The following is a 144179-nucleotide window of genomic DNA, read 5'->3' as shown; positions in this document are numbered from 1 at the left end:
TTTACGTTCCAACAACAACCGTCTCAGCTCCGGGGCCTCTGACGAGTCGCTCCGAATGGTTACCTTACATAGTGGAACATTATAGTGCCGCAGTTTATATCCGAAAGGCTCTGAGCACTAGCTTGTGGTGCCCTCCCACATGCGTTCTACTGTCCTCCAGCAGCTTCATGACGAACCCACAGCAGGCCATCTTGGTGTAATCCGCCCTTATGATCGCGTGCGGCGTCGTTTCTTTTGAGCTGGGTTGTATCGCTCCGTACAGAAGTATGTTGGAAGCTGCGAACTGTGTCGACGACACAAGAGACCACTGATTCTTCTCGTCGGCCTTCTTCAGCCTATCGATGTCCCAGTAGAGCGCCGTTCTTCCGCGTCGGCCTCGATGTGCTCGGACCTTTCCCTAGATCAGCGTCAGGGAAAAAATGGGTCGCTTTCGCGACAGATTATGCCATGCATTACGCTATTACATGCACACTTCCGACTAGCCGCGTTACCGATATTGCCGACTTCTTTCTCCACTATGCGAATATGCATCACGGAGCTCCTGGTCAGCTGCTCACCGATCGCGGTCCTTGATTCTAGTCCCGTGTCCTCCATGACATTCTAGGCTAACGTTTCACAAAACACAAGGTCACCACCGCCTATAACCTTCAGACAAACGGCCTCACTGAACGATTGCTCACCATAACCGACATTCTGTTCATGCACGTTTCCGCCATCCACCGCGACTGAGATGCTACATTACCCTTTGTTACATTCGCCTATAATTTGTCATGCCACGATACTGCAAATTGTTCACCGTTTTATCTTCTTTTCGGCCGTGAATCGATGCTACCCATGCATATTTTACTACCAGCCGCTCCACAGCAACGATCGGAGTACCAGTAAGATGGCATTGCAAGGGTCAACGCTTTGCGTCATATCGCGCGTGACCGCCTTACCATGTCGAGGGAGTCTCAAAAGTCCCGTTACGATTGTCGTTATAAGGATGCCTATTACTCTCCAAGATTCTTAGTGCTTCTCTGGTCGCCAACTCCAAGAGTGTCTTTCAGCAAAACTTCTACGACACTACAACGGTCCTTATCGTGTTCTGCGGCATGGTATCGACTTGACGGATTGCACCGGCAAAGCCAATGCTGCCATCTGCGCTCGCCCATGATGTAGTTCGCATTGCTCAGCTAAAGCCGCATAAACCGTCCGCTGATGTTCCACTCTCACCTGCCCAGATGATTCGAGAGTTTTAGCCCTGGGGTAATGCCACTAGTCACAAGAAGATGGCAGCATTAGGCCATCACCGGTGAAGAGGTGGAGGTTGCTCCTCGCCATCTTGGCTGCTGTTACCGCTGTGCTACTCGCCTTACTTGTAAATATTTGTAAATACGCATTTTTTGCCATTATATACAAGCGTAAGCCACACTATCCCCTTGAACAACAATTTACAATCTGCCTGAAACTCGGCCACAGGGCCGACGTTCGCCCGACGACACGTCAGCTTCACTGCCCTGTCTGTGCTCTCGCGGTGCCAACACGCAATGCCCCTCAACCATGTGCCTCTACCTGCGCCAACTGCAACGGCGCTCACCCTGCTACATATCCAGCCAGTGCAAATGTACAGGCCGCAAACGAAGCTGTTTATTAAGCTACACGACCACGCCCACCAACACCGTCGTCTTCACCAGCCGTGCCCCCTTTCAGATCGAACACTCCTCAGCAAAGTTCGCCCTGTCACTGTAGAAGCAAGGCTCCAGACTCATCTCGGCAACAGTGCAAATCCAGACCCAACAGAAACTACAAACCACGCAGTAAGTGGTGACTACGACCCTCCAATGCCAACCCCTGGAAAACCAGGGGTTCAAGGCAGCCGCCGGAAAACACAGTGCCGCCGCCTCGCGTAAGCTGATCGGCCGCTCCAACCGCCTTCATTTCATCCACTATTTACTCACAAAACTTAGCTACTCATTCTAACCCACTAACACAATAATCTTCGCATAACCATACGATTGTAAACACCACTTACAGCTCGTACATAGCCAGAGAGACGGGAAGAACGACGAAGACAAGCGCTGTCTTCGTGATTCTTTCAGTCCCTCTGTCTAAGTACGAGCTGTAAGTGACGTTTACAATGGAATACCAACTAGCCCGTGCCAAAACCATTGTAACACCGATTTCACAGCCAGCCGCCATGGAGATACCAGAACCCACAGACACTGATCCTATGCCAACGTAAGTGACGCGGGTCACCCAGTTTGAGCAGTGTCTTGATACTTATACCACTTTATTCAAAGAACATATTGAGTATCCGGCCTCTATGAACGATCGCCTTAGGCTCCTTGAAGTCGCAGTTCCCAAATTGACGGACACTGTAGCCGAATTCATAGCACGCCGATTGAAATGGGCACGCCGCCTCTCTTCAGCGGGATGCAGTTCAACTTCATCCCGTCAGGTTAGCTCAAGTCGCAGTGATGGCGAAATGCAACGCGCAGGTACCTGCCACACCAAGCACCTGTTCCGAACTCGCGGCATGGCAGTGAAATTGTCGCAGCTTCAGAAAAAAGTGTGGCAGCCTCATACAGTATCTTCAAACACACATTTCTCCATCGGTCGTCACAATTCTGCAGGAATCCCGCACCCTTCATAATTTTCCTAGATATGTAGTATATGCGGCACATAAAGGTACCAGCCAGCGCCACCTCGTGGCTGCACTAGTCAAGCATGCACTTAGGGTGGTCGACTATATATTGCACAACAGAGGCATTCCATATGTCCTGATTTAACTTCTTCCCACGAGCGCCTGCATGAGCAACACACAACTTCTCCACCTGCTTAATATCTATAAACACACCAAAAACACCAAGCACATTTCGACATATTGTTTGAAGCAGCACGGGGTATGTGTGGGGCCACAATTATTGCGGGTGATTTCAACACCATCCGCACCACTTATAGAATTCCTCATGGCACACGCAAGGGCCGCAAGCTCCACTCTGATCGAGCAGCACAATATCACTCTACTTACTGATACATCGGCGCCAACTCGTTTTGGCACAAGCGTTTCTCGGGACACGTGCCAAGGCCTTACCCCCTACCGTGGCAGTCACTCCTGCACATAAAACAACCTTGAGGCGCAGTTAAGTTGTGACCACCCAATAATACCAAAGACTTTGCGGGGTAAGCATCCGACTAGCGGACTGTTCTGTCTTCCGCGCATCCTCTTGCGCCACTTCCGCACCCGACACGCTCGCCGATGCGGTGCAAACATTGCAAACCCAGCTAGATCGACACACTCCGGGTACACCGGGCGTAGATGCCTGGCTTGTCCACCTCAGGAAGCTGAGGCTGCGCATCACACAGCTCTAAGCTGAGGCTAAGCCGTTGTGCTGATAGTTTAACAGTCCAAACGGGCACTCACTTTGTGGCAAATTAAACTGCAATCTCAGTACTGCGCGTGCCTCTTCTCTGCTACATCCCAGCCAAGCAAAATGACAGAAACCCAGAAGTCTTCGAAAACTTCTCCACACAATAACATCGCAAAGTCCTAACGCCTTCACAGTTACGAGAACTTTATCTCCCACCAACAGACGCCCCCCGTCACGCCGACTACACGGGTCATCCCAACACACTGGCTTATTTAAACGTGTCTATAACTGAGGTTGACGCGGTGCGCACCGACATTCGCCATAACCCGACCGGATCCGGTATCTGCTACTCTATAACCTCTCTGATTCTGACACCAATCAGCTTGCGACGTACTTGAATGAGGTATGGTGATCAGGTACCATCCCAAAAGTGTGGAAAGAGGATACAGTCATTCTTACTCCCAAGCCTGACAAACCCTTCTCCTTAGGGAACAAGTGCCCGATTTCTCTGGCCTCATGCCTCGGCAAACAGCTTCATAAATTTGTGCAGCTCCGCCTACACAAATTTTTGCTGACACGGCCGCCCTTCCCCACACCCTTTTTGGTTATCGTGGTGGGATGTCTACTCAAGACATAATGCTTAGCCTGACGCACAATGGTATAGACTGACCATGTTTTGCACAACAACGCGCTGTCTTAGCCACAGCCCTCCAAGCAAGTCAAATCGTGGCCGATGTTGTCCTAGCCACAGCCCTCAACGGGGCTAAGAAAACCTAGCCCACTATTTGACGCTTGAATAGTAAGCAGCTACTGGCTGCGGTGCATAGGTGTACAACTATATCCAAAACTTTCTTCGTGACCGATCTGTCAGCCTTGCCATTGGTGATCTCCACCCTCCTTCTGAGCCACTAGCAAACCACGACACTCGGCAAGGCTCCATGCTATCGCTGCTCACATTCGACCTTGCCATGCGAGGTCTCCCTCCCCATCCCCGACCATATTTCGCATGTTCGTGCTCTTCATGCGGACGATATCAGCATCTGGGCAACGACAGGCTCCCTCAAACACATTGGAACTTAGTTGCAGGAAGCACTACCACCATCGAGCAGTATGTCTAGTGTGGAGGTCTCACTTGTTCCCCTGTAAAGTCAGAGCTACTCATCGGCACAGAAAGACGCTCGTGGGCACAGACCTGCCTGCGAAGTGTGAAGTGCGCGAGAATAGTTCGTCGAATGGCCAGCAGCAATAGAGGATAACAACGACGACATGCTGTGCGAGTTTAGCAGGAGCGCGCCAAGCGTGCCAACGGAAGAAAGCAAAAACAAATGCAAGCGTCAATCTGCGAAGTACCAAGGGTGCAAACGTAGAATGAAAATAAGACAGGAGAGAGAAGGTTGCAGAGCAGCAAGAGCAGAGAATGCACGAGGGCGGCTTGGGTACAGATGTGTGCGCGTGGCGTGCGCTTGGACCCGGACTCACGGGGTCTCTACCTAGCCGACGATGCACTTCCCGAGGACATGGCGTCTTCCCGTGGCAAGTTGCGGTTGCATTGCATGGATGGCTCTGCAGAAGCAGGCCGACGAGGCGCGGAAGGTGCCAGATACCTAAAGATGGACCCCAACTAATTCAACACCGTCACAGTGCGCATTCTGGGGGAGCCGAGAATGTCGGGCCCAGATCACTTCCCAATGGCTAGGTGGCAGTAGACATCATTACGATATCATCGAGAGATGCTCAAGAGACGAGCCACCGCGAGAACGACGATGAAGTTGATCTGTGCCCTTGGCGTGAGCGAGTGTCGGCCTGGCTGTCTGGCTCCAGTGCAAATAGCCTGTAAATAGCCTCTTTCGGCTGTGTCTTTCCACACGTAACATTCGTTAGCGATTCCCGTCCTCGCCACGCCACTCCGAAGTGGTCGGTACATCGAGCTTGTCACCATGCCTCCCGGTGACGATACCGTCTCTACAACGGCTTCGGCTTGTCAGACTGCTCCAATCCTCACGGTTGCCCAACATCGCGACCCTGGTGTCTTCTCTGGCCTGGAGGGACAGGACGTTGACGAACGGATCAAGCTATATGAACACGCCAGTGTTAATAACAGGTGGGACCCAACGATTATGCTCGTCAATGTAATCTTTTATCTCGGCGGCACCCCACGCGTGTGGCACCAAACGCATGACGACGAGATAACCAGTTGGGAGAGTTTCAAAGAAAAGCTACGGGAACTGTTCGGCGACCCCATAGGCGCAAGGTTGCCGCGAGAAAAGCTCTTGCGTCTCGTGTTCAGACATCTTCGGAGCCGCACGTTTCATACATCCTCGACGTCTTGGCTCTATGCCGCAAAGCTGACGATGCTATGTCTGAAGCAGATAAGTGGCACATGGGCTAAAAGGCATCGCCAACGACGCTTTCAATTTGCTTGTTTTCGGCAACGTCTCGGCTATAGACGCCATCATAAAAGAATGCCGTCGCTTTGAACAAGCTAAGAGCCGCCGTATAACACACCACATCACGCGGCTACCCAACACTGCTGCTACGTCGACATGTGAGGGTCGACCGCGTCAGACCACCACCTGTGACGACGTAACCCGTATTGTTCGCCGCGAGCTCGAGGCCGCCTGTTCGCCAGCTTTCTCCGCGACGCCTCCCGATCCGCCAGCAACCACGATTGCCATGATTCAGGCCGCCGTCATACAGGAATTTGAAAACATTGGTCTGAACTCCGTGTGTTCAACGTCTCAACACAGCGTTCCCCAGTTCTCTAGCGGCCCTCCCCGTCCCCGCCAGTCCTTTTCTGCCACATCTCGCCTCAACCCGTCCGAATGGCGTACCCCTGATGACAGACCGATCTGCTTCCACTGCTGTCGCATCAGCCACGTCGCTCGTCACTGCCGCAACCAATGGCCACCACCTCCTCGAACATGCGCCGCCGCTTATTCCCGCACTTTTCGACCTTCTGTTCCCTATGCCACCCGCCATGAGCCCACTGCCGCTGATGCCCCTGCTCCGAACCTTCGCTACAGCCGCTCGCCCTCACCTCGACGCCATCAGTCTCGTTCGCCCCAAGCCCGTTGCTTTTCTTCGCCGCCTATCGCCTCCCGGATCCAGCCGGAAAACTAGACACTGAAAACTAGACACTGCAGCTTCTAGGGGTGAAGCTGCGTTGTCGACCCTGCCCTCAAATCCTAAGTTCACGTTACCTACGAACCAAACCCTTCTTGACGTTGACGTTGACGGCTATCCTGTCACTGCACTCATCGATATAGGCGCACGTCTTTCTATTTTAAATACTACCTTCCATGACGACTGAAAAAGCTCCTCACCCCAGCGTCGGCACGCGCCGTCCGCGTTGCGGATGGCGGTACTGTGCCTATCGTCGGCATGTGTACGGCACGTGTCAGCATCGCCGGCCGCCACACTCCTGTCCTCTTCACCGTGATTGCTCATTGCCCCCACGACCTAATTCTCGGCCTCGATATTCTCTCCGCGCAATCTGATCTTATTGACTGCGCTGCCTTCACCTTGAATTGCCGATTCCATCAGAACCTTCTGACGCACCCCAGTGCCGCTTACGCCCCACCGGCTTCCTTCGCCTGCCGCCAAAGTCAATAGCCTATATGGACCTTTGTCTTCCCCTCCAGTTCCTGATGTCGAGTGCCTCGTCCCTCCTCTGCCCGACATTCCACTACAGTATGACGTTACCGTGCCTCACAGTATACTTACTAACCCGCCGTGGTTGCTCAGTGGCTATGGTGTTGGGCTGCTGAGCACGAGGTCGCGGGATCGAATCCCGGCCATGGCGGCCGCATTTCGATGGGGGCGAAATGCGAAAACACCCGTGTGCTTCGATTTAGGTGCACGTTAAAGAACCCCAGGTGGTCAAAATTTCCGGAGTCCTCCACTACGGCGTGCGTCATAATCAGAAAGTGGTTTTGGCACGTAAAACCCCAAATATAAAAAAATAGTATACTTACTATTACTGCGAACAGCACTCGCATGCCTGTCGTTAACTTTGGATTGACAAAGCAAATTCGACCGCAATGCGTTTGCCTTGCCAGCGCCTATTGTCTCGGCGACCATCACGTGGCAACTTTATCAACCGATGGTTCTTGCGAGCTTAGCAGGCCCCTCGCGCCAGCCTCGGGCGCCGATCCCAACATAAAGAAAATGGTTGCGACGGACCTGCCCTCTGCTCAGGCTAAAGACCTTTGCCAAGTATTATCGTCCTACCGAGATATTTCCGACGATCGCGCTTTAAGCTAGATGCTCGCGGTCAAGCGTCGCATTCTTACTGGCGATGCTACGCCTATTCACCGACGACCGTATCTAGTTTCTGCGTCGGAACGCCGAGTAATTCAAAGTGAAGTGTACAAAATGCTAGATAAAAACATCATTGAGCCTTCTTCGAGCTCATGGGCTTCCCCTGTGGTGTTGGTTAAGAAGAAGGACGGCACGTGGCTACCATCATCTCAACAACATTACTAAGAAGGACGTCTACCCGCTCCCACGTACAGACGACGTCCTCGAATGCCTCCACGGTTCCAGCTATTAACGCGAAAGCGTTAAGGAGCTCGTGTCGCAGGAAATTCGGTGTTGTCGGCGTCGGCGGTGTTGGCCGTGAGCGAAAAATCCCTGAAGGCGATTCATAAATAAAAACAACTTGCAAGATGGGCTGGGTGGGAATCGAACCAAGGTCTCCCGAGTGTAATACGGAGACGCTACCACTCAGCCATGAGTTCAATGGTTGAAAGCGGGACAAAAGCGCCTCTAGTGAATGCGGTGTTGCCTTAGAAACGTGCCGTAGAAAGTTGTACTGCTGTGCATATCGATAATTATAAGGATGTAAATTACAGAAGTCGCAGTTAAACGCGTAACGAAGTACGTTTCCGCTACATTTCTTCTGCGCTTGGCGCACACGCAGAGCCATCTTGCGGCAAACACAGAAGACCCCCTCCTCGCAATATATGGTGATGCCCCGACAGTTGGCGCGCCACTCGCCCGCTTCTCTCCTTCGTCTCGTCAAGAGCATGCCGAGCGAATGAGTGGGCGGTGCGAACGGGGTGCGGTAACTCTCTCGCGTTCCACTCTTTAAGGCGAAGCTTAAGCGTCCTCCAATTTTTTCTTCTCTATTGATCTTTGTTCTGGATACTGGCAAATTGCTGTTGACGTTATGGATAGAGAAAAAACCGCGTTCATCACACCTGATGGCCTATACCAATTTAAAGTAATGTCGTTTAGATTATGCAACGCCCCTGCCACCTTTCAATGTATGATGGACTCCTTGCTTTAAGGTTTCTAATGGTCCACACGTCTCTGCTACCTCGACGACGTCATCGTCTTCTCGCCGTCATTCGACACCCACCTTCAGCGCCTAACCACTATACTTGATGTATTTCGAAAGGCGAAGCTGCAGCTTAACTCGTCCAAATGTCGTTTTGGTCTGCGCCAAATTACGGTCCTGGGCCACCTCGTCGACGCTTCCGGAGTACAGCCTGATCCCGACAAAACTCGCGCTGTCCGAGACTTTCCGGCTCCGAAGACAGCCGCAGACGTTCGAAGTTTTGTAGGGCTATGCTCGTACTGTCGTCGTTTTGTTCAAGATTTTGCGGCAATTGCTAGACGCCTCACTAATCTTTTGAAGAACGGCGTACAATTATCGTGGGGTACTTCAAAAGCCGCCGCCTTCTCTCGTCTCGTCACTCTTCTCACCTCACCACCCATTCTCGCCCACTTCGACCCTGATGACCCTACATAATTGCGTACAGATGCCAGCAGTCACGGCGTAGGTACCGTCTTAGCCCAGCGTCAGCGTGGCCAGGATCGCGTTATTGCTTATGCGATACGCCTCCTAGCACCATCGGAGCGCAACTATTCCATTACGGAACGAGAGTGCCTTGCTGTTGTCTGGGCGGTTGCGAAGTTCCGTCCTTACCTTTACGGTCGCCCTTTTTCCGTAATCACTGACCATCATACTCTCTGCTGGCTCTCATAGCTAAAAGATCCTACTGGCCGGCTTGGTCGATGGGCTTTGAGGCTACAAGAATTTTCATATTCCTTGGTGTACAACCCTGGCCGCCTGCACCAAGACGCTGACAGCTTGTCGCGTTACCATGTTGACGACTCTGACTCTTCCAATACTGCCAGTGCTGCTTGCGTATTCTCTGTATCACAGCTGCTTCATTTCGCCGACGAGCAACGTCGTGACGCCTACATCGGAGCACTCATCGATTGTTTTGGACACTCTCCGGCCGATGCTACTCTACGCCTCTTCGTCCTCCGTGACGGTACTCATAACCTTCATCCGGATGGCTCTAAGTGCCTACTTGTAATACCTAAACACCTCCGCTTCACCGTTCTAGAAGAGCTTCACGAGCACCAACGGCAAGACAACTCGGCTTATCTCGAACCTATGACCGTGTACGTCGCCGTTTTTTCTAACCGGGCCTTGCCCGTTCCGTACGACGTTACGTCGCCGCATGTGAACTTTGCCAACGACGCAAGAAGCCTTCCCAGCTCCCCGCTGGTTACCTGCAGCCGCTCGACATCCCTGCCGAGCCCTTCCATCGTGTCGGCTTGGATCTTCTCCGCCCATTTTCGGAATCGACGTCAGGAAACAAGTGGATTGCAGTCGCGGGGGACTACGCGACCTGCTACGCCGTAACCCGCGCTCTTACGACCAGTTGCGCAACTGATGTTGCGGCCTTCCTCCTACGTGTTATCATTTTGATGCATGGTGCTCCGAGCCAATTGCTAACAGACTGTGGCGGTACGTTTTTGGCCAAAGTCAGTGACATCATGTGTGCCTGCTCAATACAGCATAAATTTACCACCTCCTACCACCCTTAAACGAACGGCCTCACTGAGCGCTTGAACCGCACCATGCATTACAGACATGTTATCCAAGTTTCAGACGACCACCGTGACTGGGACCTGTTTCTACCTTACATTACCTTTGCTTACAACTCTTCCCGTCTGGAATATGCTGGCATTTCCCCGTTTTACTTCTTGTATGGTCGAGAACCGACGCTACCACTAGACACTGTGCTTCCGTCCACCACAGCATCAACTAGCGATTATGCCCGTGATGCAATCGCCCGGGCTGACCATGATCGCCAACTTGCGCACGCTCGTCTACAAGTGTCTCAAGACAAACAAAAGCAACGCTACGACCTCCGTCACCGTGATGTCCATTTTGTACCCGGCACCCTGTGTTGCTTTGGTCACCATCACGTAAAGTTGGCCTCTGTGAAAAAGTGATTTCCTGTTACACAGGCCCATATCGCGTGCTCCGCCAAATGACTGATGTCACCTATGAAGTCGTTCTAGCCACGCCGACTAAGTCCTCCGATCGTAATAATATTATCGCCACATCGGCCTCACGAAGCCTGCTCGTTTCCTTTGACTCCATGTAACCTTCTGCTGATGCTATCCCGAACTGCACTCCTGAAGAACAGTCATCGCATCTAACTGCTAAACGCCTTATTCGCACGTGATCCCTGTTTCGTGACCACTAGATAACTTAGTGAATTCCATCTTGGCCCTAACTTTGCAATGTGCCTCGAAGTGTTAGAATTAATTTATTTCATGAAGTTCAGTGTTTGACGGAAGCTCGTCTGGTTGGGATGAAACATGGTGAAAAGGTAGACAAAACCCGGGGCACTAAGCTGACCAAAGTAAAATTTTAAGAGAAAAGAAGACGTTTCAGCTCCCATACGGGAGCCTTGTTCACAGGTAAAATCACAGGTAACATTTTTACAGTGCACACTCTAAGAAAATTTACACCCTTTGGGGGTGCATTTGCCACACAACAATAATTGTCATCTGTCTTGCCTGCGTTTCCTTTCTTGAAAACGCTGCGCTCGTTACCTTCCTGTTGAGAATTCTCTTTCATGTTGATAACGCGCATGCCGTTCGTGACTTGGACGTACCGGGCTCGCAGCGTTAAAGAAAGGGAATGTGGGCAAGACAGATGACGATTATTGCTGTGTGGCAAATATGCACCCCAAGGGGTGCAACTGTTTTTAGAGTGCACTGTAAAGATGTTTGACCCTTAGGGTTGTATAGCGTCCGACAACGGAGCTCTAACTAGACGTGCGATGGCATAAGACGTAGTTGAAAACTATGTAATCATTCTGACAGCCTTTGGCACACAGAAATATCCGACGAAAGATTTTCACAGGAAAAGATATGAAACTCTCCAGTCGGATATATATAATCATTCTGACAGCTTTGGGCGCACAGAAATATCCGACAAGAGAAGTTCACAAGGAGATATATGAAACTCTCCAGTAGGATATTTCTGTGCGCTCAAAGCTGTCCGAACGATTACATAGTTTTCAACTACGTCTTTTCTCATGGCGTATCTAGTTCGAGTTTCATTGGCATCCTCTATAAAATTTTGTGAGTCCCTAACTGTAAGGGTGTTACCAATGCGACAACACGCTTAAGTGTGTAAACATTTTTACTTTTTAGTTTCTAATTTCTTACATTTGCGATCTACATTTAGGCGCGCAGTAAAAAAAAATTATGTGCTTCGGCTGCGTTGCTTTCGCTGCGCTGCCACAGAACGTTGTCGCCGGGTGTAAGCACGCACAAGCCGTTTCAAGTGCCCCACTGTGGTTACGGTCCTGATATACAGCCTATCAGAATTTTCCCCGTTAAAAGAAATTCATTGGCATTGAAGATCGAAACCCTTAGAAAAATACTGGCCAGGCTAATCAGAGCGTTCCTGCAAGATTCCGAACTTATTTCTATAATGGCTTTTCTGCTGGCAACTTTCAGTTACCAGAAGGTGTATGTGTTGTGAAGTCATGACGCGGAAGGAGGTCACGGGAAAGCGCGGTGCTTTTCACAATCGCTTTAGCCTGCTTTGCGGTCAGTTCTGCATTGTGCCGCGCAACGAGTAAGAGCAATGCAAACTACTGAGCAAGGCGAAGCTGCTCGAGAGTTTTGAGGTTAAAGAACTTCATTTCAGAAAGTTAGTCGCAATGTCAGCACTCCTTTAAGCAGCCTCTGTACGCATTTCACTGATTTCGTCGATTCCCTTCCTTCCATGCCTCAGGCCGTTAGCTTCGACACGACTGAGGAACTGGACGACACGTTTCTCTCCCGCCTGTCCGCCATCCTGCGCGCGTCCCGCCCGCGACCCCAACAGCTGGAGGCCGGAGCTCTGTTCTCTGGCGAAGTGGCGCCAGAGTCTCGCTGGCGAAGCGCCCTGGCTGCCTACGGTGTCTCGCTGGAGAAAGGGCACCGCCTCCTCGTGCGCAGCGAGAACGTCGACTTCGTGAATGCATTTATCGACACCTGGCAGACCGTCGGAGAGGCGGACACGCACGTTTTCCTCTCCTGGTGCACGGTCCAGGTCCGTATCGAGTATTACACGCCTCGCTCTTAACGACACTGTAATGCCATTAGAGCGTCGCCGGTTTCGGAGTGCTGGCGAAGCTGCCTGGAATCGCTCTTGACGCGTAGACAACCCAGTGGCATAAGACAATTTTAACTGAACTGAGCTGAGCTCAGATTGCACGCGCTGAGGCACGGCAGAGGATTAACTGCGTCGATTTAGCATTTTTGTCGAGTGCGTCAGCTTGGCACAGTCAGCTTGGCGGCATAAGGAGAAAAAAAAAACACAAGTGAGCTCGCCGTCATGCTCCGCTCCCTCGGCTCTGCAGCGTACCAAGATCAACGTTCTACGTTCTATTGCCGACATGAGCATCGTGCTCACATGCACTAGCGTTTCCGCTGAGCGGCTGAGTTAGGCCGCATTCAGACAGCCGTCAAAAGCCCCGTCCCGTGACCATCACGGCACCGGCATCTGCCATGGAACGGCGTTTTCTTGCCAATTTCTCTTCAACAATAGCACACCGGTTACTTTGGTTGATGCTCCTAAGATCGCCGGTGTCCTCTTTTTGTCCCGACCCAGCTGCCAAAGTTGTTTACCTGCTTGAGCCACTAGGTATAAGAACATGGTCGTGATGTCGTGGTTGTTCCGTTGTCATCGTTCTAGCTTCGTGATCCTACTCTTATACCATCGTCGTCACGCCTTCTAGCCCGACCCAATGGGCCAAGTTGTTTAATAGGTCTGATTCTTGGGCTAGTTTGTACGGTTTACTCACGATGGCAAAGCCTTTAGCGCAATTCAACAAGACAGGGACGTGACAGAGACACTGGACAGCGCTCTCCGGTGTGTCTGTGACGTCCCTGTCTTCTTTAATTGCGCTAAAGGCATTGTCATTACGGTTTACTCATGATGGCAAAGCCTTTAGCGCAATTCAAAAAGACAGGGACGTGACAGAGACACAGGACAGTGCTGTCCGGTGTCTCTGTGACGTCCCTGTCTTGTTTAATTGCGCTAAAGGCTTTGTCATTACGGTTTACTCATGATGGCAAAGCCTTTAGCGCAATTCAAAAAGACAGGGACGTGACAGAGACACAGGACAGTGCTGTCCGGTGTCTCTGTGACGTCCCTGTCTTGTTTAATTGCGCTAAAGGCTTTGCCATTACGGTTTACTCATGATGGCAAAGCCTTTAGCGCAATTCAAAAAGACAGGGACGTGACAGAGACACAGGACAGTGCTGTCCGGTGTCTCTGTGACGTCCCTGTCTTCTTTAATTGCGCTAAAGGCTTTGTCATTACGGTTTACTCATGATGGCAAAGCCTTTAGCGCAATTCAAAAAGACAGGGACGTGACAGAGACACAGGACAGTGCTGTCCGGTGTCTCTGTGACGTCCCTGTCTTGTTTAATTGCGCTAAAGGCTTTGTCATTACGGTTTACTCATGATGGCAAAGCCTTTAGCGCAATTCAAAAAGACAGGGACGTGACAGAGACACAGGACAGTGCTGTCCGGTGTCTCTGTGACGTCCCTGTCTTGTTTAATTGCGCTAAAGGCTTTGTCATTACGGTTTACTCATGATGGCAAAGCCTTTAGCGCAATTCAAAAAGACAGGGACGTGACAGAGACACAGGACAGTGCTGTCCGGTGTCTCTGTCACGTCCCTGTCTTGTTTAATTGCGCTAAAGGCTTTGCCATTACGGTTTACTCATGATGGCAAAGCCTTTAGCGCAATTCAAAAAGACAGGGACGTGACAGAGACACAGGACAGTGCTGTCCGGTGTCTCTGTGACGTCCCTGTCTTGTTTAATTGCGCTAAAGGCTTTGTCATTACGGTTTACTCATGATGGCAAAGCCTTTAGCGCAATTCAAAAAGACAGGGACGTGACAGAGACACAGGACAGTGCTGTCCGGTGTCTCTGTGACGTCCCTGTCTTGTTTAATTGCGCTAAAGGCTTTGTCATTACGGTTTACTCATGATGGCAAAGCCTTTAGCGCAATTCAAAAAGACAGGGACGTGACAGAGACACAGGACAGTGCTGTCCGGTGTCTCTGTGACGTCCCTGTCTTGTTTAATTGCGCTAAAGGCTTTGTCATTACGGTTTACTCATGATGGCAAAGCCTTTAGCACAATTCAAAAAGACAGGGACGTGACAGAGACACAGGGCAGTGCTGTCCGGTGTCTCTGTGACGTCCCTGTCTTCTTTAATTGCGCTAAAGGCTTTGTCATTACGGTTTACTCATGATGGCAAAGCCTTTAGCGCAATTCAAAAAGACAGGGACGTGACAGAGACACAGGACAGTGCTGTCCGGTGTCTCTGTGACGTCCCTGTCTTGTTTAATTGCGCTAAAGGCTTTGTCATTACGGTTTACTCATGATGGCAAAGCCTTTAGCGCAATTCAAAAAGACAGGGACGTGACAGAGACACAGGACAGTGCTGTCCGGTATCTCTGTGACGTCCCTGTCTTGTTTAATTGCGCTAAAGGCTTTGTCATTACGGTTTACTCATGATGGCAAAGCCTTTAGCGCAATTCAAAAAGACAGGGACGTGACAGAGACACAGGACAGTGCTGTCCGGTGTCTCTGTCACGTCCCTGTCTTGTTTAATTGCGCTAAAGGCTTTGCCATTACGGTTTACTCATGATGGCAAAGCCTTTAGCGCAATTCAAAAAGACAGGGACGTGACAGAGACACAGGACAGTGCTGTCCGGTGTCTCTGTGACGTCCCTGTCTTGTTTAATTGCGCTAAAGGGTTTGTCATTACGATTTACTCATGATGGCAAAGCCTTTAGCGCAATTCAAAAAGACAGGGACGTGACAGAGACACAGGACAGTGCTGTCCGGTGTCTCTGTGACGTCCCTGTCTTGTTTAATTGCGCTAAAGGCTTTGTCATTACGGTTTACTCATGATGGCAAAGCCTTTAGCGCAATTCAAAAAGACAGGGACGTGACAGAGACACAGGACAGTGCTGTCCGGTGTCTCTGTGACGTCCCTGTCTTGTTTAATTGCGCTAAAGGCTTTGCCATTGTTTAATAGCTATTGGGCCACTAGATGTGGGTTCGAAGTCCTGATGCCCTTCGTGGTCGTTGCATCGTCTTCCATCCAGCTTTAGTCAGCCAACCCTGGTCACGCCGTCATCGTCACGTGATGGTTCTCATACAGTCGGCGTGTATTCGTTGTCACACAACCGTCGTAATGCCATCATTGTCGTTCCATTGTCCTCATTCTAACTTCGTCATCCGACAGACTCTTGTCATGCCGTCGCCATTAGTTAATCTTCGTCGCACCAGGGTCTTAATGTCGTTGTCATCACGCTGTCGTTTTACCATCTTCATCACCTTAGTAACGTAATGCCATTGTCATGCCGTCGTCGTCATACCGCCGTCGTCATACCGCCTTCGTCGTTAATTCGACGTCATAATTTCTTTTGTCATTGAGTGTTGTAATCTCAGTGTGATTCGATTGCGATTACATCACCGTTGCCATCCCCTTTTCGCCAGACAGTCGCTATCATGCATCCCTTGTTAGACAAGTGTCCCCACGCCGTCCTGGTGATTCCATCGTTATGACTACAGCTTCCGTCATCCGACTCTCGTCGTGCCGTTGCCGTCACACCATCGTCGTCATAAAGGTTTCATGATATCTCATATTGCTCGTATCACCAATGATGCCAACCACGTTCTAGCATACTTGCGACGTAACATGCCTCTAGCCACAACCTCTGTCAAGTCATTAGCTTATTCTGCTCTAGTGCGTACACATGCTCAATATGGGATCCCCGCCAATATGGCCTGTCTAAAACTATTGAAAGCGTCCAGAACCACGCAGCTAGATTCATTTCCCTTTTCTTTTTCAAATTTTTCTTTCCATTCCGGCGTGACCCAACTTAGTCCCGTGCTATATTTCGCAGATTGGAATCCAGACGTAAAATATCCCGCCTGTGCATTTTTTTACAAATTCTAGCAATCGTGGTCATCCTATCAGCCTGATTTATGTCCCCTGCAGGACGAAGGCCTCTCCCTGCTATCTCCAATTACCCCTGTCTGGCGCTAACGGATTCCAACTTGCGCCTGCAAATTTCCTCATTTCATCACCCCACCTAATTTTCTGCCGTCCTCGACTGTGCTTCCCTTCTCTTGGCGCCCATTTTGTAACTCTAATGGTCCACCCTACGCTGTACATGGCCTGCAAAGCTCCATTTTGTTTATCTTAATGTCAACTAGAAGATCGGCTATCCCCGTTTGCTCTCTGATCCGCACCGCTCTTTTTCTCTATCTTAAGGTTACGCCTAACATGTTTTCTGCCGTCACTCTTTGTGCGGTCCTTAACTTGTTTTCAAGCTTCTTCGTTAAACTCCTAGTTTCTGCCCCATATGTTAGCACCGGTAGAATGCATTAATTGCACACTTTTCTTTTCAATGACAATGGTAATCTACCGGTCAAGATCTGGCAATGCCTGCCGTATGCACTCCCCAAGTCACTTTTATTCTTCTGTAATTTCATGCTCATGGTCAGGGTCCCCTGTAAGTAATTGACCTAGATAAGCGTACTTCTGTACAGAGTCTAAAGGCTGACTGGCGATCACGAATTCTTGTTTCCTTGCTAGGCTACTGAACATCTGCATATTCTGCATATTAATTTATAGCCCCACTTTTGCACTCTCTCGGTTAAGGTCCTCAGTCATTTGTTGCACTGCATCTCCAGTGTTGATGAGCAGGACAATGTCATCTGCAAACCTATGATTGCTGAGATATTCGCCTTTGATCCTCAGTCCTTAGCCTTCCAAGTCTAATAACTTGAATACTTCTCTAAGCACGCAGTGAATAGCATTGAAGAGATTGTATCTCCTTGCCTGAGCCCTTTCTTGATAGGTAATTCGCTACTTATCTTGTGGACAACCAAGGCAGCTGTAGAATCTTTGTAGATATTTGCCAAAATATTCACGTACGCCTACTGTACTCCTTGAATATGTAATGTATCTGTGAGTGCTGGTATCTCTAGTGAATCAAATGCATTTTCATAATCTATGAAAGCCGTATAGAGAGGTTGATTGTACTCCAAAAATTTCTCAATTACCCTTGTTTATGACATGGACGTGACACCTTCCTGAAGCCAGCCTCTTTCGTCACCATTCCAGACCACCGATCATCTTCTAGGGAAAGCCACAGCGAAGCTGTTCACACTTGCCTCGCTCGCAGCTCCTCCTACTTGCGGTCTTTCTTCATACAGACTGCGAAGGATTGGAGGTGCCCCCGCTCCTGACTGTGTTGCGCTGCCAAGCTACCAACTTCAAGAAGTGCATTGGAGAATGTATCCCATCATAAATGTCCTACCCCTCATGTAACATCCCTTAAGTAGAGCATGTGAGGAATTAATAAGTAAATAAACATTTCAAGGGGCACTTATTTATCCCTACGTGGATGAATGCGAGAGCATTGCGACCAGCCCGCGATGGCTGCGCTCTTTCATCGTCGTAATTCACTTTCGCCTTAATTAACATTAAATGTCGGGGACTTGAGTCCTACCAAAGGTAGTGGGTTCGAGTGCCTTAATTAACTATGTCTTAATTAAATGTGCCTTAATCTTACTTTATATAACGCCAAAGGTCGTGGGTTCGACTCCCACCAAAGGTGGAAGAGTCGACGCGCACCAAAGGTGGTGGGTTCGAATGGTCTAAATAACTATATCTTAATTAACGGTACCTTAATTAACTTCGCCTTAATTCACACCAAAGGTCGTGGGTTCGAATGCCGTAATAAGCTCTGTCTTTATCAAACCTGCTTTAGCTAACTTAGTCTTAATTAGCTTCGCGAATTAAGACTAAGTTAAATAAGTAAGGCTAAACTAGTAAGACTAAGACTAAATAAGTAATGTCATCAACTCCTCGATAGGCTCACTTGACATTTTGGACCATCGCGGTCACGCCAATGCGGACAACACCGGATTTCCCACCTCGTGAGTCACATAATGATGTCGCATTAATAAATAACACAGTTGTAACGCCATCGGCATCGTGCATTCGTCGTCGTCACATTTTCCGCATACCGCTGTCGTGTCATCGTCGTCATTGTGTCGTCTTCGTGCACTCGTTGTCATACCGTCGTCGTGAGGCCCGCCGCGGTCCATCGTCGCCATTCTAACGTCGAGATCCGAATATTGTCATGATGTCGTCGTCACCTCATTCTCCTCGAGTCATCGCCGCCACGCTTTCGTCGTTATACCATCGTCAGCACTTATAAGAATCTACATCAAGTTGTCCCAGTGCCGCCGTCGTTATGACGCATTTGTCGTTCTGTAGACGTCGCTACTTCGTCATTCCATCGTAGTCACTGCGTCGGCATAGTACAGTCGTCGTGTAACACCGCCATACGCGTGGGCGACTTTGGCAAGTCAGCGACATAACGTTGCAAAGTCGGGCGATATCGGAATATGTCGCGTATATCCCGAAGCACCGAAAGTCTCGGAATGACCACTACACGTGTTAAATAAACGTTACTTCGGGAATACGGTATGTCGCTACATTGATCGAATGCTAATCGCATTACCGTCGACAGAGGCGATCACTGCTGCCGTCATTTCTTTTTCGCGGTAAGATCAGCGACATATGTGCCACAGTCGGCTTGCGACACAGTCAAATTTCGCCCCACAGGACATGCAATACTTAAATGGCTGTGCGAAGCTCCAACTGAAGGAAGCGCTTCAGAGAGCACGCAAACATTTTGAAAGTTTCAGCAGGTTGTAATTAATATCTGCCAAGTTAGCTGACGTCGACTGTATCGGTCCTATGTGCATTCTTTATTTAATTTCTTTAAAATTTTTTTTTTATTTCACCCTTCATTAATGAATGTTTCACAGGCAACATAAATCTTTTTTCTTGCCGAGTTTTGGTATTGAGTACGAGTTTCCTAGCTGAAAGACTTCTGTCAACATTGAGTGACAGGCAGCAAGTGTCATTCGTTGATTTAGAGCAGGAACAAAGGACGAGGAGAAAGAAGTTGGGCACGCGACTCACTTTGTTTTGAAAGCTCGTGCAGAAGAGAGACTGATGCAAGATCTCCGGCTGCAGTGGTGTCACGGTGTGATGTAAAGCAAATGAAATGTGCACCCATGGTGCACATATGACGAGAGCTGTCTGTGCGCCTCCCAAATGAAGCCGGAGGTGGCTTGGAGGTGGCCAAGCCACCTCCGGAGAAGCCGGAAGCAATGAAGCAATGAAGCAAGAAGCAATGAAGCCGGAGGTGGCCCACTTCCAGTTTTCTGCCTGGTGTTTGCTTGCTATTGCTCAAAAAATTTCAGAACATTTCTTTTGTTTTCGTTCATTATGTTTATTCTCAATGTGTTTTCTCTATTTAGATAAAAAAGAGTACTTTTCCTCTACTCATATGCGCTGTCATTAAAAGGTTAAATAAGTATGGGAATACAACGGGAACCGAGCTCACCAGCCTCAACCCTGGTGACCCGCGTCAGTTGATCAACACGGCCATGCAGGCGGCCAGGTTTCATGACTTCCTGGACTCGTGAGGAAACCCGCAAGGAAGGCGACGAAACTTCGTCTGCTCTAAAAAAATAGTCATCATCATCATCATCATCATTAAGCACGTCACTGTAAATCGCTTCTGCTGGAATCAGCAGTGTGAGGGAAGGCCAACGAAAAGGAAAACTGTCATTCACCCGAGCACAACGTGAAGCTGTTGCTTTTGTTGTTGTTATTGCGAAACATATTTCTTTGCCTGATCACAGGCAACGTCAAACTCGAGGCCGTCCAGTAACTCACAGCGCATAAGCATAACCTTTTCGTATTATTAGCATTTCTAACGCAATAATTTGTTGAAACTAACAGGCAAAGTCACAGAGATGTTAGAAGTCAGATCGTCAAAACTTAAAAAGAAATACATATTGGCTCCCATGCTGGCAGTACGCCACACTTACAGCTCCTGTAGACAGTAGCGCGACATGTCGTACTGGAATTAAACTCGACTGGAGTCGCGACCAAGTCGAGTGACGTTGATCATTGCGTATTGCAGCTGGCTGCACTCTTCGCGCGGCGGTCGCTCATCGTGAGCTTCTACGGGAGCCACAGGGGAGCCCAGCTGATGCACGGCGCCTTCTGCCTGGCGCGCACCTACCTGCTCGCCGGCGACGCCGCGTTCGCCGGCTACAGCGCCGACACCCTGTACGCCAGCTCGCGGAGACGAGCCGAAGCGCTGGCCGCGATGGTCCGGCAGCAGTTTCGCAGCAGCCTCGTCCAGTGGCTGCTCCGAAACGGGAACGTGACCATCGTCGCCGACTGGAACTCGACGGAAGTCATGTTCAGGGTACTACGGCGATCGCACCACAAGGGGGCATGTTTTGATGAAGATGGCTGTCCCCCAGTGTTTCTTTCACAGCGATAACCTTTGACATTTCGTGATCATTCGCTTGTCTTCAAGCAGCGCACGCAAGCCTCTCATTGGGTGAAAAATGCGGAAAAGGCCACGGAATGTGAAGGTGTTGGGTAGTGAAGCGAATGAAAGGAGAAAAGTAGAGGAAAAGTATAGCTCCGTGGCACACGGCTGAGAGAGTTGTCACGTGGTGCGGCGCTGCAGAGATTGACGTTGTCGCTTTTAGTTAGAGTTGCGTCAGCTCGTGCGCCACTCGTTACCATGTCTCCTGGTTCCCGGCCGTGTCGCACGCTTGTCCTGCATTTGGCCTTACCTGGTTGAAACAAAACTGTTATAACTGTATAATTCATTATACATCGAATAATTCACTGTAGTCTTAATAAACCATAGTCTAATTTATGATAGTTGGGGATACAAAAATGCCTTCTAAACACATCCTTTTTCCCGCCGCCATAGAAACTAAGAAACTTCGTGCGAAAGCAACTCGTCGTTGTTATGCAAGAAGGCTGGAACAACAGACAGTTTTTGTAACTCCGGGACCTCCTCCCGTACTAATGATGAGTGATGAAATAAATAAATAAATAAAAATAAAGAGGGCCGTGTTGGAGAACCTGAAATGAAACGCGCCGTGACCACGAGTGAAGAAGAGAAGCAACATCTGTGCTGCAAACGTAAACGTTATCGCCATCGTCAAGCAGGGATGACTCAAAAAATACCAGTATAAATCATTGCCGAAGATTATCGAAGTTCAGTGACAAAGGTAAAGGGATGCCGCGGCATCCTCATGATGGTATATAGATGAGAATGAAATTGTCATGATAATGCAGCGGAATTCGAGAACGGTATTGCTACATTTCATAATCATCGGCAATCATTTGTACCTTGATTCTTTTATACTGCGTACAGCAGTCATCAGCGTCAAAACACAACCAATTATTTTTATTCGTTTACCATACCTAAGTTCAAATGCAGCAACGTAGCGTAAAAGACGGCTCACCTCTTTGGTATCGTTAAGTCATCTAATGGGAAAAGCAGTCGGCAACACGCTTTCCACAGCGGTAGGATGACGAAGGCATGCGCGGTGTCATGACGATGTAGGCCCGACTGCGCCATGACGATAGGGACACGAGATCGACAACGATGGCGCGATGACAATGTCAGGACAACAAAAAGATGGCGGGATTATAATGGTTCGATGAGGACGATGGATGCCAAGACAATGCCACGACAAAGCAGCCGTGCGGACGATCGAAACAGCATGGCTACGAGGCCATGCCGACGACGACTGGTTGCATCGTCATTGTGGTGGCAGTGTCACAGAATTGTCACCCTCACCTGCCGATCACCTTTTCCTGGGAAGGTGACTGAGCATCTGTTGACGCATCCTTGAGTGTCTTCAGTATTTCTTTCTCTATGCCCAAATCTTATATAATGACCTCTCGTTGGTTGTAAACGTAAATAAATGAAAATGCGGACGGTAGCAGTACGCACACGATGCCACGAATGACAATGACAGCAAGATGATAATGACGCGGGAACCGGTACGATGACTATGCCATTGACTATGACTATGACAGTTGGGTGGTGAAAACAATTACAACCATGAAGGCATGATGACGATGAAACGACAACTATTAGGTCATGATGACGGGGGTGAAACTAAATCCTTTGCAGGAGTACTGGGCTTTTTCAAGATCATGTGGGAATCTGTAAACTTATGCAGCAATTGAGCACGCACAAAAGCCTTTCGCAGTAATTTAGTTAAGGAAGTGGAAATATCACTGGACTTTGTGTACATTTTTGCCTTCTCTATATCTAGCAGGGAGTCCGAAAAGAAAATTTAGCTTTCCTAGTCTAAGAACCGTAGCACTAAAAGAGGCTCAAAAATTTTGATGTAGTCGTACTTCAACATTAATTAATTTCATTTAAAAGCTTAAATACTGATTTTCAGGACTACAAAAATTTTGGTTGGCCGGTGCTCGAGACGTGGGATTGCAGATACTGGTTTCGAAACATGCTTTCGGGGATGTGGGAATGGTAATGCTACAGGGCAATTTCAGATATATAGGTACATATTTTTGTAGCACAATTAAAGTTATCTTGCATGCGCGCACTAAAGCACTGCTTGAAACACTAATGTCCTGTTCTTTCTTTCATTCTTTCCGTTCTTTTTTTTTCCCTAAAAGCACTCGTCAAGCTTACTTCACCACGATAAGAGTTCGTATAGGGAGAAGCCTGCGTGCTTTTACGATTCCCATCCATGTAGAGGCAGTAGCTGGAGTATTTGTGTGCTTGTATGGGGCGTCAATAAAACCTACAGTTGCGTGTAGCGCTCTTTTTATTAATTGCCTCCTGTACATATTTCTTTTTTTCATTTTCTTTCAAAGTACGCATGCGTTCAATGCGGCAGCTCTGAACACATCCTCATTCACACAGCCGCCAGCAGCCGCCATCCCTCCTGTCCCGTCACCGTGACAGGAAGCGTTTGAAAGCGAATAGCTTTTTCTAGCCCTTTTGGCATTTTTCGTGGTAGGTCGGTGGTACGAATGTGGTCGAACTTGGGGGAGGGAAGGCAAGGAAATATGCCGAGGTAAACGGGGCGTGCTCTCGGGCAAGCGAGTTGCGAAGAGAGGTGAGGAAAAGCGGGGGGGGGGGGGGGAGGAAGAATGTTGTGCGTAAGCCCTCGCGTAGTGGTGGGGAGGGGTGGTAGGGGGAGGGGAAGCACTGTCGTTCATCATCTGGCTCGCCAGAGAAAGGGCGCGTGCTCTCGGGCAAGCGACTGGTAGGGAGGAACAAGGAGGAGGACGAGGGAAGGCTATCGCTCGGTTGTCGCACATGTCGCTCGTCGCCCTGCGGTGGCCACCCATAGCGTGCATGATGCTACGGACGAGAATTCATAGCGGATTCACTCCCACGAAACATACACCGCAGACTCAAGTAAGCGCTCCGTCTAATGCTGACGGCGTTGGCGACAGCACACCAAGGAGAGCAAGAAGTGGACACGTTCGCTCTCCACGGCTGCCACGAAGGAAAGGGAAGGCGCTGGGGGACAGGGAGTGTGCTCTCTGGCAATCGAGGTGCGGAAGATGTGCAGAAAGGAGGGGGTGGAGGGCAACGGACGCACGCTCGCTCGCTCGCTCGCTCGTTCTTTCGTTCGTTCGTTCGTTCGCTCGCTCGCTCGCTCGCTCGTTCGTTCGTTCGTTCGTTCGTTCGCTCGCTCGCTCGTTCGTTCGTTCGTTCGTTCGTTCGTTCGTTCGTTCGTTCGTTCGTTCGGACTATTCTCTTCCATTGAAATCGTTGGCGATGGTTTCTGCATAATTTTCTTCCCTTGTTTCTTATAAAATCGCGACACCGGCGACATTGGTCGTATCAGCAAAGTTCGTCAGCGTCCTGTCTTTGAGAAGAAATCGCTGAACATACGCTGCCTTCTGACGGAAACCAGTGCCATGATAGTGACGAGGACCCGCCGCGGTTGCTTAGCAGCAATGGAATTGCGCTACTAAGCACGAGAACGCGGTTTTGAGGCCTGGCCATGGTGACCGCATTTCGGTGGAATCGAAATGCAATAACGCTTTTGGTTTAGGTGCTTGTGAAATAACCCCGGGTAGTAAACATTAAACTATGGGGTTTTACGTGCCAAAACCACGATGTGATTGTGAAGCACGCCTTAGTGGGGGACTCCGGCGATTTGGACCACCTGAAGTTCTTTAACGTGCACCTAAATCTAAGTACATAAGTGTTTTCCCATTTCGCCCCCATCGAAATGCGGCCGCTTTGGCCGGGATTCGATCCCGCGACCTCGTGCTTAGCAGCCCCACAGCACAGCCACTAAGCAACCACGGTGGGTTATGGTAAAAATTGAACCTGAGCTCCCACTACGGCGTGTCTCATAATCAGATTGTCGTTTTGGCATGTAAAACCGAAGAATTTGTTTTATTTTTTTAATGTTTACGGGACGGGACAGATGATGGCTGTATGAGTCTCTGCCTATGACAACATATCTAACCAGTTTAGAAACATTTACAGTTGGCAAGGAAATTGTAGACTGAGAAGACTGCGTGGCGGCATGTGACTGCAGCTCAAGCGTTTCCTTCGCAGGTCGTGGCAGCTGCGATAAGGGATGACGACGGTGGTCTCATGAATGACACCCAGCTCCATTATCCGGACACTGGCGACTCGCTGGTCGCGAACTGGCGCAATGCTGTCGCTGCCGGCCGCACAGTGGTGTCACCGTCGCGATCGTCCCTCCTAACGGCGCTAGAGACGCTGGCCTTCCATGCAGAGGTCGATAACGACTTCGTGCTACTTCCGTACGCCTTCTCGTTTCCGTTATACGACGCCGATGCCCTTCTGGCGATCAACTACGCTGGACTGGGAGGCCAGGTACTTTGTACAACACTTCTGCGAGGACAATCAGACGCCAAAACGTTTATGCAAAAACTCACTCCTACAAAACTCTCCTCCAAAACTCCTACAAAACTTTCCTACAAAAACTCCCTCGACGGCGCCATGATGCCGTCCAAACTAGTGTTCCTCTTTATAAGAGCCATATCAATCAGTCAGTCATTCACTCAATCATTTAGTTATACAATGTGTGCGAATATATCGATAGTGAATATAGACAAGGAGGTCTCATAGCACAAGGCCCTAAGAGGACCTCCTGCAACAGAATAAAAAAAAAATGAAGAATATGGTGCAACAGTACAGCACCGTGTACATAATAAGATTACAATGAATTCGATGCATAAATATACCAATAAAATAATTATTATTGAAGTGGTCAAGTGACGAATGGTACAAGGATAATATTGAGCACAACTGTACAAACTAAATATATCATATTCATTACAAACATTTTAAGGGTTAGTACATAGGAAAAAAGAGCTTGCTTAAACATTAATAATGATGATTGCTTAATACCTAATGGGAGCTTGTTCCGGAAGTCGATCGCTGCAAAGAATAGGATATGTTTGTCATACTTACTACGTAGCATTAGTAAAAGAATGTTATTGTTGGATGCGAACCTGGTTGGACTGGAATTAGATAAGCTGTTTTGAACTCAATATGTTTTCAACTACCATCTCATTGTAATTGTGTCCACCTTCAGCGAGTGCTCTGTAAAGTAGTATGCCAACTTCGTATTGAACAAACAGTGCACAGGTACAAGTTCAAGTTCCTGGACTCATGGATGCGCACTTGCTAGAAGTGGGCTTCATGTCAGTATGCGAATAGCTTTGTTCTGCTGGGGCTGGTAGCGGTACAATGTGAGTATATTAAGTATTAACCAATGAAATTATGTAGTAAAGCATGTAGCTATGAATTAAAGCGCAGTACATGGTAAGTGAAGCATGTGGCCTAAAATAGGGACGTACCTTAATTATTAACCTCATCCCCTGAGCAAACTTTTACGTGCTAGACGGGATCAGAAAATTTTCGGTTTGTCTCAAGCATAACTTCGAGAAATGTGCAGTGTGATACTTTGTAGAGACGCTGCTCATTGAAAATGATGCAAGGATTAAGCGTGACAGGGTTATGTTCCAAGTGGAACATGACAAACCTCGTTTGGGTCATGTTCATTTTTAGGCCACTGGATGGGCACCAGTTTGATAAGTGTTTCAGCTCAGTGTTTCGTTATTAGGTATACGGTCTACTGAGGTGTCAGTAAGAACAACTGCACTATCATCAGCATATGGGACGGGCAGAAAAAATGTAAGGCAGTTAGCTAGGTCATTGATGTGCATAACAAACAGAAGGGGCCCAACTGTTGAGCCTTGTGGCACTCATTTGTTAGTAGTTTTAAAGTTAAGAACGGTTTGCAAAACCCAAATCACTTGTTCCTTGTGAGATAGGTAATCTTATTAGAGTAATGACATTTCTTACCACGCCTATCGGAATGAATTTATTCATTATTGTGCCATGTACGATGAAATAGAAGGCCTCGGTTAGATCAACAAACAGAGCACCGGGGGTATAGCCAGAATCAATAGCATATTTACAGAAATTTGCCATAAAAATTATGCGATATCTGCCGATAAGCCAGAATGCATGGAAGTCGAACTAATGAGGTTACAAGGCAAACTCCATTAGGTGTTTGCGTAATCATTTCTCAATGCATTTTCCTATAACCTCGCTGAAGGTGGACACAATTGCAATGAGATGGTAGTTGAAAACATATTGAGAACACAAAAAACATTTGTTTTTTTAATGCTAAAGGAAATTTACCCGCCTTAAAAAACTAGATTGATTACGTGACATAAGGAAACCGCGATGATGTGAGTGATACACGTGAAGTGTAAAGCCCTAACGTCATTGAGTCTAGCGTTCGTCTACTTTAGTTGCTGGGTGATTTCAATAACTTGATCTGGACCAGGGGGATAAAGATAAAATGAATGGATACATCTGCTATAGATAGTTCCCATGTAGTAGGCTGGAGTGTGGAGCTATGACAAATTTGTTCGATAAAGGCGTTTGCGATACAAACGGGATTGTTATAAATGTCAGCAGAACGTACTTCTAAAATAGATGATCCAGGCGCAGACCTGTTCAAGAACAAAATAGTTACCTTCCACTATTGCTTACGGTCATTACCTGCTTGACTGATTATCAGCCTGATAAGCAAGGATTCTGTTTCGAAAAGATGTGAGTCCACTTGAACAGCTACTTAAAGGCAGAACTTACGCTTCACGTTCACGCTCAATTGTCCAGAGAGAGCGTGTTATCGCGCCCGAATTTTAAGATGCATAGAGTCAGTTGCGCCCTATTTACAGGCAGGTGTGTCCCATTGTGTCGAAAAAAAATGTCCTGCCTTTGTCTTACCCAATTCTGTGGAACTTGATGTCTTCGCTTTATCCCTATTTCCTCCTCCTGAAAAGTAAGGAAATACTGAAACAGTGAAAACTGCTGACAGGGCGGCGTGTTTTGAATTCAGGCTCTCGCAAACTGCGTTCGCACTAGCATGCGAACTAATGTCTCTCAATAGTACAGCACCACATTGAATGCCACTTGATTAGTAGTCGGATGTGTGCAGATGCCCTGGGCCCTTTACGAAAGTCCTAGCTGCTACTGCGTTTTTGCCTTTCGTACCTCTCGCTGTGCTGTCGATGTATGTGCACTGCGAATGAAATACTTATCTGTTATCGACGAAACAAACGTAAGCCGGTGCACCAAACGAAGCAGCATGGCCAAATCTGGGCGTAAGCGGACGTGTAAACCTATAGCGCCAGGCACGATAGTGTGGTAGGGGCATTAAACAGCTGGTCATGCATGCGTATACTATAAGTTCGCCGGGAACACGCGCGGAGCAAACTTGGACAGACTCCCAGTAATCATGTGTTTGTACGGGTGTTGCGCCGGAGGAAAGATAAAAATTAGTGGAGCAACTGCATGCTTCGCTGCAAGTGACCCGTAAGCCCGTTAGTGTGGTGGTGCTACTTCAGTGCACGGCACGGGAAAAAAGTTCGAATATTTTACATTGGTGTCATGAAGTGCCGCACTGTTTTGACACTGTTACATTCTTTAAGGAGGTCCGGCGCCCATCTTCCTCGAAATTCGAATAATTCTCCGTGTAAACCTGGCAGGTTGCTTAGGTATAAAACCACTTTGAACAACAAAGCATAACGTACGGCGTTTTCTGTGACTTCGACAACAAGAAGGGGGTTATGTTTTTAGTAAAACAGCTTGATGTACTACATTATTTCAGCTTGAATCCAGTGATTACATTATTTGAACAATTTAAAACGAGCTTTGAAATAAATTTAAAGTATGGAAATTGCCGTCTGTTTGCATACCACAAGAAAAAATATATCATTACAGAAATCATATTACCATACTGAAGAACCGCGTTTTTAAAAAAAATCTAGGCATATCTGGGAAAATTTTTATCTGAGTTAAACGAAAACTGGCTTTGGGTGTTCTCTGTGCTGCCACCATCTTTCCTTGTATTCTTCTTTCCGCTCTTCATCCAATTGAGTGTTCATGTGTACGAGCATGAAATCCCGGCCCTGCTCCTCTTTCTGCGAACGTTCCACGAAGGCATGGAGGAAGGAAAAAATTTGGAGGACGCTTAAGCTTCGAGGAACGCGACAGCATTATAAGATCCTGACTGCTTGTCACACTTCCCGGCAACTGTAGCTTATGTAACCGCAACGTTTACCGGGAAACGCTGGCGGTGAATGCTATTCACGAAGGCAAGCGGACGAGCTTCCTGGTAGAAACGCGGCTCTTGCCTGGACCGCTTCAGCGGGCTTTTTGGTATATTCAAACTAAAGTCCGACGCTATCATGTCTGCAGGTTGCGTTTAGGTCGTGCTTTACGATTTCTCGGACGCATATTATTTTCGGGAATTGAATTAGTTCACTAACGCTTCCGCGCCACGCGGAGGGCCTTCGTAGTTGTGGTTCGGAATGATTTTTTTGCCAAACGGCGTCCGACGCACGAAGGCGACACCGGATTTTATGCCACACGGTTGAAAATGGAGGCGAGCGTCCTCCGTACAGTCCGCATGCAAGGGAAAAGTGTGGTAATTTTTCGCTATAGCGACCACGTTCTCGGGGCACACAAGCGGTTGTGTTATGATGGTGTGTGCTCATGCGCGTGCTGCCCCGTAGCTTTTGTACCGTGGCAAAACCATCGTGTGTGCTGGATTGCGTTAGTCTCCGTGTTTCTTTCTTTTCATTTTTGTCGCTGTGAAATCTAGACCATGCTCTGCCGGCTGATGTTGTGGCCATGGGACTGGAAGAAGTAAAAAACGTGAAACGAGCGCGCATTCAATGCCGTACACAACCTACCTAACTACGGACTTATGACGATCTGAGAATATATTTCCCGTCTTCGGTGTATTCATGCTAACATGTCATCACAGACTGAAGCCGCTGTTCTTCAGTATATGCACGATAAACACCTTGCAGGCCAGTGACAACTGTGCAGTGTCCCCTGCTTTTGACAGCGGGCTACGCTTTTGTGGCACGTAAAACAGCCATGTGGAACGACGAGAAGGAAGCGGCTGCTGTGTGTAATTAACGAACGAGCCCTCCTTACCGCAGATAGCTTATATGTCTGCTCGAGGGGCGCATGGAGGTGAAGGTTGGTGGCTGCTTTGCAAGAGTGAACAAGCCTTGACAGAAGACGTACGCATATCAAATGGCTGATTGTCGCACGTGTATACGCCTGGTCAACGCGCTAGCCGCATGCATACGCGCTCACTGTTCGGCACCGCAGAACTTTGATTCAGTGAACCTTCACTTAGCGTGAGAACGATATAACGAGGGCCCCAGTCGGTGTGTTTAAACGCGCAACGACGTTCTCCTCCGCTGGTCTCTCCGTCGGCGCGCTATGGTTCGTTCAAACTTTGCGGTGCGCGGCCGCCCGAAACTCCTTCAATATAAAGTGAGACGACTCCCGTAAAGCTGCGACCAGCGTGCGTGCTTGTTGTCTCATAAAGTGCAGACGGGCTTGCCATATTGGTCGATGTGCGTGAGGTATGTGCTGCCGGTCATCGCCTGTGCATTCTTGCAACGCGGTGAGAATGCGCAGATCTGTTTTCAGAAAAGCCGGTATGGAAGTAGCGGGGCACCGGCCTCACAGTCTAACTTGTGGAGTACATTGTGAACGCCTTTCAACGTTGGAGCACAATACTCGGACGAAATGGACTCGGGCAACGGCATATCGCGATGGTGTACACACCGCGAATCTGATCCGTGGGTCGGATCACTACTGCGCACGCACGTCCGCGCAGCCCAACGTGGTTGCGCGCCGAAAGCGAGAACGGTAAACGAGATAGGGGAATCTGACGCGACAAGATGGCGGAGTGAGGCCAACGCTTTGCGTCACTGACCTTCGCAAAGAGTGCCGTCAGGACTTCCCCTTAGCTCTTCTTCCCTACGTGCACGAAGGTTTTGCTTGAACAGGCACGTGGTTTGCCGCGTCAAGGTGTAATGATAAGCAGGACAGCGCGCACAGTACGTGCTTATACACCGCCTTGAGCCGTCTGAAGAGCTATAGTTAGTTAGGTGGTCCAATTAAATCGGATAATTCTAGAAACCATCTCTATGTGTTCTAATTAAAATGCCTAAATTTTAAGTTTAGTACTTAAAGAGTCGGTTCAATTCGCGCATAATAGTAATATAACAGTTATTTGGTTGTTTTCTTACATACAATATTACATTTAACGCGTCTCACTAAAAGGTCAATTTAGAATTACGAGCCGCCACTAACATTCTGCGAGCAAGAGGTTTTGCACAAATTGGAAAGCCGTGCGACACTGTCCCACTGTTGTTCGCTCATGCTATTGTGAATTGCGAGTCCGTGGGACCAATGCTGACCGTGGCGCACCGCAGGTGGCGCAGGCTCTCGGTGAACTGTTCTTGAAGGCATACCGCAACAGTGCAGCCCAGGCAACGGAGTCCACCAGCCAGCTCACGAAGTGCCTGGCCCTCAACAATGTCACTACACTCCACGCGGAGGCACAAGCGCTACAGGTGGGACCCGCGTCGGGCGTGCTGTCTGTGGAGTGCTTGACATGTCCTGAGCTTTTTTCTATTTCCTTTCTGTTACGTTCACACGAAACAGAAAAGTGGCCGCTCATGCTTTCCAGTTGTTGGGCGATGAGTATCTCGCTTCAGATTCGTAGCATGGGAAGCATTGAAAAGACTAAAAGACACAGACGCTCGTTTAATTTAGGCTGAGGAAGCGACACATAGTGCGTCCGACAGAAATTAAACTGCTATTTATTGGAAGGTCAGATGTTTAACGGAGCACATTGGGAGAAAGAGTGCCTTGCCGGGCCGAATTTGGACCTCACACAGTGGCGACGCTCTACCTCTAAGTCGCCTTCGCGATGGTCCAGATGAACAAAATCAAATTCAAAACAACACAAAAATGAAGACACAAATAATACATCAATACGCTTAAACCAAAATCATCTTCGATGCTATCTGCATTGTTCTCTTCTCCTTAACAACTACAACAAACTACCGTATTGATGTATTATTTGTGTCTTCATTTTTGTGTTGTTTTGATTTTGTTCATCTGGACCATCGCGAAGGCGACTTAGAGGTAGAGCGTCGCCACTGTGTGAGGTCCAAATTCGGCCCGGCAAGGCACTCTTTCTCCGACTGTGCTCAGTTAAACATCTGACCTTCCAATAAATAGCATTTTAATTTCTGTTGGACACACTATGTGTCGCTTCCTCAAACCCAAACGAACAAACGATCGAGCGATAGAGGGACAGTCGACCCCCACTCCCTCCTCATCTTGCCGCTCATCCCCGCTATCAGATTGCACGAGAGCACCGCACCCTTTTGCTTGTCTCCTTCCCTCTTTTTCTCGGAGCTGCTTCGTAGCAGCTGTGGAGAGCGAATGTGCCCGCTTCTTGCCGTCCTTGGTGTGTCGGCGCCAACGCCCTCACCTTCCGAAGGAAAGCTAGCATGCATCTGCAGTGTATTTTTCGTGTGCGAGAATGTGCTACGGATTCTCGACCACCGCATTAGAGATGTTGGGGCGCCAAGCCACGTTGCGTTAGTTGCTCTTGAGTTCGGAGGAGCATCAGAGTTTTAGAAATGGGACAAGAGCAGCGTTGGATTGCGCGCTGGGGACGCCGCATTGGTGAAAATGGAAGGCGCAAGCGAAAAAAACAAGAAGTCCTTTTACAAGCGAAACCTAAGGGAATGAACTTTTATTAAGAATAAAGGCTTGGAAATGTTTGTAATAACAATAATGACGATGTTATTATTAGCACGACTTATTTCTGGCCTTTTGAAGCCAAAGGGGGTGGACACAGACCCGAGCGAACCTAGTCGCCCCTAGTCTCCTGCCTCTGAAAAATGCCGAAAATCACGCGGAACGCGACAAGTTTGCTCTGCGTGCAAAAAACATGACTGAGCGATACGTGATTTGAATGGTTGCGGCTCGTATGTCTATCTTGGCTGCCAGGCGACTGTCACCCGAGGATGCTTGTGAATCCACGCTGCTTCTTTGAGTTTAGGGTCTTTGGATTGATGCGAACGCAATGACCCAAGGCTGTCTCGCGTTCTGCGCATGCTCAGTTGTGGCCCGCTATGTTCTTGGAGCCCCGAGGCGATTGGGGCCGCCCTTCTAAATCTATTATTTACGATGGGCTGGCCGCTGCAAGGTGACCAGACGTGCGACGAACGAGCCAGCGAGCGACAGTACCAGACTTCGCGTAGGCAGTGCTTTCGGCCATTTAGTGTTGCGTGCGCAGCATCTCGGGCAGTCCTGGACAGTTCTGGACGACATATCGAAGAGGCCCAGTAGCTCACGCGCGAACGAATGATGAACTGAGTGGGCATTCCAGTGGAAAGGCGTGCGCTCGACGGGGATCCCCGTGGATCCCCGTGGAGAGCACGCCTCTACTCCTCGCGTGATCACGCCTCCGCCAATAGCAAGCGCAGCGACGGGACCGTGAATGCCTCCTCGCACTCCTCGCGGCCGCTCTTAGCTGGTGAAGCGCGCGCACGTAGTGTACCTTCAAACTCCTAAGGAACTACATCCCATACACAGCTATACTTTTCGCACTGCGACCGACCTTGCGTTGAAAGATCCAATCTCGCAGCCTGTTGGCGGGCTGCGGGATTGGGTCGTCGCATAGAAGCTAACGTTTATTAGGAAGTTTGCTTCATTGGATGTTCCTTCCTTCCTTTGTGCCACCAGCTTTTCAGCGTCCCATGTTACTAGTGTTCACCACCAGCTCATCTGCGTTTTCCCTATTGTCCTTATTACAAAGGCATCGGGCAGGCTACGACGACCACATGTAATGCGGTATGAACAATGTCCCATTGAAAAAAATAAACATTCAGGAAAAAAATTACCGACGATTACGTTACTTCCTAATGCGAAATTTGAGCGCAGCAAATAAGCTGTTTCACCTTTTCGATAGATTGAGGCAAAGAAATCGAGCAACACATGTATGCGCTATCACAGAATTTTTTTTTATATTTCCCGTACTCCTGGATCATCTCGACGGCGGCGACGGTAAGCTTCTGCTTCGGCGGCACGCACCTCTGGATTCTGACGGCGACGGCGCTGGGCCTCTGCTCTGGCAGCTCGTTTAGCAGCAGCAGCAGCAGCAGCAGCAGCAGCAGACGGAGGACTTCCATCGGTCGTCTCGCTCATGGCTCAGAAAGAACTGGCAGATAATTTCGCAGTGGCGAACGGCAGCGGCAATTTCGGCTCGGGCGGTGCACATATACAGATCCGCCGCCACCGATCTGGCTCTCTGATTGCCACCGCACAGGGCGAACGGCAGCGGCAATTTCGGCTCGGGCGGTGCACATATACAGATCCGCCGCCACCGATCTGGCTCTCTGATTGCCACCGCACAGGGGTTGCATTGGAGGAGGAGCGAAGAAAGGAATTAAGTTCGAGCCGGCGCTTTGACAACCGGAGACTCGCAGGAAGAGGGGGGAGGGGGGCGGCGTGTACACCCAGCGGCAAACGATGGGGGCAGAAGCGCGCGCAGCAAGCGGACAACACGATAAAGGGAGGAGGGAAGAGATAGCAGCGACTGACTGATGCCGCTGACGCCGATAGTGAGTCAACCCCAGCTGCGGAGTTGGTTTCAGGGACAACGCCGCCGATGCCGACACAAACAATATGATACCCTCGCTTCCGCAGCGCTAAGAACCAGGTCTAGCCGTGGGAAGGTGGTCACGTATTCGTCGACGTGCCGGGGCCTACGTGAAATAACCGGCGCGTCGGCAACTGAAGAGCACCCTATCCGCCACACAAGAACAGGGGGGGGGGACCCTTTCCTCCTCTTTCTGCATGGCGGCGACGGTGTTCTATGCAGTCACGTTATCTTGACTCTCTAGCGGCGTCAGCGGCATCCAGCGGTATCAGTCGGTCGCTGCTAGCGCTGGGGGGATGAAAGGGGGGCGGAGCTGGTTACGAGGCCGACGACAACGCCGACGACGACGCGAAACCCAGGAACGGACGCCAAAGAGCTGCGCTCTAAAACTTAACATGGCGTAAGCAAAAGGGATCAAAGGCAGCAAGACGACACTGCGACATACTAAAAGAACATGGTCGATGGCTTCTGCATCCGATGCTCAGATCCGATGCTCACATCCGATGCTCGAATCATCTTCATCTGATGATTTCCTTCTGTGTATCTACGTTTTCGGACATTATGAACTAATTCCGAACAGCAGGGCAGTGTCCTTTAAAATATAATTAGACATTTCCATTTGTATTTAACTATGTGCGTGAACTACATAACACCTCCCATGATAGCGCGCTTACAACGAGAGGAACACATGTGGAAAGCGCGCTTGTGAGTCTTAGATGGATGTGCGGTATCAGGCGTCTCAAAGCAACAAAGGAGCATGCGACGCCAGGTCCTTATTAAATTCTGTCATTAAATTACTTATTATAATATATTTAGCGCATGGATTTTCTTTACGTGCACCCAATGCTCCGTGCAAAAGCGGATCTCAATGTCGTTATGGGGCTCATCAAAAATATATGCATTTCTTTCTGCCCCATCAAAGGGGCCATGCCACGGTCGTCTAAGAGCTCTCAGCTTATTATTGTAACAACAAAGAAAGAACTCGGCACTCAGCGCACATTTTAGCCCGAAATTCCAATTTAAGATCGCTGCCTCTTAACTCCTCCCACCAACAGCAACCGCCATTTTGGGAAGGCTGCGTGATGTGAGGAATTGAGAGGTCATCTCTGTGTAGTCTACGTCTATACAGTTCAGGACCACATCGGACATCTTTCTCCGCACGCTCCAGCGCTCAAAGGCGTAGCAACGGCGTCCCCGCTGAATTGTGCACTCAGTTCCTTCACTTGCTTGATCAAAAGTAGTAGCAAACCACAGAGATTTCCAGCTGCTGCAGTCACTTTCGGTGGTTGCAGTACACAAAAAGCATGGCCTTATAGTGACCGGCTTCTGTTACCCGGGAGGGCCGTTTCCGGGGGTGCCCATTCGTTTCGTCACCACTCAGTGTTGCCAGACTGCCTTACGGTTCAACTGCGACATTAAAAAATTCAAATACAAATTTTCTTTTCCACCGTATGCACTTGAATTTTGCCGGGTTGCTGTGGCACGCGTGCGTTTTAACATGCAATGCTTAATTTAAGCTCTAAAATTTCGTGCATCACCCCATTAAAAAGCAGAATGCCACTGTAGTCCGTTACAAATCAGGTCATCATCATCGTCATCAGCCTGGTTACGCCCACTGCAGGGTAAAGGCCTCTCCCATACTTCTCCAACTACCCCGGCCATGTACTAATTGTGGCCATGTCGTCCCTGCAAACTTCTTAATCTCATCCGCCCACCTAACTTTCTGCCGCCCCCTGCTAGGTGGTGGTAACAACTTTATTGAGACTCTGCTCAGTGATGACCTGGCAGGCCCGAGTCCTAGAATGGCCCCTCACGAGGAGCGACCCTTTCGGCCCAGGCAACGAGGGCTTTTTGTACTTTTTCTTCCGGCGTTCTGAGCAGCTCTTCCCACGTCTGTTGTGAGGGAGCTGGCAGGAGCGACCTGGGAGGGGGTAAGCCCTCGCACCCCCAAAGAATGTGATTTTGGGTAGCCAATGTTTGATTTGTGCAATTTTGACATATTGGGTTCCATTGCCCGTTGGTAATTATGGCTAGCCAATGTGGGTTGGGGAACGATTTAGTTTGGATTCGACGCAGGATCGAGGCTTGCGCTCGCGTGAGGCTTACGTTTGGAGGCGGGTAAATTCGCCTTTTTTGCTTGTAATAGTTTGTTGTTTCCTGGTATGTCGTCGGTGCCTCATCCATGGGATCCGAGTCTGAGGGGCACATCTCCCGGTTGATTAGACCTCGGGCTACCCAGTGCGCCTCCTCATTCCCTTGATTCCCCGAATGGGCAGGGACCCATACGAGTTCAACAGTGTTTTCATTATTAAAGTCCCGTAGGACTCGCGCTGCACAGACGCCTATGCTGCCTCTCGAAAAGTTGACTATTGCCCTTTTGGAGTCGCTTATGATAGTTTGCACGGAGGGATTCATGATGGCCAAAGCAATGGCAGTCTCTTCCGCTTCCACGGTGGACGCTGTTTTTTTGGTCGCGGCGTTGAGGATACTTCCCTCTCCGGTCACGACGCTCACTACGTAAGTTTGGTGATTTTGCTTTGCTGCATCGACATAAGCGGTGTGCTGGTTGCTTTGGTACCTTTCCTGAAGGGCCTTGGCTCTGGCAGACCGCCTCTTGTCGTGTCTCCCAGAGAGCATGTTCTTGGGTAATGGTTTTATAACCAAACGGCTTTTGACCGCACCGAGTAATGGTGTTCTTCCTGCTGAATTCATAACGGGATTCAGCCCGAGTTTACTTAGAATAACTCTGCCAGTTGCGGTGCGGGAGAGTCGTTCACCCCTGCTACGCTTCCCTTCCCTTGGAATCCAGTCCATAACCGTTAACGACCATCGGTTATCTTCCCTCCTCATTACATGCCCTGCCCATTTCTTTTTCTTGATTTCAACTAAGATGTCCTTAACAGCGTTTGTTCCCTCACCCAATCTGCTCCTCTCTTATCCCTTAACGTTACACCAATCATTCTTCTTTCCGTAGCTCGTTGCGTCATCCTCAATTTAAGTAGAACCATTTTCGTAAGCCTCCAGGTTTCTGGAGGCTTACGAAAAGGCTTGTGTAAGCCTTTTCGGCTTACAAAAGGTGTGTGTGTGTGTGTGTGTGTGTGTGTGTGTGTGTGTGTGTGTGTGTGTGTGTGTGTGTGTGTGTGTGTGTGTGTGTGTGTGCGTGCGCGCGCGCGTGTGCGCGCGTGCGCGTGTGCGTGCGTGCGTGCGTGTGTGCGTGTGTGCGTGTGTGTGTGTGTGATTTGCTGCAAAACTGTAACCCTCGGAAGTCCTGGGTGTGCTGATGGGCTGAGGCGGCAAGAATGAAATACCTTGAAGAAACATTTAATTGCATGACGACGCACAGGCAGCGCGGTCAGCATATATATATAGCAACTTCTGTGGTGATCTATCTTCCACCCATTATTAGGCTAATTCTCGCAATACAAAGCAACGTGGCCATCAGTGTTTCATGTATCAATGTCGCTAAAATGTGCGACATCAAGATATTCGGTTTTCTAGCCCTATAATATTCTGTTTTCTTTTATCTTTCCTAAATATGTTAGAGCTTTTATATTTCTCATATTGTGCTACGGGATATTTCTTTCGCTTCACTGGTACGTCTGTCCTTCTGCTTATGTCTCTGTCGTTATTATTTTCCGTGTGTTGGGAAGCTGCGTTACAATCGTTCATCATATTGATAGTGCTTCATTCAAATTATTGTTGCTTCTCCTTGATAAGCAATTAGTGTATGGAAGAGGGGGACGGATAACCTAAAGAAACAATGAACACTACAACAGGTTCACTCATAGAATATGAATTAACAAAGGGGTATGTGTGACTGATACCGAGCAAAGATGAAGAGGAAAACGCAGAGCGGGGCAAGTCGTGTAGTGCATAGAGCAGGTAACCAGTGTTTTATTCGCGTTACAGATTTACGGTGCCAAGAAGAGTCAAACGTCGTCGATAATGCCAAAGGATCAGGTTGCATGGTCAAATCACCAAATTTGGAGCTATCGGATTGAGTCGGCTGACAGCGGTAACTGAATTTGACTGGGAATGACCTTCATTACTCCAGGCGCATAAAGAATACTGATGTTTATGATCTTGACAACGCTTTGACATATTTACCGCAGCGAAAGTGCTAAGGACAGTGGCGTGCCCCCCCCCCCCCCCCCCCCCCCCCCCTAAAAGAAACATCCCTTCCGTCTTCGTCTAGTCCAAAGCGGCTGCTGGCGCTGCTGCGCTCCTACACCGCCATGGCGCGTGCCGCAGGTGCTGTCTTTCAGCGTGCTCTTCGATGCGTACAGGGCCGCGGCAGGGGCGGACGACCGGCGTCTGGTGGGCTTCGAGCAGCTCACGCCAGCGCAGCTTTTCTTCGTGGCATCCTGCTACGCTCGGTGTCCCGGAGCTGCCTCCTCCACCCACCCGTCGTCGGCCTTCCCGTTACTCGACGCGGCAGCCGAACCCGACTGCGACGCCCTCTTCCAGCGCTCGGGTCACTTTGCGCGTGCCTTCGGGTGCGACCGCCACGCTTTCGTCAACGCCAGCAACGAGTGCAAGCTGTCGCGTTGAAGCACCACGCCTGCGTACTTCTACAGCCAGTGTCGTCATACGTTCGCCGTGGTGCTTCTATATAACTGTTCCGCATATATGGCCGACGACAGCTGTGACCAGACACTTGCGTTTCTAACAAAGCCTAATGTAGTGGGCATTGGGAAGCGAAAGGGCGATATGTGATGCTTCCCATGCCGTATATACCTTCAGGTTACACCACCAAAAATTTGTCCATAGAATGCGTCGCTCAGGATTGTACCTATCTGCGCTTCCTCAAACAAAAGCCTGTATATAGCTTTTTTTCTCTTGTGCTCTTGTTGAGGAAGTGTTGCATAACTGTTCGAGTTCACATTGGACTTTATATTCGGTTTGACCTGGCATCACAAATGCCTCGATTATTCGTTTTTCTCAACTTTGTAATTTACGCGCCCTACTGTAGACAGCCTGGGCGCGTGCGGTACGTAGTTGTAGTTGCGCACGCGTTCATGTGGTTTAATATTGCGCAGCCAAATGAATGCTCAACTCTGCTCGAACGCACCCGTTCTTTTTGGGGTAATAATGCAGATGTGTTGTCTGTCTTTAAAACAAGGCCGTATGACTTATCAAAGCACCGAACATTCGTGAAAGTGATCGACGACAATGCATAGAACCCTGTACGTGCATGTATGTGTTGTGTGCCCATGTAGCTATCACTCATACTCGGTGGCTACCGCCGGTCCTCCGAGTCCTACGGCTTCAGCGGATGAAGTGTTTCGAACGACACTTTGCAAATATAGCTGCAACGGCTGCTTGAAATCTAACGCTAGACACGTGGTAGCATCTCAGTGGCTTCCAGAACACTGTGGTATTGCAGATAATGAAAAGGCGGATGAGGCTTGCTTGAAAGAGTCATGAACACATAGAGTTTTAATCACACACAGTTTATTTAATACGATTAGCATTCCTTGCCCGCGTCAGCCGCTTTGAGCCTGTCTATCCGTCCAGGCACGTACCCAGGATTTTTTTTCGGGGGGGGGGGGGCACAACCCAAGGTAACTTTTCTATGCAAATGAGGGGGGGGGGGGTACCTTTACTAGTACAAATGTGAATAACGCCCACCATTCGCCATAAAAACGCGTAAACCCACAAAAAAGAAATGAAATAAGGTGTATTTTACAGGTACGCCTGTTCGATACGTCTCTCCTTTACTTGGCAAACAAAGAACCACGCCAAATGGACTTGCGCAGGAAAGAAGCGCAGGAACAACATTGCCAAGAACAAGTAAAGAAGAGAAACTGTAAAATAAAGATTACTTTAGAAGAATAGAACTTTAAAAACAGTAGTTGGAAACAAAGGCACACGGACCGCGCGGACTTGTGTTACTCCGCCAGCCAATGACAGAAGCAAAAAAATCGTCGTCATGCGGCCTTTTCAACATGACGTCGTACTTGATACCTCCGGAGCGTCTGCTTTTCTTCAAAAATCTTTTCATCGGCGGGAACAATGAGGTGTGCAACAGACATGGACAAAATGTATCGACTCTGAGCATTTCACTATTCAAAAGTCTGCTGTGCAGTTCATGTCACTGCTGAACCCGTTTTACTCATGAAACTTCACTGCCAACTGAAGTGAAACTTCACAACAAATAGTTGTAGCGAAGCAAGCATGTTATTTCAGTTCAATAATGAATTAGGCATTCGCCATTCAACTATAATAGGCGAGGAGAAAGGTATAAAATTACACGCTAATAATATTATTTTCGTAGCTATATACCGCCTTATTTGGGTAACAGAAGAGGTTTGAAGCACGAATTATTTGCAGCCTCGCGGAGGAACAGTGGCTGGCGGCTATGAGGGCGCGGGCAGGGCCGATATTTTGTAGCGATGCCTTCTCAGATTCTATGCTTTTTCAGGCTTTTCGCGCTTGGCCAGTGGTCAGAGCGACGGTCTACCCACATTATCAACGGGATCAGGCGGCCGTGTGTGGTAAATGATAAGAATAGCATAGAATAAGGCATAAGGCATCCCTACAAGATAGCGGGCCAGAGCTTCATTGCAGACTTAAGAGGAAGCTTTAGCTCGGGTGCTCCTATCTAAATACATGTAAAAGGAGAATTCGTTTTTCTCAGCAACAACTGCACCAAATGTGACGAGGTTTGTTGCATTTAAAAGAAAAACTTTAACTCTAGTGACTGTTGGTTTCTAATTTCCGCTTTTTATTGTCAATTTTCATTAAAAATTATCAAAATCGAAAATTTTTAGAAAACGAGGCTATCAAGTTTACAACTCTGTCTTTCGGCAACGAAAAAGGATATCGCAATTCTGTGAATTGCATCTAGTAGTACATTTAAAGCGGACAAAAGTGATATGTTACATATGAATCTCAAAAAATTTAGCAATATGGAAATACACCTTTTGCAGAACCCTTGTAAACAACGTAACAAATTCACATAAGATGTAAAACGATATATCGAATTTGTCCGCTTTGAATGGTCTAATCAATGCTGTTTACAGAACCGCGACATCTGTTCTTGACGCAGAGCTATGGATTTGTAAACTTCGTGCTTATATTTTTTTCAAACTGTCGAATATTTTGAAATCTCTTTAACAAAATTCTGGCACTAATTCGAAATTCCTTTTCAAGCAGTCACTTGAATTTAACTGTGTCTCTCAAATGCAACAAATTTCATTAAAATCGGTCCAGGGGTTATCTCAGAAAAACGTTTTTGCGTTTTACGTGTATTTGAATAGGCCGCCTCAGAGTTGGGCCTGAGCTAAAGCTTTCTCTTCAATTGTACCCCACCATAGCAGCGTTTTCTGAATTATCTCTGGAAGAAATATACAGAAATATATATTTGCAGAACAGTCACAGTTCATTTCGATCCCTCGTTTACTGCTCTGATAAGTTAAGAGCCACAACCTACTCTTATGGTTATTTGGGAAGTTACGTAACGATGCGTGGCCGCCAGTCGCGTACAACCGCGTATGGCACAGGAAGCTGCGACTCTGCACGTACTGCACCCACCGCTGAAGGTTGGAAAAACACCTGCACAAGCAGAGCAGGGAAGTGGCAACGTTAAGCGGCTCGAATGATAACTGTAGAAGCGTCATTCAAAACACACAGAATTGTCATCCACTTCCGGCGGCGTTTTCTCTGCTCCCTTTTTAAATAAAAAGATGCTGATCTATGAATATTTTCATAAACAACGGTTGCATTTGTTAATTTTCGCTTCTCCTTCCTGTTTGGCTGTTGCCTTGGCTATCTCGCTTAGTACATCACTTAATTTCTCAAGTCCTTGCGACTCTTGTTTCCAGTTGGCAATTTTGCACGAAAAGAGCTGTAGAACTTGGGAAAAACCAGACGAGTTAACAGGTGACAGTCATATTAATTTGCCCATAAGTTTCAAGATTATTACAGGGCTTGATGATGAATGCTATTTATTATATTATTTTCGAGTTAACAGGTGACAGTCATATTAATTTGCCCATAAGTTTCAAGATTATTACAGGGCTTGATGATGAATGCTATTTATTATATTATTTTCCACCTTATCTAACCCATATCACGGGTATATGGTTCCGAGAATCTGTCAGCGTCGCGGCGAGCCGTCACTCGAGGAAATATTGAAACAAAAAGAAAAGTTAAACGCAATTGGCATTTTCTGTGGCCGCAAATCGTTCCACGTGCATACAGGCCAGCTGACCGCGAACTGAATCCCTTTCCTGGTCCCTGGATCAGTCTACACGAAGAGGGTTGAACTTACGAAGCAACAACGATGGGCGTGACCGTTGAATAGACGGTAACAACTGAATGCATCTCGAGTTAATCGCGCAGGCACCGAATTGATGAGGAAACTGGCCATCACATCCCAGGAGACGCCGATAACTACCGCCATCCAAAAGGAGTGAAAAAGGCAGCAAAATGTTGACCGCCGAATAACTGTCAAGTCGCAACATTGATTTGGCGGCGCCTTAGGAATGTGTGTGAGAAATGGTGGCGTGAGCGGGGAGTGGGGGGGGGGGGGGTATGCGTCTGAATTTCGGGGGGGGGGGGGCCCGGGCCTCCCCGGGCACCCCCTTGGGTACGTGCCTGTATCCGTCTGTCTGTCTATCGATCTAGCCACTTACGCCGACTCAGTAGACCAAAGTGCACATGTCTACCACATTGGACCACTAGATATGTTCTCCCGGTCTTACCCGCCGTGGTTGCTCAGTGGCTATGGTGTTGGGCTGCTGAGCACGAGGTCGCGGGATCGAATCCCGGCCACGGCGGCCGCATTTCGATGGGGGCGAAATGCGAAAACACCCGTGTGCTTAGATTTAGGTGCACGTTAAAGAACCCCAGGTGGTCAAAATTTCCGGAGTCCTCTACTACGGCGTGCCTCATAATCAGAAAGTGGTTTTGGCACGTAAAACCCCAAATATTATTATTATTCTCCCGGTATTGATGCCGTCATGGTCGTTACATCGTCGTCATTACAGCTTCGTTATTGTACTGTCATCATGCCGTCGTCGTCACGCTCTCTACACCGACCTAGTGGCCACCATTGTCTAACACCTTGAACCACAGGATATGTACTCATGGCCGTGATGTCGTAGTGGTCATTCCATCGTCGTCCCTCCAGCCTCCTCATTCGACTCCCATCGTGCCATCGTCGACACGCCATTGTCGTCATGCACTTGTCGTCATCCCATTGTCCTCATATCGTCGCCATGCCCGTCATCATTGTGTCTTCGTCATGCAGTCTTCGTCGTGCATTCGTTGGCATACCGTCATCGTGATACGGTAGAGGTGGTTTCATCGTCTTCATTCTAACTTCGTGACCCGACTATCGTCATGTAGCCGTCGTCACGCCATCGTCGTAGCACAGTTGTCATACCATTGTCGTGTCGTCGTTGTCGCGAAGTCTTTTTACTATCGTCATCCCATTGGACTCACACCACATTCGTCGATCCATGTACGTTATCTTCGGCATTCTATCGCACTTGTGCTGTCGTTTTTTAATCTTGATTAGGCCACCGTTATTGTGCCATCGTCTTCATTGCTTCGTCGTCACACAGCTGCTATCACGCATTTGTTGTCATACCATCGTCGTCATGCAGTCGTCGTAGTGCCATCGACGCTTCCAGCTTTATCATCCAGCTCATCATACCATCGTTGTCACGCCATTGTCGTCATACACTCGTCATCATTCTATTGTCCTCTACCGTTGCCATGCCATCGTCATCATTTTGTCGTCGTCGTTATGCCGTCGCGGTTGTTTCTTCGTCACTTCTAGATCCGACTATCGTCATTAGGTATCATCACATATTCGTCGTCACACCTTGTTGTCATGCCGTCGTTGTCTTGCCACCTTCGTCGATCCATCGACTTCATTCCTTCTTCGTCAGTATGTCACAGTTATGCCGCCGTTACTATGCAATCGTCGTCAGATAGTCGCTATAATGCATATATTTATTGTCATACCGCTATCGTCCGCTTGTCGTCAAACTGTCATCGTCGTGCCATCGTCCTCATACACTCGTATTCTTTCCATTGTTCTCATGTCTTCGTCACGCTGTCGTCGTTGTGCGATCGTCATCACTTAAAAAATAGTCATGCCATTTTCGTCATATATTCCATCGTCGTCATAGCGCCTTTGTCATTCCACCGACGTCGCTCATTCTTCGTCATTCCATCGTTGTTTCTACGTCGGCATCATACAGTCGTCGTAACACCGTCATGCTTATGGCGGACCTTGGCAAGTGAGTGTCGTATCGAAATCGGACAATATCGCAATATTTCGCTTACAGCCGAAGCAACGGAAATCTCAGAGTGACCACTACAGATCTTAAATAAACGTGACTTCAGAAATACGGTATGCCGCTACATTGCTAGAATTCTAATCGCATTACCGTTGACAGCCATCGTGAGATGAGTTCTGGCGTAATCTTTCCTCTAAAATTGAGCCTCCAGCTTTAGGGAAGCGTTATGTGCTCGCAGAACGAAACACAAGCTTGTCTTTACCTTCGCAATAACTTTATGGACAACATTGACCTGGAACACCAATGAAGGCTACCACTACGTATGCCGTGGCATCTGGAGACACTGTATCGCCGGCTTCGACTAAAAATGTAGAGCTTAGATGTTATTGTACGTATGGCCGCCCACTGTGGCGCATTGAACAAACGTTGCTTGCACTAACGGTGTTCTTATTCTCAATGGCCGGCAAGGCTACAAGTCCACGTTGCGACAACTGCGCTGCAGTGGAGTATGTAAAGAACATGTTGCTCGAGTGCTCTGTTGGAAACCGTGCTCGCGCGGTGCATCGGAGAAAACGAAGTGAGGTGGGCTCGCGACCGGCAAAATGCGAATGTTAGGCTTGGAACGTTGCTTCCGCCATGTTTGGACAGCTTAGGGCTCTGCGCCAATTAACCCTGCAGAAGCGTATTTTCCCACTTTCTCAACTTAGAGACGAGCGGCAATGATTTCAAATGAACGTGGAAAACCTCAAGCAAAGCCCCTTGGCTTTGAAGCTGATGCTCGGTCCCTGGTCTTGCCCACGAACACAGCTCAAAGCTCTGAATTTGTTTTACAGTGAAGCTCTCTATGACTAGGATGCCGGGATTTCTTCGTGACATAACGTCGACAGAAAACTATCATCACCTATTGCTTATACCCACAAATACAATGACTCATACCCCCGTGAGGCAGAGGCTACAAGCACTCGGCAAAGTGAAGCGAACAGTGCATACATACATGCAGTGCATGCATACAGAACAACATGTGTTTCAATAAAGAAGCAGCTCAAAATAAGCATCCGAACGACACAACTGATAAAGTGCTCCTGAGCCTACGTGCAATGCGAAGCACGTAGCGCTTGCCGCATTTTCCCGGTAAATATTACTGTTGGGCAAGCTGCCGCGGCGACGGCAGCTTGACTGTAGCATGCGAAGCAGGGAGGGACGTAACTATGCTTTCGTACGTAACAGGAGAACCCGCCTAGCAAGCAATTTCTGTTCTGACAGTGCTATGCGAAGGCCACTTATAGTGAGGACTCCTGAAGAGCAGCGTGCATACAAGGCCCAGCGAGTTTCTCTTCTCTCTGGTCCACTCTTTGCAGGCGCGCGAAGATAGATGTAATCTAGCATCTACCGCTGCTTCGAATGCTCGCGCAGTTCGTAAACGGTCGCATTGCTGGACAAGTGTAATTCACAGGGTAAGGTATGCTGTTATCACTAACCAAAACTATTTTATTCATGGGTGGAAACCATGTCCACCGGACCAAGTAGTAAGGCAATGTAATCTACAGCTAACAGTTTGAACGCTCCTCAAGGTATAACAGCACAACTTCTGCCGTAGCAGCTGGTACCCACGCTGTTACGAACGTCGCGTCGGTTTCATTGCTCCTAAACTGCAGCTTAGAACTACGAGATAATACTGACATAAGGTCACATTAGACTTTTAGCAACCTATTAAGTCCGTCTGACGTAGGCGCGATGAGCAAATCTGCAGATAGCTCTTCTAACTTTCCCGTGAGTAAACACAATTTTCAGAAATACACAATTGATCTTCGAGTATCACATATCACAGTATGCTCAAACACGCGCGCATCCATCGCGCTGCGTGCTCTGTCTGCCTCAACGCCAGCAGGAAGTATGGCCATGACGACTTAAATGTACACTGGAGGCAAATAGTAAGTCAAGTCAAAGTGATAGATTAGTGCTTGAGAATATTAAGGCGTCAATACTATCGCCAACACAGCCTTAGTAATAAAGAAATTGAGGACACGATTAGAGACTCCCCCGGGACATTCAAGTACTTGCCCATTGATGGAGGCACTCCAGATTTCAATTCTGTCACTAGTACTCAACCGTCCGTTATAAAAACATCGTTTCATTGCATTATGAAACGAAAGAAAATACTACTTGTCCAGTTCTATTTTATTTTTAGAAGGAAGGAACTCATTCGCGTTACTCTTGACAACGAGGCAAGAGGGGGTAGGGCCTCTCCTCAGTTTCCTTCCTCCATGGTCTATAGCCTCACGGGTGGTGGGAGGGAAGAAGAAGGGGGGGGGGGGGGTTAGCGGCGGTCGGAAGAGCTTTGTGTGAAGACATATGCCCCACTTGTTTAGAATGGCATTAAAATTTGAGGCATTAGCGAGTTAATTCGGCCCGTATGGCACGGGTATCGTTTAATTCCAGCGCTGCATGGTAACACAACATTCTTGCGCCACACCATGGTGCCTCAGTGTTTCTTGTCTCTAAAATGTGGAAGATTAATACGGGTGTCACACGGCGCACTTTTGATCGCGATCAAGCCCGATCCGGATCGAATTTCTCGGTCGTGATTGGCTCCTTTGCACAAGTTGCGCGAAAGAGCCAATCGCAGTCGAGAATTTCGATCCGAATCGGTCCCGATCGCGATCAGAAGTGTACGTGTGACATTGCTATCAGGTTTTGTCCCACGCTTTGGACTGTGTCCCACACAGGCTGTGAATATAACTCCCACGGATATGCCATTTTCGCCTTTGAAGTTGATAAAATACATGGCCAAACGACTGCCGCAAAGCTTTGTGTAGCGAACAGAATTTAAGTTGTAGCAACGTGTCCAGGCACGGTTCAAGCTTTCCACATTGCCTAGCCAGCTTTTGTAAAATGCTGCGCCCTAGGTTAGGGTAATTGCGATACCCTATTCGATCGACCTACCTTGTAGCCCCCGTAACCGATTCAAATCACGCACGCATTTCAAACAAAGCCACGTGATTTCACAATACACCTGTACTTAAGTCAGGATACGGCCAAGTGCGTGATAGGTAAGACGGCAAGTTCAGCGCATAATCCAGCGCAAAAAATAATTAAAAAATTTCCGCTTCTACAACTGTGAATTATACAATAAACATAAGTGGGAAATGACGTCATAATAATTAATTATTTGCCTGCGCTTCCACTACAATGTACAATCAGCATATTTCAAGCGATCATTCACTGCTTCATCAAACCGCTCTCTGCTCGTATGCTGTGTTTCAACGCGCCGCCTCTTGTTGGTGCAGCTGGAGCGGCGGAGAAAGCGACGGCTGCGGCGGCGCTTGCGGCTGGTACGGCTTGCGTGCGTGCTTTCGCGGTTGTGACGGTTTGAATGTGGAGACGTACGACGGTGTCCCCCATGAGTTGAGTCGGTACCCATCCAACTCCGAGCAGCGATGGGGTACCTCAAGTACATTGAGGTAGAGAACTTCAAGTCGTACCGGGGACTGCAGATCATTGGACCCCTGAAACCGTTCACAGCCGTCATCGGACCCAATGGATCAGGTAAGGCCTAGCGACGACGCAAGCGCGCGCCGGCGATCGCACGCAGCGAGCTCGCGCTTTCGCTGGTTTCGCCTCTTCCCATTCGGTAGTCCACGCATTTTCGATCGGCGGGGTTGGCCAGGTATTGCGCGGCAGTTGCCCGCCGTGTAAAGCTTCCAGTGATTGTCGTTGCTGCCAGCAAGCTTGCTGGAGTTTGTTGGATTTTGTTACAGTCCATGCTGAGCCACAAGGTTTTGAATCGTGACCGAAAGTGAGCGCGTGATTCGATCCGTGTCACGACATGATTACGACAGGATGCTTAGATTCGTAAGTTCAACGAAACACGCAGGTGTCAGCTGCATTTAGGGGGACAAATTCAGTGGTATTTCGCAATTCATTTGTCGTTCCTAGCGCTTTTCTTGCAACTGCGCTAATTAACGTATGACTGGGTATAATACCCCGTCACACGGGGCACTTCCGATCGCGATTGATCCCGATCGTGCTGGGTCGCGATCAAAAGTGCCCTGTGTGCAGCATATGTTCGAAACAAAAAAAGAAAACGCGCGTTCATTACTTTCATGTCGACCAACAGCGATCAGAGCTGGCTTTATAGTAAAGTAATAAAGCGTGACTTTGGCTACCACTTGTGACAGCTTAATATCGATATAGAATAGTCGTATGCCAACGGCCTGATTTATTTCAAAATTGTGCTGTCCGTTGTTATTTGCTAATGACATTTCGAGAAATGTTAAGTGCCATGTTCACGGCACCCAAACAATAGCTGTTTAAGCCGTACTTGTGTCGTCACTTTGGCAATATCTTTGAAGGAAAAACGAACCACTAGTTCATGTGTGAGACCTTTGTATAGTCCTGCTTTGCAAGTGATGCATGCCACGTAGCAAGCGAAATGCCTCTGCCTAGTTTTAGCCAACCATTGCCATGGTTGTGGAAAAATCAGTTCTGTGGAAGCACCATATAAAATAGCCTGTTTATAATAGGCTGTTTTGTGTTTCTTGTGTTCAGAATTATGTTTCTTATAAATTTTGTTTTGTCCACATTAATTAGTAATAGTAATCTATGCACACCTGCTGTGTCTTTGAAACTTGTGACAGCTGTTTGGATAAATATTTATAAATAGCAGACCCTGCTGCTTTGCTACTTCAAAACTATCATTCAATCATTTAGATTCAGCATTTGTTACCTAAAGGAAACTTCATATGAAACAAACTTTTATGCCAGAGCAAGCGGCGGCTTGACAACATCCGCTTGTCTGATGAGTGAATGGGCAGTGAAGGAACATGACAACCTGTGAAGTCATTTGTATCTTTATACAGTAGACTTCCGTTAAAATGAACGCGGTAAAGCAAAATTTTTGGATATGAGGAACAGTGTGTTCACATTTGGTTGGTTTCCCATAAGCCGGGTTTGAAAGAAATTCACTTAACACTGAACGATTAATTTGCTTAAACAAAACTTCCGAAGGCTGCCACTGATGCCTGCTACTCCTCAGCTAGATGCCCAGAGCAGCAGACTTGGAGAAGATGACTATGCTAGCTACATGAGAGGCAAATAGTGTTTCTGTGGGCATGAGCAGCTATGCCAGTGTCGACAATGACAAGGAAATGACAATGACTGCAAAGCAAGATTGGTGGTGTCCTCCCGGTTTCCCTGCAGGCCGGTAGTTTTGGCGAGGGAGCCGCCCAGCAGTGTTCACACATGATGGAGCTGATAATGTCCTAAATCATCTGACGCATAAAATTTTTTTTTTTCAACATAAGGATACTGAAGAATTTCTTAGCAAGCAAAGTGAAATGCCAGCTAACTGCCGCTGTGTCTTAGTCACATAGCATTGCACTGATAATCATGAGGTCCCGGGTTGATTCCAGGCCACAGTGGCTGCATCTCAATGGGCGCGAATGCTAATATGCTCGGATAGATTTAGGTTCACGTTAGAAGGACACTTAAGAGAAATGTCGACCTAGATTGAAAGGTTAGGCTTCTGTAGCAATGAATTCGTCGTTTGTAACAAGAACATTGCCTTTGTAAACGAGAAAATCGCAAAAATGTTATGTCTGAGTGGTGCCACCTATTATGGACTATAGTACATCGGATATTACGTCAGTGCTGGATGATTCATAGAGAGCAGCTGGGAGGGAGGTCACATGGCGATTTAGTCAGCTTGTCCGTTTTAGCATGGGTTCAGATTCAGGAGCAGCAGCTGAACTTTCGGCTGCAATTTTCCGCGCAACAGAATAGTATACTGGCACACAGAAAACAACTATAGACTTCAAGATAAATAATATACTGACCTAGCTCAACCTAATATTTTCCTTTAGTGACGTAATTAATCACAGCATGTCTCATAATCAGGTTGAGGTTTTGGTATGTAAAACCCCGGAATCGTATTGAACTGAAATGCCCATTTTCGTGACAGCACACTGGTTTACAGGGCAAGCAAGAATGACTCTGAAGCTGAAGAGTGCTTAAAGCAATGCTTTGCATCACACCAATCCAATAAATGTAGTGTTTTTACACCTGCCTTCTGGTTTTTATCCGTTCCATTTACAGTTTTGCGTTGTAGATATTTGGGTGCACCAGGAATAAACATTTTGAGTTTCTTAGTTCATTTCTGTTAAGGTGAGCATTCTGATAAGATAACAGGTTTTCACAGTCCCTTAATAGTTCTAACAGGAATCTGTAGTACTGAAGGGAGAGTAGGCACTGTAAGGTGGATAGTTACTGCAAATCATATCGCACAGCCCCCGAGAATCTGGTGTATTTTTTTATTATGAAGCATTTCCCACTGAATGGTTGAAAATATCTCAGGCCAGACCCGAGGCGAGTCATCAGAAGGTGTCAATAGCATGCGTGTGAAACTTCTAACTGCATTGAATAATGGTTCATGACATGACTTGTGGCTTGTAAGGCATTCAGAGGCATGTCTTTTCACGTGTTGAATACGATGTGTAAATAAAGTATATGTTAGTAACACCGGGTCCCATATGACATTTACCTCCTATTATTCAATTCTCATGATCAAGTCTCATGAAGGCATAGAAGTATACCCGATAGTGAAAGTAAGTTGCCAAAGGCAGTTTTCAGTCACACCGCAACTGAGTTCATTGCTAGTCAGGCTGTCTTTCTTCAAAATTTATCAAGTTTTTTTACTCACAGGACATGAAGTGTTACAGAGAGGAGTGGAAACACATGAAAATAGCATATATATATGTGTGAACAGCACAATGGTGGTTTGTAAAATGATCCAAAATGGCAGTCCTCAAGGCAGTGACGTTGGCTTCCGAAGCAATTGAGGGTGATCACGAATACAAATCGATGGTGGTTCAAAGCTGGTGGTAGGTTGCGCAAGGAAATGTATGATGGCTAGCAAAAGATGTAAGCACTGAAGACAGTGTTGAAGTGACACATAATATAAAGCAGGCAAAGGCAAACAGGCAAGTTGTTTGAAGCTCAGTGTGTTCCTTTGACAGCCTTCCTTTAATTTATTTAACTTTAGGGGTTGGCTAACTGGGATGCACTAAGTAGCCAGGTAACCACGACATGGTGCAGTACTGTGCCATTGCCCTCCTCCGCTCTTCCTCCCTTTCAGTGGCTTGTCTGCAGGATATTTACGCATTTTAATGTTCACAGCTGTGACTAACATGTAATGAAGGGTTACCTGGTAGCAATTATTTTTTTATCGAAGGAGAAAATGCCAAATCTACACAGTGAAAGAAAAAAAAAAAAAGAGCAGCTAGCAAGCAGCCTTGATACAGCCAGAGAACTCCTACCACAGTGCACGAAATGTGCACAAGTGCCATAGCAATGACTCTAAAATGAAATATTAACCCTCTGCAGATGAGTGTCACTTATGGGCAACACATCAGAAAAATATTTGCTTTTCGCTGAGTACTGGCATTGAGTACAGAGATTCTAGCTAAATGACTTCAGCCAACACTGAATGACAAGCAGCAAGCGTCATTTATCAGATTAGACCAGGAACAAAGGCTGAAAAAGTTTGGTGCGCTGCTTGCTGTCTTTCGAAAGCATGGCCAAAGGTGAAAGACCAATGCAAGATCACCGGCTCAAGTGGTATTGCACTGGTAATGTAGAGAAAATGCATGTGCACGTCCGTTTCACGTTTGACAAAACTGTCTCTACAAGTTCCATATGAAGCCATAGGTGGCTTGGGTTGAAGCTTGCTTCCGGTGTTCTGCCTGATGTTGCCTGCAGGCAACAAACCTGTTGCTGAAAAAGCTTTTAAAAAACTTTTTTCTTTCCTTTTGTAGAATATCATCATTCTCAGTCTGTAGTGATAAAACAGTGATACTATTGAGTATGCCTGGAGAGTGCTACACATTTTGAGCGAAATGGTGCAAATTGTGTGTCATGACAGCACACAGTAAAAAATGACACAGAAAAATGGGACAAGGGCTCTCCAGCAAGTGAAACTTCATTGGAAGAAAAACATGACGTATGCATTATAAACAAAAATAAAATGCCAGTGACACACCAGTGTGCGGCATTTGAACTGATGATTACAAAGACAAGAGCAGTCAAGGAATGCTATCTCTTCCTTTGTCAGAGGGATAGAAGGCTGTGTAACACATACACTTCGCTGTTTGAAAATTCAAAACGCTATAATTTCTTACATGCGTTGGTCTTTGCACCTTGTGATTACGGTGGCGCTACAGAATGCTAATGCTCATCCGCAGTCATGACAATCACTGGCCAGATGGGAGGTTGGTACGTATTTCTGAATGTTTTCATTATCGTTTAAACAAACATAGCATCCTGTCTGTCCAGTATAAACTCTGCTACATGACAGGCAACGCATATACGACACCAGTATGACATTCAAAATACTTTCTGTAGGCATAGGACAAACCAAGAATTATGCACTGAAAGATAAGCAGGGTAATATCATCAGCAATCTCGAAGATATAGTAAAAGCAGCGGCAGATACTTCTGCACTATTGATATAGTCAGGATACCTTAATTAGAAACAGTAATGAACAGGATACAGGAACTCCTCCTATAACTAGCGATGAAGTCAGAAGGGCCTTGCAAGACATGAAACGAGGAACAGTGGCAGGAGGAGATGGAATAACAACTGATTTAATCAAAGATGGAGGAGACATAATGCTTGCAAAACTGGCGGCTCTTTATATGAAGTGTCTATGGACTGCAAGGATCCCAGAAAACTGGAAGAATGCAAACATTATACTAATCAACAAAAAGGGAGATGATAAAGAATTGAAAAATTATAGGCCCATTAGTTCATTCCCAGTATAATGTAAAATAGTTAACAAAGTAATCTCCAGTAGAATAAGGGCAACACTGGACAACAACAGGCAACAGGACGGCTTCAGGAAGGGATACTCTGCAATGGATCACATCCATGTCATTAATCAAGTTATCGAGAAATCCGCAAAGTACAATAAGCCTCTCTATATGGCTTTCATAAATTACGAAAAGGCATTTGATTCAGTAGAGATACCAGCACTCGTAGAGGCATTGCATAATCACGGAGTACAGACCGCATACATAAATACCTTGGAAATTATCTAAAGAGGTTCCACAGCAACATTAATTCTACACAAGAAAAGCAGTAAGATACCTATAAGGAAAGGGATCAGACGAGGAGACACAATCTCTCTAATGCTACTCACTGCGTGCTTGTAAGAAGTATTCAAGCTTTTAAACTGGGAAGGCTTAGAAGTAAGGATCGATGGCAAAAATCTCGGCAACCTTCTGTTTGCCGATGACATTGTTCTATGCAGCAGCAGTGCAGACGAATTACAACAAATGATTGAGGACCTTAACAAAGAGAGTGGGGTTGAAGATTAGTATGCAGAAGACAAAGATAATGATGAATAGCCAGGCAAGGGAACAAGAATTCAAGATCGCCAGTCAGCCTCTAGAGTCTGTGAAGGAGTATGTTTACCTAGGTCAATTAATCACAGGGAACCCTGATAATGAAACTGAAATTCATAAAAGAATAAAAATGGGTTGGATCGCATACGGCAGACATTGTCAGCTCCTGACTGGAAGCTTACTATTATCATTGAAAAGAAGGTGTACAATCAGGGCATTTTACCAGTGCTAACATATGGGGAAGAGACTTGGAGACTGAGAAAGAAGCTTGAGAACAAGTTAAGGACCGAGCAAGGAGCGGTGGAACAAAGATTGCTAGGCATAACGTTAAGAGACAGAAAGAGAGCGGTTTGGATCAGAGAAGAAACGGGTATAGCCGACATTGTAATTGACATTAAAGAAAAAAAAATGGAGCTGGGCAGGTCATGTAATGCGCCGGTTAGATAACCGTTGGACCATTAGGGTTGCAGAATGGGTCCCAAGAGAAGGGAAATGCAGTCGAGGACGGCGGAAAACAAGGTGGAGCGATGAAATTAGAAAATTCGCAGGCGCAAGTTGGAATCGGTTGGCGCAGGACAGGGTTAATTGGAGCGCAGGGAGAGGCCTTCGCCCTGCAGTAAACGTAAAACAGGCTGATGATGATGATGATGATGATGATGATGATGATTGGAGCACCCACTGTGTCATCTCTCGCCTTCTGTGTCGTCATTTACTGTGCTCCAATTCTCCCGGTTTGCCATGCTTGTTTGATGATATTGATGATGATTAGTAGAGCAACCACTGCGTCTTCTCCCTCTTTCTGTATCGTCATTTACTATGCTCCAACTTTCCCGGTTTGCCATCCTTGTGTGATGATAACTTCAGCACAGCATAGACGAAAACATTGGGATGTTGCCCTGTGCTGGTCATTGCCCTTGTGTTCTTGTTAAATTTGCTCTAGAGCTATGGTGTAAAAGGTGCTCTACTTAATTTGTCCATTCTTCATGTTCCTGTTTATGTTGTTGTGTAGGGAAATAATGTTTGTTGCAATCTGACATTTGACTGTGTGCCTGCAGGCAAGTCCAATTTCATGGACGCCATCAGCTTCGTGCTGGGCGAGAAGAAGAACTGCCTCCGTGTCAAAAAGCTCAGCGTGAGTTCCAACATTTCTCCTGTCATGCAATGTGCTGCTATACTTTTACATAGTTAGGTCTCATGTTCCTTTCCTTGTTTTTAAAAAAACAACTAGCAAAAGTGAACAGGATACAGTATTGTGATGAAGTATAGTTGACTCGCCATAGTAGCTCAATGGCTATGCCGTTGTGCTGCTGAGCTTGAGGTCAAGGGTGCGATCCTGAACGTAGCTGCCGTATTCTGATGTGGGTGGAATGCAAGAACACTAGCATACTCAGGTTTAGGTGCACATTAAAGAACCCCAGGTGGTTAGAATTAATCTGGAGGCCCTCCATCACGCCATGTCTCATATCATGGTTTTGGCACGTAAGACCCCAGAATTTAATTTTAACTTGAAGTATGGTTGCTGTGAGCAATTCATCACTGTGGACTCCTTGCCTGTACAAAGTTTATTTCTTTCTTCTCCACTCGTAGGTGACACTGAAGCAAAAGGTCGTTTGATGATGCCTCCGTGCCTGCTATGCTGTTGGCATTGTAGATGTAGCACGCAAATTAGTGGCAAAAAAAAGATAGCATAGATTCTCAAAATAATGCAAAGCAATATACCAAATGAAATAAAAAGACAAAAAAAATTCACCAACGATTACGATACTCCCTAATGTGAAATTTGACTGCAGTTCTAAATGTATTTTCATTTCACGATATATTGAGGCATCACACTGATCAGCGTGCCAACTGGCAGAGCCACGATACGCGGCACTATGTATAGACAGGCCACACAGTTGTCGGGAAGCGGCAACTGCAGCTTATGCAACGGTAATCTTTACCGGGAAATGCTTGCGGCGAATGCTGTGTGGGAAGGCGAGCTCTCTGGTTCTTTGTTTCCCCCGACTCGCCGGCACCACGGATGCGCCGACGTGAGCACCACCTGGTGGTTCTTCAAGGTGGCTTCCTTTGTTTTCCTCCTAGGGCACCTAAGAGGAACGGGTGCCTAAGAACTGCGCTCTGATAGTATGGCACCATCTCGTAGTCTTGTGCGGCACTCTGCTTTTCTCTTCATCCTTTCCATACTCGCTTCCTCCACTTTCTGCCTCATGCTTTCATTGTAGCCTCCTCTGCCTCCATTCTCCTCCTCACGCTCTCTTCGCTATTGCCGTTTTTCATTTCCCACGGTGCTCCGCATTTTCTCTTTCGTCCTTCACTGTGCTCATTTGCTTGGCTACGCCGAGGAAGGATGAGGCACGCCGACACTCAACACAGGAATGGGCTCCTAAGAGTTCCACTAAAAAAATTGCGAGGGGGACACGTTATTACATAATTTGTATGTATGTTAAGGAGGGACAGAGGTCAGATATCTAACTTTTGACCCACTCGTTAAGTTTCAATGAAAAATGGACACTGTTTATGACAATGATACAAGGCTGCTGACTAAAGATTATTGCTCCAACCTAATTTTAAAAATAGTATAACTCTTACAGTGTTTATGAGTACTAACAGAACATATTGTTACGGGAAGGAATAATACTGTTGCAAAATGTGTTTTGTCCTCTTAGGAGGGATTAATGTCTACAATTGTGGAGCTGTTCTTTATATCTCGGAGTGGTTTTACATATAAAAAAAAAAGATCGATACATTTGTGCATATGACATAATTACATAACAGTTATGCTACTGCTGTGCCAATTGTGCTGAACTGCACTGAGAGGCGAACTCTGCTACATCATGCGACATTTCAGCACAGTGTGAGAAATCTGTGCCCATTCTGCACCCAAAGGGTGGCTCGCGCTTTCAAAAAACGAAACTATGCCCTCAAGCGCCGTTTTACCGCTCCATCTAAAGAGGCACCGCGTGGACCAGCCGCTGCATTAGCTCCACGATGGGCCGATTCAAGGGGTCGTGTCTATGTTTCTTCCATGGGTTTCTGTCTATAGTCAGTACCTTCCACCCCGACACGTGTAAGTTGCTTACGCAACAAGACAACCTCCATTTTCTGGCAGCAGTAAGTGATCGCGCTGGTGCCAAGCCGGACCCCGTGCTCCTGTATGACCATTGTGAAATGGTGACCGAAGTTTCAGATGCTGTATGGTGTCTCGCTCGATTTTTTTTATGTAATGCTCACATTGGTGCACACATGGTGGCCTTGAACTTTTCCGCTATTCAATTTGTTCCGTATCCCCCGCTTTTCTTGGTGTGACAATTTCACGGCGTAAGTATCGCGTACGGCTGCTACCAAGGTTTGGTCGACTTGGCACCATAAAGCAACTTTCGCCGTTGGATACTGACGAAGCGCTGCTGGTTAAACCTTGCTGTATTGTATATGGCCATGATGAAATTACACTGCCAGCTGATGTGGTGGCGCGTAGGTTGTCATGGCAAGGTGTTCTCCAATATATTTCGACCAGTAAACCACTTTTTTGATTGGGCGTGAGATCAAGGCTTGACTCGTGGCCGATAGCCGAGCTTCGGTTCACGGGTGACATGCTGGCAGCCATAGCAAATGCATTTGGAAAGATTGTTTTTGCGCTTACTCAACGGAATGGCAAAAGCTCGCATGTAGGCAGAAAGTGCCAAACAGAATTCGCTGATCACAGCCTAATCTGACAGCATTACATCTGCACAGTCAAAGATCATGCACGTATATCTGCACTTCACAACGGCGTGCGGCGCACATCGAGCTGCGTGACGAGCGAAAGCGAACTGCGCCGGTAGTGCCGACCCTCGCAGTATTTGATGTAAATGGTTGTCAGTGAATCCCAGCAGAGGGAAAAATAAGTAAATGCTTCATACCACCAGGGCCGGCAGGCGCATCCTAGAAGAAGCAGGGATAAATGCCGAGGCAGAGTGCAACGCACACAAGATTGCGCTCAGCGCGGCGGTAAGGGGCACTTTCAAGGTAAAACCGCTTCCGAGAAACGTCCACCCGCAATTCAACGAGGGGCGCCGAAAGGCGAGGGCCCGAGCACTGCTGAAATCGACCGCCAACTGCCCGGGCCTGGCGGCATTTGTAGACGCGGCCCAGTATGGGCGCAGCGACCGGTACGCGGCCGTCTCGGTACGCTGGGATGGCACGATAATTAACGCAGCATCGGTCAAGGGGGTAACGTCCGAAGTGGCCGAACAGGTAGCAATAGCCATGGCAATGAGAGACCCCGAACGTCCTTACGTCTACACAGATTCGCGATCGGCGGCAAGAGCATTCGCCTCGGGCTCGATATCCCGGGAAGCGGCGGCCGTCCTCGGCAGCGAGGGAGCCGCGGGTCAGCACATCGTCAAATGGTTTCCGGCCCACATGGGGGCCGACGTGCACCCCGAATTTCCCAACGCCAACGAGCTGGCGCACGGACGCGCGCGAGGACTCGCGCACCGCGGCGATCGTGGCGAGCGAGGTGGCGGGGAGGGAGGGGAGCACCGAGACCCGCTGCTCACCTTTAACGAAATAACAACACACTATCAGCTGTCGAGGAGGACCTTCCCACTCCCCCACGATAAACTCACTAGACCACAGTCATCGATATTCAGAATGCTTCAGACAGGGTCGTTCCCCTCGAGAGGCAGACTGAGCCGTTATTCACCAGAAATAGAGCCGCAATGTCCGGATTGTGGCGAATCTTACTGCTCGCTAGCGCACATGCTCTAGCAATGCTCCGCGTTAAGCGGCACCATGTTCACTAAAGAAGAAGACTGGGTGGAATCCCTGCAAAGCGACAACCACCAGACCCAGCTCCGGGCCGTCCAGAGGGCTCACGAAAGGGCGGAGGCTCACGGGCTTCCCGTCCCAACGTGGGTGCGGCCCGCGACCCCTGCTGCCCACTAAAGCAAGAGTGGGTGGGGAGGGGTTCCTCAGGACACATTAAAGTTATTTCCTCCTTCATACCACTTGCGGTGCCTTTTCTCAAAAGAGTGCTACATCTTAAAGAATTCATTTATAGGAGCAAGGTCATGCTGAAGGTTTTCAATATGCTTCTGAATTCTGCATGTAGCAAGTCCAAGTGATTCCATGCTTCCTTAAGCACTTCTTAGGACACCACCGCTCCATTGCAGTCTGCGATAAAGAAAAAAAGGGGAGAGGGATGGGGTCATTTTTAGTATTTTAATTTATGAACCAGTGACCACCTACTACTTTCCCAGGCATTGCCCAATGTAATAGGACGAAGTGATCTGAGCAAGCATCGCTTCCTGTCTTGCTGCGCTAGTTTTGTCATAGCGGAGGCTTAATTGTGCTTCTTGGACGAGACGTCGTCCAAAGCGATGACAGACGACACGCCACCACTTGCGTCTCGCAGGGACATATTGTAAGGCTTGCAACGTAGCCATGGAGACGTCCGGTTCCTGTTTCTCCATCAGCGAGCCAATGGACGCCGAGAACGACTACACCGTCGTGGAGGGCAAGCGACTGAAGAGAAAGTACCGCAAGACAACCAAAGACATGATTGAGCAGGGCCTCAACGGACCGCCTACTCCGACTTACAGGATTGCTTTTGTGCCACTCAACGTGTCTAAGAATTTAAATTCTGTGCACAGACAGATTATTAACACTTTACCTTAGTAATGTGGCTCCGAAAGGAATTAACGAAGTGCGTTTCAACACCAAGAAAAATGTAGTCACAGTGGAAGTAGCGACGCAGGCCGCCCTAGAAAAATTGAAAACCGTGTGCATACTAGGACACATAGAAGTCCGGTTGTTCGTCGTGCACAGTGGTCACACTAGGGCAGGTGTTATCTCCGATGTTGTGATTGACATCAGCGACGAAGAGCTACAAAGGCTTTTGTCTTCAACAGTGAAGGTCATCGATTTTCACCGCTTCGGTCACTCGACGAGCGTGCAGCTTCTTTTTGAAGGAGACGCGCTACCTGATCATGTCAAGGTGGGCTACGTGAGGCACCCAGTGTGTCCTTATGTGCCCCGACCATTGCAATGTCACAAGTGCCTAACACTAGGCCATGTCAGCGCTGTCTCCACAGGCAGACGGCATGCCTCTGCTTTGCCGGCAGCCATGACGCATCTTCATGCACAGTAAGACAAACGAAGTGCTCGAGTTGCGAGGAACCCCACAAGGCCAATTCCAAGGATTGTCCTAAACAGAAAAAGGAGAAAAAAAAAATACTGAAACAAATGAGCAAGACAAGTATGTCCCACAAGGAGGCGCCAGCGTCCATGCAACACCGAAGGAGACGAACGCGTCGTCAGCGTGGACAAGCTGTAGATCCAGACGAGAGCTTCCTGGCTCCAATTCCACAGGTCCAGCAGAAGGTAATTGAATCGGCATCCATAGATAAACCATTGCTTCAAACGAGCTGCGCAAGCCCGGAACCGAATGTATGGCCACGCTTACCGCCGCGCTCACGGGCCTCAGTTATCGCCATCGGACTCTGTCATCAAAGCCATGCTGCGACAAATAATCGCCGCCCTGCAGCTGCTACTGTCTGGTTTAAATATGCCAGTGGCGCTAACAGCGACAAAAATTATGAACGCTATAGACAGTCTCTTCGCTACGCTGCAGTAACTTATACCTCTGCCCGCGAAGATGACTGTGGTGTGCTGTGAAGTGTACACGTATGCATTACACAGAAACATTGTGCTGTGCAGCCCTCATCATATCCACCCTCTTCACATCCTATCTCTGTCATTCCCCAAACCCCTTCCCCAGCGTGGAGTAGCAGACTAGAGGCATTTCACTCAGGCCGACCTCTCCACCTTTCTGCCATTAAATATTCTCTCTCTCCAATGTAATAGCCCCATACAGTACAGTTTGCAATCGCATTTATAAACCTTCTCCGAAAAACCACTGCTCTGAAATGCATTTTTGGCTGCTCCAAAAGCTGCTCTGAAATGGGTTGTGCCTGTAGCATCACTGTAATAGTAAATTTTTCATTTTGAATAAAAGTCAAATTTAAAAGACATGGCATCACAGTCTTATTCTGCATAAAGGTCTTTACAACTGTCCATATAATTTAATGTAGAAGCAATAGATTTTCTGAACTTGGATGCGTTGCTAAAATGCGAAATGAGGAAATTGAATTCAAAAATTAAAAGCTGCACCATTTTATTTGTACTTCACATGCGACTCTTAAAAGCCCTCTCTGCCTTCTGTTATTAGGCACACTTATGTGATAATTCATGCTTTTTCTTTTTGTTTACTTTTACACTCTGCCACTTTTGCAGTCGCTCTGGTCACATACTCTTCAATGCTTTTTTCCGAATGGTTTGATAAGTGCATGCCACAAACAATGCCCGACTTCTCAAGCACTCTCTCAGTCTCTTTTGGACCAGCATTAAATTCTCTGACTGCAAGGGCAGTGACCATTTGAAGCGCTAGAACTTGCTGAGCAGGTGCTTCCAGCGTCAAGGGGAGAAGACACCGTGGCTACCTCTCATAGCAACCTGGAAAGCCCTGAGCGCAAGCAACTTTTGCTTATGGTTGGCTGCCCTCAGCATACTGTGCTTCTTGGCTTCATGAAGTGGTGCTGCTTTCTGAAGCTGTTGCGCATGCTGAGCTTTGAGGCCATTTTACAGTTGTAAATGTGCACACTAGAATTGGCGAAAGAACCGAGAGCACACCATGCACCAAAAACAATGTTTGAAAATGGTTTGAAGGTGGGAAGTTGCATGTCCAAGGAAATTGTGTGGCAGCACAAAGCCTCATATGGTAGTTAACCATAGTCACGTGACACCGTCTGTGGCAATAGTGCTTTGAGTATCACTTCCTTTGATGTCAGTGACCAAAATTTGTTACTTTTGACTTAATTTCATCTGCCTGCTTTGCACTTCCCTATGCCCCAGCATGCGACTTAATTTGTGAATGACAATTCAACAATTTATTTTCTGCAGCGATAATGAAATATTTCAAAGAAAAAGAAAACTGGCAGTCAAAGCAGTTAGGCAGTTGAGGAGGCAGCAACGGCAGTGCTAGGCAAAGACCATTATGAATGTGACCACTGGAGTGAGCAGCCCACTGCCACTCCCATTTACCTAATTTCCTTTGCCTTTGCTTGACCCCATTGCACCCTTGATGGCACAGCTTAAGCTTGTGGAAAAGAGAGCAAAATTACCATTACAACGATCGTAGTCATGCCACACCAAACCCTTTTCCTTGAGTCACGGATACACTTTCAAAATGGTGGCCAGGGCACTTTGCTTTTAAAGCGAAAGCTTTACTGGCTGCAAACTTGCGATTTCGCTGTGACGGTGCTCCGAGGAGGCACATGATGTCACAATGCGCGCCTCGCTGCGGATATTTCTCTCTCTCTCGCTCCCTAGTCACTACTGTGCATGCGCCACTAGTAGCACCAAGCCACAGGTGTTCCGCTGCTGCGCAGCACCGCGCCTTTCCACCGCCGCCGTTTGGTATGACGTAACACCGTGTTCCTCATTGTTGCGCTCGCCTCCGCTCGCTTTGCCTGCTGTGTCGCATGCCTAATAACATGTCCGAGGATTGAAAAGGAGAGCTCGCGTGCGCCACAACCACAGTTGACGCGGCAGTATGGACGGCGACAATTCTGATAAGCAGGAGGAGGCCTGGAATCGACATCGGAACGAGATGAAGAGGAAACGAATCACCCAGGAAACAGACGAACAGGGCACTGAACGACTGGCTAAACGCCGCAACATTGCTAGACAACCAGACTAACCTGGACTTGCAGTCAAGATTAACCAAGGCTAACCATGCTTTGCCTTAGCTTTCGCTACGTATATCCTGGCATAGCTAAGCTAAGTCGTCATTTTGCTGAAAATGTTAATTTATTGCAGCATGTCCCTTTTTATATTGTAATTCTTTGTTCCCTCTCATCTTGCACATGACTGTATGTTGACTGCTGCCTCTGATCTATGCAAACTCATCTATCAAACCTGAGTGCACTTCATGTCCACTCACTATCTGCATCCTTAGAGTGACATTTCACTTTCCTGTTTCAACAGTGAACCGACATTAAGTGCTTTTGAAGTTCCAGCTATCATATACCATGTAGGATATGGATTTTGTCTCATAGTGAGTGGATTGTGCTTTCTGTGTTGATGCTCATTTGGGGATATACTCCTGGATAGATATAGTACCCTTCATTATCATCAGCCTTTATGTCCACTGCAGGATGAAGGCCTCACCCTGCAATCTCCAATTACCCTTATCTTGCGCTAGCTGATTGCAACTTGCACCTGCAAATTTCTCAAGTTCATCACCCCACCTAGTTTTCAGCCGTCCTCGGCTGCGCTTCTCTTCCCTTGGCACCCATTCTGTAATTCTAATGGGTCCACCAGTTATCTAGCCGACGCATTACATTGCTTGCCCAGCTCCACTTTTTTCTCCTAATGTCAACTAGAACATCGGCTGTCGCCGTTTGCTCTCTCATCCACACCGCTCTCTTCCTGTATCTTAACGTTACAGGAAGAGAGCAGTGTGGATAGTGCCCTTGTGTATCTACAAAAATGGCTACAGAGGCTACAAGGGCAGATAGTAATGTAGTACACTATGCAAGAAATATGTTCTGGTCTCACATAATTCGAAACAAGACTGGAAAAAGTTCACCTAAGTCCTTGAATTTACAATACGTGTGGGAAAGCTGCTCTTGTGGTGCAGTGTCGATGAAAGTTGCAAATACTGACAGCAGTAACATTTTAGGTCCCTACACTTCGGACCTCGGTTATGTTTGTTGTGAATGAAAGTGTCACTGAGCATTGCATTATTTGGTGCAGGACCTTATACATGGAGCACCCATTGGACAGCCGGTGTCGAACAGGGCTCACGTGACGGCCGTGTACTGCAACGAAGACGGCACAGAGACCCACTTCACCCGACTGGTGGCCCATTCGTCGTCTGAGTTCCGCATTAACAATGAGGTGTGTGTCTACTGCAACCATCCATTTCACCCTCAGAGTGGTGCACTGCAGTTTGGCAGCGGCGTTAATGAAACATTACCTTAGAATCTACTATCTGTTTTGACGCTGAATCAATTTCACATCTAGAAGCTATTCAATAATTTTAAGCGTTTAAAAACAACTTTGCTTTAAATACAAGTTTGCATTTGGTATCCTTAGACCCACCAGGCCAGCACATCATGAAAGCATTCTTTGGTGCACAATTAATTAAAGTTTGTAAGCGTTTTTGATATATTGTGCAAGAAATGGCTCTTGATGACATGAGCAGCCTTCAGTTTCATGATGTTTCAAGCCTTAAGCGGGTCTGTACTCTCATTAAAAAAATTTTGTAGCACATTTAGCCACTTATTTTTGCTGAGTAATGATAGGGTGTCTACCAACTGGTAAAATTGAGAAAACCGGGGAATTCTCAGGGATTTTAAATAGTCTGAAAGTAATCATGGCAACCGTTGTCCCATGCAATTCCTGCAAGCGCATGGTGCGTGCAGCATGAAACACATGCACACACACAAACAAAATTGCACTGCGTTTCCCATTCTATATGCCCGACTTACAATTACAGGAGGCTGAGCGTTGCCTCAGTGGTGTAACTGCTCTACTTCAGTGCTCTCACATGTCTCGAACACTTCAAGGTATGTAGCTTTGGCTAGACCCTAACAGTGTCCTTGCGTTGTGCATTTGTAGCACTCCACAGTCCATTTAAGGTACCATATTAGCAATCATTCATATACGGGGATACTTCCACTCCTGTGTGACACAGCATCTGGTGCAACGCCTCACTGGAATGGCAGGGACATGTTGCCAGTGACTTTGCCAATTGGCATCCACTTAAGCAACATCCTCAAAAGTGATTGACCGGGAATACTGCTCCAGGACTCCTCTGATCTGAAACAGTACTTGGCCAAATATTGTCAAAGCTCAATATAACGAACCTCGATTTAACAAAATTTGCGATGTAGCAAACTATTTCCATTTCCCAATCTTATTTCCATTGAAAACCGTGTATACAGTCAACGACTGAATTTTCGGACGCCCAAGTTTTCGGACATGCCTGATATTTCGGACGTCTTCGTGGCACTGCCACGAGCCCCATAGAATCAATGTATAAGGACCTCTGAAGTTTCGGACGCTCGAACCCCCTGCCGTCCAATTTTCCGTACTTTTTGACGTGACGGAAAGTCCTTTGGCTCCTCGCGCACCGCCCTTGCGAAGGAAATCGACTTGCAGCCAAAGCATATCACCGGTTTGAACCACAACTAGACGAATCTAGCCGTCATCCACCGATTTGATCTGGCCACACTGGCTATGTTCATCGCCGCACTTCCGCCTCTGGCGGACTTTCCGGTGCGGCGCCATTTCGTTTGTTTGCGCAGGCCATGTGTTGGCTAGCGTGGTGTGTGGTTGTGCTATTGTGTCAAGTGTGCTCTGCGATGCTAGGCCTAGGTGCTTCGACGCTCGTCAGCGAACTCCACTGTTCGCAACTTGAGGATTTCGCTTGCCTTCGATGGCCCCCACTCCGCCTTCGTCGTCCTCGCTGATGGCATCGAAGCGCCGAAAGCAGTACCGCCTGTTAACGATGGAGAAGAAAGCCGCCATTATTAAGCAAGTCGTGAACGGCCAATTGCAGGCTGATGTGAGCAAGGAGTTCGGCATTTCTAAGCAAACAGTTTTGCATTTCCTCAAGAACAAGGGCAAGATCTTGGAAGCGGCCGAAAGACCATCTGGTGCCCAAAAAAAGAATGCAAGCCAAGGTGTTCATCCAAAGCTTGAGGAAGCTCTCGTCATGTGGCTTAATTCAATGATATGTACATGTACGTGTACATGTACATGTACATAATAAACTGGCAGTCGGCTGAATACAGAGTTTTTGAACGCCTCTTTTTATAGCTACTTCACTGATGCTTTGGCAGGGTTTCGGAAGCCTGGTACTTCGCCCTTTACCTCTAGATCTGAGAAAAAAAGAAAAAAGGTGCGTTTTTTTTTTTTTTTTGCATGCATTCATTTTTTCAGACTGCCTGAATTTTCGGATGTTTTTACGTTCCCTAGAGGGTTCGAAAAATCGGTCGTTGACTGTATATAATTTTTTTTTTTTTCAATTTAACGAAGCACTTTTGTAACACAGTTTCGATTTAACGAAGTTTTTGGTCATTTCAAGCATATACTTAATGCATGTATGACTGGTAAATCTAGCAAAAACTACAAAAATGTCAGTCAAGGAAGAAGTTATTTGCAAGCGTCGCTTCACATGAAAAAGTGCACATGCTGGGACGCAGTATGCATGGAACAGCGCTGCGCCATTTGTCGCATAACGACCATCGGACGCCGCGATGCACGGGGCGTGCAGTAGCTTCAGGCACTCGGAGAAGCACGAGAGCTGATGATTCCATCAGCGCATGTGGGGTGGGGAACGGGCGAGCGCACAGTAGAGGGGTGCAGGGAACGCGCACCTATCTGCCCACTCCCCCTGGCACGTGCATCTCCTCTCCTCTGTCTGGCTGTCCATATGCGGGCCATGCGCCGTATTTTGGCGCTAATCTTCGCCGAGTGCAAAGAGCCAGCCAAGATACTTGGTGCCTTCATGCGCATTTTGTTGCCGCGCATCTAAGGTTGGTGGTCGTGCAATCTCAAGTTTCCGAAACACGGCGTGAAGCTTCCACTCGCATTGTGACAGTGAGTGTTCTTGGTGATCAAGTCATCTTTGCCTGAGCGTATGTGACACTGATAAATAAATCTGTGGACATTACTTTGTGTCGTTGTCTCTTTGCTATCGCCATAAATGATCTGCCGTTTTGGCAAAACTGTGACATTTGTATTTGTTTTTCTTTTTTCCCTTTTTTCCACAAAACAAATATCCGTATCTTTTTGTACTGTTGCTTTTAATTTGAGGGCACCATCTGATAATGGCTGCTGGCACTAGGCACGGTCAGCCATGCTATCCAAGATTAGCTGCGCCGTGCGATGCATTGCTCTCGGCATGATCTGCACCGCGTGCACTGACACTCGTAATCACACTGTTATGGCTCGACCTTCTTGCGATTTGTTTATAAGTGATTACCGTATTTACTCGCATAGCGATCGCACTCACGTAATGATCGCACCCCTGAGTTTTGTCGTCAAAATTTGATTTTTTTTTGCTTTCCTCTGTAATGATCGCACCCCGAACTTGTCGCAGCAGTATGTCATGTGCCAAGTCTAGCTAATGATGATTGCGCTTACCATCTGTCGAGTGCCACGCGAACTACTCTTGAAGACATACCAAGTGGTCTGCATGCATCAAACATTCTTAAGCAGACGCTCCATTTCATTCCTTTCATCACTTTCCGCACTTCCATGAAAAAAATACCTACAATCAAACTGACTTTGGCTTTATTATTTGTAGGCTTCATATGGTTTTGGTCAAGAACAACAACAGAAAAGGCGCCTTTCGATTCTTCTCGTCTGCACTCGTGGGCGAGTGCAGACGAGATATTGCGGAGCGACAACGATAGTGGCCACGTTTACACTGACATGTTAGCAGTGTACCCTATTCATATGCCGACGCTTGTAGCACAGCTAAGATATTCACCCACCCTTAGTGTAAACGTGCAGTATTAGGATAGTAGTGAAGACAAATGTCGCAGTTTCTGCAGCATGCCCGCCATGTGTTTCCCTGTCACTGGCAGTAATGCACACCCACCTCTGTTTCTGTCCCCTCAAAGTGGACATGGCTACGTTATTGCCGCAACCTTGCCAATATTTACGATATTATTCATTACTGACACGAAAGAAACTTTCAATGCGCGTAATGTGCTCAGGAGAAGAAAAAAAAATCACGTTCGGCGCGTTCGGCTTGCTCCGTCGGCCGCAATTTTTATTTTGGTGTCCTGCACTGTTCAGCAGCAGCCACCTTCTTGTTGACCTGTTGTCATCCCGCAACAAATGCGGGATAAAAAACTAATATTTTTCTTTCGTGGCAAGTTTAACCCACGTAATGATCGCACCCCGGAATTGTGCCAATTTTTTTTACAGAAAAGTGTGATCATTATGCGAGTAAATACGGTACTGACAAGATACTGTCAACTAGGAATGCTCTGGAAATTTGTGAAATTATTTTTACTGCTGAATGTCGAATTAACGAAATTCACGATTTAACAAAGTCTTTCGCTGCAAGCACAACTTCATTATATCAAGGTTCAACTGTACTACTACCCAATTGATTAGCAGTTGTCTTCACAGACAGTGCCATAAATTGCTAGGTACCCGAGAGCAAGCCCAAATTACTTGATATTGCGAATTAACGAGTGCTAGAAACCTTTTACTGTACCTGCAAAAATTGCTTGCATCAATGCTGGCTCATGCATGTAACGACTTATGAACATTTCAGGACATACATCTTGCTTATCGGAGCCTCTGAAATTTCCAACAGGCATAAATAAATGCATTGTCAAATTGGAAAGCAATTTAGCCACTTGAGAAGTTTACCTGGCAATAATTATTACTTTCAGAAAGAATGAAGACTACATACATATCCACGTATTGGCGACATGTAACAGAATTTTATCTTCCAGCTCTTTTATCTTCTGGTACTTTCCGCATGATTAAGACTTCCATTGCCACATCAAAGATAACTTGCAGACCTACCCTCGCCCAAACCCTGCTTCTCTTGGCTATTCTGCTTTTGTGTTTTCAGTGCACTTGCCGCCTTTCCCATAGCAACTCGTGCACAAAAGAACGTTGCTTAACCACTGTGCCATCTACACAGAGGTCATCCAAATACACATAACTTGCAAGTTCCAACAAGAGGTAGAGCACATGTGTCGGCACTCTATCTCGGCAGGGCAGTAATGGTGAGCCAGTGTGACAGGTCTGTCGCACATTGGCAGGTGAAGAAATTTATGAATTGTTGATGAATTCCGAACTCGGAGAAACCAACAAAGAAGAACCAGTTTCTACATATAATGAAATATCCACCGATTCAACTTGTGAAAGAAAGCTAAGAAATGTTTAGCAGTCAGAACAAAAGACAAAACAGTCACAAGGTTTAATAAACGTTTTGCAGCATAGGTCCAATCAGAAATGTCTGAAGACATATGCAACACATTTTGAATGTCATTTTGTGGTTTTGAGGTGTTACCTCGACACGCTGTGCACACGTTTGCAGGTGGTGAGCCAAGACGAGTACCTGAATCGGCTGGAGGGGTTGCGCATCAACGTCAAGGCAAAGAACTTCCTGGTGTTCCAGGGCGACGTTGAGACAATCGCCATGAAGAACCCAAAGGAGCGCACAGTGCTGTTTGAGGAGATCTCGCACTCGCTCGAGCACAAGGCCGAGTATGAGCAGCTGCGCAGCGAGATGATCAAGGCCGAGGAGGACACACAGTTCTCGTATCAGAAGAAAAAGGGCATCGCGGCCGAGAAAAAAGAAGCACGCCTCGAGAAAGAGGAGGCCGACAAATATCAGCGTCTCAAGGAGAACCTGGCTGAGCGACAGGTGGTTTCACAGGTAAGCAGTGGTGTGTAAATGCTTCAGGTTTCAACATGGGCTGATTTTTCTTTTCTTCTTTATTTGTCAGCAATGTTCCACTATTTAGAACGTTTCTGTTTCTCCTGTGCTTTTCTTCACAATTAAGTTTATGTCGAATTCCAATGGTAGAATCGACTCCACGAACGAGCATGTCACTACAGCGTAGTACGATGCCTACAAATCCGTAATTGGAACACAAGCTCTGGCACAAGGGCAAGGAGGTGCTCGAGCACATCATGCAAACGGATGTACAGCTACCCAGTGTCTCGTGCGTGTCGGTTGGTCCGCATCTCTGCTTGCTGTGGGGGCTTCTCCATGACGCATCGTGTAGTGCACATGACACTACAGGGAATTGGATACAGGGGGAAACACAAGCAACGACCTGCAATGTAAGATTTATTTCTTAAAAGTGTGGGTACAAGCAAACATATGAACGAAAAGTGACCAAAAAGAAGGACAAAATTGCTGACTTCTGCGTTGCGACATGGCACATACTGCTGTGAGCATCTGTGAAGGAAACGCTCTCAATATGCAGAGAGTGAATTGAAGCTACGACCTATTAAAAGCCTAATAAAATGCCTATGGGGATGGAGCAAGTGGGTATGCCCAGAGGTGAATGGGAGGCGAAGCTAACGAGACACATACGGTGACGGCACCGTAGTGCACAGTGTTGAGTGCTTAGATTCTAGAAAGTTACAGAGTACTGCCAAACTCGAATGTCGGTACGAAGCTAAACTGCTCTCTCTCTCTAGCAGGAAGCACCACTGGCACAGCGTAGACGTGGCTTTGCTATAAAAATGTGGAGAGAGATGGCATGATCCATGGCAAGAGCTGTATTTACCAACCAGTCACTTACGCATCAACCACTGTAGTTATGCTATGGTTGCAGTAGTTGTAGCCTACTAGACTGTCGCAGCTTAGTTTCCATGACCCTCCTGGAGATGGATGTAACACCAGCAGTTATCCCAATTTACCTAATTCTAACATGCCCCTGATTCTAACGTGCCCCTGAAACTAATGCGCACCCAATTTACGCGGACCTAAAGTAAGCAAATAAAAATGCACCTGAATTTAACATGTGCTCAATTTATAAAATAAAGATATTTCCCCACATTCGCGATAAAAAAATGAGACATGCAGAATTTACCTTTACAGAGGGCGAAACATTTTTTTTTAATGAGCTTTCATGGTGAAAACGGTGCCTGATTGGCAGTTGCGCTTCATTGGCCACAGATACCAAGCATACAGGGACGGTGATCTCAAGTGATCACTCTTAAGGCCCGTTTATAGTCCGACGTTATCGGCGTGTGGGCGAGCGTCGTTCGCGGTCAGTCACGCTACGTCAGTTGCGCTGCGCCAACCGAGATGCCATCCCCTCTATACTTCAACGCGCGCGCCGTCGCCTGCTATTCTGGAGCATGCGCAGAACGTTCGCCAAGTCGTATGCCGTCCGCAAAAGCCGTCTGCGGAGTTGTGTTGGCGCCTTTTTCTTCGCGCGCAATGCATTGTGGGTCGACGCGGTCGGCGGCGCCGGCGCGCGAATGGAGCAGGAGCCAAATTTGCGCCGAGCCCGTCGGGGTGCGCTGGCAGCTGCCGGTTACGTCGGTGCTGCAGTGCGTCGGACTATAGAAGGAGTTGTTTTCATCAACGTAACGTAGCGTGCACGAGCGTGCGTTACGTCGGACTATATTTACACCTTTAGAGATGCAGTGAAACCTCGTTAAAGCGTAGTTGGCCGGAGCTCGGAAAAAGTATGTACTAAATGGTCGTACTGTTTAACCGAATTAGCATGAGATCACCCACTTACCTGTCGAAAACGGAACTCAGAGAGAGTGCGATGAAAGGGGAAGAAAACATGCAGTATTTATTCACTTCGTGCGACAAAAGTGTTATTTTTGTTTGATGCTGCGGCAGCCTAGCACGACGACAGCGGCCTCAAACTTATCGAAGCTGCGTGCCAGCTTTTCAGCCAGCCTCCTCTTCTCGGCAAACACTCGCATGGCAGAGTACTCGTTGGCATTACGTATTCTCCGTGCACGCGCGCAGTAATTCTGCAGAAGTCCCGGGACGCCTTTTTCATTGCCGGGTGCTATTGTCTCGTCGCGACGATTGTATTCATGAGGCTGTCGTAACGTGCAGCTTCTGCCACTGACGGGCCTAAATCACCCGTGCTGTCGCTTTCCATGCCGTTCGTGCCCCGTCCTCATCACTGTCGCTAGTCGACACTTCGGCAACAACAGAGGCAACGATGGCGAAAAGTCGAACCTCGTAGCCAACATCTCTTCGCAGTCGCAGCAGCGCTGCCGAGCAACTTCTTCGCATTCCGAATGCCACACACTGTAGTCAACAGCAGATCACTGTCGCGTGCCAGCGCTGACTTCTCCGTGTCACGTTTGATAGCACAGACGATGTCTAATTTTTCTTCTGTGCTGAGCACTCGGCGTCTCTCTTTTTTTTTTTTTTTAATCCGAGCTTCGGCATGACGCAAGTCCTCGCTTGCACGATGCCACAACGCTCTCTGGCACGGCGCCGAAATGATGTTGATGTTGATGTGGCTTCACGCGCAATGCACAGGGCGCTTGGAGGCCGTTGGGCTGATCTCTGAGGGTTGTTGTTCTGCCGGGCCGCCAGATGGAGAAGACGCACCGCCGTGTTTGCGCGACGAAAGGTGGAAACGCTACGTTTTAGCCAATGCATACGCAATAAGCTGGTACGGTTTATTCGGATACAAAACACATTATGTTCAATAGCCGCTGAGTCGGGGATTTGACTTTACTACTTTTAAAACGAAACTACTGTTTATAAGCGGGTATGGTTTAACGAGGTTTTACTGTACTACTTTCACTTTTGCGAGACTCTGCAACCGACTTGTCGAAGTAAGCGGACAGCGTTCCTGGCACCGTGGTTCTTTCTGTGGCCGTACTAGCTACGTGCACAGAGAAATGTGATCTCCTTATTCCACATGGTCGCACTTTGCGTTTTCCGGACGGCGTCGTTTATGCGCACTTGCGCTTTAGCACAGTCCAAGTGTCCGCCTCGAATGAGACACTTGGAATGTGAAAAACAAACAAGCAACAAGTGGTATGACAAGCAACAAGAAACATTGCACTTTGGAGTTGACATGGAGCTTCCTTTTTTGTCAGTAGTTTTCTCAGTGTCTGCTTTGCACGCATCATTCTTACTATAGGGAGCTTGGGGAGGGGGGGGGGCAGAATTTACGGAATATTGCAACAGCACAGGCTGAGAGCCAACAGCGACGTTTTCGTGGATAGTTCAAATGGTTACAACTTATGGGTTCATGAATGAAATGGTTAATTTTGGGGCCTTCACTATAACGGCCTTTCAGAATAACAAACAATGAGAGTGCATTGTCGATGCTAAAAACTACACTAGTAAGCCGTTATACTAAAACACTGTGTATTTGGCTCATATTAACTTAGTACCCGTAATTAAAGTACCCATAAACTCGGAGGCAATTGATTCTGTGCCAATCGTCACTCATCGCACTTCGTCAAGCAATAAGCCCAGAATTGGAGGTGGGGCTGAAAAAAAAATAAATAAAAGAAGTGCACCCTCACTGTTCGCAAACCCGTGCCCATTGATACTGAAAAGCTGGCTTTGCCAGCAAAGTTTAGCCGTTTAGTGGCCAAGTGTGCTTTACAAGCAAAATTTTGCTAGCAGCACGAAATGGTCACAAAATTTAGCACAGAATTGTCCCAATATATTTCAGCTAGAAATAACATCAGATGGGGAAAAATTCTAAGAAATGGGTTTGCCCCGCACAGCCAGCAATATATTCGATTTCATTCGAATATTTGTATCCAACAGAATATTCGAACATTTTCTAATACCTATTTTTTTTATCAAATATGAATATTGAAAATATAATGTTCAATAATATTCGGAACTTTTCGAATATTCACACACCCCTACGAGAAAGGAAAGATAAACAGTGACATAAAGAGCACAAAGAAAGACAGCGTCGTTTTTCTTTCTGCTCTCTCTGTCACTGCCAATCTCTCCTTTCCAGTATTTTGCTCTACAAGGTCATGTCACTCGCAAAACACCAACTCACCCAAGAAAATGTTATTGTGCAATACAAGTTTTAATTTCAAAGGAAAAAGGCTCATGTGTTAAAACCATGGAACTACAACATCAGCAACAATGACAGCATTTTATTTCGAAGGTTATAAAGGAGCCATTTGTCACCACATTGTGCCTTTTGTTGTTGCTTTCTCTGCTTTTTAAGGACAGACATTTGGCATTTAGCTACATTGCTTTAATATTGTGATGGCATCGTTTATGTGTTATTATTTACTTTTTGTATATGTTAATTAGATCTTTTGTGATCACACTGTACTATTGACGCTGACTGTTCTGCCACACCTGTAAGGAAAGAAAGACAGGGCATGTGAAGCTGCATTGAGACGCAGCTTTCCTTCCTGCTTTCCTCTTTGCATCATGTACATGGGTGTACTTGTTTGTGAGAAATAAATCAGTCCAAATCAAATCAAGCTGGGCATTCAAAATATAATTTCCTGTCCCAGTTTATTTCTATTCAGTCAGAATGCTTGACCATTTGCACGACCCCATGCACAGGCCTTCCAGCTGTACCACATCCAGCGTGACCTCGACTCGCTCGCAGCGGACATGGCGTCCAAGACCAACGAGCTGCAGCGCCATGTCCGCAAGAAGGAGAAAATTGAGGAAGAGGTGCGCGACAAGCGCAAGGAGCATGGCCGCCTGCAGCGCGACATGGCCAAGATCGAGCAGCAGATCCGCGAGGCCGTGAGTACTGGTTGCTACTTCCCGTGCCGTCTTCGCCATGATGAACATGTTCGGTAGTTGGCACTTGCAACTTTCAGTCCCTATCAGTGTCACACTTAGCGCTGCTTTTGATTTCTTGTGTACGATATGCAAAATTCTGTTAACAGTGTTTCTGAGACATGTATTTCAAAAGCTTAGATGGTGCGAGGAGTAGAGTGCGGCAGCAATGATGTCACCTGGACTGGGATAATGTAACGATTCTCTTGAAATGCCGTTGCTTGTCATGCTTAAGGAGTGGTCAGAATAGCGCTCCACCTGCGTTACCAGTGGGATCAGCAAGCCGTGAATGGCAGAGGGCAAGTCATAGATAGAATGGAGTGGAAGGAATTAGAACATCATACCAGCCCAGTCCGCATGCTGATACATTAATTACGATTCTAGCCCGAGGTCAGCCGCCTTGATTGTAAGACTGTGTGGGTAGAGAAGGGCACTTGTAGTTTTTACATATAGTCTATTATGCAAGTGCTTTGATAAGAACAGCGCTTGTACTCGGAGAGAAAGTTTGCTGTTGAGTGTTGAAGACAATTGTGCATCATGGAGTTGTGTGCACTGCAGGACGTGGAGCTGAACAAGCGCAAGCCGGCCTTCATCAAGGCCAAGGAGCGGACGGCACACATGCAGAAGAAGCTGGAAGCTGCACGCAAGTCGCTCAAGGCGGCCAAGAAGGTGGACGAGACGCATCAGAGCGAGATTGCCGAGCTGGAGCGCGAGCTCGAGGAAATAGCCGAGCACATGCAAGAGTTTGAACAGCAGCTCAGCCAGGAGACCCAGGGCCGCGATGTCTCGCTGGAGGACTCGCAGGTGAGGGTGACGCACTGCATTGCCATTTCCTTTTGCAGACATTTCTCTAAAGTTTAAGGTTTTTCTAGTTTGCTCCACTTTGTGGCGCAAGGTGCAGTAGTAGTTCCATGGCCCAATGCGCACGCGTGCTGGCAACCACAGGTACCATTGCATAGACCTTTATGTGCTATCAAGATCAAAAGTCTACGAAGCGCAGTATTTGAGAAAAAAGAATAGTAGTTGTGTAGCTTCAGCAAGCAGCCTGCTACCGTATTTACCTGGATAATGATCGCGCTTCTTCGTAAAAAAAAAAAAAAAAAAAGATTGACACGAATTCAAGGGTGCGATCATTACGCAAGTTAAATTTCCCGCAAAAAAAAAATTTTTACATCTGCATTTCTGCGGGATGACAAAGGTCAAGCAGGTGGCTGTCGCTGTACAATTGCGCTGTAATAGCGAGAGTGGTGCGGGACACCAAAACAAAAATGGCTGCCGCTGGAGCAAGCTGAATGCGCCAAGCGCGATTTTTTTTTTCTTCTCGTGAGTACATTACGCGCATTGAAACAGTTTTTTCCATATCAGTAATGAGTAATATCGTTAATATCGGCAAGTTTGCGATAGTAACATAGCTATGTCCACTTTGAGGGGACAGAAACAGAGATGGGCGCGCTTAGCTACCAGTGACATAGAAACGCATGGCGAGCATGCTGCAGAAACTGCGGCATTTGTCTTCACTACTAGCCTAACATGGCACGTTTCCGCGAAAGGTGGGCGAATATCTTAGCTGTGGTACAAGCGTTGGCATATGAATAGGGTACGCTTCTAACGTATCAGTGTAAACGTGGCCACTATCGTTGCCGCTCACCATTTGTTGCGTGCCCACGAGTGCAGACGAGAAGAATCGAAAGGGGCCTTTTTTTGTCGTTGTTGTTGGCGAAAACCATTATGAAGCCTACAAGTTATAAACCCAAGGCAAGTTTGGTTGTAGCTTTTTTTTTTTTCATGGAAGTGCAGAAAATGATGAAAGGAATGAAATGGGGCATCTGCTTAAGAATGTTAGGTGCATGCAGACCTCTTGGTATGTCTTCAAGAGTCGTTCGCGTAGCATTCGACAAATGGTAAGTGTGATCATCATTACCTAGACTTAGCACACGACATATCGCTGCGACAAGTTCAGGGTACGATCATTATGTGAGTGCGATCATTATGCGAGTAAATATGGTACATGGATTTGCAGTTTGGGCCAGCATGAGCAAACAACACGGTGTGGCATGGTTTTACTGGCTGTAGGCACAATCAGAAATTCGACTTTTCTATGACGCCTGCACCCATTAAGCCTTTTAGGCCAACTGAGCGTGCAAGCCACCTGTGCCTCAATGCTACAGTGCGGTGCGTGCCTTCAGCAAAAGTGTGCAGTGTAGTGCCACTGTTGCTACGGCTAGTCACTGCTTTGCACAACCACCACCAAGCATGAAGGCAACTATATTGCGTACAAGCTGTCTGGGCCAGTAATAGAGTCGAGCCCACTTACAGTCAACGACCGATTTTTCGGACCCTCTAGGGAACGTAAAAACGTCCGAAAATTCAGGCAGTCCGAAAAAATGAATGCATGCAATAAAACGCACTTTTTTCTTTTTTTTATCGGATCTTGAGGTAAAGGGCGAAGTACCAGGCTTCCGAAACCCTGCCAAAGCATCAGTGAAGTGGCTATAAAACGAGGCGTTCAAAAACTCTGTATGCAGCCAACTGCCGGTTTATTATGTACATTGCATCGTCGGGCAGCCGGTGTTATTGCTGCAGTGGCTTAAAGAACTTGTTGCTTGTTGTTTGGACGGCGTTCCGGTTGCATGCAGTCATATTCGCCTCGATCTGAGCAAGGGTCATGTCAGCACTGCACACCGATGAAAGAGTCAACAGTGCACGCGTCAACTCGGCGCTTGTAGTCGGCGCAGGCATTGGCTCCTCATTTTCAACATCGGAGTCTTCTGAATCCCTCGCAACCTGACGGACTATTTCCTCGTCAGTCAGTTCTGCGCAGAAATCGAGCTCGTTGTCATCGTCAACAAACTGTTCGAAAGTTATTTCCGTGGGTATGGAAACCCCAGCAGAGCAGAGGTCGTTGATCATGTAGTCCATGGGCGCCGAACTCCTTGCTCACGCCAGCCTGGGATCGGCTGCTCACGACTTGCTTAATAATGGCAGCTTTCTTCTCCATCGTTAACCGACGGTACTGCTTTCCGCGCTTCGATGCCATCGGCGAGGACGACGAAGACGGAGTGGGGGCCATCGAAGACAAGGGAAATCCTCAAGTTGCGAACAGTGGAGCTCGCTAACGAGCGTCGAAGCACCTAGGCCTAGAGTCGCAGAGCACACTTGAACAGCACAACCACACACCACGCTAGCGAAAACGTGGCCGGCGTAAACAAACGAAATGGCGCCGCTCCGGAAACTCCGCCGGAGGCAGAAGTGCGGCGATAAACATAGCCAGCGTGGCCAGACCAAATCAGTGTGTGATGGCTAGATTCGGCTAGTTGTGGTTCAAAGCGGTGATATGCTTCGGCTGCAAGTCGGTTTCCTTCGCAAGGGCGCTGCGCGAGGAGCTAAAGGACCTTCCATCGCGTCAAAAAGTCCGGAAAATTGGACGGCGGGGGGTTCGAGCGTCCGAAACTTCAGATGTCCTTATACATTGACTCTATGGGGCTCGTGGCGGTGCCGCGAAGACGTCCGAAATATCAGGCATGTCCGAAAATTTGGGCGTCCGAAAATCAGTCGTTGACTGTATAACCAACCTGAGCTTTATGTGGCATCTGTTCGACATACCCTGAAGTAAGTGGACAACAGCTTAAAAAGAAAAAAAAAAGTGGCTAGTCAACACACAGAATTTACCTATTTGCAAAGAAGTTTGTGATGCTCATCTGTTTCTGCAGTGCAGATCCGATGAGGGCAGTCTCCAATTTATTAAAAGCAGAAGCGTGCTCTTTGTCGAGGCCCTTAACATAGAAAAGTTGCCTGAAGCTCTCTATGTACCCATTGCTGCAGTCATTCTTATGCGTGCTGGCTCTGAAGTTTCATCGACGTCCAATTCCACTGCATCACTCTCTGCCTGCACTTTGCAAGCGATGCCCTTGTTCATGCACGGTTCTGCAATATCAGTGTCTTCATCAAAGTCATCCTAACCAGTGTCGTAGCCTCCCCCATGTCGTAATCGACGCGCTGCCACAAATCGCTGCCGGACTGATCATCTTCAGAAGCATCAGGCTTGGCATCAGGCACTGCATCGACGAAGCTGGCCTTGCGGAAATAGTTCAGCACACAAGCGGCCGTCACCACCGCCAAGGCCTCCTTCACCATCTCAACGGCTGAATGCAGTGAAACTCGAAGTGGCAAGTTGGTGGCCGGGCGATCAACAGCGATGAGCAAGTGCTCCACAATGCGGCGCCTATATGATGCCTTAAATTTGCGTATTATGCCCAAATCAAGCAGCTGCACTTTCGAAGTGGTATTGTGCAGCACCAGAAGTAGAGTAACTGCTGTCAGAGAAGTTTGTGCGTTGTGTGCTGAGCAGTTGTCGAGCACGATCAGCATGCGCCTTCCTTGCCTCTGCATGTCGCGGTCAAACTCGCCCAGCCACTCTGCGAATAAATTGTGCATCATCCACACTTTAGCATAGTGCCTGTAGCGCACAGGTACACAGCTCCGAGAGCAATGCAGCTTCTTTGCTTTTCCGATTAAAAAGGGCACATACCAGTCGCTGCCATCCATATTAGTGCACAGAAGTACTGTAACGCGCACTTTACTGTGCTTGCTGCCAGCACGTGAGTCGCCTTTCATGGCGTGCGTCTTGTTCGGCAGCATCTGATAAAGTAACACAGGTTCGTTTGTGTTATACCGTAAAAACCTGCATATAATACAAACCCGCATACAGTATGAGGTGAAATTTTTGGGACACGAAATGGAAAAAAAGGTTTTATCCGTCTATGATAGGACACAGGAAAAATCAAGGAAAAAGATTTATTTAAATTGCAATCCGCACTTCAATCGTTGTCTTCCTCAGCCTCGCTCTCTTCGTATAGTTCCTTGTCAAACATATCTTCCCAGAAGTACTCATCCTCTAGGCCATTGAGTGCGTTTGAGATGCCGCAGTTCTTGAATGCGCGACGCACAAGGTCCTCTGGTATGCTGGCCCATGTGTCCACAATCCACTTGCATAGCGTGGCTGGCGAAGCCCGCTTCTGCCGCCCGGTTGGCATCACTGCAGGCTCACCTGAACGCATCGAAATCTGCATAACACTGCTTGACCGCGTCCTTGAACGGCTTGTTCACGTAAACATCTAAAGGCTGCAGCTGAGACGTCATCCCACCCAGGATAACGACGAGTTCAGTGCCGGATTCGCTCAACAGCCTCTTCACTGAGTTGGCCAAATGGCAACGAAATGCGTCCAGCACGAGGATGGACGGGAACGACAGCAGTGCGCCGGGCCACCTACACCAGATGGACTTTATCCAGTCGAGCACAAGACTCTCGTTCATCCAATCTTTCTCATGGCTTCTCACGACCACATATTTTGGCAGCTCCTCACCTTTAAGCACTGTCTTGCACTTGAAAATGACATAGGGTGGGAGCTTGCGTCCGTCTGCCCTGCACGACAACATGATGGTCAACTCGCGTTTTCTCGTTGCCAGTGGACCGGACATAAACTTGTTTAGAGCCCTTTTCGGCATGTCCAGGTAAACCGGCATTTAGTCAGCATTGCCAATTTGCCCGAGCTGGAAGTTCTTGGACTTGGGCAGCGAAATAATGTGGCACTGGAAAGCCACAAGCAGCTCTTCGAACGATTCTGGCAGCTTTAGCGAAATCGAAGTTTGGTGGCGTAAGGAAAATCCAGCGCGGTGCATGTAGCGATAAATCCAGTGCTTGCTCGCTTTGAAGGCAGAGCTAGGTAGCCCTTTTTCTCTTGCGGGCTCCTTAGCTTTTGCCTGCATAAGCTCAACGCTCACAGCTAGATGTGCGGCTTGCTGTTGGTGTACGATCTCTGTCAGGGCAATGTCCCAGCCTTCGGGCCGCGAAAGCTCCTTCGCGTTCCGCTGCACGCGAAAAGGGCTTCCTTCTGTCGACGCCATCCTCGAATGCTTCCCTCGTTGACGCCAAACTGCCTCCCCGCCTCACTGTTGCCGATGTCCTGTGCGGCTAAAATAACCTTTCTCTTGAAAGCAGCCTTCCTCTTGAAAGGAATAAAAAAGATGCACTTTGCAAAGCGTGGTTTGTACGTGTGCTGCCAAGGTGCGCACTCAATAAAGAAACGATGCTGTAGTCGCGCAGCAATAACGAAACCAAGCCATAGCCACGCAGCAATAAGGAAGCCAAGCCATAGCCACGCAGCAATAACGAAACCAAAACTTGTAGCCCAAATTTGTGACTGAATTTTTTGTTCGGATCCGCGTGTAGTATGAGGTGAACATTTCGGGCGCTAATAATAGGGAAAAACCTCGTAATATACGCGGGTTTTTACGGTACATGTCCGGCTCCGTGTAGCTTTAAGCAGTGTGTCCTCTACGTCCACATAGGTGGCCTTCCGCAGGCGCTTTCTGTTCGTCAAGTCGGCGTCAGAGCTGGCGATCTTTTCTTTGTTGTTTAGAATCGTCGAGATGATTAATTTAGATACGGTGTACTTCTTCACCAACTCGCAGTTTTTAGCACCTTGACACACTCCCTTCAGAATTGCTTGCTTCGTTGCCATGTTCAGTGCTTTTTGTTTTGTGACCGCTGCAGGCACGGCATTCCCATCCGCCATCCCGAGTTACAACTCAGGCCCGACTAGAATGAAGCGCAGAAGCAAGGAAGCATGGAGACTAGTGTGGAGAGACCTGCTTCGCGGTAAAGACCAGAAAACAAAACTTCTGACACCGTAGAGCGCGTGCCAAGACAGTGAGGTAGTGTAACAAAGAATGAGGAGAGGGGAGTGGAGTTGAGAGGACGGGCGGGAGGGCGATCTTGGAAGCCACACGCAAACATCCTTGGGCAGCGCGTGACGGCGGGGAGAGGGTAGAGGGGCACGAGATGCATAGTTTGTCTCGGAGGAGGCTTGGGAAAACAGACTGCATGCGCAAAGGGGTCGGAGGTCTTATTTCGCATTGCAGCGACGGGTTTACGCCGTTCGTTCACTCTAACTGATCGGCAGGGCTCTGAGATGTTCGTTGCCTCTGTTGTTACTGAAGGGTCGACTAGCGACAGTGATGAGGGCGACATGGAAAGCAACAGAACGGGCGATTCAGGCCTGACAGTTGCAGAAGCTGTGCGTTAAGTCAGCTTCATGAATGCAATTGTCGCGACGAGAACAGCACCCGGCAATGAAAAAGGCGCTCCGGGACTTCTGCAGCAACACCACGCGCGTGCATGGAGAATACGTAATGCCAACGAGGAATCTGCCATGCGAGTGTTTGCCAAGAAAAGGGGGCTGGCTGAAGAGCTGGCACGCAGCTTCACTAAGTTTGAGGCCGCTGTCATCGTGCTAGGCCGCCGTGGCATCAAACGAAAATAACACATTTGTTGCTCGAAGTGAATAAATACAGCATGTTTTTTACCCCTTTCATCGCATTCTCTCTGAGTTCCGTGTTCTGTTTTCGACAGGTAAGTGGGCAATCTGATGCTATTTCGGTTAAACAGTACTACCGTTTAGTACATACCTTTTCCGAGCTCCGGCCAACTACGGTTTAACAAGGTTTCACTTTAAGAGTAGCGGCAACCGGCAACTTGTGTTTACCGCACATGTTCGTGCCGAACTGAACAGTAATTCTTTCCTAGCCCTGCTTTCGACCTTTGACCGCGGTGTCCTTCACTGCGAACATTTTTGTGGGCAGCATCTTGTAAAAAAGGGCTGCCTCATCAAGGTTGTACTCCTCGTCTACACCATACTCGCTAAGCAACAGATCCAACGTGTGTTTCTTCCAGTCATTGACGACGCTCTTGTTTGCGCTGCCGCTCTCGCCACAGACGGCTACGAAGGTCAAATTATTGCGCTCTTTAAAACGGCTGAACCATCCATTGCTACACTTGAACTCTTCGTGCCCAAGTTGTAGAGCCAAGTCATTGGCCTTCTCCCGCAGTATCGTTCCGTTGACGGGAAGGTGGGCTGCGTTTGCTTTCTGCAGCCAGCTAAGTAAGGCTGATTTCACATCTCGAGACGTGGGAGCCCATACTTGCGACCGCTTTGAAGAACATGTCTTGCCTCCAGTACCTTCGACTTGTTCTTCAGTAGAGAGTTTTAGCAGTGCTGTATTACGATACGGTAAGTGCGGTATACGGTACGGTATTACCGTTCCGTACTAACATACCGCGATGACCGAAGACGTTTTAGCTGCGTGAGCCGCTCGATGCGTACGGTAATGTGATAATGATGATAGCGGCTAACATTGGGGCTTTGCAGAATGCAATAATTACGTGCTGAGCGCGAAATATTCATTTTGACGAATACTTTTAGAAAGCTTTAGCCTGTCCATACGCGCATTATTCTTTACAGAAGTGCCCGGCTACGGCAAACTTAGACGCCAGTCACAAGGCCGGTAGCGACATCTTGTGACACTTCGTCCTGCAACACGTGAAACCTTTTGTTACATGGGTATTCTTATCTAATCAATACATAAAAAAGTGTTTGTTTCTTGTAAATTGCACCGCTGCTGACACTTTACACCGTCAGATAAGTAGAATATAGTTAGTTACTGCAATAAAATCTCTGCGTCCCCTCTAAGTAAACTCTGCATCACTAGATGGCGCCACCTACCTGGTTTTTTTTTTATGCCACTGTTTACTTGTCATTTCGTTGCTCCGCAGAAGATGATTTAAGGTAACCTGTTGCCTTGGTATTATCATGGTAAAAAAAGCACGCGAGACGTGGACTCTGTGGCCGACATCAGCTTCTCACTGTTTTGGCTTGGTGCAGCTCTGCTCCCGACAGACGGTGCCAGCCGAGCCTTTTAGCGACTCCTTACCGTCTAGTATTGGCCTCGAGCTCCACCACTGGAAAAGCTGGCGCCACCGTCGGCGTGACGTGCTAGGAGGGATCACGTGGACATAGCGGCCACGTCGGCTGCTTCGGGCGTGCCGAAGCGAGCTGAAAACGAGTTTAAATTCCCTCGTACGCTGCGGTCCTCATTTTCCCGCTTCGAGTGTCTCCTTTACAACGCTTCAAAGCACTACAATAGGTAGTGGCTGCCTTTGAAGGCGCGCAACATGGTAGGCTACTGCTCGGTTCCGCAGGGCCGGACGCACGTAACAGAGGCCGGTGTCAGCCTTATTCACACGTAGCCGCAGGACAAGAAGCTGCGTGAAGCTTGGCTCGCGAAACATAAAACCGGCAAACAGTCATCGGCTACAACTCGGGTATGCAGGAAGCACAGACGCGAGGAAGATTTCTGCTACGTCGCCCGGTCTGCGATGTTCTGAAACGCGCACTGAGACGCTCGCCCGAGTCCGCTGCCCGACTAATGTCATGACGGTTTGGTCTATGAACTTTTCGATGCTATAGATACTCGCAAGTTCAGTGGAGTGGAAAGGCAGCGGTAAGAAGCACATTTAAAAAAAGCATGGCATATGGTCATGTTTGTGTTATGAATTAATGCACTGGATTACAAAAAAGGAGCAACGGGAAATTGCACGCTGAGAACACCGATAAACATACAGTGCGACGCAACTCGAGAAATAATATTGAAAGGTCAAAGAATTTAGAAGAAAAAAAAGATTGAATCGTCGCGACGGGACATCACAGTCTCCGTAGGCGTCGAAGTCTCTACAATGAAATTATTTTTGAACAGCTCTGATAGCGCCCACGCAACAATGGTTGCTTGTATACTGTCAAATGCTCATATTCTGTGGCCTAAAGCTCATGGCACGGTGCGAAAAAGCGCGCGCGGAGAAAGCGAAACAGTGCGCGGACAAGCATGCAGACGCGCAGTCGGTCGCTGCGAATCTGCGCGATCGCTGCATTGAGGCTTCGTTCTATTACGCTCCATTTAGTTATACAAGCACTATAGGAACATATTTCACATAGTTTGCTCTCAACGTTTACCTACTTTTCACGCAAGAAGCCGGTTCGGGAGACTCCATCGCGACGACCGCGCGCAGTGGCGTTCACTGTACGTATTCGGTAAGGAGATAGCGTCTGTAAACGATTGTGTGCTTTCAGTTTGCCCAAGATTATTATTTAGACAGTAAGAAACTTCTCTCATTTCGAAAGTACTTATAGAAATGTCCGGGAGAGCTCGCGCGTGGTGTTTTCAGTGAGCGCTGACAGTAAAACCTACGAGGAGCGCGCCGCATGATCCCTCATACTACGCCAGCGAGGCGCTTCCGATAGATGGCGACTCCGTAACTCCTCGCCGTGAATGCCGTACGGAAAGTCACTCCGTACGGTAAAGTTTGCGCATGCGCAGTCCTCGACCGGTACGGTATTGCGCACTTACCGTACCACCGCTAAAAGTCCCTAATATTGTGGACAATGTCGAGAGGGGCAAGCTGTGCCTTCCAGCCAACTAGGTCTTGGAACATGTGTTCTTACCCGCTTCTTGGATCAAGCAGGACTTCTGCTGCAGCATTAAAGTCTTATACTTTGGCATCTTCACTCACTGGCACTTCTGCACAGTTCAGAAAAAAAAGAACAACATCACGCTAGCTGCGACACCCCTAACCACCGCACACAAAAAAACGGTGCAGACCGGTGTGACTGCGAGGAGCGTGCGGAGTGCTGGATGAGAGCACATGACAAAATCGGTATGCCCGCTGTGTTGCAGTGAAGCACGTCTTCTCTGCAGGCGCGCGTTTCGGTGGTGCGCGGGGTGTACTGTGGACTGATTTTTGTGCTAGCAGTACTACGGGTCAGGCACTTCATCTGTAAATAATCGCGATTGCTATGTGGTGTCGCTTCGCGGCTCCGAATGGCCGTAATTTCGTCAGTTTGCGCCAAAATGGGGATTGGGAATTGCCGCATAGCACCCCAAATCTTCGAATTAACCGGGTTGGCCTTGGCTGCCTGTTCGAATTATCCGGTCAAATTTACATTGGAAAATACAGGACCGCAGGAAGCCTTCAAATTATCTAGGATTTCGAATTAACTGAATTTGAATTAATGAGGTTTTACTGTAATGTAGTTTGATGGTCGCACGGCTCTCAGTTTGTTCTAAGCAGAAGTTCATCTTAAGTGGGGCCGTTATATGTGGGCTCGATTGTAGTGTTCATGCCACGGTTGTAAGCTGTCTTTGACCACTCATCATTAGCTAGGTCTGAATGGCCATGGAGACCAGCTGTGGAATGCGTTGAAAGCAAGTTTTTACACGCTGTCTGAAAGTGCTGAGGAGTAGGCGTGCACATGATGAGGGAACTGCACAGCGCATGGGGTTCTCTGTATAGTTGTCATTGGTGCCACCTAACTCGGCTCTGGCTAAGTGTTGCCATGTGTTCACTTTGTGCATGGTGCATTCACGCAGCCACCTCTTGCGCCAGCCACCCTAGTTCATGCCCGTTATCATATGAGGCAGATCATGCATGATCCAGCAACACTTAGCCCAGACATTTGGTAGATTGTCTGTACAGTGCGCCTATTGCAATACAGGACAACCTTGTTATGCTGGCTGCTGCACAGCAGGAATACCAGATGTGACCGTCTCCACCAGGGCCTCGTAATGCACTGGACATGTCAGTTCCCTTGATTCATGTGATTTGATTGCATCATGTGACTGTGATGGATGTAGATTGAGCTGGTTGTGCTGTCATTGCAGGTTCGCGAGTACCACCGGCTAAAAGAGGAGGCCGGCCGGCAGGCGTCGCTGCACCTGCAGAACCTAGACTCGGTTCGGCGCGAGCACAAGTCAGACCAGGACCGGCACGACAATGAGCTGCGCAAGCGCAATGAGACGCAGGCTAAGCTCAAGCAGAAGAAGGCCGAACTCGACGAGAATGTGCGGCGAGTTGACAAGCTGGCCGAGCAGATCCGGTCAAGTGAAGCTAGCCTCGAGGAGCTGCGGCGCCAGGAGCAGGAGGTGTCACAGGATGTGGCTGCCGCCAAGGGCCGCGTGTCGGAGATCAACCGCGAGCTCGAGGCCCTTATGAATGAGCTGGGCGACGCCAAGGTAGACAAGCACGAGGACTCTCGCCGCCGTAAGAAGGCCGAGATAGTGGACCACTTCAAGCAGCTGTACCCGGGCGTGTACGATCGTCTGGTCAATATGTGCCAGCCCATCCACAAGAAGTACAACGTGGCCATCACCAAGGTGCTTGGCAAGAACATGGAGGCCATTGTGGTTGACTCGGAGAAGACTGGCCGTGCCTGCATCAAGTACCTGAAGGAGCAGATGCTCGAGGCTGAGACATTCCTGCCGCTTGACTACATAGATGCCAAGCCGCTCAAGGAACGTCTCAGGTATGCCGAGCATTGTGTAGTGTTCCATGGCTCTGGCATGTGGCAGTGCTAGTGCCATGGAAAACACTATTACTAAGCAGGTCCAGTAAATTGGGCAGAAACTATGAGAGGATGATTATCAAAGTCAAGCGATAGACTTTCTTGTAGACCTGCTGAGGTTTGGTGTTGTGTTGCTTATTCGTTAACCCTACCGGTTAATGGTTTGAGACCCATGGAAGCCATGACATGGCATTGTATTGGTAATGGACCCACATTAACGACTACATTAAAGCCCTCGTAAGGGCGCACGTCATGCACTGGTATCAGGATTGGCCCAATAAGTCACCGCCTTTGATTACGCTCAATGTTCGACTGAGTTTACTTGGCCGGGCAGCCTTATATGCAAAGTGGGTGAGGGAACAAAGAAAATTTGTTTTTTAAAATTGGTCAGTGACTATAAGCGAGGTTCAGTAAAACCTCGTAAAGTCGGATTTCACAGGTTGAAAAAAATGTCTGAATTAACTGAATGCTGAATTATTGAGGGTATCAAGAAAACAATGTGCAAATGCTTGCTACATCAACACGCTTTTATTTACAGAGTGAATGAGCCAATCCTGGATCTATGTTGCACAAAAGCAGTGCGCAAGCTGTAATTCTCATCATCTCATGGCTGATTAGTGCTCGCGGTCCATCACAATGTAGCTGGTGCTCTTAAACCTCGAAAGCTTATCAAAATGAAACTACTGTTTGCCGCAACCGCCACGGATGATACCATGGCCAATATCAATGTGACCATGAATGGCAACTATGCAGTCATGAAGGCACGCGGCCAGCATGGTGTTATGTGTGGCGGTAAACGCAAGAATAAAGGCTTTTAAAGGCACAAATGGGCACAAAGCTTCCTGGTGTTACTCCCATTCATGTACAATTTTCACTGATGACTATGGCAATGCGGACTCTGCCACTTAGTTTCGGTGGACGCTGACATCATTTTTCCTCTTTTGCGAAGCTCTGTCACTCGCCGAGCTCTGAGAGTTGTCCGAATTAACCGATGTGCGGCCAAATACTTTCGAATTAACGAGAATTATGTTGCGTCAAATAATACGTACATCTGCCAGGACCAAAGGACGAGTCCCAATTATCCGATTGCCCGAATTAATGAGGGTCGAATTAACAATGTTTTACTGTAAATGGCCTTTACTGGTGTTGCCATTGCAGGTCCATCACGAATCCCAAGAATGTGAAGCTGCTGTACGATGTGCTGCAGTACGACCCTCCAGCCATTAAGCGGGCTGTGCTGTACGCCACCAATAATGCCTTGGTCTGCGAGACAGCTGATGATGCTAGTCGAGTGGCTTATGACCTCGGAGACAACAAGAGGTAAGCATTGGCTGCCTACGCTGAACTTGTACACTGGTGAATGTTAGTGTTGCTGTAGAACTCTGTTGGTGTGTTCTTGAAGCGACAGCAGGAAAGAAACCTAACAGCTGGGGAAAGTTTTAACAGTGAAGGAGGCCCCAATTTGCCTCAGAAATGTCATAAATAGCTCTGCTTGGCTGCCAGTACAGTTATTAGACGTTTAGGCGCTCATACTGTGACTGAAGACAGCGCATGCGTGCGGGTGTAATTATGCTGTGCATATACGGTAAAATCTCGTTGATACGTTGCCATTATGTACGTTTTCCCCGGAACCAAAGTTCACAATCGAGAACACTAAAAATGACCCAGTAGAGTTATGCTCATTTTTTACTAATTCGTACGTTCCTGGAAAACGAGATTTTTTTGCACCAACTTAAAGTACGTCACCAAATTGCAGTCTTATGATACGTTTTCTGGCCACTATATCCCACGTGAACAAAAAAAGGCGTGAGGTGCACGCAATTGAGAACAGTATCTCACGTGAAAACAATGGCATGCACAGTTTCTTATTCCGGTAGCAGCACATCTCCGCCCGGGTCATTGCACGCCACATTCACAGCTATCGCGGCCAAACCTATTGGGATAAGTATCTTCACCTATCTGTTTTACAGCGCCCAGTACATAGTGCCATTGGTAGAGTACTGCATGCTTTTACTAGGCGATAATCCAAAGGCGCCACCGTTCTCTGCTGCAGGCAGTTAACGTGGGCATCATGTTTCGCCGGTGGTATCCGGCATCGCCCTCCAGCTTGATTTCGTTTCAGTTTCCCGTCGCCCTCTTAGAACAACACACAGTAGGAAAACAACAAAACCCGTCTCGGTCCGCCGGAGCACCAAAAGCTCAATGTGCTTTGGCATCTCATGCGGCAACGATCAGCGTGACCCTTTGCATTATGTCAACAATAGGCGAGTCTGTCAGATTTTCTTATTACTTCGAATCATACATTTTCCCGGTTAGTATGTTTTTTCTCACGGTTCTTTTCCAACACGTATGAATGAGGTTCTACTGTAATTGAGGGACAAGAACTATGCTTTGTGACAGTAGCCACTTTCACTGTGGGGACATGGCAATTGAAATGGCCAACTTGGTCAAAATTTCTTGAGTTTCCAATTCGTTAATTTTTTTTTTATGATCCTTGGACCTTCTTTTATGTCTTCGTGAAATGTTACAGTAGACTTCTCTTAACTGAACTTCAGCTAGTGTGATTTTTCGGTTAATTCATTCCCGCCTAAAGGTCCCGGCTGGCGCCCATGCATTTCTATGGACCCAAACTTTCGTTCTTTCCATCTTAAAGTTTGCCTTCGCTGAATAATCCAAACTTGACCAGCCAACAACCACGCACCTCACTCTTACAGTGACCCTAATGGCGACCCCTTTAGTGCGTCTGTCTCGGCGGATCTTACGGGACATTGAATATGTTGAACACGTCAATCTCCCGTCGGAAATGCTCACTTTTAGCCTGCCCAAGGAAGATTTTGAAGCACTAACTCAAGCTCACAATGTCCGATTTTGGTATCTACTCTGTTCTAACACACACGTTTCTTGAAAATTTGGTTGAAATTTGCCTCCATGGGGCAGTTGGACACAGTGCCAACCGCCCTCCTGGCGTTTGTATGCTTTATTGCATGATACTTATGTATTGTGGCGAAGCTGACCTTAGGAAACCGGCCGCTGTTATGCAACACACGTTAGACCTTTGCCCGTTTTTCTTGCTATAAAATCCGGTGCACGCTAGATTTCTACTTTGTTCTGAAGCTTTAAGTTTATTTTTACATTAGTTTTCTACTTTCGCCACATAGGAAGTTGCCGTGTGCTTGATTTGTGGGCATGTTAGAATCAGAAAAATACTGCCAAATTAATCAGCGGTGTGTCTTGGTGTTGTCTCTGCATCTTGTTTAATTCGACCCCCGAACAATTCGATCCATTTCGCCGCACTCGTCATGAATGAATTTGTGGAAGTCAACTGTATAATCAAATATGCGGTAGAAATCGCGAGAACAGCACTTCCTTGGTGTGCTGTCATCAAAAACTGTTAGCAAATCCGGTGTCGGGAGGTGGCATTGCACTACCGATTACACGGCTTTCTATTCATGTAGCGTCACCATCTTGGTATCACCATAAACTGGAGAGATCGGAGCATAAGATAGCCTCAGTACCACACAGCACCATATTTCTGCATGTAAAAATAAAAGCCAAGAATGTTATTGCAAAAAGTGTCATGATCCGTTACTGCAATCACATGGTATGTGTGAAATGCTATTAGCTGCGCAGGTTTGAATCATTGTCGCACTTATTTTGCAGGCATTTCGACAGCGATGACCCGCACATTTTGAGTGTTTCTGAGACTGATGTTTCAAGATCTGCATGGTTATCTCGTATTTCTTTAGTTACTCCGTCCTAGCTGCTTCCTGATCATGATTGGGACATGATTTGCCCAAGATAAGAAGATATGTTCACTTTTCTTTGCAGCGGCAAAGCTATTGTGTATTGTTTTGCGATATGACGGGTGCAAAGGCAGGTAAGTTTCTGTCACTGGTTGTGGTAGATTAATGATAGCCTGGGATGCAAAGATAAGGCTACCTACCCATGGAAGTGAACAATGCCAATCTTCATGCAACATGACCGACCTACATGCATACAATCCTGCGATTGTGACGGTCACGCTCGTGTGTGATTGTTGACTACAGATAAGATTGTAATATATTTGAAAACAGCTGACAAGCTGCATGATACTGCTAAAAAAATGCTAAGGATTGCATGAAAATTAAAAAAAAAATAAAGGGACTGCTGTCCTCACAGGTTTTAGCCTCTCTAAGGCTTTCTTACAATGATTCTGTCAAATAATACTGGGCAATGTTTTCTCGGCTTTAAATTTTTAGACAGTTGCTGTCACTCACCATTTTGCATATAATTAAGGTAGAATTGTTCTGTTTTTTGCAAATTAGTCCTGAAGCATTGATGAGTGGTATAAGCGTGTTCATTTTTGTCTGTGTGACATAAGTATTTTATATTCACCTTTTGCAGACATATAAAGCTGACAGGCAGTGAAGCTAAGGAAAGCATAGGAGTATTTAGCTTTGGTTAAAATTGAAATGCAGGAAATAATGAAAGGAGAAATGTAAGTGAATGAGTTTGTATCATGGGAAGAGGCTTGGCATATCGGGATTAACGTAAAAACTTAAGGCAGATGGTGATGCCACTTGAAATGTGTGCATTTCTTCCAGTAGTAAGCTTTCTTTGTCAATCGAGGAAATGCAAGAAGTGTTTTGAATTAATCGTATGTTAGTTTAGCCTAATGTAGTGTTAATCTGGTGTAGCTATTAGGTTTCTTTGCTTACCTTGAAATTTTTTTCCAAATTATAGTTTGATATCCCACACTTATGTGGGAACCGGTGGATCCTATACTTACATGGGGGGCCGCTCTTAAGTGAGGCTTTCTTTGATGTTTGTGAAAATGTCAAAGCAACATTATTGAAACATAGTGATAATAATGGAAATATTTGCATAAAATGGTTGCACATTTAATTATACAAAAATTTAACGCTAATGATGCAAACGCAACGCAGTGCTTGTCTATTCGTGCCCAGTGGCTCATACTTACCTGCCTAAGTTGTGTGCTTGGCAAGGCAGCACCCACCAAGTGCGGGGAAGAGGCAAAGAAAGCATCACTTTAAAAAAGCATTGACTGTGTGGCCTTCGGCAAGCAGCCGAGTGAGAGGGTGTTCTTGCTAACATGGATTTTTGTCTCTTCTGCGCGGCCTACACAAATAACAGTGTGGCTTCCAGGTACGACGCAGTTGCGCTGGACGGAACATACTATCAGAAGAATGGCTTCATCTCGGGCGGTAGCACAGACTTGGCGAAGCGGGCGCGACGATGGGACGACAAGGCTTTCCACACGCTCAAGGCGCGCAAGGAGAAACTGACGGAGGAGCTGAAGGAGATGATGAAGCGCACCCGCAAGGAGTCGGACCTGACGACGCTGCAGTCGCAGATTCGGGGCCTGGAGACGCGTGTGCGCTACTCCGTGACGGACCGTGACAACATCCGCAACAAGAGCATGGCCAACCTGGAACGGGAGATTGCGCGCCTCGAGCAGGAGCTGAGCCGACAAGAGCCGCTCCTGAAGAAGCTGGAGGAGGAGATGCGGACCAAGGAGTCGCAGGTCGGTGATTGGCTGCTGGGCGGCCGGCAGACGGAGCATTGTTTTTTTTTATCATTGTCACCACAGTCTGCCTCATAAGTCGCCACCCCCACCCCAGATAAGCGCCTCTGCAAAAAAAATTACTTCACTCACTACTGTGGTTTATTTGCTGCGGCATTCCGCGACAGAGTACGACTGATGGGGGTAGAATGCAAAAACACTTCTCTGCTTAGAATTAGGTGCACATTGAAGAACACGGGGCTGTGAAAATTAATCCGGAGACCTCCACTAAGATGTCCTTCATGAACCAGTGTGCAGCTTTGGCACATTAAACTCCAAAATTAAATTGAATTTTTAAAGGTCTCGTTTTTTTTATGCGTCTGCAGCTACTCTACATCCACAGATAGCCTAATCTCATAACTCCATCTCATTTTCTAGCTTCACCTGCTTATGGAAAGCCAGTCCTCCTGTATCTACACACTGCAATATTCTTATAGAAAGCTTTGATTGGGTTTCTCGTATGACAGATAATAGACAGATAATGACATTAATCACGTATGACAGATAATTTGTAGCCAAGCCACCTGGTGGAAGTTTTTTGCTGTAATATTTACAGCAGCTAGTACTACCTTGCATACTTTTGGTGAATGAAAGTGCAGTCAACAGATATTGGGCATTTCGCCATGATCAATCATTACAGTACCTATTTTTGTCATCTGTTATGTCATCATCACGAATAATGCAGATTCGTGTGGTGCTCTTTGGCCCTAGCACCACTAAACAGCACATAAATCAAGCTACCGTCAGTTGCATGTCTCATCTCATGGCATCGACTGAGTTGTCCTCTTCAACTGCTTATCAGTGTTATTTGCCCAAAATTTTTTTAGCACGTCTCTTACATCCTCCGTATCCTTAAAGCCAGATAGCATCATAAAACGCCTAAATTTTTTACTTCTCAGTGGACTCGGAAAAAATTACACCCATCCTTACTGCTGGGGAAAAAAAAAAGAAATTAAGCAACCAAACACATGGCCACATAGTAGTGGCACTGCCTGCATAAACAGAATCTATCTCGTATCATTTTCTTCTAGGACATTAGCACAGGTCTAATACAAAGCGTCATACAATGTATCCATCATGTTTGAAAGGTATGCCAAGAGGCAACATTAAACCAGTTTTGTTTGATAAGGTATCCTTTCAAAATACTGTTTTCATCCAATAGAAAAAGGTTAATTAATAGTAAAGAAAATAAAAGCTAAGCATCCTTTGCCTGAATTTTGAGCCTAAGCGTCAGTATTGTTATGACAGTGTGAAATAGCAGAATTTGACTATCTTCCTTTTTTTACCTGAATCCCATTGCTTGTTTTCATGAGTTTCAACATCAACTCGCTGCCACCTCTAGGTGCCTCGTAGTGACAACTACATCACATGCCACTCCATAACATTTTAGAAACTATGGTTGCATCAAAAGTGATGGGGCTGTTCTCTCTGCTCTGCAGGTGGACGAGCTCAAGGAGGCACAGAACGGCATTGAAGACCGCGTGTTCGCCGACTTCTGCGCCAGCATTGGTGTCGACAACATTCGGCAGTATGAAGAGCGAGAGCTGCGTGCCACCCAGGAGCGTGACCGCAAGCGACTTGAGTTTGAGAACCAGAAGAGCCGCATTGTCAACAGGCTTGAATACGAGCGCTCCAAGGACACGGGCGAGAACGTGCGCAAGTGGAAGAAGACGGTCGAGGACGACGAGAAGGAGCTGGAGAACCTGAAGCAGGCCGAACAGGCCCAGATGCACTCCATCGACGAGCAAATGCAGGTGGAGTGCACAGCCATGAATGTCCTTGTTTGTTGTCATCCGCTTTCGCTGGAACAGCAGTGACATGCTGAAAAATGGAGTAGCATGACGCAGCCTGTAACGCATTCAGGTTGAATGCGGGAGTTAGACTTTTGTTCATTAGCGCAGTGACCATTGTTTGATTATGGGTTTTGGGGTTGCATAAGACACATCAGAACATTGTGGAGGCCAGGCGGGAAGTACCCAATCCTTTTGTTCTGCAGACATGTGCAAGTGAAAGAGTTCAGCACTGACCTTTGTTGTCCTTTTCCTCGCGCCATAGGTGCGAGATCTGGAGAGAGTGTAATCTGCTCATGTTCATGACTACTACAGCCTCTGTATTGTGTCCGTCTGCTCTTTGAAAAAAAAATGGGGTAAGCCACCTAGCTAGTAGAGAATGTAGAGCCCACCTTAGATAAGGATCACTGTTTGCCTTTTGGTGAACAGTGAAGACTATTGTAGCTTCAGGTAACACAGCCGTAATACAGCAGGCGCCCATTAGGACTAACTGTAAAGGACCAAAGAACCTGTCCATCTTACCAGAATGTTGTGTAACAGAATTGACAGAATTCTAGGTGTGTGTGAATATCTAATACAGGTAAATCTCTATTAACAAAGTAGATAAAATTGGCAATTTGCTTCGTTATATAGAAATTTCATTGTATTGCAATCCTACCTTTTATGCAAATAAGTACGGTCGTCAATTGATTTTACTTACAAGAAAAAGGGCCGTAGAATTTTCAGAATGATTGGGCAATAAAAAAATAACAAATTTGATTAGAAAACAATTTATTTTGATTAATTTGGGAGTCGACGACGAATGATACGGTTTCGTTCCATGTCAGCAGTATCTTCACATCAGTGGCAGGAACTAAGTGAAGCCAGCCATGCTTTCGCATGCACTCCGCTCCCGTAGCTGATAGCGTCATTTGCACTGGGACTACGCTGTAATGAAGAGCGCCGGCAGTGGGGAGCGAGTGCTTTGTCTGCCTCTTGCTCCAACGGGTCACTGAAACTCGAGATTACGAAGACAGCTTACACTGTGCCTCGCCGTCTTGGCACACTCATTCTTTGCACATGCTGCAGATTACCTCTAAAGCAGGGTGCGTGGCTGCGTATGCGCTGAGCCGCGCTTACAGCCATGCACAGCCACGACCAAGACGCATGCCAGAAATCCAGACGTGCGCCAACTCTGCCCCTTAGCGCACACTTTGCGCAGGAAGGCGGCACTTGTGAAGCCACCACCTTGTCTCACCCTCACACACTTCCACTCGCACCTAAAGCACAAAGTGTGCGGGCTGCGATAGGATCTCATCGCGCTTGGACTTTATATGAAACATGGTGCGGCTCCTCTGCCGTGGTCGCTCTTGTCGTGCCGTGTGCGAGTTGAGAGGTGTGTTTGCAAGCATACGCTTGTACTACCACCATAATGATGCTGGCATGCTGGCATAGTTGTTCAATCCTCGTCATGCTGTCGTCATCAGGCCTTCTACTCTGACCCAGTGGTCAAAATGGCTTAGGTCATGCCGTCGTCATCATGCACTTGTCATCACACAGTTGTCGTCATGTCATCGCAGTCACGCTGTCATTTTATCATTGTCATCGCTTCAGTAAGGTCATGCCATTGTCATCATACCACCTTTGTCATTCCATCAATGTCAGTCTTTCTTTGTCGTATTGTAATCATACTGTTGTCATTCAATCGTGATTATGGTGCCCTTGTCCTGTCGCCATCGTCAGTTGCTGTCATGCCTCACTGTCAGACTAGGGTTGGTAATATTGATAAACAATTAATCTTCATTGATGTCCACCTTTCATTTAATCAACTTAATTGATTAGACATGTTTGATTAATTATTTTCGACAGTTTGACAGGAGTTGCATGTGCATCTTCACGTCATACTAGAATTGCGGAGCCTGAGCACTGACTGTGTGGCTGTAGTAGAGTGTCTGTTGACTGTTATTCCGAGTCCCACGTGATGCCGAGCCGAGCACTTCCCTCCTCTTCCCCCCTACACAGCACACGCCACCGTGCCACCTGAGGCCAGAGGCTTGAAATGCCCTCGCAATTCAAGGCATACCATAGCAACCCAGTCGTTGATCGTTGCATCACTCCCAGTCCACTAAAGATGTGGCACAGCATTCGCACCGTTTTTAGAGCATAATATAACCTTGTTGATTCGTTCCCTGTTGCATAAGTTTTCCCGGTGCCAACGTTGGCAATCGAGAACACAAAAAATGACCCAATAGAGTTACGCTCATTTTTTACCGGTTCATACGTTCCCGAAAAACACAATTTTTCGGCACCAGCGTTCAGTACATCACCAAACTGCGATCTTATGGTACGTTTTCTGGCTGCTAGTTCCCATGTCAACAAGAAAATGTGAGAGGCGTGCGCGATCAAGAACAGTATATAGCTGCCTGCCGCGGCAACTTCACCGCAATACTCGCCCACTCGTCTCACGTGAGAATGCCGGCACACAATAATTTTTTCATTTAGGTACCAGCAAATCTCCAGGGTCGTCGCACGCGGCATTCACAGCTATCACTGCCAATCCTATTACGATAAACATCTTTGCCTAAACATAAACAGTGCATAAACAGCGTGTGGTGCCGTCGGAAGCGTAGCGCACGCTTTTAATAGGTGATAACCGAAACGCGCCGCCGTTCCTTGCTGCAGACTGTGGTCGTATATGTTTTCCGGCCGCTAGATCCCATGTGAACAAGAAAAGGCAGAAGGTGTGCACAGTCGAGAACAGTATATAGCCGCCCAGCATCTCACGTGAAAATGACGGCATGCTCAGTTTATTATTCCGGTACCAGCAACTTTCCGCTCAGGTCATCGCACGCCGCATTCACAACTATCGCTGCCGAACCTCTTGCGATAAGCATTTTCGCCTATCTGTTTTACAGCATGTGGTGCGTAATGCCATTGGTAGCATAGTGCACGCTTTTACTAGGCGATAATCCTAACATGCCGCTGTTCCACGCTGCAGGTGTTGCGATGTGGGCATTACTTTTCACTTCGGTGGCATTTGGCGTTGCCGACCAGCTCGATTTCGTTTCGGTTTCCTGTGGCCCTCTTAAAACACCATGCAACAAGAGAACAACAAAATGCGCCTCAGGCCGGCAGAGGGTCACCATCTTAACACGGGTGGTCGGTGTCTCGTGCCCCAACAATCCGCGCGACGCTTCGCATTACATAGACTTGAGTCTGTCAAATTTTTTTTTTAGTTACTTTGGATCACATGTTTTCCTGGTGAGTATGTTTTTTTCTCGTGTTTCCTTCCAAAATGTAGTGACAAAGTTCTACTGTATTTGACACAGCGATGGAGTTCCATGTCAATTCCTGCAAATCTATAGCTTCTGAGCATCTATTCTCACATTTTGGTTGTATGGTCATTAAAAGAAGGTGTCGGTTTCACCAAGACATCCCAGCCAATTGACATTCCTCACTCTAGAAAAGAACATGTGACTTAAAATCTTAAAGCAGTAATTTTCTTTTCCCTTGTGCATATTGCAATATCTTGCACACTTAGACTTCACATTTCTCTTTGCAATTTTTCTTATTTTTTGTTTACTGTACAGAGACTCACTAGTGCTATTTATCTTTTTAATACTGCTCAAAGTGCCATTGTATAACACATATCTTTTATATTTTCAAAGGCCACTAGTGAAGTGGACAGAACAAATTCTTCCCATTCTTTACCAAACTTTATACACTTGTATTTCTAACTTGGTTCCACCTCTCAACCATAAAAACAGGGTTCTGCAAAAGTAGATAACTGTGTTTCAGCGTTTTAATGCGCCAGGCTAGAATTACAGAGAACAAATTGAATTCTGGAGTATTACGTGTGAAAACCACGATCTCATTGTGACTTGGGCACACCGTAGTGGGCGACTCTGGAATAATTTTGACCATCTGGATTGGAATATTTGGATTAATCAATTAATTGATGAAAAACCCTGCATTGAAAAAGATTAATTGGTTACAGTCTAAAATGATGAATTATCAATTACTAATCGAATAAAAAAAATTATTCGATTAACCCTGTGTCAGACCATCTCGTGATGCTGTCGTGGTCATGGCATCATCCTCACTCCTGCTACAGTAAACCCTCGTTAACTCGAAGTTGTAAAATCCGGGAAAAATTTCGAGATAAGCAGAGTTTCGAGTTAAGCAAAATGCCGAAAATTTCAGTGACCGGGTCACTGAAAGCCAGTGACAACCAGCACTGCTAACAAACGCTCCACAGCACGAGGGGAGCTTTTGCAATAAACACAAATTCCCAGGAAAAACTGAATTTTATTGTTTTGGAAAGAACTGGGCGATGCTTGCCTGCTTGGCGTTGGCATTCGGCGCGAGAAAAGCGTCCTCGAGCTGCTGAACGCACCGCATGAGCCGTTGTTCGCCGCCGCTGCATTCAACTTTGTTGCGGAGCAAACGTAGCAAGTTCCTTGTTTCTGCAGTTGTCGGCACTTCTCTAGGTGGTTCTTCGTCAGCGTGATCACCATCGTTCACTGCCATTTCAACAATGTCGGCGTCGGACAACATTCCGGTAACGGGCACGTCCGACTCGTAGAGCGCGTACTCTTCAAAAGTGATTTCGCCGTCCTCGGCATCGCTGGCGCAGCCGGCAGCTTTGCGGACTTCGTCGCAAAGTTCATCGCAATCACTGAACTCGTCAGTGTCTGGCTCGAGCGATTTCTCGGCGCGCGAAAATCCCGCGTGCGCGAAACAATTGGCAATCGTCAATGGACGTACTTGTCGCCAGGCTTCAGCGATCAGGTGGACTGCACCCAGCAAATCTATTTCGTACTTCTTACCACTGTCGTAAGAGCACAAAATGCGGTGCAGGAGACTCTTCCTGTAAAACTTGCGAGCCACCTCAATGACTCCTTGGTCCATAGGCCGGAGCACGGACGTCATATTAGCAGGCAGGAACTCCAGCGTGACCGCCTCCAAGTTGTTGATTTTTCCGTGGCCGGGGCAGTTGTCCACAACGAACAACACTTTCCGGCCGTCCCTTGCCATTTTGCGGTCAAGAGCACGTACATACTCTTCAAAGAGCGCTGCAGTCATCCAGGCCGTTTTATTGGCGCGGGAAGTTGCACCTCTCGGGAGCCGTGCATTTCGGAAGCACCTTGCATTGAGCAACTTACCGATAACAAGCAGCGGCAGTTTTTCATCGCCGGTGGAGTTGGCTCCGAAAAGTATCGTCACTCGGTCCTTGCGCTGCTTAGCGCCTGAGCACGCTTCTCCCTTCGGCGTGTATGTGCGGCTAGGCAGCATCTTATAGAACAGTGCTGCTTCGTCGAGGTTGAAAATGTCCTTGTCCGCGTAAGCCTTTTGCAGCTCAGCGAGGCGGTGGTTGCGCCAGGTGTCTGCAGCTCCTTCATCAACAGTGCCGCTTTCGCCGTGGATAGGCTTCGAGGCTACGTTATTTCTTTTTTTAAATCGTTCAAACCAGCCATTGCTGCAACTGAAGTCTGTGTGGCCCATCTGCAACGCCAGAGCGTCTGCCTTCTCCATCATCATTTGGGTTGTCACGGGAAGGTTGGCTGCCCTGACATTCCGGAGCTACAGCATGAGTGCTGCTTCGACGTCCGGGAATTTCGAGGCCCGAATCCGCTTCCGCTCGCTGGAAAAACTTTGCTCGAAGCCATCGAAGACCTTCTGCCGATTTTTTAAAACTGTCGATAGCGTCAACAAGGGGATGCCGAATTCTTTGGCGATGCTCGTTTTGGATCTTCCCGCTTTCTCCACTTCCTTGATTAACGGGACTTTTTTCTCCAGCGTCAGAGACTTACACTGCTTGGGGCGGGACATCGTCGTCGTCCGTTGACCACACACGAGACACACAACAACAACAAAAAAAAATCGCAGTCAACGCGTCGTGCGCACAGCGCGACGAAACAAAGAACAGAATCGCACACGCACAATAACGTTCGCACGTGCGAAATGCGGTGACGCGACTACCCGATAAAACCCAGGAGCCCCCGTGCGCAAGCGGCGCACACCACGTGACTGCTTCCAAGGTTACTTGACGTGGTTGACGGAAAACGGCTGCATTCGCCCTTAGATCGTGACCGCGTTCGGCACTTTAGTAGGAACCAAGTGCTCGCTCGGAGCCTTTATCACCTTTTGGTAACGGCCTTTGCCTTCAGCCGTCCCGGTCGAAATTTCGAGATATCCGTATTACGCCCGAAAAATGCTTCGAGATAAACGGGTGCGAATACATAACGCCTATGGGTGGGGAAGGCGCGGCGTGGAAAACTTTCGACTTAACCGATATTTCGAGATATGCGAGTTCGTGTTAACGAGGGTTTACTGTATGTCATCCGACTCGTCATGTTGTCGTCAAGCCATCATCATCATACATGCTTTGTGATACAATCATCACACCATTATCATCATACACTTGTTGTCGTTTCATTGTCCTCACGCTGATGTCGAGCCATCGTCGCTGCAGCGTCGTCGTACACTCATTGTCTTGCCGTTGTCATGCCATTGTCATCCCGCTGATGTTTCACCTTTGTCATCACTTCAGTTTCGTCATCCCACTATCGTCATTCCTTGCTCATCATTACATCTTAGTCATGCTGCCATTATTCAATCATGATTAGCCGTCATCATGCCATCGTCGTCATTGTGTCGTTGTCACACTATCTGCACCCGTTATCGTGCCATCGTTGTCATGCCATCGTGGTCGTTTGATCGTTGTCATTCTTACTTCATTTGGTTGTCATCATACCGTCGCCGTCATCTCATTGTCCTCATGTCATCGTCCTCATGTTGTCGTCATTATTCCAGCATTGTAACTTATCGAAAACTCATTGTGGTCATGACGTCATCATTATATGCCTTTGTAATTCCATCGATATCATTCTTTGTCATTCGATTGTCACTGTATCTGCATCATACAGTCGTCATGCCTCCATGCACATGCGCGACTTTGGCAAAATGGAATGCTATCAGAGTGTGTGGTATCTAGCCAAATCAAGGAAAGTCTCAGAATTACCTCTACACATGTCAAATAAATGGGACTTCAGGAATATGGTCTGTCACTACATTGCTCAATTGCCATTTGCATTATGGTCGACAGTCACCGTGGGATGAGTTCTGCCAGTTTTTTCTTTTCTTTTCTTTTTTTTTCTAGTTGGCTTCAAGCAATCAGTCATAAGACTTGCTCGCTTTGGATTGACATGGTGCGCGCGAAAGTGTCATGACCCGGTTGCATGCATTGGTCAAACGTCAAACTCTTGCCTTTGCTTCGTGTTGTCGACAAATTCGACTTTGCCCTGCCATCTGCTAGCCACCTGGTTAGCTCAGATGGTAGAGCGGCTGTCCCGGAAAGGCGGTGGTCCCGGGTTCGAGTCCCAGACCAGGACGAATTTTTCTTCAACTATGAGGTTTTTCTTTCGAGGAACCCGTAGGGGTTTCCTTTGTAGGAATTGCTACAAACGGGTGGATGTCTGATTTTCCCTTTATTCATTGGTGTGGACTACAAATGAACAAAGAAGGAGGAGGAGAGGGGAGGGGGGTGTCATGCAAACTTGTCGTGGCCCTGCAAGATTTCAGAATCAGACAGGTGGCAAATCACGCCAAACCTGGCAACGAAACGGCGCAGTGATTGATTTGCGTGATGCGCGCTCCTTTTGTCTGTCGTGCAGATTGACCTTACGATAACCCACCTGCTGTAAAGTTGTGACAGCCCTTCCATATTTCGAAAAGAATTGTAAAGCAAAACTTTCTATGAAATAAATAAAAGATTGCCGCAACACACAGTCCACTATTAATCTGAAAACCTCATTAGTGTTCAATACAACAGAATATCACTAATTCATTACTTTCTGAGGAAGCACTCTAATCTATTCAACAGAAATCCTATCGATAAAAATATCTTCCAGACCTTCATGTACTAGAACTGAGCCGTAAGCAGTGCTGGCATACTGATTTGGTGTTCCCTTTAAAGGGGCCCTGAACCACCTCTCGGGCTTGGTGAAATAACATAGGCCGCGGGTAGCATATGCTGCTGTGAACATCTCAGGCAAGTTTTGCTGTCGTACGTGGTGTGCGGAGCTCACAAGCAGATTGTGGAGTCACCTTTCTCTGAAACGCTCTCTTTTCAACAGAAGGCCCTTTCCTTACTCTCTTCTGGATGCTTTATTTTGTCATTCCCTTAGACGACTGCTGTCGGCTGATAGCTGGCATCAAGCTGCAGTCGGCTACATGGTGTAGATGCCGCTGCGGGCGTGGCGCACTGTCAAAAGAGGCTCGCTGGTTCAAGGTTATTCGGTGGCAATTCACCACTAGCGCTTTAGACACAGATGGGTGTGTTTCTTTGCGCCTCTTTGCCGGCTCCAAATGCCTTGAAAAATTAATGAAAGAAATCTGTCACTTACAGAGCAATTACCTGCGTGATGTGCTTTTTTAGAACTCCAAATCTATAAGGTATGTTTCTTAAAATGCAAGATTGAAGGCGATAGCAAACGTTAGAGGTGACAGGACACACCGTCTCATTTTTCTCAGCCAAGCAGTGTGCATGTTTGTATCTTCGATAACCGAAGTCTCCGTCTTGGCATGCTTTGCGCACTTCACGATAGATCCAGTTGGCTTTCTCTTTTTGCGAACAGAGGACAAGTAGCTGGCACAGTGTGGAAATATTGACGGCGCAGCGTCTGGTAACAGGACAGGCCGTTTAGGTTTGTCTAGAGGGACTTCGCCCCCCAAAGCTCGCCTTAATACCGCCGCCTTTCTATTTTGCTCTCAGAGAGGTGCTTCTTGCAAACATAGTCACGAGGTGTCAGCTCTCGATCGTTCCTTGGAATTGCATGAGCCCACTATTCCAACCGCACCAGGTCACTCGGAACTTTGAATGTGATTACCGTTTCCTTGTAGGAGGCGTAGCCATTGCTGCAGTTCAGCACAAAATGTTTCTGCCTCATCCTAGAAAAAGCATGGATGGAAAGTGCTCGTCTTTGTTGAAATGTGGAAAGCACGCAAAGTCTGAGAAGCCAATGCCGCCAGTGCAAAGCAGAAGCCTAGAGACGGAAAGCCTGCAGATAGTGAAAGAAACTGCGACAGCTTGCATGCCCAAATTGAGAGCTTTTCCTCCCAAGGTCACCCTACTCATGCATTCACACCACGTGCGAGTGAGTGAACCGTGGCAGCGTCGGCAGACGTCGCCTGCTCCGAGATTACTACTAGTCGCTTGTTTCAAGCGCAGTACAGCATGTAATTGGAACAGTATTCATTAATAGCTGCTGCTAAAATGTCCGCCACTTCTACTTATTGACATTACAGAATAAAATCTGGGAAAACTTACAATATATGAGGTGATATTGCGATTTTTGTGTGTCCTGTCCATAGAAGAACATGGTAAACGATGGCAACATGCCCAACGCGTCATCGATCATGCTGTGGTGAAAACTGCATTTCCTCCTCGCCCAACTGTGACTTTATCCGGCTGCCCCCGCACACTGTCGCGGCCTAGCAGATTGCTCTCCTCAAGTACTTCTTTGTCCATGCCTGGTGGATAGTATCTTGTCAGTAATCACCGTAAATAAATTGCAAGGTTAGCCATGCGACAGCCATGCAACCCACACATGGACAGCCATGCGCAGCTACAGCAAGAGTAGAGGAGATGCGTGCGTTAGGAGGAGATGGCGAATAGGCGCGGGTCTCCTGCCCCCCTTCCCCCTCTAGGCAGTACTTGATGTTGATACCGTGCGCTCACCTCCTCCCCCCACCCTTGTGCTGAAGGAATTGTCAGCTCTCATTTCTTCGAGTGCTTCGAGCTGCTGTGTGCCCATTGTTACGCGACAAATGGTGCATTGGTGTTTCCTGCATACTGTGTCCTGGTGCGCATGCTTCGACAGCGTTTTTGCGGCTTAAACTTTCCTTGCAGAACAACGCTTGCCACTTACCGTTTCCTTGGCCGACATTGTAGTTTCTTTGCTAGATTTACTGGCTGTACAGGCTACAAGTACATTTGAAAATTCCAAAAACTTCATTAAATCAAAACCGTGTCATGAAATTACTTCCTTAAATCTAGAGAATACACAGTTTTCAATGAAACTAAAATCGAAAAATGAAAATGGCTTGTTGCATCGCGAATTTCTTTACATCAAGGTTTGTTATATTGAGCTTTGACTGTATTTGATATTTGATTCGAAATATACTATTCCGTATTCGCACACCCCTAGAAATTTTGCATCCAAATATTGATTCCACAAAGATTGTGAAATGGCATCTAAAAGAATGGAGATGTAAGAAAAAGAAATGGGCATGGTTAAGAGCATTGCCTTACGCAGCACTCTCGTTTTATTCAAGCCACTGCGTAATTCCGCTGTGAACTTGACACCCCTTTTGCATCAAGAGCAATGAAGTGAGATGCTCACTTGCGAGGCATCAAGAATGAGGAGCTTTGCGGCACACTTCGCGTATGGCACTACACTGAATACACCAAATATATTCGAAATATATTCCATTTGATTCTGTGATATTCGAGTATTCGCACACCCCCTAGTAAATAGGCATTTATAGGCACCGTGAAAGTGCCACTGAGATGTTTCTAGACCCATTTGTGCTTGTTTATTAATTAGGCACAATAAGAATATAAAAAAAACGAAAGGCATTTTGCCTAAAGTTCTGATCTGTAGTCATGAGCGATTGTGGCTTTGCTGAGATGTATTACTAACTTGCCTGAACCTACACCCTTTTTGGCTAAGAACACAGCCTTTGCAGTGATGTCAGTGATGCTTATTGGATTGTCACGATTCCATCCAGGCACTGGAGAAACTGAAAAGCAACAAGATCAGCAAGAAGCAGGAGTTGGACGGCACCGAGGAGAGTATGGGCGAGATCCGCAAGCGGCTAACGGCCGTGCAGAAGGAAATCGCGAGTGTGCAGAAGGCACTGACAGCCCTCGAGGCACGCCAAGAACAGCGGCGCCAGGACCGCCACAGCGTCTTTCAGACGTGCAAGCTGGAGCAGATCCCCTTGCGCTTGGTGCGCGGGAACCTCGAGGACTTGGATGCCACAGCGCCGACGGACGACTCAGCAGCAGGTGACGAAGTGGCTGCTTCCCAGGCCAGCATCACCAAGGTGTACGAGCGTGAGGGCCACATAGAGGTGGACTACTCGGTCCTGCCCGATGAACTGACTGAGGTGGGTGGGCTTTTGTTCATGTGGCTCTTCTTTTCTGTTCAGTACTAAATGCAGGTTTGGTACTGAACAGTTGGATGGCTTCTTCTTTTTTTTTTTTTTGTACTTGTGTCACTGATGCATTGCAAAGGAAGGGTAACTGAATGTTGCACAGCCAAATCAATACTGCTTCATGATCATAAAGTTAGTGATTGACATTCAAGCCCAGGTGTCAAATGTAGAAGGGGTCTGTAAAATAATTTGATACACAAATAGCTGTTCATAGATGAACTGAAACCTTTACCTTCCTCTGATCTTCTGTGATTGCAGCAATATATTGATTGAATACAGTAGACTTTCACCAGTTAATTCGATTTTTTGGTTAAGGGGGACATGGGTCTTAGAGACAGGAAAGTCTGTGAAAAAAAAAATGAGTTTTTTGACAATGTTATTTTAAGATTCTACAGCAACTGATGAGTGATCTCAAAAGTTTTCAGGCATCTTGGATCAATAGTTTAGTCGTAATGGCGTTTTACATCATGTCAGCAAGCTGTGTTTTTACTGATGAACATGTGAAAAAGGGCCTTTTCCCACGACATGTGGTTGCCGTTCTACGTTTCCAATCGCAGCCACCTTGGTCTTGTTTAGCTTTCATGCCACCGCTACTCCATCCCCTGAATGGCTATGAAGAAAAAGCCAGCGAAAAAGTTGTCCCGATGCACGATTCCATTTGTCGACTTAGGCACATGAGTGCAAGCATGCAATGCCATTGGCGGATTTTCACCGTTGTCTGCCTGGGCTGCTCGGGCATGCGAAACTCGCCGTGAAATGATGTCACATTCACTTTACTACACAGCATAAACTCTGCAAACAGAAAAGAAAATATGAAGTGTGTTAAGCTTTCGAAAGTGCGCCGTAGCTTTGGAGGATGTCGGCAATAGTTTGTTACCCGTGCCAAGCACTGCCGACGCCGCCCGCTGCGACTGTGGAATAGGCTTAGCAGATGGATGCAGCTTTGACAGCGGCTGTATTCATGCAGCATTCCAGCACGACTACTACAGCCTTACGATTTGAAGGTGGTGAAGGAAGTTCAAGAAAAACTGGAAGACTGCACCAATGCGGGCTACCAGCCGAAATTGAGATTTTCTCGCTCACACTGCCGCTGCTGCGGCTCATTAAACATTCTGCTGTCCACTCATGCATTGTTATAGCTTTCTACCCAATTTTGTTACGGGCGCCGTATCTTGAAAGCGATGTGGACAAAGTTCGCACCAGCGCGGGCGCCATATCTCGATAGTGATCTGTGATGTGGACAAAGTGTGCCCAGAGCGGGTAGCTTGTGCTTTCGAGGTTTAGTTCGCGTTGAAGCGAGACACGGCATGAAGGTCAAGTCGCTCGCTGCTGCTGCCGCGCTCATCTTGCTTAATTTGGTACCGCAATCGATGCATCACCTTTTGGGCGAAACTGCGACCTTTCTGTTTGTGTTTTGCTTTGGACGTTCATCACTCACTCTTTTGCAATAAAGTTGTTAAACATTGCGAAGAAAGTTTCGGAAGTGAGGCGTCTCGGATAATACGGACTTCGGATAAAACGGACGTTTTTTGTCGGATTACTAGGGTCCGTTGTAACGCGAGCCGACTGTACTGGGTGTTTTAGCACATTACACATCATTTTGAAAGTATTACAGCGTCAGCTTGAACAAACTGGAAGTTTAAATTAACGCGATTCTACTGTATTGTACGTTATTTAGAGAACTGTGATGATTGTCAGTAATCCTTTATTTCTTTTTTTTCTCTTTTTTCTCTTTTTTTTTTTGGTTTGAAAGATTTTGGCCCGATACCTAATGCAAGAAAAGAAAATGTGGAGTCGGAGCAGAAGGATAAACAATGGCTTACATGCTTCTTTGTTTTTTTTTAGTGATTAGATTTCTTCGGGGGGGGGGGGGGGCTCTTTCAGTTGTTTTAATGTTTGGTCGATGGTCGAACTCTGAAAAGAAAACATTTGTCTGCTCATTTATTCTTCGTTCGTTCGGCCTATTCATTTACATGGACAATCATCATCAATGGTTTCTGCACATCTTTTTTCCAGTTGGACACGCCAGAAGAGGTCAAACGAGAGGGCAACCGCCTCAACAAGGAGATAGCCGACATGCAGAGTCACCTGCAGCGCATCCAGGCGCCCAACATGCGGGCGATGGAGAAGTATGTTGCACTCATGTTCACGTGGAATGTCCAAGACAAGAAAGCGTATGATGAAGGAACAAAAGGTAGACGATAAACACAAGCCCGTAGACGACAAACGCGAACTCTACCAGCTGAAGGACAGTTTCTGAGATGGTTAATCATGTCACGGTCGTGTTGTCTTTATCTTCGTTCTTTTTCCATGTGCTGTCTTCGTATTTATTGCAATGGCTTAATAAGGCCCTTTAGTTTGTAATGGCTATGTTTGTGTTTTTCCATTTTGTCCCATCTTAGTGAACTGTTATTTCCATCTAAAGAATTGAATTATGTCCACTTGGTACTTTGCTATGTCGGCATTCAAATTCCTGCTGTTTGTGGATCATGCTGTGTAAGTGCTTTCACTTCAGCAATGCCCATCGGAAATGGTAGGCTCTGTTAGCAGTAGCGCTGACCCCCTTCAGTTTCCATTAAGTTAAGAAAGCATGTCACAGTTTGTTACTGCACTTTGTGTTTCAGCAAAATTCTTCCTTAAAGCAGTTAAATTCATCTGATCAACTGATGCATCTTCTGCTCATAAATTTAAACATGCATTATGAATAACTGTTCTTAATGTTCAGTGCAATCCTTCTTGACTGTAATGTACTGGGAACATTTGAATGGCAGATATTTGAAGCTAAGCAAGGCTAATCATTGCCATGGAAGAATTTTCTGTGACAAATTAGCATCGAGAAGGTTGTTTGAAGCCGAAAGGACAAAGTTTAGACAAATTAGTGTACTGCACATGCTCCACTGTGGCTTGGCTGTCATACTGGCAGCGTAAGCAGACATGAACACCAGATTTTCCTTTCATTCCTAGTACAAAATTTCATAATGACAACCACAGTGGTGGGTTCTCGGCTTCTCCGTCGTCAGATGCCACCAGCATACAGCATACTCCGTTCTATCTAGTGTGTTTGTAGCATTGTTTCAGGCTGCCCATAAACACATTGCTACTTATAGCATACCAGTTTACCGGAGACATAGATGTGAGTAGCCACGTTGGTGGTGCCATCTCGGGGTGAGGAGTTTAACCAGAGAGGACACAGCACAGTGATGTAGTGATTAACCATGCTCTTCTTAGCTGCGGATGTAAAGCATCGTTAGCGCTGTTATTGTCAATATGTGGTCGTTTTGTTAGCACACATTCCACCTCCTACCCCCACTTTTTTGTTGTTGTTATTGAGAGCACCCATGTAGCACAAGAACATTTGTAATGCGATGTGCTTGGACAAAGTGTCACAAGATGTTGCTACAAGCATTGCTACTGCAGTTCGTGTCTGGTCTTCCATGAAGGGTAATACTTTTGTGGACAAGATAAAGTTCTGCTGTCTGGCCACGGCGTTTCACATTTTGTGGTGTCACAACACCTCCGCGAGTTTTCCTAGTAGTACTCCATGATAGAATGCCGGGGGTGTATGCAGGCTGGATGGCGTGAAAGAGCGGCTGAAGGAGACAGACACCGAGTTCGAGAATGCGCGCAAGCGTGCCAAGAAGGCCAAAATGGCTTTTGAGAAGGTCAAGCGAGAGCGCCACCACAAGTTCACCGCCTGCTTCGACCAGGTGTCCAACCGCATCGACGAGATCTACAAGGCGCTCACAAACAATGCCAGTGCCCAGGCATTCCTAGGTCCCGAAAACCCCGAGGAGCCATACCTAGAGGGCCTCAACTACAACTGCGTGGCGCCTGGCAAACGTTTCCAGCCCATGAGCAATCTGTCCGGTGGTGAAAAGACAGTGGCCGCCCTTGCCCTGCTGTTCGCCGTGCACAGGTAATGAATGTGCCTTACGCCTCAGCTACGGTCGACTTCGACCCTTGAAGGACCGCATTGTTTGGTCAGAATAAGAAACAGCAGCAAAATTAACAAATTGAAATCTTTTTCATTGCTTGAAGTAGTATTGTCATCGCTTCTTGCTCTTAAAGCGACACTGAACCAGCATGCGACGGAGGGCATTTAATTGCCTAACGTGTTCACTGCAATGTGGGCCATGGGTGGGTCACAGCTCCTCTGCTGCTGTGCAAGGCCCTCCTGCAGTGTGCAGGCAAAGTCTATTAGGAGTCAAAGGAGAGAGAAGATACTTTGTTTCTAATTCGATGTGTCGTGGCACAACCTCTACATCGTTAGAGGAAATTTCAAAGCAGTACAACTTCCTTGCGACTCACTGGTAAGTCACGACACACCAGAGGAACGTGACAAGTGACCCACCGGTGTACCGGCACCCACAGGAATCGAGACTTAGAAAAATTCTTGCCGCAGTGAATGTGGTAAACGCTGCCTCAGCCACAGACTGAAAAGTTATGAAAAGAAAAGTAATACAGTTTCATGCCTACAGGGAAGCAATAGGACTGGATGCTGAATTTATATTCTCGAGCTTTTTAGTAACCACTGCACCGTGGAAGTTGAGGGTCAAATTGACCAAAGTAACATGCTTTCATATTCAAGTTAAACAGTTTTGTTTTTCCATAACAATGTACATATACTCGGCAAAACTGTAGATGTTTGAATTAAGCAAAAAAGTCAAATTGACTGAGAGCGAAGTAACAGGAGTCCACTGTGCTGTGGAGCTTTGTTGCTGGGAACATGGATATGCCGAATTTATGGGTATGCCGTCGAGAACGCACTTATAACAATATTAAATTGCCAAGAAAATTTCATTGTTAGAACCAATAATTGTTATAACAGAGTTGCATGAAAAAAAAGATATATCTAAGGAGACAAACGTCCAAAGATTTTAAGTAGACAGAAAGAATTACGATTGAACCCACTAATGACATTGCTGGTCTTAACAATAGTCATATTTAACAATGAGCAGCTGCGCCATAGTGAACTTGTGTGTGTGGTCTATGGTGAAATCAACCGTTTACTAGAATGTTCCCATACCACGTTATTGGCCATAACAATAAATCTGGGTACTGGGTGTCTGTGGCGAAAAGAAGAGGAATGCAAAATCCAGAAGAAAAAGAAAAAAACCTCTCAAGCCTCCACATTCTCCAGTGTGCCCTACAACTTCTCTTCGCCACACCTGCATTTGTGCCGCGCATCCCGCATGGCATGCTTTTGTCACATCGCTCTATGCATCGCCAGCCTCACATGCCCCTCTCCCTTCTGCCCATTGATACACGAGTCGACTCCGCTGACATAGGATGTAACGGAGCTAGTAAAATTGCCAATTTGCTTCGTTATATCGAAATTTTGTTGTATTGAAATTAGTTTTTTTATGCAGATAAGTACAGTCGCCGATCGATTTTTCCTACACGGAAAGGGGCCACAAAATTTTCCGAATTATCGGGCAATTGAAAAAAGCAAATTTTAATGAGAAAACAATTAATTTTGATAAATTTGGGAGTCGGCGATGAATGATACGGTTTCATGCCACGTACACCGACGAAATCTTGACGATATGAATTAAGTGAAGCTAGCCACGCTAGGTGAAATAACCAGTGGACCGTTAGGGTTACAGAATGGGCGCCACGAGAAGGGAAGCGCAGAAGAAGACGGCACAAGACTGTGTGGGGTAATGAAATTAAGAAAGTCGCAGGTGCTAGTTGGAATCGGTTGGTGCAGGACAGGGGTAATTAGAGATCGCAGGGAGAGGATTTCGTCCTGCAGTGGACATAAAATAAGCTGATGATGATGATGATGATGCCACACTTTCACGTGCACTCCGCCCCCGTGGCTGATAGCATCGCCTGCACTGAGACAAAGCTATCAGGAAAAGCGCCGGCTGCAAGGAGCGAATGCTTAGTCTGCCTCTCGCTCCAACGGGTCACCGAAACTTCAGGTTACTCAACCTCCAATACTAAACACGTTGTAAGACAGCTTACACTGTGCCATGCCGTCTCGGCACACACGCACTCTTTGCAGCCGCTGCAGATTACCTCTAAAGCTAGGTGCGTGGCTGCATATGCGCTCAGCCGCGCTTACATCCATGTGCAGCCATGCGCGCCAGAAATCCAGACACACACCAACTTACCCCCACTCCGCCCTCTCGTGCACTTGTTCGTGCGCACTTGTTCGCATTACCCTGAGCTCGCTCTTCTCCCCCTTTTCCCCTTTGCTTGCCTGGGTAGGCTGTCAAGTGGCATTTGAGAGGTGTGCTTGCAAGTAGCCACTTGTGATTTAATTGTCTGACCATCTGTGTCTGTGGAAGTTTCCATTTATTGTCTTGGCATTCCTTTGCGGCAGCAGTGAAATTTCGTTATATTGAAAATGCTTGCAGGTACACTTCATTACATTAAAGGGACACTAAAGACAAATGTCGACGTGGACTGTTTAAATACCATTCCAGAAACCTCGCAATGCTTGTTTCGCGCCAAGAAAAGACTTAGTTTAAGAGAAAATTGCATCTGAAGGGTCTGAATGCCTTTTGTGAAATTCAAGTCTCGCGCCACCCAACTGAGAAAGTGGTGACTTTGCATATGCCATCGCCACCCTTTGCAGCCATCGGTGAGTAAAACGGTGCTCTGCAGACGGTGGTACCGAGCCAAGACAGAGCGGTGGATTCGCCGCTGCAGTTGCTTTTTGGTCAAGTGGCCTAGACCGTTCAGGCATCCCGCGACATCACATGGAAGTTGAATTCTCTCCTACTTGCAGTTCGTACGAGTTTTGCGAGCAAGCAAGCCCAGTGCAGCACTCACGATAACGAAACTACTGAAACGCGAAAGCGTGGGTGGCGCTTAGTTGAGTGAAAATGAAACCTTTTGACCGCCTGCGTCGTTATAGGTGATTTCAGTTAGTTTTTTCTAAAAAATGAAATAGAACTGGAGAAGTAGCATTTATTTTGTCTTATAATACTATACAAGAATGTTTGTTGTAGTGAATGGTTGAGTACTAGTGAAAGAATTTAACTGAGGAGTGCTTTCGTCATCGAGCAAGTACTACTTGCCCGGGGGAGTCTCTAACCATGTCCTGCATTTTCCTCAATTTTTCGATTATTAAGGCTCTGTTCGCGATAATATTGACTCCTTAGAGATTTTCGAGCACTAATCTATCACTTTAGCTTGACTTAATATTTGTATTTAATGTCCCTTTAAGGTTCTAAATACTTGGTGTTCTATGGACAAGAGGTTATGGAAAGTAAAATACTTTGTTATATTGAAGTTCGTTGTATCGAGATTTCACTGTATTCGCACGCTCCTAGTATTTATATATGTGCACTAGAAGTGAATATAGGAACGTTAGCCTGGGAGTGTTTGCCAGCGCCGCCACTCACGGCTTGGTGATGGAGGTAGAACATCCTACCTCAATTCATCATGTGATAGGTGAACTTGGAAGAAAGCACCTGCAAATAAACCCTCGTATGTTACCTGAAAGGTATGAAAGCTTGCAAAGACGAGACCCTCGCTACTTAATGAACATGAAATGAGGGGCCCGGTTATTGTAAGTCACAGCCACATGAAGCCAGCATTCATTCATTTCATTCATTTATTCATTGATACATACAAATACACAGACAAACTCGATAGATTGCGAGAAAATCATTTAGAAAAGCGTGCACTTTAACTACACCGCCCATTTTCAGCGCACAAAGAGCCGAGCATTGCAGTTGCTTCTCACCTGCATGACCGACAGAACACGGTCTCTCCATCCATGGTGTGGCACTGAGACTCGTGGGTCAATTGCCAGAGCAGCACGCTTTTGGCCGTCTTTGTTTTCAGCATCTTTCGTGCACTTCGTGCAGTAGTGAATAAGGATTAGTGAAAGGAAACAAAGTAAACAATGCAGCAAGAAAGCAACTATAGTCAATTCACAATGTGGGGAAAGCAGTGTTCAGTAGGCATTGCTGGTTTAGAGGTTAAGTACAGGCGGTAGTGTTGCCAGCAGAAGTAGTGTGAAAATGTGTGCAAACAAAGCAAAACCAAAACAAGACACGGGAAGTGGCATTTCTAAGCCCCTAAAGCTTGGAAAAAGGCATTTTTAGGCCCTCAAGGAGCAAATTAGGCATGAATGCTGAAATAGGCTCTTATAGACAAAATTAACTCATTATTAAAGTGCTTGGAGTATCCTAATTTGTGCTTATGTATCAAAGAGGTCTGGTATTGACATAGGACAAAAAAATAATCAAGGCCATTCCGTCCTGCGAAGGTAGATGATCGGCGGAGCTGTAAACATCCTGGTAAAAAAACTTGTGGTAATGACTTTGCTGGTGTCACTTAGCAACAACGGGCACAGTGGCTTTGTAGTCGCTATGGTCGCATGCTGATCGGCGTACTCGTAGCTGCAAACACATTCTTTGGTAATGTCAAATTGATGCGCATATGCCGCTGGGTGGTTGGTCGGGTCGGATTGGTGTGGCATCGCAAGCGGTATGCCTACAACATGAGAGGCGTAAATCGCTCCCTTTTCGGTCCCGACACATCCACATTGAAATCACCGACAATGACGACAGGGGTAGTGTCATTGCAACCACCCTACGCAAAGTGAGTGGCCATGAACCTTACGGGGCTATGAGCTGTTGCACTTTTAGATTGCTTATGGGGGTATGGGAGCCATTGATGATGATGGTTTTCGACGTGCTGTTGTATGCGTGATTAGGAAGAATGTAAGCACTGATCGCCTCACATTGATGAGTGCCTGTAGCCTTTGTTTTACAGGGCTATCAGTCATTGCATTTTTTGCTTGCTTACTGGGGTATGAGTATGGGGGTGGGCCATGATGACAGTTCTTGTGTGTGGACACAAAAATTCTATGGTACCCCAGCTGTATACAGCTCTGCTGTATAAATAGGTATTTTGCCTAAAATTCTGGTCTCTAGTTATCAGCAACAGCATAAATGAAGCAGTGACAAAGCATCATCTCCTGAGAGTGGCGTAGTAATTGCCAACTCTACAATTTTGCATGGCAATGGTACGTTGTGCTGCATTCATGCTGTCTTGGGCCAGGTGAATATTGACAAGCAACGATCAGCTAGCAACGCTTGAGCCGCCATTAGTCCTGATCGTCCAAATAGATGTAGTGCACATGGTGCTGCATGGACAACTGTGAAAAAACTGAGGTGCCCCCATCGTGGCCTCCAAGATAACAGCCGCACGCACAAGTGCTATGGAAGGAACTCAAGGCTCCATTGGATACCTTGGATGAATGGGAGTCAATCTTGAAGGCCATACTTTGTGTGTGCGACTGTGTTTGAAGTGTTCATCAAAACAGTATGGTGTTTCTGAAAATGTTCATTATATTAGTTGTATCTGGACATAGTACGAGTCAGCAAATGGCCAATGCAATGAAATGTGGTTGTTATGCGTGGGTTCGACTGTTTACTCGTGAAATTAAATGGCAGGCATATTTTAATGTAGGACACCCCGTATGGGAAATTACTCGAGAGTGGCATAGTGCGCTGCTATGCATCTGGTCGCTAAAGATATGGACTCTGATATAAAAATACAATCTAGACTATGCAGATGAAGGTATGCATATTGGTCAGCCTTAAATTGAGGTGTTGCATTCTGTGAGCATAGCACGTATTTTGTTGAGACAGTGTTGTGGTCAACCCGCCTTGTGGTTGCATGCAGCTACCAGCCGGCACCATTCTTCGTGCTCGATGAGATTGATGCAGCGTTGGATAACACCAATATCGGCAAGGTGGCAAACTTCATCCGCAAGCAGACAGAGACCTCCTTCCAGTGCATCGTCATTTCACTCAAGGAGGAATTCTACAGCCACGCTGATGCCCTGGTTGGCATTGTGCCCGACGTGAGTGCTTCTTGCTGCATCATATCTTCATATAATGAATTTAACTGTGACGCTCACCGAATTTAAATTTAACCCCTTGCCACATAGTGTTTGATAGACAGTCGAATCTCGATAATTTGAAATTGAAGGGGTGCGAAAATTTATTTGAATTATTTGAATTAATAGAAGTGAGAACGTAAATACCTTGGAAAATATCTACAGAGGTGCCATAGCTATGTTATTTCTCCACAAAAAAAGTAGGAAGACACCTACAAAAAAAGAGGTCAAACAGGGAGACACAATCTCTCCAATGCTATTCACTGCGTGCTTGGAAGAAGTGTTCAAGCTATTAAACTGGGAAGGCTTAGGAGTAAGGATTGACGGCGAATATCTCAGCAACCTTCGGTTTGCCAATGACATTGTTCTATTCAGCAGCAATTTTGCAGACAAATTACAACAAATGATTGAGGACCTTAACAAAGAGAGTGTGAGAGTGGGGTTGAAGATTAATATGCAGAAGACAAAGATAATGATGAATAGCCAGTCAAGGGAACAAGAGTTCAAGATCGCCAGTCAGCGTCTAGAGTCTGTGGAGGAGTACATTTACCTAGGTCAATTATTCACAGGGAACCCTGATCATGAAACGGAAATTCATAGAGGAATAAAAATGGGTTGGACCGCATACGGCAGACATTGTCAGCTCCTGACTGGAAGCTTACCATTATCATTGAAAAGGAAGGTGTACAATAAGTGCATTTTACCAGTGCTGACATATGGGGCGGAGACCTGGAGACTGAAAAAGAAGCTTGAGAACAATTTAAGGACCGCGCAAAGGACGATGGAACGAAGAATGCTAGGCACGAGGTCGACAGTTAAGAGACAAAATTAAGAGACATGCTAGGCACAGTTAAGAGACAAAGAGAGCGGTTTGGATCAGAGAGCAAATGGGTATAGCCGACATTCTAATTGACATTAAGAGAAAAAAAATGAAGCTGGGCAGGTTATGTAATGCGCCAGTTAGATAACCGTTGGACCATTAGGGTTGCAGAATTGGTACCAAGAGAAGGGAAACGCAGTTGAGGACGGCAGAAGACAAGGTGGAGCAATGGAATTAGGAAATTCATGGGCTCTAATTGGAATCAGCTGTCGCAGGACAGGGGTAATTGGAGATCATAGGGAGGGGCCTTCGTCCTGCACTGAACATAAAACAGGGTGATGATGATGATGACGAAGTTGGAATTAAAAGAAAGACCTGTCCTTGAAGTATTTTCATACTGTAGCACAATGCACGAACAGTGAGAGTCGTGAAATATTGTGGTGCGCAAACACACAGCTAGCGAGGACCCACGAAACTGCCCGTGCCGGCCAACACTCGCTTCCCGATGACGGCGGAAAACAAAACTTCAAGGAGCAAGCTGGCACTAGACCGGCGGGGCTGGCGGTGCCACCGCGGAGGCGTGCGCACTAAGATAGTTGATGGTGAGGGAGTTAAGAGGGAGGGCGAGGGGAGTGTAGTTGCGAGAAAGGATGGGAGGGAAGTGGATTTGCTTTCCTACCAGCTTGTTGGATGGCGCTAATTACCTCTGCCACCTAAGACTGCCACTGAAGCAGCAGATTTACTGAGGCCGGACTGGGCCTCCACTGCTGCTACCCTCTGCTTGCTCACATGCTTTTTCCTTCGTCTGCTGACAGGTCAGCTCTGTGTTTACGTTCTTCACCTTGTGTTCTTAAGGCGAGTAATGTCTTATCGAGCTGACGAAGTCGTTGCCACTGATCATGATCATGTTGGTGTGCTCCCTTCTATTGCGGCGTCGCTACATTGAAAAGACAGGAAGAATGAGGTATTGGGTGTCGCCTTTATGTCCTTGTATTCAGGACCTGTCTTGTCATGCAGAATCGGATATGGCGCACTGTGTCCTGCAACCTTTTCATCAGGACGCCTTGGTTTAACTTGCCATTGTAAAGAAACAAGCGCGAACAAGACCAAGCCAAGCCAACCACGTCAAGCGCAAGCCAGAGCTGACGCGAGCAGACGATAGTGTGCAACAAACGGCCCGGTTGAAACAGACGCAAGTACGAATAGAGTGGTCGGGCGGGTCTGCATGACACAGTTTCCCGTGTGTACATAATGCGGCTGGGGCATTACGGCGCAACTCAGAAATGGCGACCTTGCCATTTGAGAGAGGGTGAAAATTATGCTACGTTTTTTTTTTCTTCGCGCACGTGGCCTTGAGGGGGCCTTTCTCAAGCTTTCCCTCTGTGGCTGGGTAAGAGCAATGTTGGTCGAGGTGCTGCCGTGTGACTTGGCGTGCCGCTGAGAACACTGTCGGAGCGCGGTATGTTCGAATTAACTGTCGCAAATGCTGGGGCATCGAAATTAAGACATTTTCGCCCATTGGAATACACATAACTTTGACAGGACCATAGCGCCAGAATAAACCGGAAGTTCGAATTAAGCGTGTTCAAATTCGGGAGATTCGATTGTATGATGCGCATAAAACTAGCATAGCAAAATTGAAAAGAAAGAAATTCTACTTTTTTGTGGAATCTTATGTCCTCTCTAGCAATTAAATACGGAGTGACTTTACCATTGGAAATACCTTTTTTGGTTAACTTTCCTTCAATATAGAGTCAAACCTTATTGTAACAGAATTGGATAGGACTTTGTATATCACATGTATTGATGAAGAAAAATGCGGCAGCATTTGCTGTAATTAGGCATATACAAATGCAAATGTTTTTGGCGCGAAGTGAATAGCTGTGGTCATTGTATAAAAACTTGGCACAGGACGTATGCAACCTAAAAGGGTAGCGGTTAGGGCTTTTGCTTCGCACTGCCGCTCATCCTAGTAATCGTGACACGAGCAAGGAGCTGAATTTCTTTTAAAAAAGAGTAAGCAAGGGGAAGGGCACCGTGCTTGCGTTATGGCAAGTTAATTTAAAATTTTTGCTCTACAAATATCTGCATGCAAAAACGCAGGTTCAACATTTCTTTACGTCGGCAGTGTAGCAAGCAGAACAGAAAATTACAATTTGCTTATATTCATTTTGCTAGGGGTGTGCGAATATTGAATAGTGAAGGTTCGAATAATTCGATATATTCGGCGTAGAGACCCACGCAATGCCCCATGTCACGCATGCATGCGGAGCCTCACGTGCTTGATGCAGCACAAGCGAGCATTTCACTTCGTTTTCGATGCAAAGGGACTGCCGAAAGTGCCATGGACAGGCTGCCCTGTCTGGCACGGTAGCGAACTTCATCACTGCGAGCGGTCCCCAACGTTGATGTGAGGCGGGATTGCACACACAGTGCCCGAACGCCGCAATTCCCATAATGGCGCCGTGCCGGCCGGGTCCACCTCTGTCGTTACAAGGTTCGGCCAGGTCGACAGAAATGATCGAAATGATAATGCAACGCAAATGGAGAGAACATCCAACAAAAGCACTGCACATTTTGTAAACTACAAAAGCTGGGCCGATTAGCTGCAGGTAGGCACGCAGATCACATATGTTGGATACGCAGCGATGAACTTCACGTCGCTTCAACAGCCGTAAATCTAACTTGCATGCGTGACCTCGGGACCAATCACATGATCAGCCACCGGTATAAACCAGTGTTCAGAACAGCATTCCTGGAACTAGTTTGTTTTGGGAGGAACAGAGGAACGCCACCGTTCTGTTAAGGGTCGGTGGAACTGTAATGATAACGCATTAGGTTTAGAACGAACAGCAGAGGGAACAGCATTTCTTCTGTAAACGTTCCATGGCATTGAACAGACACACGCACGCATGCAGCATGCACACCAATATCGAGGTGCAACTCTTGCTCAGTTTCAACAAGGAACTTTGCTACTAAGTTGCAAATATTTATTCTGGCCATTTCTTCCCCCCACTCATACTGCAATATTGAATCAGCATTCATTAAATGCCTATGTATTGTATTGTTCCTTTCGGTGTGGTTTCTTGTGCAAGAAAGTTAATTATATTGGTGCATATGAGTAACCTTCTATTTGCACATCTGAAGTGCATTATCCTGACTGCGCATTTGAAAACTGAAGTGGAAAGTACCATACGTGTTTGCACTTCTAATAGACGAGCACCAAAGTTGTAGTTAAACATGTCTAGAGTATCTCTGGTGTTCCCTAAAAAAATTCTCTAGGAACTTTTCTTTGGATTCTTTTATCTCCAGATAATCTGCTGCCAGCGATGTTCAAATTCATATAATATAAATAGTTTGATGCGAGTTTTAAATTGCTCACTTTATTTCGCCTCAGTATTATCCAACCCTGCATTTTAATTTAAAAAATCAAATGTAACAATAATGTAATCCAATGTTATAAGCTTAACTGAAACGCGTTCCTTTTGTATGAAAGGAACTTGTAACGGGAACTCATTTCAATGAGCTTTTGTTCCCGTTTTAGAGGAACGTATACAGCACTGGATATAAACATATGAGCGGCAAGCATTCCACGGCAGCTTGTGACAAATTTTCATCACAGCCACACTGCCTAGGCCATTAAGTCTAATCGGAGTCATTGTGCGTTGCCGACTAAAGTTACAGTTTAGGTGCCAAATCGACTCGCAGCACTCAGAAAGCCGACAGGCTGCCTCGCAAACGAAAGCGAGTGCACGGGATGGCAACAAAGTTGTTCACGGGCGTCATCTTTGCCATACACGTACAGTACGGCTAGAGTATTCAGTACGCTCTAGTACGATAGCCTCTTGTTCCCGACGCTGTTCGTAGATGCACATTGGTCCTTTCTTTTTTTTTTTTCTTTAGCTTTGAGCAACCTGTCACAAATGTAGCTTTAGGTTTACATGGTGGGCGCAAAAGTATCATGGCCGGTTGCACCCATTTGTGTGGATGGCAGTTGAAGGAAGAGGGGCGGTGGTTGCGAATGTCGCGTGAACTTTCCGTTGCATTGTAGATTTAAGAATCTTTGACAGGTGGCAAATCACGCCGAATCTAACCATACAATGAAACAGCGCGGACGGCGCCTTCTCGTTACTGTTGGCGAAGGCTGCGTGCGGAGCGGAGCTATGGTGATCGAGTCACGTGATGCATGGTCCTTTCAACTGTCGCACAGATTGGCCTTACAATAACCCACCTGCCATAAAGTTGAGATAGCCCTTCTGTACATCGTAGAATAACAGGAAAGCAATACAGTCAAGCCCACATATAACAGTCCTGCTTAAGACGAAGTTTTGCTTAAAATGAACGAGAGCCGTGCGACCGTCAAAATATCCATTATTTTAATGGCATAATATTGCACGTATAACGAATGTCATAGAGCTCTGTTGATTGGTTGCAGCGAATGGATGGCGTAAACCCGCTGCTGTGGTGCGAAATAACAGCGACCTCTGACCCCTTTGCGCGCAGTCTGTTTTCCCAAGATTCCTCGGAGGCGAATCCATTTCGTGCCCCTCTACCCTCTCCCTGCCGTCACGTGCTGCTCACGAGTGTGGCTTCCAAGATCACTCTCCTGCTTGTCCTCTCAACTCCGCTCCCCTCTCCTGATTCTTTGTTGCACTCCCTCGCTGTCTCGGTGCGCGCGCTACAGCGCCGGCTAAAGTTCGGAAGTTTTGTTTTCTGGCTGTTACCGCGAAGCAGGCCTCTCCACACTAGTCTTCAAGCTTCCTAGCTTCCGCACTTCGTTCTAGTCGGGCCCGAGTTGTAATTCAGGCATGTGCCTGCAGCGCTCACGAAACGAAAAGCGCTGAACATGGCAATCAAGCAAGCAATTTTGAAGGAAGTGTCTCGAGGTGCTAACAACTGCGAGTTGGTGAAGAAGTACAACGTATCTAAATCAACCATCTCGACGATTCTAAAGAACAAAGAAAAGATAGCCAACTCTGGCGCCGACTCGACGAACAGAAAGTGCCTGCGGAAGGCCACCAAAGCGGACGTAGAGGACGTGCTGCTTAAAGCTACACGGAGCTGGACGTCTATAACAGACGAACCTGCGTTATTTTATCAGATGCTACTGGACAAGACACACGCCATGAAAGGGGGCTCACGTGCTGGCAGCAAGCACGGTGAAGTGCGCGTTACAGTACTTCTGTGCACTAATATGGATGGCAGCAACCGGCGCGTGCCCTTTGTAATTGCAAAATCAAAGAAGCTGCATTGCTCTTGGAGCTGTGTACCTGTGCGCTACAGGCACAATACTAAGGCGTGGACGACACACACTTTATTCGCAGAGTGGCTGGGCGAGTTTGACCGCGACATGCAGAGGCAAGGAAGGCGTGCGCTGCTCGTGCTCGACAACTGCTCAGTGCACGTGCGAAATTCTTGTACGGCAGTTACTCTACTTTTCCTGCCGCCCAGTACCACTTCGAAAGTGCAGCTGCTTGATTTGGGCATAATACGCGCATTTAAGGCATTGTATAGGCGCCGCATTGTGGAGCGCTTGCTCATCGCTGTTTATCGCCCAGCCGCCAACTTGCCGCTTCAAGTTTCACTGTATTCAGCCGTTGAGACGGTGAAAGCGGCCTGGGCAGAGGTGAAGGCCGCTTGTGTGTTAAACGGTTTTTGCAAGGCCAGTTTCATCGACGCAGTGCCTGATGCCGAGCTTGATGCTTCCGAAGATGATTGGTTCAGTGGCGATTTGTGGCAGAGCGTCGACTCCGACATAGGGGGCCTACAACACTGGTTGGGATGACTTTATTTCTGCTGATGAAGACGCTGGTATTGCGGAACCGTACACAGACGAGGGCATCGCTTGCGAAGTGCGGGTGGAGAGTGATGCGGAGGAATCGGGTGATGATGTAACTTTGGAGCTGCAGCACCCATAAACATGCCTGTAGCAATGGGCTACATAGAGAGCCTCTGGCAACTTGTCTATGCCAAAGGCCTCGGCGAAGAGTACGCTTCTGTTTTAAATAAACTGGAGACCGCCCTCATTGGATCAGCACAGCAGCAACAGATGAGCATCACGAACTTTGTTGCAAATAAATTTTATGTTTTGACTAGCCACTCTTTTTCTTTTTACCTGTCGTCCACTTGCTATGAACTTAGGGGCATAACGAACAGACACCGCGTAATGCTAAGGTTCGTTATAATCGGGCTCGACTGTACTTTCTATGCAATAAATAAAAGATTGGCGCAAAACACAGGCCCCCTATTAAACAGAACCCTATTGGTTTCACAATGTCACTAATTTATTAGTTTCAGAGGGGAAGAAAAGCACTCTATTCTAATAAACATAAATTCTGTTGATCAAAAGTATTTTCCAGACCTTCATATACGTTCTGGAACTGAGCTGTAATCAGTGCTGACATACTAATTTGGTGTCCCCTTTAATGAGAGTAGACCGTACTTCATGTACCTATATCTAGATTTCTATGTACCCACATTAGTGATAGCTTGATACTGTATTGTCATGCAGCGCTAGGAGACATCCGAGCCTGTGCAGCACCATATATTTTGCCCAACATTTGTAAGCATTAAATTCTGTGAAAATTTTCTGATATTCGATATCTGGCAATTTTTCTCGATTCAGTTCGAAATCTACTAATTGCACATCCCTGCATATAGCAGATGATTGATGGTTAGAGCATCAGAATTAGGTAACAAGAGGAGGAAAAGGCAGTTGGCGACGGCAGAGGTATAAGTGGCATAGTGAGATGAGGAAATTGCAAGTGCAAGATGCCGGAGGTTAGCACAGGACTTCTAGTAAGTGGAGGTCACAGGCCCTTGTACGACAGTGAACCTGAATAGACTGAGGGGTGCCCTAGAGGTAGACCAAACAGCACTATAAAGCTATAACCGTGGTGTATACTAAATGGACATAAGAAAGGCAACGGGATGAATGACAGTAGCGTTTGTTCTGTGACCTTTGCTGGAGAGGGTAGGCACTTTGGCAAATTAGTCATTCACAACTAAACGAGCACAGTGTGGAGGACGGAGAGCAAGACAGTTTCTTTTTCGTCTTTGTCTTTTCCACTGTGCTCTTTAGTCACCTTTCCTAGGTGTGTTTCGTAACACTCTGGTTATTGCTTCAAATCAAGTATAAACTGTCTAGTCCAAGAGCATGTTGAGCTGCATCAGTAACTCACACTTGTGCAACAGCAAAGCAGCCACTATTGCTGTGAGGGTTGGCTTGCTAAGCCAGAAGAGACACAAAAATTAGACAGGTGGCTACACTATCAAGAAGTTCTCGCACCAGCTTGCTGTGGTGTCATGGATTTTTACAGCCATTACTCAGGTCCGATAAATTGTTTATTTGTGGGAGTACATCACTTTTTAGAGGAAGTGCTTACTCAACATAGCAAGTTTTGAGGACTTCTTTTCTTGCACCAAAATCTTCTTTTTTTTTGTACCGAAACAACCCAATACCAAAAAAACAAGTAAAAAGATCTACGTTGCTGACATGTTAGCGGCAAGGTACTGGCATAAAATTTAGAAAAAGGGAGGAATACATAACACAGTACTGCATGTTGCCGGGTTAGTTGTTTCGTACCTGTTGCAGTGGAAAAGGTGGGAAAACGAGTAAACAAACAACTGGACAGCAAAGAATGTGGCTTTTTTCTTGTTTTTGGGTCTTTTCCACTACAAGAAAAGCAATGGAGGCTTGACTTTTGTTCTTACTACCAGTGACAACTGTTTTCTGCCGTCTGTACGAATGTAGGGTTTTTGAAAAATTCTTTTGCAGTCCAAATTTATTTACCATTGCTCTGCAGTGTCCCTTTAATAACGAGTATGTACGCCTCTTTGCAGCCTGGGGAATGCACCATCAGCCGTGTGCTGACCATGGACCTGTCTGAGGTGCCCGAGGGTTGAGAGCAACTTCTCCCACTGCGACAGCGTCGGGGGCGGGAAAGGGGCAGCACAAGAGTGCTGTGCGACGGCCAGAGAAAATGTCCGTCAGGGCGCGCCTCTGTACAGTTTTTAGAACGGTGTTTTAGCCATGACGCGTGCCTATCCAGTTGGCATTAGGGCATATGTTTTAAGAGTGAATGCCTGCTCCCCTGCTGCTCTGATCTGCCTGTTGCATAGCCCTTGCTTTGTGAAAAAAAAGAAAGTTTGGTGCGATGGGAGCTCTGTGGATTACATAGGTGCATTGTGTGGAGCATTCATCACTGTGTGCAGTTTCAATAAGGCTGTTGTGCAACACAAACCAAAGCATGCCCATATTAGTGCATCTACAAGAGGCGAGTTTTACATCTCTGTCTGTTCGCATGTGGATCAGTGGCAGCTTAGCAGGAGTGCCACACTGGTGCATTTTGGTTGTACATTCATTCCCTCATTTTTTATCGCTTTTACATCGTCTGCATTGCTTGTACATTGCAGCGCTTTACACCAGCCATGAAGCAGCAGGGGAACTTCTTTGTTTAGAGTTCACTGTTTAGTTGTTTTAGTATGTGAGGAAATTTTGCAGTTAAATGCAACAGAAGCCTTATCTTTTTTATTAACTTTTAATTGTCAACGTTCGATTGTATAGCTTATACATTTTATGAACATATGTAAGCAGCTCTGAGTATTGCTGTTCGGGCACCATGGTGTGTGGCCTGGGCAAGTGATGCATTTTATCCCGACGAACTCTCTTGGGACGGACATCTTGCAACCTTTTCTCCTGTATTTTAGCACTTTTTTGTGGTTGTTTTAATTTGCATCTACATTCTTTTAACTTAAATGTTGCTGCTTCTGGAGGCTATAGGAGTGGTATGCAAGATTGAACTGAACATTTTATAGCCTGTTTTGGGTTTCCAAATAAATGCAATTTTTTTGTCCAGCTTGTTGCCTGTCCTTACTAAATTTTGTGGCTGGCTTATTAAGAGTCACTGTTTGGGCTTGTTTGTGTGGCATAACTGAACCTTGAGAACACACACACAAGAAAAAAGAAAGGAAAAAGAAAGAAAGAAAATGCTGTTGAATTCAACTTTGTCTCCGTGTTCCTTGCCTTCTTAGTTCTGGCATTGCACTGATGACGCCCCGTGCAGCTAATGGGATAATAAAGAGAACAATAATTTGAGCCGTTTTGCGTTGTATTGGCAAGTTACAGGTGTGCAACATAAAAAATTGCTGCTCACAAATGACGTCATTCGTGCAGAAAGTAGAGACTGCGAAAATGTTCGTGAATGCCGAGCTCCCCATACAGTGCTGTGAAAAGACCAAAAAGTTTCAGCAACATCGAAAGTGGGCAGGCTTTGCTTGCCAAAACAAGGTTCTCTTTTGCTCTGAATAGTGCTGAATAACACTGCTAACTTTTCAGTATTCACAGCTGAAGAAAAGTGAAAGCTCTGCTGCACACAAAATGGGTACAGGACCAGCTGCATTTCACAACCGGTCAGCAAGCCAAGAATCTGTCATCATCTTATTAGCATACATGTTTACACAGTGTGCAGTGTGCAGTAATTAGTGTTTACTTTTTTTTACAAGCTAGTCATTTACATGTCTAGTCATTTTAAATTAACCTCGATACCGACCTGATTGTTGCGCAATACATAAGTGCAATCCTACAGAGGTTTGGAAGCTAGAGTACAGCACTCGCTTACATTTAAGAACATACCAAATGACAGTGTGCAAGTTTTCAAATTTGTTGTTTAGGGAAATATCTGATGAGGTAGCACAATCGCGACTAATGCACATTTTTGGGCACAGCTATGTCTTTCCTTCCGGAGGGGCTCCTCTTTCTATAAGCTGTCTGCTTCGTCAGAGCATACGTGACCATGCATTATCAAAATGAAGATTTAAAAGGCAGTGATCCAGTTGGAATCTGTGTATACCTTCGAGACTAGAATAGAAATTTGAGTTGACTGTAGCGATTTCAGAGTGAAAAAAAGGCACTGCAGATGGTGGCACTACTGGATTCTCTGTTGCAATCAAGCATCCCAAGAGGTCACACAGTTGTAGAATTGGTAGATAGTATCAAGTGGTACCTATTACTGAATGACCTGTCTGAGCGAGGTTCAGCTGGAAAAGTGTGGTTCCTAGAGCAAAGCAGCATTCTCACGACTTCCCATTCTTTATGTCCACTGAGGCAGGGCAGAAAAGTGCTTTATCTCTGCTTCAGCTGCACGATTCATCGTGCATGGCCAGCAATGCGAAGCATTCGAAAACCATTCAAAAATATTCGCATTTGCGAACACAGACTGTTTGATTCGAGGAGTGACTCAAATAGGACAGACAGTATCAGATTCGTTTCCAATATTCACACCCTTGTTGCCTATCTCTGTAGTCTGCTTGCAAGCACTATTAAATGTTGCCACAGGTTTCTTGTGATTTATCGTGAATCATTGTAAGCAAAACATTCTGCATGAAGTTTCACTCGCTAGGCCTAAGAACATTAAATACGTTTTATATATGATATTCAGCGACCAAGGGTGAAAGGAACACATTGGTAATAAACAATTCTCGTAGAGTTCATTAGAGCTCTAAAGTGGCTTTTTCATAATCTTGGCATGTACCAAGAAATCAAACGGTGCTCTGTTCCTTGCATGTCACCTACACAGTGCATACTGGGCACAAAAGCCAAATAGGAACTAAATTATTTTCATGGCATTCATTACAAAATCATCTCCAATGACCAGTGTGAAACACTTAAAAAATGTTCAAGTGTAGTTGGCGATATACAATACATAGCACTAGCTATCAGACAGCTAATGGCCATATTGCAGCATGTGGGCTTGCTGTTTGGGTAAAGAGCTTCAAAACCATAGCTTTGGGGGTGGGAAACAGTTTATTTCACACAGAACTTCAAAGTTCCACACAAACTGTTACAATTTGCATACAATATTCTGTTGGCCAATCTTCTGTGTCTGCTGTTCGTGGATCTTGAAAACATGACCTGACCTAAAGCACTCAACAGAGGTTAAGTCTTGGAGCTGGAAAATTTGTTCACACTCTATCTCACCAACCCTGTACGGTGATGCGAAAGCTATGGTTCATGTCAGTCAATCAGTAACAAGAGCCAGCTGCATCTCCTACAAGAGGGCTTGTCCACTGTGCACCATTTCGTCTGTGATGCTCTTATTCAGGCACTGCCAGCCCTGCTGGGCAACCAGAGGACAATGGAAGAGCGCTTCTGGTTCTTTTCTCTGGTTGGCTGATGCAATCCATAGCCTTCACTGCACTGCATGGCATTGGAGAGTTGAAATACAGGTAGTTTTTTGAAAGATTGAGATGCAGCAGTAATTGGTAGAAAAAAAAAAAATTACAGAACAAGATATTTTAGTCCTCAATACTTCTTTAGCGCAGCCTGAAAAAATATTTGTGAGTAGGGATTGCAAAAATTGTGAAGGCACAATGCGACCTAAGCTTTGTACTAGGAACATTTTAATAAAACAATCTGATGTGTGGGTCCCATTGAAGCATAACTTAGCAAAGTTCAAAAGGAAAGGAAATTTGAGGCAGGTTAAACCTGTTGTCGAACGGTGACAAGAGGAAGCTCTTTGGGATAGGAATTTTACTAATTAGGTACGTATTCTGATCGTTGCACAATTTCCACTTCATTCGGTAATTAACCTCAGACATTCATTGTCTGAATTAATTGAGGTTGAGACAGCGCTTGTGTGTAGATGTCTCCCTTCTTGTGGTCGTCTGTTTGTGCTGTTACCTATATGTTTCGAGATGAACCAATTCGTCCAAAAAGAAGTATTGATGAGGTTGTCGGTGGCAGACAACACAATAAAAAATAACACGTGTATACCAGTACAGATAATAATGCATATAGTAGTTGAGGTAGCAGAAATTGCATAAGGCTCTGTTAGAATTCTGCCCACGTAAGTACCGATTATCTTGCAATCATGTGCAACAGTCACTGTTGAAAACGTAACAATGTGACAATTGCTGGTTTTCCTCCTCTTGTTTCAGTCTATGAGCATACATAATTCACAAGTTGCATTGAGAGACCTTCGTCTTGTGAGCTCTTATTTAAATAGTACGGAATGAAGAAATTTTTTTCAGCATTCCGCTAATTTTTATGAGACTTGTTAAAAGACTAAGTTAACATCTAGCAACTGTAGGAAGCCACATTTTTAGTTATGCAATTAAAAACACTTGAAGGTTGCAAAATTAGGAAACAAGAATCAAATTTACTTACCCAACTCAGCATTAAATAATGGTTGCACTATTCTGGAAAATGCACCGATTCAGCTTCAACTTTATTAATTCTTCTAGTCTACACTAAAAACGTCCTCCTGGGCTAAAAGGTGCCATAAGCAGCTTGACTGGACCCAAGAGGCGTCGTACATGACAGTGCAATAACAGGGAGTACTTTGTAACGTATATATATGTTCATATATAATGTTATATATGTTCATATATAAGCCTCTTGACAGGGTAATTGTTTTGAATAGAGAAACACATAACATTCAAGTGTATCTAATAAGAAAAAAAAAATCAACGGTCGTCATACAATTAGAATCGTTATACATGAATATGTATGTTTACATGTGAACAAAATACATCTTCAATTCCCTGTGAGAAAAATGAGTAGTGTGAGCATAATAATAATATTTGGGGTTTTACGTGCCAAAACCACTTTCTTATTATGAGGCACGCCGTAGTGGAGGACTCCGGAAATTTTGACCACCTGGGGTTCTTTAACGTGCACCTAAATCTAAGCACATGGGTGTTTTCGCATTTCGCCCCCATCTAAATGTGGCCGCCGTGATCGGGATTTGATCCCGCGACTTCGTGCTCAGCAGCCCAACACCATAGCCACTGAGCAACCACGGCAGGTTAGTGTGAGCATAATTAAGGATTTTTGGCAAATTGTGTTTAATGGATTGTAATTTGTATTTAGTGTGAAAGCATGGTACATACCAAGGATCAGGGTTTCTGAGATATACTAGTATGTTATGGGTGCTGCAGGGTCGCTATGGATGTAAGCCAATTTCTTAACTCTTCCTTTGCAAAATAAAACATCTGTAAAACACGATATTCATATTATCGATCTACCCATATAATTTGGTATTTCTGTGACAAAGCTTTTGTCTTCGATAGGGGATCGGTATTGGCAATGTGCCGGTGGAGTGTCTTTTGTAATGTAATTATTTTATTTTTGTTTGTGCTGTGGTCCCCCAAACTAAGCTACTAGATGTCTCAAACTCATTGAGACATAGAAAGCAGGCAAAACTGATTTATTACAGACCACTCCAAAACAGACCAATAATTTGAGAGTAGGACTTCTCCAGAGACCTTATAAGCATTGAGACAAATTCATGCGAGCTGTTGACTTTGTATCACAAAGGTACACCTTAGATGCTCTAAAAGATGCAGTTTACAGAAATACCTTGTCTGTTTTCATAGGAGATTTACAAATCTGTTAACTTTGTGCTTGCTTCTATTTAACCAATCTTGGGGAAGTTTTGTAAAAAAAAAAAAAAATATGAGGCCCTAAATCAAAATTAGGCTCCCTACAGTTGGAAAAATCTTGATTTCTCTCTTAAATGCTACAAATCTTGCTGAAATTGTTTGTCTAGAGCGAGCATTTCTGCATTTTACATGTATTTGAATAGGTGAAATAGGAGTTGCCCTTAAAGTAAAGCTTCCCCATAAAACTTCAATTGACAGCGTGCGTTTGTGCTTCTATTTCTGCGTTCAATATGTAACCATGTGTTTGAATGGAGGATTACATTTTATGATTACAATTACCAACAATGTAATCTACAGTAAAGAACTAACCAGTATGATGTGACCTAACTACAACTGAATATATTCCAACTTCAGCAATAGTACCGCACTTGGCACATGGAAGTAAATATCAACTAGACAAAGCGTGTAACCATTCACAAATAGCCTCATTTATTTATCTAACCACTAAAATATTAATGTGGAAATCGAATTCGTCTATACCTTTAAATACCTAGGCTTTTTCTTAGCTCAGATTTGATCTGCTCATGTTGAATACCTCACTGGTAAATCACTGAAGAAACTCGGCCACCTCAAAAGGTGCCTATGGCTTGCATATAGTGAAACCGGGCTGCAAGCATATCTCTCTTTAATCAGGCCATCAGTGGAGTACGCTTTGATCATTTGGCATTCTTGCCACGATAACCTCATCAACATGCTTGAAGCAGTACAAAACAAGAGGCCAAGGTTCATCACATCATGTTACTTATGTTATCATAGTGTGTGTACACTGAAAGAAAGGTTTAAAATACCATCACTTACGATTCACAGAAAAAGCGGCTGCTTATCATTTTTTCACACATTTTATCACAGCAAATCACCCTTTGCCGTGACCTAAATTCAATAGGCACATTATGATTCTGAGCACATTGACACAATCAAAAATTAAAATGTATCTTTGTGTGAACAGATAGGTTTCAAAACCCCATCCCTTCTTGTGCTATCAAATAACAAATGGAATACATTACTACTAAACATAGTCACATTAACAGAGTTATTGCCTTTCTAAAAAGCATTGCTAACCTATTTAGAAAGCAGCAATGATTTCCAAGATAATGTCTGCCTAATCATTTTCTTGATGCAGATAATTGTCTTTTGTTCAGCTTCGTTGCAAGGATTTCGCTTTCTTGTTCAACTAGCTTTTTTTTTTATTAAGCTTACATTAGCACGACTTAAAGGGCCCCTTGCCAGGCCACATAGCAAATTTTGGTTATACGCTGAAAGTTGTTACGTGCCCTCTAAAGAGTGCTCTATCACAAGAATTTTTCAAATGATTTCACTAAAAGCAGAGATAGAAATATTTGAAGCGCCGTGAGCCCATGATTTCAGAAGGCGAGTGTTGCCGCCAACATAAACGCTCTCCATTTGCCTCGTCTAGCCTCTGCCAGCAAAATTCCTTCCCTGCATTCTCCCATACCGGTGCCAGAGGATTGCTTGACGAATACGTAACGAGCCCTGCCTTCTATATTTTTTTCTCTCTCTCACAAATTTTTGCTGAGTGGTGCACTTCCGGTGATGGTCTCATGCGCGAGCTGTTGGCGTTAGTTTTGTATTGCGCAGCAGACGATTTTCCGCATTCTGCACGAGAGCACTTGATTAGTGGTATAAGCTGCCGCCCCAATCAGGAGCACTGAGGCAGGTGCGAGAGGATGAAAGAGCATGATTGCGGCGCTGGAACATGGTAGAAAATGAACAGTTTGGTTCTCTATGCGCGTGAATGCACGTAGTGATGAGCAGACAAAATGGAATAATAATAATAATATTTGGGGTTTTACGTGCCAAAACCACTTTCTGATTATGAGGCACGCCGTAGTGGAGGACTCCGGAAATTTTGACCACCTGGGGTTCTTTAACGTGCACCTAAATCTAAGCACACGGGTGTTTTCGCATTTCGCCCCCATCGAAATGCGGCCGCCGTGGCCGGGATTCGATCCCGCGACCTCGTGCTCAGCAGCCCAACACCATAGCCACTGAGCAACCACGGCGGGTGAGACGAAATGGAAGTACAGGTCTCTTGCTATGGTACGAAGTAAAAAAAAAAACCATGCAGACATTTGGTTTGCATGTTTCATTACTTCTCCGAACTTTAATTTGTAGAAATGTAATACTTAGCAGACACGTACGATCATTAGCACACATTGTATGCACTGCGATTGCAAGCTCAAAACCGGCCAGACCTGGAAGTGTGTTGTGCATTGTATAACTAATAATGGTCACATTCTTTTCCTTTTTAGTATACATATGCTTGTATAGATTGATAAGTGTGCTTGTGTTATGCTTTTTATGAATTATTACTGATCAAATGATTGTTTTTGCTATCTTCCCTACCCCCTTCCCATGTAAGATTTTGCAGAGTTCTTAAGGCACAAAAATAAGAAATGCTTCCGCTAAATTAAAAATGTAATGCAAAACCACTTTACAAACATTCGGTTTTAAAGTACCAACCACAGTGCTATCGCATATATATATATATATATATATATGGTCAGTGCTGCGACTGTCAGAAAAGGCATAACATGACATTAGCACATTTTGGTCATTATTAGGATTGTGCAGCACCATTATAACCATAATATTCAAAATGCAAGATTTAGCACAGTTTTGGTTGAGATTTGCCTTAAGGATGCAGGCAGAATCACAAAAGCTCTTCGTCGGGGTAAATAAGGTATGGCATTATCAATGTCATTTTCAATAAAGGTGACAAGCAGCATTACGAGCATGAAATAATTGATAGAGATTTTTTATCACATTAACGCGAAATAACTAAATGGATTTATACAAAATGCAGAATAAAGAGTGGACTATAAAGGCATCATTAGGTACAAAGGCAATCGCACCATTTCAGTGACATCATAGTGCTATACCAACCTTGCAGTGACATGCAACTGTGCATGCAGAAGTATAAGAGGGAAGATGCAGATAATTATCCTGCCTTTTGCACTCTTTTCTTTCATGGCTGCCACACGACTGCAGTCGTTTTGGCAGAAGAGCACAATGCAACAGAAAAAGGCAAACAGCCAGAAAGCTATATCCACTTCAGTCACTTCAAATTACTGCTGGTTTAGAAGAAGCAACGAACATTCTTTTCCAAAGCAGTTAACAAAACGAATGCAACCGGCAGAATCTCTTCTGCAATGTTAGTTAATACCTGAACCATTTGCCACATATGTAGTCTTTTCTTAGGTTGCTACATCAATTTTGTGTGAAATGTGTGTTGTAAACAGCTTTAGAAGCATGAGCAAAGTGTTTCTTTGCCTGACTGCCTAGTCACATAAAAAAGGTGTACATACTTATGCGGACTAGGTATGTAAAATGTTTTTCTGAAAATAAAGCTATTCCTATTCCAAATGCTAATTCTGGATGTTTCAGTAGACAAATGCAAAATTTTGTCTTTTACCATGAGCAGCTACCAACAACAACAACAAAAAAAAACAAATTTTGCAAATTAATATCCAGGTAAATGTAAAAGCTACATGTAGCCAGCATTTGCTACATTCTTGTTGCTACCCAGCAAATACTACTCTATTGACTATTATTCAGATGATCATAAAAGTTTCAGTTTCTATATGATACTACAGCTGAAGCCAGACAATACAGAGATTTGGTGGAAATTACCAGGAAGTGTTCCATTACTCAGGATGTTTACTTGAGAAGTATCAGACATTGTTCCATCAGAATGCTGTGAACAGGCACTCTGTTCTAAAGTTGCAGTTGGGAAGGCTTGTGTCACAGACAAATGAATATATGAAACAGTCATGTAACAGTGTCTGATATTTTGGTCTCCGTTACACAATGGTTCAATAAAGTGGGTGGTGGTACTGCAGGTAGGCCTGCATGAAGTTGGTCTAAAAAATTGAGCCCACCTCATAAAAAAAAGTTTTTACGGCATAAAACTCTTTGTAAAAACAGATGCCTAACAATGGTGAACACATTAGCAAAGCCATTCAAGTGCAGCACCGCTCGCTGCAAACTTATCACCTCATTGACATGCAAAGCAAGGTACCTGGCCTATCATATTAGGGAACGTCCATGTCCTTTGGTTATTTCACAGCTTTTCGGGGGCATCATTCCATCAGATGGACATTAGAAAAGAATGTGCAAAATTTTGAAAGCAGAATCTTGGAAACATGTCCATATTCTTGAGGACTGTTAAAGGGTAGCATGTCACAAATGGAAAGGCATCAGAGCCAGTGGCATTGAATCACTTAAGGAATGGCGGAAATCAACTGCAGCAAAGACCAAGCTTTTGTGGGCTAGTGTTCTCATTCATCTGCCTACATGCAGCAGGAGGTATTCAGGAAATGTGCCACCTGTGCTCTTGGGTGGGACATTGGTGTTATCGGTAGTGGAAGAAATATCGAAGGAAGGTCCCAAGTTTAGTCTAGAAGCTGCAGTACCCAAACAAGAGCTCTTGGCTGCACTCCACAAGATGTCAGACCAAGCGCTGAGCCCGAAGAGGGACCAGTGCCTATCGGAATGTGTTGATGTGCTCGGGAGGGCGCTGCTCCACATGGTCCAAAGCCATCTAGTTCTTCGCAAGGTAGCGGACTACTATTCGTAGTTCAGGCTTTGAACTTTTGCAATGCAACAAAGAAGGCGGACTTGCTGTACTTCTAACGTCACTGTTAAAAGAAAAAGCAGGATCAGCCATAGCAAAGAATTTCAGGCTGGTGGACAATGCCCCTTCTACGGTCAAGTGCAGGTAAGTAGCCCTCCTCACAGACATGAAATTGGAAGGTCTTAGCAAAGTAGTGAAATCTTGCAAAGGTGATGTCCTTCAGGTATTTTTCGTTGCAAAAGCACATAAAAAACCGAGTCCATCCAGTGCCATTGTCACAAAAGACCACTGCTGGCAGTTCCACTTCAGTTATTTTTTGCAATGCCACCGCGACATGTTGGCAACTGAAGACCCTTCCAAGTTAAAGAGCTTGGAACCGCTCATGCAGGATTTAGTAGTACGCTTCCTTGGAGTAAACTGCGGGGTCTCCACTGATGTAGAGGAACTATTCTACTCTGTGCTGCACAACAAGTTGTTTCTAGCAGTCTGTGATGCGATTGAGTCTTGTGTGGTAGTTTCCTTTTAAGACGCCTCATTAATCAATATGGACAATTTTTTTTGAGCTGATGAAGTGCTATTTCTGCTCTACTATTGTAAGCTTTCACAGGAAAACCTATTTGCAAAAGAGGGGCATATGTTTAGGCTTTTGTGTTGTGCTCGTGCACTGCATGATTTTTTTGGCCATGTTGAACCGCCAGCTACAACTAGAAATAAAAGAAAAGCATGTTTTAAAAGCATACAGGTATGCTGATGACGTCCTTGTTTATTTAATTGTACTGAATGGCCAAATGCCCATATCAGCAGCTAATAGCGCGTTAGAATTTTTTTATTATTATTCACGTTCATTGTCTTTTACCCTTGAACTTACCCACCTATGGCGCACTGCAGTTTTTAGGCCTTGCTTTGTATTTTAAACAGGACACTCATGTTTGTCGGGAATATTTACCACGCTCTAAGAAAAGCCTTTCACCATATCACTTCACACACAAAGCTCGTCAAACGAGTGATAGAGTTGCCATGCCTGAATGGCATTGAGAAAGTCTTGTTTGCACAAGGTTGAGCACAGCTTTAGAATGCAGGTGTCACGTCTGGAAAGCTTGGGTTTCCTTTCCAGTTTGTTAGTGGCCGTGGGGAGGTTTGCATTTGAAAGCACAAAATGGCACCTGTCGTAACCATACAGAAGCGAGAATCGAAAATCTGCATCGTGTTTTCTTGCACATATTCTGCTCAACACTACATTAGTGAAGGCAGTAAGCCAATGGTGAAAGGCACTTGTGAATCAAAAGTTTCATGCATTTGGCCTAAGAGCCTCAAAAAATTAGTGAATATATTCTCGCAGTTGTATGGGCCGTCACAAAATTTCGGCTTTATCTATATGGTCGCCCTTTCAAGGTGGTGCCCACCACTCCTTGCGTTGGTGGACTAATTGAAGAGACACGCCCGGGCAACTAGGCATGCTAGAGTCTCTATCTGCAGGAGTTCGATTCTACCATCAACTACAAATTGGGCCAGAAACAGGACGATTTGGACATGTCGCGCACTCTCGTTGAACCTTGCAATAATGACATGGACAAAGACTGTTGATTCCTCGGGGCCCTCACTGCACCTGACCTGATCTTATGGTAGCGTGAGAACAGCAAAATATGCCCTCTCATTGATCACGTAGGAGGCAAGAATGTTGCCATACCTCAACACCTTTCTACAATCTCCGTGCCTTCTGCCTTTGAAATGGTCTCCTGTGCAAGAAAAACATGAGTGCCGGCAATAAACCCTATCTGCTTGTACCTGCCGACCTACGTGATGACGTTCTTTTTGCCTGCCATCACGAGCCTAGATCTGGAGACCTAGGTTTTTCACATACTCTTGCTAGAGTAAGCCAGACGTACTACTGGCCCAGACTTTCTACCACTGTCAAGCATTATGTGCAAAGTGGCCATGATTGTCAGTGCAGAAAATCGCAGTCTATAAAACCTGAGGGGTTACTCCGACCCATCATACCACCAGAGCACTGTTCGATCAAATCAGCATGAATCTGCTGGGACCCTTGTCAGGAAATGGAAACAAATGTATTACAGTCGCCACAGACTACCTAACAAGCTACACCAAGATGAAAGCTGTACATGCCATGGCCTATGAAGTTATTTGTATTTCAGACATGGTGCCCCATCATACGTCATCATCGACAGAGAAACTGCCTTTACAGCCCAACTGATGGAGGACATCTTCAAGCTGAGCTGCATGCAGCATCTCAAAGCGACTGCTTACATCTGCCTACAGACCAACGGACTGATGAAACAGTTAAACAAAACCATCATTGATATGCTGTCAATGTACTTAGACGTTCAGCATAAAACATGGGATTAGGTCCTACCGTATGTTATATTTGCGTACAACACCGCTATTCAGGAAACCACATGATTCGCACCTTTTCATCTCGTCTACGGGCTTGAGGTCCAGACCATGCTAGACGCCATGCTTCCGCACGGCATCAAAGCTTCACTTGCTTTCGCCGCCAAGCAACTTAATACACAGAGGAAGCTCGTCAACTCATGTGCATACACATCACAAAGTTGCAGTGTGCAGATGCCGTGCTACAACCTTCAGCATCAACAAGTCGAATACCAGCCAGGTGGCCGAGTCTGGGTGTGGACTACGATCTGTCTCCAGGGGTTGTCCGAGAAGCTGCTGAGTTGACATTTTGAACCTTACAAACTGCTGTGCTACATTAGTGAAGTGAACTATGAGGTTATTCTGGACAGTGCCGGGTTGCGTCGGCGTCAACTGCACCAGTCAGAATTGGTCCACATGGTTCACTTCAAACCATATTTCACGCGTTAACATGGCGCAATCCCAACCTCACATGACTTCTCCGGTTTCACTTCGCAGGACACTCAGTGTTGTCAGGCTCTCTTTACATATACTACTGTGTTCTCTGCATTCTAGCTTAGTATTCAACGAAAAAATGCTTTTATTTTAGTAGGGAAAACATTTCACTAGGTGTCACGAACAAATGCTAACAAGTTACCACTGGTACGCGTGCTCAAGAAGATGGGGGTGCTGAGAAAGAAGTTTATAGTTGAGGACATAGGCCTTAGAAGATCCACGCCATCTTGAGCAGCTCTCCATCTTGCTGATGCTGTGCACGTATTCAAGTGCAATTTTGTGACAATATCTTTAATCTCTTGACCTCAGTTCTGCCTTGAACTTCATGAAAATAACAATATTGTCACCCAGCTATTACAACTAAAACAGTTTACCACCGAGAGATTGGCAAAAAGAACGTTGGCTAATCCTCGGAGAGAGCGCGCGCAACCACGAACTTCGTCGTTCTCGCCTTAAGGGTCCCGTGTCATCACGTGCAAACTTATTTCGCGTCATTGCTCCCCTCTCAAAAGCGATCGGCCCGGTCGCTTTAAGGGCAGCGGGCGCACACTATGGGCAAAAGTGCCAACATGAAAAGACAAAAAAAAAAAAAAAATACAGGAATGTACACAATTCTGAAGCGGTTTGTGAGGGTTGCTTATCCCTCGCGTGCGTAGTACGGCTTCATCCATACTACGTGGACGACTTCAGCATGGGGACGGCGTTGGTTCGAACCAGGATCAGAGCTTTGAGGCACCACCTCATAGTTCACATCACTGAGGCGGCATACAACTTCATAGGGGCCGAAATAGCGGCGCAACAATTTCTCTGAGAGCCCACGGTGTCGGATAGGTGTCCACACCCACACGCGGTCGCCTGGCAAGTACTGGACATTCCGTCGGGTCCGGCTGTAACGGTAGGCGTCGGTATTCTGCTGGGTGCGGATGCGATTCTGAGCAAGCTGGCGAGCTTCCTCGGCTTTCTCGACGAAATCTTCAGTGGTGTCATTCCTTGTGGTTCCGTGGTCTACCGGGAGCATGGTGTCTAAGGGGGTTGTAACGCGACGTCTGTAAACAAGCTCGAATGGTGTAAACTTGGTGGTCTCCTGCACAGCAGTATTGTAAGCAAATGTGACGTATGGCAAAATTTCATCCCATGTTTTGTGTTCCACATCAATGTACATGGAGAGCATGTCAGCTAACGTTCTGTTTAGACGCTCTGTTAAGCCGTTAGTTTGGGGATGATATGCTATGGTCTTTCGGTGGTCGGTGTGCGTCAGTGTGACGACTTGTTGCAATAACTCCGCTGTAAACACTGCACTGCGGTCCGTAATGAGTACAGTGGAGGCACCGTGGCAAAACACGATGTTGTGGACGAAGAAGCTGGCGACTTCAGCAGCAGTTCCCCGCAGCACAGCTTTCGTCTCCGCATTGCGAGTTAAATAGTCAGTTGCCACGATTATCCACTTATTTTGCAAGGATGATGTAGGGAACGGCCCAAGAAGGTCCATTCCCACTTGCTGGAACGGCGCCGGAGGCAGATCCAAAGGCTGAAGGAGGCCGGCAGGCTTGACGGGTGGAACTTTATGCCTCTGACAGTCATGGCACGTTCGCACCATAGCGCTGAACCGCCGAAAGTAGGTCTGGCCAATAGTATTTTTGCCGTATGCGTGCTAATGTCCTCGCGAAGCCTAAGTGGCCGGCACAGGGATCATCATGACACGCCTGTAAAACTTCCTTGCGCAGTGCTGTCGGAACGATGAGAAGGAGCGTTTCCTGGCTGTTCTCAAAATTTTTCTTGTACAGGACATTCTTTCACAGGCAGTAAGACGTCAATCTTCGTGAAAGTGGGCGTGGGACAACAACGTCAACTCCCTTGAGATATCGGATGACTGGAAGCAGCTCAGAGTCTGCACGTTGATAGTCAGCCATGTGCACCACGTCGACGACACCAAGAAACGGCAAATTTAGCTCCAAGTCGGAGGATGTCAAGGGAATAGAAGAATGTGACAAGCAGTCAGCGTCGCTATGCTTATGGCCGGATCTGTAGACAATAGTTATGTCGTATTCCTGGAGGCGGAGGCTCCAACGAGCGAGGTGACCTGATGGGTCTCGTAGATTGGCAAGCCAGCAGAGCGAGTGGTGATCGCTGATCGCTCGAAATGGCCGGCCGTATGAGTAGGGTCGGAACTTGCTGATGGCCCACACGACTGCTAAGCATTCTTTTTTGGTCGTTGAATAATTAGCTTCTGCTTTTGTCAGACTACGACTCGCGTATGCAATTACACGTTCTGCGCTATCTTGCCATTGAACCAGAATGGCCCTGAGTCCTACGTAGCTGGCGTCGGTGTGTATTTCAGTTGCCGCGGTGTCATCAAAATGCGCCAGCACTGGAGCAGATTGAAGGCGTTTACGCAATTCGGTGAAGGCCTGCTTTTGGCCTTCCGTCCACACAAAAGGCACATCTTGTCGCGTCAGTCTCGTGAGCGGTTCAGCAATCCTTGAGAAGCCTTCAACGAAATGACGGTAGTAAGCGCAGAGGCCCAGGACAGGCTGAACAGCCTTTTTGTCTTTAGGACGAGGAAACTCGGCAACGGCAGCAAGTTTTTCTGGGTCTGGTTGTACTATTTGGGAGCTGACCATGTGGCCTAGAAACTTGAGTTCCTGGAAGCTAAAGTAACATTTTTCAGGCTTGATGGTGAGGTTGGCTCTTCCTATTGCGGTAAGGACACTTCGTAGCCGGGCGAGATGTTCATCGAATGTAGTGGAAAACACAACAATGTCGTCTAGGTACACTAGACACGTCTGCCACTTTAGTCGAACAAGTACAGTGTCCATCATTCGTTGGAACATAGCAGGAGCGGAACAGAGACCGAAAGGCAGCACTTTAAATTCGTACAGCCCACCGGGAGTCAGAAAGGCAGTTTTTTCACGATCATGCTCGTCCACTTCGATTTGCCAGTAGCCTGACTTTAGGTCTAACGAAGTAAAGAACTGAGCATGACGCAGACGGTCCAAAGTGTCATCGATCTGTGGCAGGGGATAAACGTCGTGTCTGGTGACTCGATTAAGCCGTTTGTAGTCAACGCAGAAGCAGAGTGTGTTTTCTTTCTTTTTTACTAGTACGACAGGCGATGCCCAAGGACTTGTCGACGGCTGGATGACGTCATCGTTTAGCATTTCTTAAACTTGACGCTTAATCGCCTCCCGCTCCATAGGTGACATGCGATACGGATGGTGACGAACAGGCCGCGCCGACTCCTCCGTAATGATCCGGTGTTGCGTAACGGAAGTGTGCTGTACTTTGGATTCCGTGGAAAAACAGCCGGAGAATTCTGTCAGTAGGCCCAGCAGCTGATCCTTCTGTACATCTGCTAAGTCAGCATTAATGTGGACGCGGGTATTCAGGCTGGCGTGAGTTGTTGCATCCGGTGAAGTCACTTGTAACGTGCCGATGTCGGAGATAAATAAAGTCGTAAATAAATAAAGTCGTAAATAAAGTCAGCAATGTCGTTCAGGAATGCCACAGCTGTACCTTGAGGGATGTGCTGATACTCACGGCTGAAGTTTGTCAACAAAACTTGCGAGCACTTATGTTGTATTCGAACAAGGCCCTGGGCAATGCAGATGTGTCTTTCGAGCAGCAGCGGGATATTTGCCTCGGCAATACCCTCATAGCCGTTGAATGTGTCGCAGGTGACGAGGGTCACTACGCTGCTCCTTGGCAGCACTGTGATGTTCTCGTCAACAATCCTCAAGGCGTTGATATACGTGTCGTCAGTACTGCTCCCTGCTAAGGCCGGCGCCGTCGAAAATGTTACCCGCGACTTTTGTAAGTTAATCACAGCTCCATTAGCCTGCAGAGAGTCCATTCCCAGAATTAGGTCCCTCGAACAGCATGGGAGGATAACAAAATCTCCGAGGCACGTAAACCCACGAATGCTCACTCGTGCTGTGCATCATCCTACCAGGGTTAGCAGATGGCCTCTTGCAGTGCGAATCTGCGACCCGGTCCACTCGGTAGACACTTTCTTCAACTTGCAGGCAAGGTCCATGCTCATAACTGAGGTGTCCGCTCCAGTGTCGATTAACGCCGTTATTTCTTCGTCGTCTATGGTGACGGGAATGTTCGACGTTACTACCTCTCGTAAGGTGTTTGACTCCGTCTGTACATCTGCGTCGTTCTGTTTTCGTTGTCGTCGTAGTGGACGATCTTGCGTATAGTCGACATCAGTGGCCTCACCTCCGGAGGTCGCTGAACTCAGCTTTCCCGACCTGCCAGGCTAGGCGAGTGGCGTCTCAGAGCGCCGTGAGTAAAGGCTTGGCTTGGCGATGGTGACCTGTAACGAGCAGGAGACTATGAACGGGGCTCTTGCCATCGCTGATCAACATTGCGACGATTCACCATGAAACTCTCTATTTCCGGCGGCCGTTCACCAGGTCATGGACGAGGTGCACTCGGCGAGAATCCATGGAGCCCCACATGACGATAAGGACACATTCTGTAGATGTGTCCGGCTTCGCCACAATGAAAAAAAAGGGGGTTGTAGTCTGTGGTCCACCAGACGTCGCTCTTCCTAGTTCTTGCTCCGGCGATGTGCGGTGGGCTGCGAGGTGGCCTGAAGCTTACGTCCATTTGTTGAGTGGGGTGTACCATGCTGCACGCACCTGAGGGTGGCAGACGGCGTACTGCTTCAGCGTAACTCACTTACATTTACAGCAAGGTTCATCACTCATTTACTAATTTTCAGCAGTTCATCACTCATTTACAGCAGGGTTACATGCATTTACATGCATGTAACCCTGCTGTGGTGCCTCATACTGTCCAGGAATATGGACCACCTGTCGGACCTCGGCGTGCACCATTTCCGCAATGGAAAGTTGTCCCACAGGGGCAGTGGTCGTCTGCATCTTCTGCAGTTCCTCCTTGACAACAGCCCTGATGAGTTCTTGCAAGGCGCCAACGTCGTTACTGAGGGTAACGGCAGAGAGCTCCCTTGAAATCATGGCGTCGCGGTTGGTTTACCTGGCCCGCTGTTGAAGGGCCTTTTCCATAGTAGTGGCTTTGTCATGGAACTCTGCAAGTGTCGTCGGCAGATTTCAAATGAGACCAGCAAAGATTTCCTCGTTGACGCCGCGCATGAGATGGCGCACCTTCTTTGTTTCAGTCATAGAAGGGTCCGCATGTCTGAAAAGCCGATTCATGTCTTCTACGTATGCCGTCACTCGCTCATCCGGGCCTTGAATTCTTGCCTCCAACGCTAACTCCGCCCTCTCCTTCCTGTCCGCCCTGGCGAAGGCATTGAGGAACTGCCTACCGAATTCTTCCCATGATGTCAGTGTCGCCTCGTGGTTCTCAAACCTTGTTTTCGCGGAATCCCCAAGAGCGAAGTACACGTAGCGTAGCTTACGCTCGTGGTTCCAGTCGTTGAGGTTGGCAACCCGGTCAAGCCAGTCGCCGGAGTCCTCTGAAGCACTTCCGTGGAACAGATTCGGCGTCCGGATGTGATTGATGACAATGTGCAATGCTGCAGGAGTGGCAGGAGGTGGTTGGTTCGTCATTCTAGTTCGTTCGGGTAGCAGGCCGTGCTGTGGCTGGAGTCCCTGGAGACGTCGGCTGGCACGTACGTGCACAGGGGTAAGCTCGGCTGAACTACTCGCTGGGCTTAGGTCTGGGGTATGCTCCGGAGATCTCAACATCGACCGTACCCCGCACCTCCACCAGAAATGTCACCCAGCTATTACAACTAAAACAGTTTACCACCGACAGATTGGCAAAAAAAGGTCAGCCTTTAGCGATGGCTGGTCCTCGGAGAGTGCATGCGCAACCACGAACTTCGGCGTTCTCGCCTTAAGGGTCCCGTGTCATCACGTGCAAACTTATTTTGCGTCAATATCATAACATTACTGGCATTATGACAAACGTAAACAAGCTTACAAACTGAACATTGTACGATAGTTGTTCAAGTTGGCAAACATGTTTATCCTGTATTTCACTGTTATTGCCTTCATAATCTGTGAATTTTCACTGCAGGGTTTGGAACCACGCATTAAAACCATGCATGTGCTGCACACTGATCTCCAAACTGAGTGGGCACTGCCTTCAAGAAATAGACTGTTGTCTCGAATAAAGCTCTTCTGAAAATGTTGATAAACAAAATACCAAAAATTGATGATGTAGAGTGTTTAACGGCACAAGGGTCAGATATGGCCAAAGATATGGCCAAATTAAGAAGAGCACTATGAAAGGGCCGTGATAAACAGAGAAGAGCATATGAATAAAAAAAATCCACGAGCGACTAGATACTCCCTAATGCGAAATTTGATCGCAGCTTTATACGTGTTTCATATTGTGATACATTGGCTGGTGCGGACAATCTGTCTCATCCGCCACATTGTAAATGGAGCAAAGTGCAACGTGACTGTTCACTGACCTGGAGATTGCAAGAGCCAGTGCATAGGCAATGCATGGGTGTGATTCGCAACAGCCGTCACTGACAGACTCCCAGACGACTTGCGCTTCTCTGGTGCCATCTCGCAGCCATCGTTGCTGCACTATTATTTTCTTCTCACGCTTTTGCCATACCCTCGTCAACTTTATGCCTCATGGTTCTGCTGCTCTCCTTTCCGCTTTCCTCCTCACGTCTTTCGCTGTGCTCATTCACTCAGTTATGCTACCGCTTGCCGCAGGAACAGGCGCCTAAGAGCTACGCTCTAAAATGCGATGCATTTTAGAGCGTGTTTTTTTAAACCCAGATGCCACCTGGACTATAAGAGACAACAGGCAAGAGCATCTGCCCTAAAGTCCTGCTAATGGTGCTCATAGCGTCCCTGTAGGTTGCACTCAAGGCCTTTTGTTTCATGCAGGTTAAAGCAGTGAAATGCCAGTGAGACCTTGTTAGAATGGTAAATAAACTTTGTCCATAAAAATTCTATAGAAACCATCATTATCAATGTAAGCAATCAACAAAAATAAGTTCTAGAAACATTTCCACTCTATTATTAAAGAAAAAATGTGCTTGAAGGCATACATTTGTTGTACTGAGGATAATTTAGCAGCACTTGTTTACTGCGGTATTCCATACAGAGAACAGCTATTAACCAGTGCAACTGTAGCTCTAGTATAGGCGGCTATATCACATATGTGCCGATCTGTCACATGCGGCTTGTCTATAATGGGCAGACACCAGC

At 46.8% G+C, this 144179-nt stretch overlaps 1 protein-coding gene across 2 annotated transcripts; it reads left to right on the top strand.

Annotated features, from left to right (window-relative positions):
- The first annotated feature begins 48200 nt into the window (after positions 1-48200).
- SMC1 (structural maintenance of chromosomes 1) lies at positions 48201-124947 on the top strand. Of its 2 annotated transcripts, none has more exons than XM_075695137.1 (15): positions 48201-48453; positions 55362-55438; positions 64105-64248; positions 69428-69769; positions 74390-74578; positions 75173-75418; positions 86165-86805; positions 88003-88164; positions 91990-92368; positions 93847-94161; positions 104971-105351; positions 107416-107528; positions 108968-109315; positions 115054-115234; positions 123933-124947. In XM_075695137.1, exons 1-15 carry the CDS (start codon positions 48345-48347, stop codon positions 123993-123995), a joined length of 3690 nt encoding a protein of 1229 aa, XP_075551252.1. In that variant the 5' UTR covers positions 48201-48344; the 3' UTR covers positions 123996-124947. The 2 variants fall into 2 exon arrangements, with proteins under 2 accessions (XP_075551252.1, XP_075551250.1); XM_075695135.1 differs by having other exon boundaries at positions 91978-92368.
- Positions 124948-144179: the final 19232 nt, after the last annotated feature.

Source organism: Dermacentor variabilis, chromosome 6, assembly GCF_050947875.1.
Source record: "Dermacentor variabilis isolate Ectoservices chromosome 6, ASM5094787v1, whole genome shotgun sequence".
Taxonomy (NCBI): Eukaryota; Metazoa; Arthropoda; class Arachnida; order Ixodida; family Ixodidae; genus Dermacentor; species Dermacentor variabilis.
The sequence above is the reverse complement of the archived record's forward strand: the minus strand, read 5'-3'. Positions and strand labels throughout refer to the sequence as shown.

Coding starts and splice junctions, on each gene's coding strand:
- SMC1 (XM_075695135.1), top strand. CDS start 48,345: ATGGGGTACCTCAAGTACATTGAGGTAGAGAACTTCAAGTCGTACCGG. Junction 75,419..86,164: donor TCTCGCTGGAGGACTCGCAG/GTGAGGGTGACG, acceptor CTGTCATTGCAG/GTTCGCGAGTACCACCGGCT. Junction 115,235..123,932: donor TGGTTGGCATTGTGCCCGAC/GTGAGTGCTTCT, acceptor GCCTCTTTGCAG/CCTGGGGAATGCACCATCAG.